Below are 144,179 nucleotides of genomic sequence, written 5' to 3' on the forward strand. Positions count from 1 at the left end.
TTCTTTCTTTCTTTTTTCTTAATCCTATTCTTTCTTTTTTCAAACAACTTATCAAATCCTTTTTAAAAAATTTTTTATAATTTCCATCTTTACAGTCGTATTCCATCCCTTCATCATATCAACCCTTATTTTTGTACATATATAAGTTTTTCTTTCTTTAAAATTTTGGGAGGGACTTTCTTTTAACAGACCAAAATACACCCAAAATCTAGTGTGTGGCAATGATCTATAATCCAGCCTGATCATATTTGATCACATTCTGTTTTTGTTTTGTTTTGTTTTGTTTTGTCCTGCTTTTGTTTGTTTTTATCTTTATCTTTTTCTTTTTTCTTTTTTTCTTTCTTTTTCTTTTTTCTCTCTTTCCCTTTCTTTTCCCACTGCTTCAGGTCTTTTCTGATTTGTTTAGAGTATATTTTCTGGGGACGTTGTTACCCTGCTAGCATTTTGTTCTCTCATTAATCTATTCTCCTCTGCACAAAATGACAAGACGGAAAAAATCACCTCAACAAAAAGAACAAGAGGTAGTACCGACTGCCAGGGACCTACTCAATACGGACATTAGTACGATGTCAGATCTAGAGTTCAGAATCATCACTTTAAAGATACTAGCTGGGCTTGAAAAAAACATGGAAGTTATTAGAGAAACCCTTTCTGGAGAAGTAAAAGAACTAAAATCTAACCAAGTAGAAATCAAAAAGGCTATCAATGAGGTGCAATCAAATATGGGGGCGCTAACTGCTAGGATAAATGAGGCAGAAGAAAGAATCAGTGAGATAGAAGACCAAATGATGGAAAATCAAGAAGCTGAGAAAAAGAGAGATAAACAACTACTGGATCACGAGGGCAGAATTCGAGAGATAAACGATACCATAAGACGAAACAACATTAGAATAATTGGGATCCCAGAAGAAGAAGAAAGAGAGAGAGGGGCAGAAGGTATAATGGAGCAAATTATAGCAGAGAACTTCCCTAATTTGGGGAAGGAAACAGGCATCAAAATCCAGGAAGCACAGAGAACCCCTCTCAAAATCAATAAAAATAGGTCAACACCCCGACATCTAATAGTAAAACTTACGAGTCTCAGAGACAAAGAGAAAATCCTGAAAGCAGCTCGGGAGAAGAGATATGTAACCTACAATGGTAGAAACATTAGATTGGCAACAGACTTATCCACAGAGACCTGGCAGGCCAGAAAGGACTGGCAGGACATATTCAGAGCACTAAATGAGAAAAATATGCAGCCAAGAATACTATATCCAGCTAGGCTGTCATTGAAAATTGAAGGAGAGATAAAAAGCTTCCAGGACAAACAAAAACTAAAGGAATTTGCAAACACGAAACCAGCCCTACAACAAATATTGAAAGGGGTCCTCTAAGCAAAGAGAGAGCCTAAAAGCAACATAGACCAGAAAGGAACACAAACAATATACAGTAACAGTCACTTTACAGGCAATACAATGGCACTGAATTCCTATCTTTCAATAGTTACCCTGAATGTAAATGGGCTAAATGCCCCAATCAAAAGACACAGGCTATCAGATTGGATTAAAAAACAAGACCCATCGATATGCTGTCTGCAAGAGACTCATTTTAGACCCAAAGACACCCCCAGATTGAAAGTGAGGGGGTGGAAAACCATTTACCATGCTAATGGACACCAAAAGAAAGCTGGGGTGGCAATCCTTATATCAGACAAATTAGATTTTAAACCAAAGACTGTAATAAGAGATGAGGAAGGACACTATATCCTACTTAAAGGGTCTATCCAACAAGAAGATCTAACAATTGTAAATATCTATGCCCCTAACATGGGAGCAGCCAATTATATAAAGCAATTAATAACAAAAGCAAAGAAACACATTGACAACAATACAATAATAGTGGGGGACTTTAACACCCCCCTCACTGAAATGGACAGATCGTCTAAGCAAAAGATCAACAAGGAAATAAAGACTTTAAATGACACACTGGACCAAATGGACTTCACAGACATATTCAGAACATTCCATCCCAAAGCAACGGAATACACATTCTTCTCTAGTGCCCATGGAACATTCTCCAGAATAGATCACATCCTAGGTCATAAATCAGGTCTCAACCGGTACCAGAAGATTGGGATCATCCCCTGCATATTTTCAGACCACAATGCTTTGAAACTAGAACTCACTCACAAGAGGAAAGTCGGAAAGAACTCAAATACATGGAGGCTAAAGAGCATCCTACTGAAGAATGAATGGGTCAACCAGGAAATTAAAGAAGAATTTAAAAAATTCATGGAAACCAATGAAAATGAAAACACAACTATTCAAAATCTTTGGGATGCAGCAAAGGCAGTCCTAAGAGGAAAGTATATAGCAATACAAGCCTTTCTCAAGAAACAAGAAAGGTCTCAAGTACACAACCTAACCCTACACCTAAAGGAGCTGGAGAAAGAACAGCAAATAAAGCCTAAACCCAGCAGGAGAAGAGAAATAATAAAGATCAGGGCAGAAATCAATGAAATAGAAACCAAAAGAACAGTAGAACAGATCAACGAAACTAGGAGCTGGTTCTTTGAAAGAATTAACAAGATTGATAAGCCCCTGGCCAGACTTATCAAAAAGAAAAGAGAAATGACCCAAATCCACAAAATCATGAATGAAAGAGGAGAAATCACAACCAACACCAAAGAAATACAAACAATTATAAGAACATATTATGAGCAACTCTATGCCAGCAAATTAGATAACCTGGAAGTAATGGATGCATTCCTAGAGATGTATCAACTACCAAAACTGAACCAGGAAGAAATAGAAAACCTGAACAGACCTATAACCACTAAGGAAATAGAAGCAGTCATCAAAAATCTCCCAAAACACAAAAGCCCAGGGCCAGATGGCTTCCCAGGGGAATTCTACCAAACATTTCAAGAAGAATTAATACCTATCCTTCTGAAACTGTTCCAAAAAATAGAAATGGAAGGAAAACTTCCAAACTCATTTTATGAGGCCAGCATTACCTTGATCCCAAAACCAGACAAAGACCCCATCAAAAAGGAGAATTACAGACCAATATCCCTGATGAACATGGATGCAAAAATTCTCACCAAAATACTAGCCAATAGGATCCAACAGTACATTAAAAGGATTATTCACCACGACCAAGTCGGATTTATCCCTGGGCTGCAAGGTTGGTTCAACATCCGCAAATCAATCAACGTGATACAATACATTAATAAAAGAAAGAACAAGAATCATATGATCCTCTCAATAGATGCAGAAAAAGCATTTGACAAAGTACAGCATCCTTTCTTGATCAAAACTCTTCAGAGTATAGGCATAGAGGGTACATACCTCAATATCATAAAAGCCATCTATGAAAAACCTACAGCGAATATCATGCTCAATGGGGAAAAACTGAGAGCTTTCCCCTTAAGGTCAGGAACGCGGCAGGGATGTCCACTATCGCCACTGCTATTCAACATAGTATTGGAAGTCCTAGCCACAGCAATCAGACAACAAAAAGAAATCAAAGGCATCCAAATTGGCAAAGAAGAAGTCAAACTCTCACTCTTTGCAGATGATATGATACTTTATGTGGAAAATCCCAAAGACTCCACCCCAAAACTGCTAGAACTCATACAGGAATTCAGTAAAGTGGCAGGATATAAAATCAATGCACAGAAGTCAGTGGCATTCCTATACACCAACAACAAGTCAGAAGAAAGAGAAATTAAGGAGTCGATCCCATTTACAATTGCACCCAAAACCATAAGATACCTAGGAATAAATCTAACCAAAGAGGCAAAGGATCTGTACTCAGAAAACTATAAAATACTCATGAAAGAAATTGAGGAAGACACAAAGAAATGGAAAAACATTCCATGCTCATGGATTGGAAGAACAAATATTGTGAAGATGTCAATCCTACCTAGAGCAATCTACACATTCAATGCAATCCCCATCAAAATACCATCCACTTTCTTCAAAGAAATGGAACAAATAATCCTCAAATTTGTATGGAACCAGAAAAGACCCCGCATAGCCAGAGGAATGTTGAAAAAGAAAAGCAAAGCTGGCGGCATCACAATTCCGGACTTCCAGCTCTACTACAAAGCTGTCATCATCAAGACAGTATGGTACTGGCACAAAAACAGACACATAGATCAATGGAACAGAATAGAGAGCCCAGAAATGGACCCTCAACTCTATGGTCAACTAATCTTTGACAAAGCAGGAAAGAATGTCCAATGGAAAAAAGACAGTCTCTTCAACAAATGGTGTTGGGAAAATTGGACAGCCACATGCAGAAGAATGAAACTGGACCATTTCCTTACACCACACACAAAAATAGACTCCAAATGGTTGAAAGACCTCAATGTGAAACAGGAGTCCATCAAAATCCTAAAGGAGAACACAGGCAGCAACCTCTTCGACCTCAGCCGCAGCAACTTCTTCCTAGAAACATCACCAAAGGCAAGGGAAGCAAGGGCAAAAATGAACTATTGGGACTTCATCAAGATAAAAACCTTTTGCAAAGCAAAGGAAACAGTCAACAAAACCAAAAGACAACTGACAGAATGGGAGAAGATATTTGCAAATGACATATCAGATAAAGGGCTAGTATCCAAAATCTATAAAGAACTCATCAAACTCAACACCCAAAGAACAAAGAATCCAATCAAGAAATGGGCAGAAGACATGAACAGACATTTTTCCAAAGAAGACATCCAAATGGCCAACAGACACATGAAAAAGTGTTCAATATCGCTCGGCATCAGGGAAATCCAAATCAAAACCTCAATGAGATACCACCTCACACCAGTCAGAATGGCTAAAATTAACAAGTCAGGAAATGACAGATGTTGGCGGGGATGCGGAGAAAGGGGAACCCTCCTACACTGTTGGTGGGAATGCAAGCTGGTGCAGCCACTCTGGAAAACAGTGTGGAGGTTCCTCAAAAAGTTGAAAATAGAGCTACCATACGATCCAGCAATTGCACTACTGGGTATTTACCCCAAAGATACAAAAGTAGGGACCCGAAAGGCTATGTGCACCCCGATGTTTATAGCAGCAATGTCCACAATAGCCAAACTGTGGAAAGAGCCAAGATGTCCATCAACAGATGAATGGATAAAGAAGATGTGGTATATATATACAATGGAATATTATGCAGCCATCAAAAGGAATGAGATCTTGCCATTTGCAACGACGTGGATGGAACTGGAGGGTAGTATGCTGAGCGAAATAAGTCAAACAGAGAAAGACATGTATCATATGACCTCACTGATATGAGGAATTCTTAATCTCAGGAAACAAACTGAGGGTTGCTGGAGTGGGGGGTGGGGTGGGAGGGATGGGGTGACTGGGTGATGGACACTGGGGAGGGTATGTGTTCTGGTAAGCGCTGTGAATTGTGCAAGACTGTTGAATCTCAGATCTGTACCTCTGAAACAAATAATGCAATATATGTTAAGAAAGAAAAAAAGAAGAAGAAGAATGTAGCAGGAGGGGAAGAATGAAGGGGGGGAAATTGGAGGGGGAGAAGAACCATGAGAGACAATGGACTCTGAAAAACAAACTGAGGGTTCTAGAGGGGAGGGGGCTGGGAGGATGGGTTAGCCTGGTGATGGGTATTGAGGAGGGCACGTTCTGCATGGAGCACTGGGTGTTATGCACAAACAATGAATCATGGAACACTATATCTAAAACTAATGATGTAATGTATGGGGATTAACATAACAATAAAAAAATTTAAATAAAAAAAAAAAAAAAAAAAAGAGGTCCTCTAAGCAAAGAGAGAGCCTAAAAGCAACATAGACCAGAAAGGAACACAAACAATATACAGTAACAGTCACCTTACAGGCTATACAATGGCACTAAATTCATATCTTTCAATAGTTACCCTGAATGTAAATGGGCTAAATGCCCCAATCAAAAGACACAGGCTATCAGATTGGATTAAACAACAAGACCCATCGATATGCTGTCTGCAAGAGACTCATTTTAGACCCAAAGACACCCCCAGATTGAAAGTGAGGGGTGGAAAACCATTTACCATGCTAATGGACACCAAAAGAAAGCTAGGGTGGCAATCCTTATATCAGACAAATTAGATTTTAAACCAAAGACTGTAATAAGAGATGAGGAAGGACACTATATCCTACTGAAAGGGTCTATCCAACAAGAAGATCTAACAATTGTAAATATCTATGCCCCTAACACGGGAGCAGCCAATTATATAAGGCAATTAATAACAAAAGCAAAGAAACACATTGACAACAATACAATAATAGTGGGGGACTTTAACACCCCCCTCACTGAAATGGACAGATCATCTAAGCAAAAGATCAACAAGGAAATAAAGACTTTAAATGACACACTGGACCAAATGGACTTCACAGACATATTCAGAACATTCCATCCCAAACAATGGAATACACATTCTTCTCTAGTGCCCATGGAACATTCTCCAGAATACATCACATCCTAGGTCACAAATCAGGTCTCAACTGGTACCAAAATATTGGGATCATTCCCTGCCTATTTTCAGACCACAATGCTTTGAAACTAGAACTCACTCACAAGAGGAAAGTCGGAAAGAACTTAAATACATGGAGGCTAAAGAGCATCCTACTAAAGAATGAATGGGTCAACCAGGAAATTAAAGAATTAAAAAATTCATGGAAACCAATGAAAATGGAAACACAACCATTCAAAATCTTTGGGATGCAGCAAAGGCAGTCCTAAGAGGAAAGTATATAGCAATACAAGCCTTTCTCAAGAAACAAGAAAGGTCTCAAATACACAACCTAAGCCTACACCTAAAGGAGCTGGAGAAAGAAGAGCAAATAAAGCCTAAACCCAGCAGGAGAAGAGAAATAATAAACATCAGAGCAGAAATCAATGAAATAGAAACTAAAAGAACAGTAGAACAGATCAACAAAACTAGGAGCTGGTTCTTTGAAAGAATTAACAAGATTGATAAACCCCTGGCCAGACTCATCAAAAAGAAAAGAGAAATGACCCAAATCAACAAAATCATGAATGAAAGAGGAGAGATCACAACCAACACCAAAGAAATACAAACAATTATAAGAACATATTATGAGCAACTCTATGCCAGCAAATTAGATAACCTGGAAGAAATGGATGCATTTCTAGAGACATATCAACTACCAAAACTGAACCAGGAAGAAATAGAAAACCTGAACAGACCTATAACCACCAAGGAAATTGAAGCAGTCATCAAAAATCTCCCAACAAACAAAAGCCCAGGGCCAGATGGCTTCCCAGGGGAATTCTACCAAACATTTCAAGAAGAATTAATACCTATTCTTCTGAAACTGTTCCAAAAAATAGAAATGGAAGGAAAACTTCCAAACTCATTTTATGAGGCCACCATTACCTTGATCCCAAAACCAGACAAAGACCCCATCAAAAAGGAGAATTACAGACCAATATCGCTGATGAACATGGATGCAAAAATTCTCACCAGAATACTAGCCAATAGGATCCAACAGTACATTAAAAGGATTATTCACCACGACCAACTGGGATTTATCCCTGGGCTGCAAGGTTGGTTCAACATCCGCAAATCAATCAACGTGATACAATACATTAACAAAAGAAAGAACAAGAATCATATGATCCTCTCAATAGATGCAGAAAAAGCATTTGACAAAGTACAGCATCCTTTCTTGATCAAAACTCTTCAGAGTATAGGCATAGAGGGTACATACCTCAATATCATAAAAGCCATCTATGAAAAACCTACAGCGAGTATCATTCTCAATGGGGAAAAACTGAGAGCTTTCCCCCTAAGGTCGGGAACGCGGCAGGGATGTCCACTATCGCCACTGCTATTCAACATAGTATTGGAAGTCCTAGCCACAGCAATCAGACAACAAAAAGAAATCAAAGGCATCCAAATCGGCAAAGGAGAAGTCAAACTCTCCCTCTTTGCAGATGATATGATATTTTATGTGGAAAACCCAAAAGACTCCACCCCAAAACTGCTAGAACTCATACAGGAATTCAGTAAAGTGGCAGGATATAAAATCAATGCACAGAAGTCAGTGGCATTCCTATACACCAACAACAAGACAGAAGAAAGGGAAATTAAGGAGTCGATCCCATTTACAATTGCACCCAAAACCATAAGATACCTAGGAATAAATCTAACCAAAGAGGCAAAGGATCTGTACTCAGAAAACTATAAAATACTCCTGAAAGAAATGGAGGAAGACACAAAGAAATGGGAAAACGTTCCATGCTCATGGATTGGAAGAACAAATATTGTGAAGATGTCAATGCTACCTAGGGCAATCTACACATTCAATGCAATCCCCATCAAAATACCATCCACTTTCTTCAAAGAAATGGAACAAATAATCCTAAAATTTGTATGGAACCAGAAAAGATCCCGAATAGCCAGAGGAATGTTGAAAAAGAAAAGCAAACCTGGCGGCATCACAATTCCAGACTTCCAGCTCTATTACAAAGCTGTCATCATCAAGACAGTATGGTACTGGCACAAAAACAGACACATAGATCAATGGAACAGAATAGAGAGCCCAGAAATGGACCCTCAACTCTATGGTCAACTAATCTTTGACAAAGCAGGAAAGAATGTCCAATGGAAAAAAGACTGTCTCTTCAACAAATGGTGTTGGGAAAATTGGACAGCCACATGCAGAAGAATGAAACTGGACCATTTCCTTACACCACACACAAAAATAGACTCCAAATGATTGAAAGACCTCAATGTGAGACAGGAGTCCATCAAAATCCTAAAGGAGAACACGGGCAGCAACCTCTTCGACCTCAGCCGCAGCAACTTCTTCCTAGAAACATCGCCAAAGGCAAGGGAAGCAAGAGCAAAAATGAACTTTTGGGACTTCATCAAGATAAAAAGCTTTTGCACAGCAAAGGAAACAGTCAACAAAACCAAAAGACAACCAACAGAATGGGAGAAGATATTTGCAAATGACATATCAGATAAAGGGCTAGTATCCAAAATCTATAAAGAACTTATCAAACTCAACACCCAAAGAACAAAGAATCCAATCAAGAAATGGGCAGAAGACATGAACAGACATTTTTCCAAAGAAGACATCCAAATGGTCAACAGACACATGAAAAAGTGCTCAACATCGCTCGGCATCAGAGAAATCCAAATCAAAACCTCAATGAGATACCACCTCACACCAGTCAGAATGGCTAAAATTAACAAGTCAGGAAATGACAGATGTTGGTGGGGATGCGGAGAAAGGGGAACCCTCCTACACTGTTGGTGGGAATGCAAGCTGGTGCAGCCACTCTGGAAAACAGTATGGAGGTTCCTCAAAAAGTTGAAAATAGAGCTACCATACGATCCAGCAATTGCTCTACTGGGTATTTACCCCAAAGATACAAATGTAGGGATCCGAAAGGGTACGTGCACCCCGATGTTTATAGCAGCAATGTCCACAATAGCCAAACTGTGGAAAGAGCCAAGATGTCCATCGACAGATGAATGGATAAAGAAGAGGTGGTATATATATACAATGGAATATTATGCAGCCATCAAAAGGAATGAGATCTTGCCATTTGCAACGACATGGATGGAACTGGAGGGTATTATGCTAAGTGAAATAAGTCAAACAGAGAAAGACATGTATCATATGACCTCACTGATATGAGGAATTCTTAATCGCAGGAAACAAACTGAGGGTTGCTAGAGTGGGGGGTGGGGTGGGAGGGATGGGGTGACTGGGTGATAGACATTGGGGAAGGTATGTGCTCTGGTAAGCACTGTGAATTGTGCAAGACTGTTGAATCTCAGATCTGTACCTCTGAAACAAATAATGCAATATATGTTAAGAAAAAAAAAAAGAAGAAGAAGAAGATAGCAGGAGGGGAAGAATGAAGGGGGGGAAATCGGAGGGGGAGATGAACCATGAGAGACGATGGACTCTGAAAAACAAACTGAGGGTTCTAGAGGGGAGGGGGGTGGGAGGATGGGTTAGCCTGGTGATGGGTATTAAAGAGGGCACGTTCTGCATGAAGCACTGGGTGTTATGCACAAACAAGGAATCATGGAACACTGCATCTAACACTAACGATGTAATGTATGGTGATTAACATAACAATGAAAATTTTAAAAAAAGAGAGAGAAGAGAAGATCTCAAGTCAATAACCTAAGTTCCTACCTAAAGAAACAAACAAACAAAAAGAATGCCATTGGTATTTTGATCGGGATGGCATTGAAAATACAGATTGCTCTGGATAGCATAGAATTTTAACAATGTTTATTCTTCCAATCCATGAGCATGGAATATTTTTCCATATTTTTGAGTCTTCTTCAATTTCTTTCATAAGTGTTCTGTAGTTTCTAAAGTATAGATCCTTTACCTCTTTGGTTAGGTTTATTCCAAGGTATCTTAGGGTTTTTGGTGCTATTGTAAATGGAATCGATTCCCTAATTTCTCTTTCTACAGTTACATTGTCAGTGTATAGAAAAGCAACTGATTTCTGTGCATTGATTTTGTATCCTGCCACATTACTGAATTGCTGTATTGAGTTCTAGTAATTTGGGGGTGGAGTCTTTTGGGTTTTCCACATAAAGTATCATGTCATCTGTGATGAGACAGGTTTGGCTTCTTCTTTGCCAATTTGAATACATTTTATTTCTTTTCATTGTCTGGTTGCTAATGCTAGGACTTCTAGTACTATGTTTAACAATAGTGATGAGAGTGGGCATCCTTGTCGTGTTCCTGATCTTAAGGGAAAAGCTCTCAGGTTTTCCCCATTGAGAATGATATTCACTGTGAGCTTTTCATAGATGGCATTTTTCAAAAAGCTGGAACAAACAATCCTAAAATTTGTATGGAATGAGAAAATACCCCAAATCACCAAGGAAATGTTGAAGAAAAACAAAGCTGGGGACATCACTTTGCCTGATTTCAAGCTATATTACAAAGCCATCATCACCAAGACAGCATGATACTGGCACAAAAAGAGACACATAGAATAGAGAGCCCAGATATGGACCCTCAACTCTATGGTCAACTAATCTTCTTTGACAAAGCAGGAAAAAATATCCAATGGAAAAAAGACAGTCTCTTCAATAAACTGTGCTGGGAAAATTGGACAGCTATATACAGAAAAATGAAACTCGAACATTCTCTTACACCTTACACAAAGATAAACTCAAAATGGATGAAAGACCTCAATGTGAGACAGGAATCCATCAAAATCCTAGAGGAGAACATAGGCAGTAACCTCTTCAACATCGGCCACAGCAACTTCTTTCAAGACACGTCCCCAAAGGCAAGGGAAACAAAAGCAAAAATGAACTTTTGGGACTTCATCAAGATAAAAAGCTTCTGCACAGCAAAGGAAACAGTCAACAAAACACAGAGGCAACCCATGGAATGGGAGAAGATATTTGCAAATGACATTACAGATAAAGGGCTGGTATTCAAGATCTATAAAGAACTTCTCAAACTCAACACCCAAAAAACAAATAATCAAGTCAAAAATTGGGCAGAAGACATGAACAGACACTTGTCCAAAGAAGACATATGAATGGCTAACAGACACATGAAAAAATGTTTGACATCATTAGCCATCAGGGAAATTCAAATCAAAACCACATTGAGATACCACCTTACACCAGTTAGAATGGCAAAAATTAACAAGGCAGGAAACAACAAATGTTGGAGAGGATGTGGAGAAAGGGGAACCCTCTTACACTGTTGGTGGGAATGCAAGTTGGTACAGCCACTTTGGAAAACAGTATGGAGGTTCCTCAAAAAGTTAAAAATAAAGCTATCCTATGACCCAGCAATTGCACTACTGGGTATTTACCCCAAAGATACAGATATAGCAAAAAGAAGGGGCACATGCACCCCAATGTTCATAGCAGCAACGTCTGCAATAGCTAAACTGTGGAAGGAGCCGAGATGCCCTTCAACAGACAAATGGATAAGAAAGATGTGGTTCATATATACAATGGACTATTACTCAGCCATCAGAAAGGATGAATACCCACCATTTGCATCAACATGGTTGGAACTAAAGGAGATTATGCTAAGTGAAATAAGTCAAGCAGAGAAAGACAATTATCATATGGTTTCACTTATTTGTGGAACATAAGGAATAGCATGGAGGACAGTAGGAGAAGGAAGGGAAAAATGAAAGGGGGGAAATCAGAGAGGGAGACAAACCATGAGAGACTATGGACTCCAGGAAACAAAGTGAGGGTTTCAGAGGGGAGTGGGGTGGGGAGATGGGTTAGCCCAGTGATGGGTATTAAGACAGGCATGTATTGCAATGAGCACTGGGTGTTATACACAAACAATGAATCATGGAACACTACATCAAAAACTAATGAAGTACTATATGGAGACTAACATAACAAAAAAAAAAGAACAAAATAAACCTAAAGCAAGCAGAAGGAAGGAAATAATAAAATTAAAAGCAGAAATCAATAAAATGGTAAAAAGAAAGTGAAGGAAATTAATGAAACAAAAGGCTGATTCTTTAGGAAAAAATAAAATTAATAAACTAATAGCCAGGTTAACCAAGAATTTTTTTTAAAAAGGACATAAACTACCAATATCAAAAGTGAAATAGGGCTCATCACTACCAATCCCACAGAAACTAAAAGGATAATTAAGAAATACTATTCCTCATTCTATGCCCATAAATTTGATAACTAAGATTGGGGCACCTGGGTGGCTCAGTCGTTAAGCGTCTGCCTTCAGCTCAGGTCATGATCCCAGGGCCCTGGGATCGAGCCCTGTGTTGGGCTCCCTGCTCGGCAGGAAGCCTGCTTCTCCTTCTCCCACTCCACCTGCTTGTTTTCCCTCTCTCGCTGTGTCTCTCTCTGTCAAATAAATAAATAAATCTTAAAAAAATAAATTTGATAACTGAGATTAAATGAACTAATTCCTTAAAGGAATAAATTATCAAAACTCACACATGGAGAAAAAGATACTATGAATAAGCGTATCTCTAGTAAGGAAAATGAATCAATAATTAACAACTTTCCCCCAAAAAAGAAAGTATCAGGCCCAGATATGTTTACTGGTGAATTCTACCAAACATGTAGGTAGGAATTAGACCTATTTTCTATAATCTCCTCCAGAAGATAGAGGCAGATGGAATACTTCCTACCTCATTCTATCAGGCCATCATAGCACTTGACAAAATCTAACACCCAGTCACAAATAAGATGCATACCATAATAGGAAATTCCTCAATATGATAAATAATGTCTACAAAAAATAGCAGCTAATATCATACTTAGAAGTGAGAAGCTAAAGGCTTTCCCCTTATGAATGGCAAAAAAAAAAACAAGGATATGCCTTCTCAGCACTCTGATTCAGCATTGTGCCGGAAGTCCTATCTAGTGAAATAAGAAATGAAAAGGAAATAAAATGTATAAGATTTGGAAAGGAGTAAAACAGTCTTTGTTCACAGATGACATGGTTATCTATGCAGAAAATCCCAAAGAATTGACAAAACAAATGAACAAACAAACTCCTGGAACTAAGTGAGTATAGAAGGGCACAGGATACAATGCTAATACACAAAATTCAATTGCTTTTCTATATGCCAGCAATAAACAATTGAAATTTGTAATTTTTAAAATACATCATTTATAATGGCATCCAAAAGATGAAATGCATAGGTATAAATTTAATAAAATATATTATAGGATCAATATGCAGAAAAACTATAAAACTTTAATGAAAGAAATCAAAATCTAAAGAAATGGAAGTACATTCCATGTTCATGGATTGGAAGACTCAATATTGTTAAAATGTCAGTTCTTCCCAACTTGATTCAATGCAATCCCAATTAAATTACAAGAAGCTATTTGGTAGATATTGACAGACTGATTCTACTATTTGTATGGAAATACCTCCAAGAGCCAACAAAATACTAAACAATGACAGTTGGAAAACTCACACTACTTGATTTCAAGACTTATTACAAAGCTACAGAAACCAAGACACCATGGTATTGATGTAAGAATAAATATAGAGATCAATAGAATAGAGGGCCCAGAAATAGGCCCAAACAAATATTGTCAATTCATCTTTGACAAAAGGTGAAAGCCATTCAATGAACAAAAAATAGTCTTTCCAACAAATGGTCCTGAATAAGTTGGATGCTCATTTTCAAAAAAAAAAAAATACATGGTTACATATAAATTTATATAAGTATATAAGTAATATATATTAATCTAACACAGATCTTATACTTTTCACCAAAATTAACTCAAAATGGATCATAAACTAGAATGAAAACCTGTAAAACTTCTAGACGAAAACACAGGAGAAAATCTAGGTGACCTTGGATTTGGTAATGAATGTTTAGATACAACACTGAAACCACGATCCAAAAATTAAAAGATCACTAAGTTGGACTGTATTCAAATTAAAAAATTCTGCTCTGTGAACCCATTGTTAAGAGGTTGAAAAGACAAACCATACACCGAGAGAAAATACTTAAAAAACATACATCCCATAAAAGAATTGCATCCAAAATAAGCAAAAACCTCTTCAACGTCAACAGTAAGAGAACAATTCAAAAATGGGCAAAAGATCTGAACAGACAACTCACAAAAGAAGCTATAGAGATGGCAAACAATTATATGAAAAGATGCTCAATATTATGTATCCATTAAGAAATTGTAAATTAAAACAACAATGAGATAGCACTGCACATCTATTAGAATGACTTTAAACAAGAAAAAAACTGACAACACCAATTTCTGACAAGAATGCAAGCAATTCATTCATTGCTAGTGGGAACACAAAGTGGTGTAGCCACTTTGGAAGACAGTTTGGCAGTTTCTTAAAAATAAAACATGGTCTTACCATACAATCCAGCAATTGCACTTCTGAGTATCTACCCAACTTATCTGAAAATATGTGTCCATGCAAAACCTGCACATGAATGTTTATAGTGAGTTTATTCTTAATTACCAAAAACTTGAAGGAACCAAGGTGTCCTTCAGTAGATGAATAGATAAACTGTGGTACATTTATACATCGGAATACTAATATAAGTAATGATTGAATAAGTAAACAAATTAGAAGAAAAGGCAAATCTTTTATGCAGAAGAATTCCAAATAATTTATGTAGATACTCTGCCCTCAAAGAAAGGGAGCATAACCCCATTCCTTAAATGTAGGTTGTTCATAGTGAGTCCTTTCAACAAGCGCAGTATGGAAACGAGGAAAATGAGTTCTTTATAATGGAGAAACCTGACACACTAACTCAACCAGGTGATGAAGGTCAACATCAACAGTGATAACTCATGTTGATAGAATGTACCTTTGACACGATGTGATGAAATGGCACTTTATCTCTGTGGTCCTCTTCCCCAAAACCCAATCTAATCCTGATAAAATCTACCCAGTCTAATGATAAAAACATAAGACAAATTCCAGTAGAGAGCCATTCTACAAAATGCTTGACAAATACTCCTACTAACTGTCAAGGTCATCAAAAACAAGAAAAGTCAGAGAAACTACTATATCCTACAGGAGCCTAAGGAGACATGACAACTAAATGTAACATGGCATCTTAGATGGAGTGCTGGAACAGAAAATGAACATTAGGTAAGCACTAAGGAAATCTGAATAAAGTATGAACTCTAATTAATATTTTAATCAATATCAATTCACTTAGTGTAACAAATTTACCATACTAATGTAAGATGTTAATTATAGGGGAAACTGGATGTGGGGTATATGGGAACTCTGTATTTGAGAACTATCTTCTCAATTTTCCTGTAAATCTAAAGTTTTTCTAAAAAATAAATTCTATTTTTTAAAATATAGTCATTTCATGTCACTCTAATGTTCCAAACCTTCCAACAGCTTTCCTTTGGACATAGAATCAAATCTCAACTACCTTGAAGACCTCATCTTATTGCCTTTGTAAACCTTCATTCACAACTATCCAGCCATACTGGTCTACTCTCTGTTCCACTAACACTTCACTCCCACTCCATTCAGGGACTTTGTGTATATGAGTCCTTCAGCCTCGCACATTCTCCCACAGCCACCTTTTTCTTTTGCTCACTATTGCATTCTTTGGCTCTCTAATAGCACCTGGAACATAGTACCTTCTCACCGGTTGGATGGATTGGTGGATGGATGGATTAATGAACATGACAATCTCAATATCAGACCAATCATAATTGAGTTTTATGAGCTGTCAAAGGCTAATCTCATTGTCATTGCCTATGAAGTGTTCTGAAGACTCACAGAAGACTCAAATGGCACAGTCAGGATTTCATTTTATTAATGAGATATTGGTACAATTTTTAGAAATTATTTTACAAGCAAAAATATCCACATGGCCTAGAAGTGCTACGGGCCTCTGTTTACATACCTCTTATTCCTAGACCTTACCCTGACTTCCAAAAACTTCCTAATTTAATGGTCTGATCACTTCAATCCAAAGCTAAACAATTTAGATAAACAACCAGTTATATCATCTGAATGAAGTCCATTAGATCTCTTGATAGAATTTCCAATGGCAGTGGAAATTTATTTGCTTTCTAGACAACATCACCTAAAATTAAAAGGAAGAAGTTTCAGAGGTACTCAGCTATGTAGAAAATAAAGTTTACAATAATTCACAGGGTATAGCTTGACCTCCAGTAGCTTATAGTCAAGAACAGAGACATGAACAGGGAGGAACGTCCAGATGATTGAACAAAACCACTGTAAAGTTAATAGATAAGGTTAAACATGTCTTATGTATACAAACCAATATAAAGCCCAAATTCACTACCTGCACTAATTTAACATTCCTTACAATTTCATAATTTCTTTGGCAACAAACATCAGTTTTCAGAATTATTATCTAAAGTAAAAGATGTTTGTGTTATAGCTTATACAAAGGTGCACCTGAAGGACATAATTAAGCAACTCCTGCTTCAATCACTTCATTTGGGAGTTCTAACTAGTAAGGAGCATTTTGTTTTGAATAATTTCAGGAGAGATAAACAGAAGGTCTGGGAAAAGTAGTGAAAGTATGACACACCTTTACTATGTACACATAAAATGAAAACTCAGTTGGTTTCTTGACATACAGTCAATCAAACCCAAAGAAAACTTTGTATGATGATGGTCTAGTCTGGAATCTTGAATGCTTCTCTACCCCCTTTGTACTTCAAACCCAGTCTTGCATGCCAAAATGTTTCACATTAGAACAGCATCAGCCTAAAATAATTCTAACTCTGGAGAAGGCAAACAAGCAAAAAAAAACAAAAAACAAAAAAAAACAGGGAAATATTTTCTATGTATGTAATTATTTTACATGTTGATCTCAGGCCCTTTATTGTCTGTTGTACATGGGGAATCATCATAGATATTCAACAGGATTTTCTGGTTTAAAGAAATGCAAAATGAGTTTGAAACCAAGGCCTAAACCATCTTTGTTTAAATGCCTAGTCCTATGTGTATTATTATGCCAGTGCATTCACAAGGAAAGACTGCTTCATTCGAAGAACCTCTTGATGCCAAAGCAGGTATGAGGAGTTATTAATAAATAAAATCTGTGTTTCAATATCATCTTTTACCCTCAGATGTTCTTTTTACCATCAAAGCCATTACAAAGTTAACCTGTTAATCCCAAAGGAGAACCCTGTGACCAAGTGACCTAATTCAATTAGAATATCCATGTTACAGGAAGAATGGGGGACTTCCTCAGCATCACTATGGATTCAGGATAATTCCTGCCAATGGATATAGTTCAGAGAGGGACAAATGGCCATTCCCTTTGGAAGGAGCTGTGAATGTCAAAGCTTACATCACCAGTAACATTTTACTTATTTTTATTTTTTAAATGAATTCCATACCTTCAAACATTGTGTCTATGACACCACACAAAACAACAATTAATTCATTTTCTCACTCTTTCTATAATCAAAGGGGTGTGATTGCCAATCAAAGCTGCAGGTCATCCTGAGATGATCACCATTAGCTGAATTAATATATTTTAAGACAAGAACTAGACACTTGATGGTTTCTTTATCTTTCAGATACTTCTTAGGAAAATTCATTATTTTCCATTAAAGATTTTGAAATACTTAAAATAGTTGTAAAAAATCCTTGTTCTTATTTCTAAAGACCTCTATGGATCCAGGTATTCCCAGATCAGAAAATACTGTCCCAGAAGACTTATTTGAAGCAAAAAAGTAAAAACTACAGCTGCATTTCAGACAGGAATATTGATACAGAATGATTGGTTCTGGGATAGAAGAGTGTACAGTTATTAGTCATCACAAAAAAAAGGACATTTATGATAGTTGGTGGCAAAGAGATAGATAAACTTGTCCCCAAATATTACTAAAGTATCATTCAGTACTGGATACAATGGAGCAATATTTATAAAATTCTGAAAGAAAAAAAATGAAACAAAAATTGCCTTTCAGGCAATCACAAACAGGCTGGATCAAAAACAAGATTTTATTTATTTATTTGACAGGCAGAGATATAGCAAGAGAGGGAACATAAGCAGGGGGAGTGGGAGAGGGAGAAGCAGGCTTCCCGCTGAGCAGGGAGCCCAATGCGGGGCTCGATCCCAGGACCCTGAGATCATGACCTGAGCTGAAGGCAGACGCTTAATGACTGAGCCACACAGGCACCCCAACAAACAGGCAATTTAATAATAACAAATCAGTATATGAGCAAATTTCACTAGGAGTTAATCTAGGTACAATAATGGGAGAAATAGCTAGCTAAACGACAGCCACCTTTCCTTTCTTATAGTTTTAAATTATCTAAAATTCAATCTCAGATGGATGGTGGACACAAATCCTGCATATAGAAATGGATTGATTAAGTGACCTTTCTACACATATGTCCAGCTCTTAATAGTTTACTACATGACATTACATTCAATGTTTCAACTGAAAAGAAATTAGAATCCAAAGTGTACTATGGAGTTTCAAGGGGATGCCTTTTGACTATGATATAGAAGCTTCTAGCACATTGATTCTCCCATTGAACTAGAAAATCTAAGTAAAATACAGAAAAAAAAATATCTGTTTAAATAATCAAAGAGCTACTGAAGCAGTCAGGATTGAGGAGCCATGATCCTGGAAAGAAGGGAGGGCCATAAAAGTGAGCCCAACATTCCACTTACTGATTTTCTCCTTGGAACAATTACCAATTCTAGGCTACAAAAACAAAGATCAAACTGTAGCTACACCAAAGTGGCCAGGTTCCCAGAAAATAGGGAGTTACGGAGACATGTGCCTGGCACTCCACAGCAGTTTTCTCTGAGACATTTGTTGATTCCAAAACTTTGTGGGACTATGTTCTTTGAAACCAAGCAAAAAGGAGGAAGAAAGCTGAAAGGATCTTTTGATAATCTTACCATCCTGGAAATATAAAAATTTAGGTTCAAAACTGACCAATGAGAGGCACCTGGGTGGCTCAGTCAGGTAAGCATCTGACTCTTGGTTTTGGCTCAGGGCATGATCTCGGAGTCATGAGATCAAGCCCTGCCTCAGGCTCCATGCTCAGCACAGAGTCTGCTTCAGATTCTCTCTCCCTCTCCCTCTGCTTCTCCCCCCACTCTCTCTCTCTCTCTCTCTCTCTCAAATAAATAAATACATACATAAAATCTTTTTAAAAAATAACTGACCAATGAGGCAGGACACTGGTAAATATTCAGGTTTTAAGTTGGGACATCTAGAGAACAAGCCAGAAATAGAATCAACCTTACAAAGTCTGAACCCAGACAATATTTTGTTCAATTCTAGATTGGATCAAAGTAATATGCTTACACTCTGTCTTCCAGAAAAAGATAATTGACTCAAAGATTCTATACTATTTTAGAAAGTATGTCTATCATAAAATAAAAAAATTATCAAGTGCAGAAAGAAACAAGAAAAAGAGGGGGGAAATGTAATCAAATAGAAACAATCCCATAGGTTTAGGGTTATTTGACATTGGTTCTAAAATAACTATGATTAACATGTTCAGGAAAATAGACTAAATGAAATTCTTCCCACAGCTGAATACATTTTAAAGAATAAAATGTAAATTCTAGATCTGAAAAAACTTAGTAATTGATATTAAGGACTCAGTACACGCATGTAGCAGCAAATTAAACACATCTGAAGAGAGAATAACTGAACTGGAATATAGAACAGTAGACATACACAAAAAAAGCACACAGATTAAAATGAATGAAAAATACAGAAGGAAATGTAAGGGACACATGAAGTATAGTGAAAAGGTTGAATATACATGTAATTGAAAACAATGAAGGGAGAAGAGATGGAAAGGAACAAGAGCAAAATTTGAAGAGATAATGTCCAAGAATAATTTGAGGAAATAATTGAGCAAGATAAGAGCAAATACTGATAAAGATATCCAAACAAGATTCAAGAAGCTTTGCAAACCTTACACATAATAAATACAAAACAAATTATACCCCCAGAACATCATAAGCCAATTGCTAGTATAAAAGAAAAAGTCAAGTCTTTTCTTTTGTCTTTTTTTATTATTATTATGTTCAGTTAGCCAACATATAGTACATCATTAGTTTTTGATGTCGTGTTCAATGATTCATTAGTTGCGTATAAAAGACAAGTCTTAAAAGCATCTAAAGAAGAAAAGATACATTACCTGAAAAGGAACAACAATAAGACTAACACTAATTCTATAGATAATGGAATCCAGGAGAAAATGGTAAACTATTTTTAAATTTCAGAAAGAAAATAATTAGCAAACTTGAATTATATAACCACTGAAGATATCTTTTAAAAAGTAAAGGTAACTTCTGGGTGCCTGGGTGGCTCAGTTGGTTAAGCATGTGCTTTTAGCTCAGGTCATGATCCCAGGGCCCTGGGATCGAGCCCTGCATGCTTCTCCCTCTCCCTCTACTGCTCCCCCTGCTTGTGCTCTCTCTCTCTCTCTCTGTCTCTCTCTCTGTCAAATAAATAAATAAAATCTTTAAAAAATAAAAAATAAAAATAACTTCCACTTATGACTATGATGGGGTAACATGTTGGAGTAATGAGGAACCAAATTTGCTCTCCTACCTTAACATTTTTTTTAACTGGAAAAATTTGTATGAAATTATGGATTTCAGACACTGGACCATCAGCAGCTCAAGATAGCAATCCTGAAGAGATAAAGATGAATGAGCCAACCCCTATAATCACTGAAGTTACTTCCTGGAGGGTTTCCAGAGTATAGTGCAAGGAAGAAGAATCCAAGAGGAGCCTGATGAACTCCCTGAGTTAAGAAGACAACATTTTGAATTTTAAAAAGCCAAGGAAGCCAGAATTCACAGGCCAGAATATAGGAGAAAAGATTTCTGTACAGAGAGAGTTCTTGAGATCTGGAGGTTTCCCTCTATTCTTCAACTCAGTGCTGATTGGCACATTTGTGTGAGGAAATTACCCAAAGCTAGGGGAACATCATCAGAAAAAAATAGATGTAAAATTGTTGAAGGTCGTAAATGGTTAGAAACGGTTCACATTCATACAGCCTGAGTGGAGAAGCTTCATAATATATAGGATATTGGGTTGAGTACTCAGAAGAGTATTGCCTCAATATTAGGACAATAGTAGCCCCAGACTAAAGGCTCCTCCTGCTCTATCTAACAAAGTTTAAGTGAAAGGATATTGAAACAGCTATTGTAATTATATTCTATGTGTTCAATAATATAAAAGAATGAAATGAGTATGGTAAGGAGAGACATGGGAGTATTAAAGACCCAAATTGAACATCTGGAGATTTAAAAAAATACAACGTGTGAGAGGGAAAATATACAGGATGTGATTAACAGATTAGACTAAAGAAGAAAAATAAGTGCACTATCCAAAATGAAACACAGAAAAATAAAAGGACTGTAAAAATGAACATTGAGATGCGTGAAAACTTTAAGTGAAATAATATTGGAGTCCCAGAAGACGGAAGGGCAAAAAAAAAAAAAAAAATTATTTGAATACATAGTGGCTGAATCTTTTCCAAATTTCACAAAAACTGTGAACTCATAGATCAAATAAATTCAACAAATCCCAAACACAGGAAGCATGAGGAAAAACAAGATGTAATGTAATCAAATTGCTTAAAGCCATTGATAAAGAGATAATCTTAAAATAAGCCATAGAACAGAAGACACATTATACACAGAAAAATAAATAGAATGACAGCAGAGTTATACTAAAAAATCATGCAAAAAATAAAATGTAGAACATAGCCATTTTTAAAAAAAGAAACAAAAATATAAGCCAGAAGACAGTGGAACATCTTTAAAGTACTTGGGGGAAAATCTAACCTACAGTTCTATACCAAGCAGTTATTTGTAAAAAATGAAGGTAAAATGAAGACCTTTGAGACATACAAAAACTGAAAGAATTCCTCACCAGTAGACCAGCACTATAAGAAATGATAAAGGCAATCCTTCAGAAAGAAGTAAAAGGATACCAAATAGAAGTCTGAATCAATACAAAGGAATGAAGAAGGGGGTGGTAAAGATATGGGTAAAAATAATTTTTTCTTATTCTATAATCTATATAGAAGATAATTCACTGATTAAAGCAAAAAAAATAACAATATATTGTGGTGTTATAAACAGGAGTGAAATATATTATGATGATAGCAAAAAGGCTAAAAGAAGGAGGAATGGAAGTAAGCAGTTGCAAGTTTCTTTGCCAGATAAGAAGTGGTATAATATTATTGAAGACTGACTGTTGTAAGTGACAGATACATACTATAAACCCTAAAGCAGCCACTAAAATAACACAAGAAAGAGTTATAGTTAGTATGTCAACAAAGGAGATAAAATAGAATCATAGTACATTGTCAATTACTCTAACTGAAGGCAGAAATAGAGAGCAAGTTAAGAACAGATGGGACTAATAGGAAACAATTATCAAGATGGTAAATTCAAACATGAATGTATTAATAATTACATTAATCATAAATGGCCTAAGCACCCCAATTTGAAGACAGAGATTGTCAGAGTAGATTTAAAAAATAAAACAATACCCAACTATATTCTGTCTCAAAGAACCCTACTTTAAATTTAAAGCCACAAATGAGTTAACGTTAAATAATGGTCAAGGGAAATTTTAAAATATTTTGAACTGGATGGGAATGAAAATACAACATATTGTAATTTGTGGGAATCAACTATAACAGTGCTTAGAGGGAAATTTATAGCATTAAATGTTTATACAGAAAAGAAGTACTGAAATCTGAAATTATCTGAAATTAATAACCTAAGCTTACACTCTAAGAAGCTAGAAAAAAGAACAAATTACACCCAAAGGAAACAGAAGAAAAGAAATAAGTGCAGAAATCAATGAATTTGAAAACAGAACAATAATAGAGAAAATTAATGGTACCAAACCTTGTAAGAACCAATAAAACCAATAAATCTCTCACCAAATGTACTAAGAAAAAGAGCGAAAGGGAAAAAAAAATCACCTATATCAGGAATGAGAGGGGACATCACTACAGACTATAGAAACTGCAGGGTAATAAAAAGTAATCTGAGAATCATCTATGTCTGAAACAACAGGGGGCTTGTCAGTAATTTAGATTCCTAGACACTACCCCAATCATAGTGAATTAGAATCTCAGAGTTATGTGGGTGAGGGAATGCTAGGGTTTTGTCTTTTTGCAAACAATTCAGATGACTGATGCAAAGTAAAGTCCAAGGTGCATTGCTTAAAAGTAGGGCCAGCTAGTCCAAGCTTTATGACTTAGGAAGGTGGGGAAGGAAATTGTATTCTACTGACTTACATGAGAAGTCTAGATATACACTCTCTGGAAACAACTTGCCAGGCACTTTGTAAAGGGGCAGCTAATGGGAGGAGCAAAGGCATGCCCACAAATTCAAGATTCCCTCCATTTTTTTCTTTATGTTGCACATATGCTAAGGGTTAAGTTTAAACAGGAGGTATCTTCCCATGTCCATATCCCAAAGAAAAGTCTAAAATCATCTGCAAAGCCACAATGACATATTCCAGTAATAAATGTCTACAGGACCTTTTCTGAGTTCTGCCTGATTTCTAGATCTCTAGCTTTAACAACGTTTTTCCCTTCTACTTAGAGAACAATTGAAAGCAAGGAAATAAGAACAATATTATGAAATGGGATAAATATGAAATCTACTTAATATTTTTTTTGTGTAAATCACTCATGAATCTATTTAACTCCCATTTGTGACCAGTGATTTTCAAAACTTCAAAAACAATGATACACTAGCTGCTCATGATACCATCATTGTAAGCTCACAACAGCCAGATACTGGACTATCTGTTGTGAAGACAAGGATATTCTGTGATCATAACCCACTTCCCAAATGCCAAGGCTTCCCACTGGCCCAGGCAGGCCAAAGCACTGGCAGGCTACAGCTTATTACATACTGTTTAAGTAAAGATTTGCAAGGAAAATAAATTCACGGCAACATTCATTATTGATCATTCTCAAAACTGTCTGGAGAATTCCCCCAGAGGGCTTAAGAAAGAAATTAAACATTATTTTCCTGAGTTGTTTCCTGCTGTTTTTCCACTTCATTGGTTTTGCTCCCATAATTGTGTGTGTTCCTATAGCCACATAATGTTTTAATATAGTTGAATTATTGTGTACAACTTTGGGATCATATGTCAACAATTTGGATGTGAATAACTATAGTAATATGATATTATAATACTAATCAAGATAAGAATATATCCTTAGTGTCTTCTTTTTACTAGGATCTTTCAATTCTTTAACTCCTTTTAATCTGATCTAATGCTGCATCAAAATCTTCAAATAACTAAATCTAAATCTATTTCCCATTTCTCATTTTGTTTGACCAATATTAACCACTGCCTCATCTTTGAAGCTCTTCCCCCTTTTGCTTTTCTTACTGTTACTCTCTCTGCTTTTCTTCCTACTTCTCTGACCTCACAGGCCCTTGTCACCATTTTCATGAGTTCTGAAAATCAGACATTTCTCAAAGTTCTAATCAGAGTTTTCTTATCTCATTCCAAAGACTGTCCTAAGCCTCTCACCTCCTTTCATGGTTTAAAATATCATCAATATATATATCTAGAATTTAGATCTTTGATGCAAGAGTCCAGGTGTCATGCCCCCATATCCCCAGTTTATTTTTCTAGTGTTTTTCCCCATTACTCTCTCACATACCCTATGTTCCAAACCAGTTGCTGTACACATGATTCAGCCAATATTCCAGATGCTCTCTTATATCCATAGTTTTCACTACCTAGTCCTTCTGCCCAAAGTGCTTCAGTGGATCATATCAAGCAATATATTTTAAAAGACAAATGATCCATTATTCAAGGAAACTCAGGATGGTTCAACATAAGGAAATATAATATTAATATAATTTTGGATATCAAATATGACAAAGGAAACATATTTGAGGAAAATATATTTGATAAAATTTAAGTCATTCCTGATTTTTTAAATGCATAGAATACTAAAAATAAAATGCTAACTCCTTTAAATGATTAAAAACAAAAACCCTATCTCAAACTAATCATCACCAATCATTCATAATAATCAAACATTTGAATGATCCCTTTAAAAGTAAAATCTTTACAAAAATGCCCACTATTATCATCATTATTTAACATTTTTTTCTGAAAGTTCTATCCAAAGCAATAAGATAAGAAAAAGATACACAAAATACAAATTTAGTAAAGGAGAAGAAAAAAGGATTATTATATATACATTTTATGATTGTCTCCCTAAAAAAGGCTATCTGAAAATCTATTATAGCTAATAATAGCCATTTGTGAGATGCTCAAGTAATAAAAATTAAGAATTAATCACTTTTCTAAAGTAAAGCAATGATCAGTTAGGAAATATAACCAATAATATACACAAAATGACCAGGATCCATTAGGGTAAAAAGAAAATTCCAGACAGAAACCTATAAACATGTAATTTCCATTTACTCAGATATAAAGATATTTATACTATGATTGCTTCTCCATTTATTTATTTACATCATTATTACAATCTTTTAATTAAAAAATGCAGTAAATAATCAAGGAGTTTCACAAATGTTTTGCATTAAGAGGGTTTATTCTGATGAGAAAATGACAACTGTTTTAGGTTAGATAACAAATTTAAAACTAATGAATTATATACTTTACAAGAGTGAATTTATGATATATTAATTATATCTCAATAAAAATTTAAAACAGTAATGCCTTTAGAGAAGTGACAACTCATCCTGACACAGGATTATGCTTACCTTTACATGGTGTTTGAATGTGTCTGTGTGGAAACACAGACATAGAAACACTGTTACACATATATAAACCAAAACAACACAGCTTCCAAACTCATTACTGAAAATCATGAGATCTTCAACTTCCTTACAACTTTCCATGGTGCCCAGTGGAATTCCAGATTGCTTTACAACTTCTCCTGTATCTTCATTACACATGTTTACATGCCATGCTCATTGGAATGGGAAGGTGCACACTAGTACCACTAATCCGTATGCTGGTAGTGCATTATTTTTGGTTTGTCCTATTTTGCAGACCAGGGAACATAGGCTCTGAGAAAGTAAGGGATGTTTCCAAGTTCATAATAATAGCAGTCTCCATACCTGGGTCCATACCAGGTCTCTAGACTGCATGCCAAGAGGGGCAGCCCCAGGGCGGAGAACGAGAGCTCCTAGTTTTCTTACCATGGTAAGGCCAGCCTGTCAAGTCTCCCTCATCCCACATGGCTCTAGGATGTGACCCCCTCACCTCCCAGGAGTTGCCATGGTGGAGGAAAGGACTATACTGCCCGCATTTCTCACCTTCTAGTGGTATTTACCACAGATGCCTCAAGGATGAGAATTACCTTGGGAGCTACCCAACCCCTCCAAGTCCCACTGAACTAGAAACTCAAAGCAAGGAGAACTTCTATTTTAAAGACCCTCCACAGGTACTTCTAATGAGGCAAATTTGAGAAACACTTCATTGCTTCATTTGATTCTCACAGCCACACTATTAGCACTATCTCTATAGAATTCATGATTTCAAAATCTCATAGAAATCCATATAACAGAGAAATTAGCAAAGTAATTTGGAATGTGGACTTAATTTTCAGTGATTATTTGTGGGGAGTGAGGACCTGAGACACACCCTGAGGAGGCCAGTAGTGACTGATATAAGATTCCTGAGAAATGATTGAACTTAATAAACAAAGAGAAGCAAATGTCAACAGGGTAACTTTGGGTGGGGGGGGGCATATCTAATTAACAATTATCTTAAACTGGCATTGGTCAGGGCTTAGGAAATGGCCACTTTGAAGGGAGAGAAAAATTCATTAAACTTTCTTCAGTAAATCAGTCCTTTCTCATCTAGGTGGGTATCCTCAGGAATAATCACACAAGTGTGCAAAAGTGAATTTTCAACCCATCTAATGCTGCAGTGCTGACAGTAGTAGAAAGCTACAAGCAATCCAGCCGTTCCACAGCAGAGGATGGGGAGACTAAATTACTGAGAGAATTAACAGAAAAACACACTGTGGAACTATGTGAGATGTGAATCTGTGTCCATGAACTCGAAAAAAATGAACATAATGTACAGTTAAGTGAGAAAAGGTTGCAAACAACATTTAGATGGGTCCTTTTTGGTTTCAAATAATTACATATATTTTAAATAATTATATATATTTTTGTTTTAAATAATTACATAATATAACATATATATACATAATATAACATACACACACACACACACACACACAACTCATGGAAGCAAAGATTTAAGTGGGTGAATACCAAACTACTAATAGTAGTAATAATGGTTGTCTTTGGGTTTCTTTTCTTTCTTTCTTTCTCTTTCTTTTTCTTTCTTTCTTTCTTTCTTTCTTTCTTTCTTTCTTTCTTTTTCTCTTCCTTCCTTCCTTCCTTTTTCTTTCTTTCTTTCTTTCTTTCTTTTTCTTTCTTTCTTCTTTCTTTCTTTCCTTCCCTCCCTCCTTCCTTCCTTCCTTCTTTCCTTCCTTCCTTCTTTCCTTCTGCTCTGCTTTGCTCTGATTTTTTGCCTGTCTGTATTTTTTAATGTTTCCAGGATTATTTTTCAATTTATACCATAAATATATGTATATCATATGAGCTTCCCAGAACCTTTTGCAGCTCTTGGGAAAGGCCATGCTGACCAGCAGGCAGGCAACGGTGGAAGACAAAGACATACAGCATCACTCTGAGCATTGGCCTGGGATGATCCTGGTCTCCTCTCCAGCTTCTGCTCACAGAGAGGCGAGGCTGGCTCAGGCCCCGACGGTGACGCCTATGACGGCGACAGGGAGGTGTGCGGAGCCGGGCTCAGGCTGTGCCAGCTTTCGCTAATCCTCTGCAGTATGGTTCGCTGCTAATTTGTCATGGCACATATTTGCCTTATGTCTAATTAGCATCAAATTGCAAACTGCTATTTGCTAACAATTTGTTGCATCAATCTGCTTGAAAATCTATAGTTTGGAATTGGATTGCAACTTGCCCTGTCTATCAAAATTCTCGTTCACACATACACAAAATAACTTCCCCTTCCCGCCAAAAACGTCGCAATGTTTGTAGTGGCACAAAAGGAGAGCGATGTGGGTTTTTTCTTTTCTTTTTTCTTTTCTTTTTTTTTTTTTTTCCCCAAAGGAAGAAGTATAACCATGGGGTGTTTCCATTTGAATGTCCTGGCTTTGATTTTCCTTGGCCTTGGGAAGATGGCTGGATGGTGCTCATACCCAAAGAGAGTGCTGGTCCAGGCTTTTCTTTGAGACTTTTCAGGAAAATCAAGACACATAAAAAGACCATAAACCCAGCCCTCAATCCCAGAAATAGGACCCCCAGGTCAAGTTATGCAAGGAAAATTCTGAGTTCTCTCAAACCCATGCCTCCAATCAGCCCTGCTGAGGGGTACAGCCTCCCCCAACAGCATTTCCCAGGCATTCGCCCATCTAATGCTAGCAGCCACCCAAGGAAGTCAGGGTTAATATTTTCTTTATTTACAAATAGTGGAACTGAGGCTGAGAAGATGAATGTCACATGTGTGCAGGTGGCATAGCAGGAACCAAAAGCCAGCCAATGATATTTCATGGTCTAGCTGACCCTCTAAATACCAAAAATAGACAGTGGGAATAATGATGATGATGATAAAAATTATGAAATAAAATTTGAATGAAAAAATAATGAAATAAGAAGGAAATAATATCTAAGAATTGCATCTCATTCAGAAGTTTAGCCTTGTAGAAGCTGGTGCAGCCACTCTGGAAAACAGTATGGAGGTTCCTCAAAAAGTTGAAAATAGAGCTACCATATGATCCAGCAATTGCACTACTGGGTATTTACCCCAAAGATACAAATGTAGGGATCCAAAGGGGTACGTGAACCCCAATGTTTATAGCAGCAATGTCCACAATAGCCAAACTGTGGAAAGAGCCAAGATGTCCATCGACAGATGAATGGATAAAGAAGATGTGGTATATATATACAATGGAATATTATGCAGCCATCAAAAGGAATGAGATCTTGCCATTTGCAACGACGTGGATGGAACTGGAGGGTATTACACTGAGCAAAATAAGTCAATCAGAGAAAGACATGTATCATATGACCTCACTGATATGAGGAATTCTAAATCTCAGGAAACAAACTGAGGGTTGCTGGAGCAGTGGGGGGTGGGAGGGATGGGGTGGCTGCGTGATAGACACTGGGGAGGGTATGTGCTATGGTGAGCGCTGTGAATTGTGTAAGATTGTTGAATCACAGACCTGTACCTCTGAAACAAATAATACATTATATGTTAAAAAAAAAAAAGAAGAAGAAGAAGAAGATAGCAAGAGGGGAATAATGAAGCGGGGGAAATCGGAGTGGGAGATGAACCATGAGAGACTATGGACTCTGAAAAACAAACTGAGGGTTCTAGAGGGGAGGGGGTTGGGGATGGGTTAGCCTGGTGATGGGTATTAAGGAGGGCACGTTCTGCATGGAGCACTGGGTGTTATACGCAATCAATGAATCATGGAACACTACACCAAAAACTAATGATGTAATGTATGGTGATTAACATAACATAATAATAAAAAAAATGTATTGGAGGGGCGCCTGGGTTGCTCAGTCATTAAGCGTCTGCCTTCGGCTCAGGTCATGATCCCGGGGTCCTGGGATCAAGCCCCACATCAGGCTCCCTGCTCTGCAGGAAGCCTGCTTCTCCCTCTCCCACTCGCCCTGCTTGTGTTCCCTCTCTCACTGTGTCTCTCTCTGTCAAATAAATTTTTTTTAAATATCTTAAAATAAAAATAAAAATGTATTAAAAAAAAGTTTAGCCTTGTAGAGACAAAACATCTAGTTGGGTATTTGACATGTTGGGTTGGAAACATGCCCCATGACAGACTGAGGAATCAGGCCTTCAGACTCTCCTCATGGTCTTAAAAGCCACCCCTGGTGGTCCAATTAGAATGAAGAACTACAATCTCCATACTGGCAGGAGGGATGATTTCTGTGGAGGCCAAGGAGAGTCAAAAGTGACATTGGGTCGGAGATCTTCCCTGGTTGCCAGAGAGAAGTAGAAATTCCCAGCACAGGGAGGCTGCCACTCCACTGCAGGGCACAAGCAAGATAGTTGGGACCTCCTCAGCCCAGAATGCAAAAAGTTCTCAGGTTCCCCCTAGAGTGATCCCCCTAGAGTCTCCTCCACATCAGTCTGTGGGAGCCGGCTCAGGATCTCTGCATGCCACGGCAGGCCACTCTCGCATCTCCTATGCAGCATGCTGGTCTTTAACCTTTTTGGTAGCTCGGAGACATGTCTGGAACTTCCACAAGGCTCGTGTCAAAATGCCGGGCTGCTAACTATTAAACTTTATTTTGATGTCTTGCTTTTCGGGAATAATTACTCCGTACCTAAAATGTTGGCCTATTTACTGCTTGTGCAAAAAGATGACAATAAAATCAATGTTGCACAACTCTTCAAAGTCCATCCAAGTCTTTTGCAATGTTAATGGATCCGTGGGTCTGAGAGGTGTGAGCTCATGCTGGCCTAAGTGGATGCCCCGCTCCAGTGAGGGAGCCTTCTTTCTCTTATTGGCCTGCTCATCCCCGTCTGCCAAATTCATCCATTCTAAAAAGCTGGCTCAGACCCTGGGGTGAGAGCAGGGGTGGGATGGGGACAGAATTGGTGAAAGCAGACTGACAAGTACATGATATCACAAGCCTGTGAACTGGTAGGCACTTACAGGGACTGACAAATCCAACCCCATTCTCTAGAGACAAGGACACAGATCCAGAGAGGGGGTGTGGTCCACCCAAGGCCCTACAGCTAAAAAGCTGTGAAGCCAGACCCAGGATCATGTCCTCAGGTTCCTGGTCTGGAATTATACCCACACTCTGCTCTTGGAGAGGAATCATTGTTTTGTCTTGTAGCATTCCCTCTTAGAACATAGACATGGCTCAGTTGGTTAAACGTCCAACTCTTGGTGTCGGCTCAGGTCATGATCTCAGGGTCGTGAGATCGAGCCCCGAGTCAGGCTCCGCACTCAGTCTGGAGTCTGCTTGAGATTCTCTCTCTCCCTCTGCCCTTCCCCTGCTTGCATGCTCTGTCTCTCTCTCTCACTCTCTTTCTCTCAAATAAATAAATATCTTAAAAAAAAAAAAAAAAGAACATGGACATGTCTAAAGCAATGTGACCTCTTCCACAAGGAGGGCAGGCTCTACTGTGTCTCCTGGTCACACAGGTTAATAAGGTTTGAGCAAGGCTTCCATGCTCAGAGACGTTTCAGGAAGGCTCTATAAAAATGTCCCTTCTGTGCAGTGTGTGGTGATAGAGTCAAGGTTCTAAGAAGTCTTTCAGTCTACAGCATGTCTAGAGTGTGAGCAAGGCATCTTGGTGAGGGGGCAGGTGCCAAGCATGGGCTGGAGAATTCAGCTCACAGGCACTGCATATTCACTATTCACGAGCATCACACTGAGTTGGTGATGGCCGTGGAGTGGCAGGAACTGATGTGGGAAAGGCTCTGTGGAATTAAGTCAGGTGAGGACAAGGACTAGGAGGACAGTGGTGCAAACGGACCTCACTGCGTCATCCGAGGCCACCGCGGGGGGCCCAGGGCAGCCGGGGCTGTCTTATCGCAGTGTGCGGCTGGGGCGAGAGTGGGCTGCATGGAAGCCAGGAGAAGGGACAAGGAGTGGAGAGAGATGCAGCAGGGGCTGCGGCGGAGCGGTCCCCCGGTCTGTCCCCTGTAGGGTCCCAGCTGACTCAGGACGCCTCAAGGGACAGTGGAAGGCAGAGGATGGGGCACAAAAGGCCATTTGAAAGGACCAGCACCCCCCGTCCCTGGGACGGGTGCAGCAGTCAGTCTGAGCAACCCCCACAGGGCTGGTTCTGAGGCAGCTCTGTCGAGGCAGAGGCCCTAATGGCCCTTGTTGTGACCGCAGCGCTCATGGGGATGACGTGGGGATGGTCACCGTGCAGTAGGCTGTGTGCCAACGGAATGCACCCTCTCTAGGTACTAAATTCACACACAGAGGGATGCCTCAGTGGCTCAGTCTGTTAAGCATCTGCCTTCGGCTCAGGTCATGATCCCAGGGTCCTGGGATCGAGCCCCACATCGGGCTCCTTGCTCAGCGGGGAGCCTGCTTCTCCCTCTGCCTGCCACTCCCCCTGCTTGTGCGCGCTCTCTTGGTCTCTCTCTGACAAACAAATAAAATATTTAAAAAATAATAAATAAAAATTAAAAAAATAAAAATAAATTCACACACAGAGGCCAACGCCTTGGGAGGACGGACACACCTGGGGTCTCGCGGAGGTGACCTTGTGCTTTCAGTTTGTTTTCCATGCCAGCAATTCGATGCTTCTTGTGGCTGCATCGAGGGAACAGGCTGGTGATCTTCAGAAAGAGCTTCTTTCCCAGGCCATGCCCTGAACATTCCCCTCACCCATACCCCCAGACCTTCCCCGACCGGAAGTCTGCCTGCCACTTTTCTGCTCACTCGCCTTGGCTGTGGGGTCTTCCAGCAGCCTTTCCCATTAGCTGGCTCTGTGGATGCTCCCTGGGAAGTGTGATTCCACATCTAAGAAATAGCTGTGGAGCCCCACCTTTTGTTTTCGGTCCCTCAAGCAAATGCATACGGATGCAAAGGTCCCCCAATGCTGGGGTGTTTAACAATTTTTGAGGGGAAAACCACACAGCTTGCTGAAATTTGTCATGATGCCTGCTCCCTAGGTTCCCTTCTCTTTTACTCAGAAAAACTCAATTGAATCAGGGAGGCATGATTCCCGTTAGAGAAATCATTTCTCCTTTCCTCTGGTGGGTTAGATTTGTTTAGGTGTTCACTGATCCTGTACTTGATTAATCACCCCTGCTGCCTTTTCCCAGCTCCCCAGTGGGGCCGTGGAACTTGCTGGGCTCCAGAAAGTCATGAGGGTCCTCTAGTCCCATGGCCCTGTGGGGGTTCGCTGCACCTTTGGACCCACACATCACCATTTCCCATTTGTATTTCTCCAAAGCTCCCCAGTAAGAACGAACCCGTCCCAAATACTTGTTTTGGACTCCTCTGCAAACATCCCCCCCACCCCCACAACGTGCACGCTCAGCCACACGTGAACTAATCCCTCCCACCTGCTCTCCTCAAGTGGAACTGGATGAAGGAGACTCTTTGGGGAAAGCAGGGAGAGAGCCCACTAGGACCAACAAGAAGAGGTGGGCGCCTCGAGTAAGACAGTGAGAATTGAGTCCAAGACAGTAGGAATGAGAGATGGGTTGGAGAAGTAGTAAGAGGCGAGGGAAATGCGTATTTCGTGAGGGAGAGAGAGGAGCTTTCCATTGCTCCCGCGGTGGGTCCCAGATCTGGGCATCCATCACCAGGTGCCTGATGGAGAAACTCTGTCCCCTTACCTATGACCAGCGGCGATGTTTTTTCAGCGGTTCCACAGGAGTCAAAAACCCAACAATGCGCATCGCGGGCGCTGTAAAGGGAGCATGCTGCTCGTGTCTGTGACCACTGTATGCAAAGCTTGGCATTAGTCACAGCCAGGCCAGCTGTGACAGGCCTGAAGTGAGGGAGATTAATGCGAGGCTGGGGCACTTTATTATTGTCATTCTGTTCTTTCAGACTCTGCCTCTGACTTTCAATTTTGCTCCAGAATTAATTGTCTGCTCCCTGCAGTATGACTGATGGAGAAGGATACGCGTAGCCCAGGCACCTGGCTCTGGCCTTGGCAGTCTAAGCCCCGGAGTGGGATGTATTGTATGCGGTCAGAGCAGGAGACAGACGGGCATCTCTCAAAGAATCGGCCTGCACCACACCTGCCTTCAATCAGACGTGACCGAAGACCATCCTTTGCTAAGAATCATCTCTGCTTGTAGAGTCCCTAAAAACATGCCCATGCTCCTATTAAGGACTCAACCTGGAGCCCAGAGCTCAGTTGGTTGGTGAAGTCCTTCCCAGCCCTTCGGTTCTCTGATTTTCTTCCTGTCTCTGGTTCTGGGCAATAAATTCGGAGTGCAGCCTCCCAGGTCCCAGCCTTCCCAGATGTGAGCATTTTTTGTGAGCACATTACATACAGCGTCCCTGACAATAAGAAGGCAGAGTTGGTGCCAGTTTCCAGTTGAGTTAAATATTCACCTCCCTTCCCGTTATCCCGCCTCATCTTCCCTCATCTCAAAAAGAAAAAAAGTCATTTATATATTTTCTTAAACATTTAAACTGAAAAGCCTCTCTCAATATAAAATCCGGAAAGAAGTCTCCAACCAAAGAGCCATGTTCTCTGCTTTTAAATGATTTGAGAGTCCAAGACAGGGCTGTTGAGTGGGGAAATGAATGGATGAATTCATGCAAAGTGGTAATCCTAAACAGAATGAAACAGAGAGAGGCATATTTTGTTTTCATAAATGAAGAAAAATCCTTCCGAGTCATTTTTCAAGCCAAGTTCAGACGCTAGCCATTGTTCTAGACCAGCAAGCCTCATTCCCACTGCAGACGTGTCCGTGAAAACTTGGGTGTGATTCTTTTTTTATGTAAAAGGAACCCCACTTTCGATGTTTATGGACTTTGCAGGGAGGAAGGGAAGTCTTTGTGAAATATATTTGCAACGTTCACCTCCATGCTCTGGTCTAGGTGTGTTGTGGTTGGGACTGATTTTCCACCTGAGGTCTAGATGTGACTGTTTCAATGCATGCTATGCACGGGTTTTCCTGGCCCTCCCCAAATAAAGTTTTATTAAAGGGACATCTGGCATGTCCGAGGGACCTCTTCCTCAAAACCGGATCAGACTGACACCTGACAGGAGGAAAAACCAGCCAATAAGGGAAAGGCAGGTGTCGATGAGCTGAGAAGCATTTTAAAGCCTGGTTTTCCGTAGAACCTTCAGGAGTTCCTTCTAAATACGCTGCCTGACTGTAACCTGCAATAAATTATTACAGCTTTAACTCATCTGGTACTTTCATACGATTACGGTATTATGTTAAAGGGTACAGAAATATATAATATGCTCAACCGTCTCCATGGTTGATACCAGAGGGAATATTACCACCACTCAGTGAAGAAGATCCAACCTCATTACATTAATGATTTATCACAATGAGAAAATGTGAAAAGTAACTAGTTGCTTTTATGAAAAGAGGCAGCTTTTCCCACTGGCAACTCCTGCAGGCTCTCACAGAAGAAGGATTTAGAAGGGGGTCCAGACGGCCACACTCTCCCACCCCCTTCCGGAGCTCCCTCTGCAACCTTAAGGAGAAGGTGCGCAGGCAAACGTTGGAATATCCTTCAAACTTGACATTAAGTATTCAAATGTTACTTAAGCAAAGTGTGAGCAATTAAATTAATCAATCTTCCCAGCCATGTACAGAACAGATGTTCAATAAATCCTCTTTGCTTACAGTGAGGGGGGAGAGTCCACTTTTAACTGTCCTTCAGCAATGACACGGTTCAGGCATCCTCTGCCAGCCTCCTGGGCCACCGGCAGGCACTTCTGCTGTGCTTTCCTTTATTATAAATAACAACAGGCCACCTGGCCTACCTGAGCTACCTGGGAGCCTCAAGTTTAATGATCCTTCCGACGCGAGGCTCCACTCTCTCCCGATCCCGGGTAATGGGGCTGATGGGAGAGGCGACAGAGTGACGGCCGGCAGTGACGGATGACTTCTGGCCATCTTGTGTGGCTGACAAGCGGTGAATATGGGCCAGTGTTACAAAAAGGTCAGGATCAAAGTATTTGCGTGACTTTCAAAGTTTCTCCAGGAAAAAAAAAAAAAAAAACAAGCAAATGAGCCCAAACCACAGAGACTTCCAACAAGGGTGCAAACTCCAGCTTTGCCCCGAGAAAGGCCGGCTCATTCTCAGGGCCAGAAAAACAAGCAGCCTCGATCAGAAGCTGTGGCTTTGATGGGACTGCTGGGAAGCCAGACACCGGGGAGCAGGGGCTTTGTTTTCCTGGCATGGATAGTTCCCAGTGAGTAACTTCATCCCCGGGCTTCTGGGGACAGAAAGGGGAGCCACTCAGGAGTAATTCTTCCTGCAACCCCCAGGTGATCATCCTGAGTCTCCATGTCACCCTATCGCATCCCCCAAACCCCGATGTGGTCCTTCTCAACCTCCGCTCTGCTGCCGAGGGAGCTGACCTGCATGCAATTCACTGAAGAGTTCAAGCCACAAATGTGCCAACTTGCCAAAGATGTCAAGACCTGACCTGTCCACTGTGGCTTCTCTAACTAAACCCATTGTCCTAGAGGGGAGTACAGGGAGGCACTTGGCCCCAGTCCCACTGTGCCGCCCCCCTCCCTCCCCAGGCTAGGACACACCCCAGCCTGAAGCCCCTGACCACCACCCGCTGCAACCCGCAAGGCCACTGACATTCAGAAGTGGCGGTTACAATGTCTGCCCTACAGATATATAACTTCAACCTTTTGAAGGCTGCTTCTCCATATATGGACTTTATCCACATTTTAATGAGGCTTTAAAATCTCCAAGATTAAGCTGGTATTTTATGTAGAACTGCCTGCTTTTTATGATATCCTGACATGTTGTACAACATTTGGCGACTATATTGATTCTTATAAATTCAGCATCTATATATATTCATGAAAAGTACCTTTTCTCCCCATTCAGGCCACCAGATGATCCAGACACACATTTCCCTGAGTGGAGACAATAAAAACTGCAATTGTCATGGTTTTGAGCGTACACAATGTTTCAGTGTTTTCAAATTAAACCCCTTTTACCATCTGCTTGAAAAGTCCTCGGTGAGGAAATGACAGCGCTTTTCCAGGTATCTGATGGTGTAAGTGCCCCTGTTTCTCCTTCAGGTGGGCCTGTTAAAAATCCTGCGGGGCCCGGCGAGGGCTTCCTCCCGCGTGGGACATTATACATCTTCATGCCCTCATGTTTGCCCGACCACAGAGACCAGCCTCCCCGTGTTTCTCTGTGCCATTTCATGCTTTTAATCTGAAACAAATGATTGCAGGGGGGAGAAAAAGCATTATCACCTTGGCGAAGCATCAGGAGTATAAAAAAAAAAGAAGAAGAAGAAGAAGAAGAAAGGGACTATGGGCAAATTCATCTTCAGCTGCTACAATCAATCTCTCACCTAAAGAAATACACAATAACTAGGCGGGAAAGATCCAAGATTTATGACTTAGAAACATCTACACTGACCAGCATATACCTAGTCTTCTTGGCTCCCTCCCTACCCGAATGGCTCTCTCTAACAGTTACAATGATAAACTGTCTCTCCCTACTGTTTTACAAGTACATTAGCTTTATTTAATGAGATCTCAGAGTAATTTAACAGATGTATATAGGACATAAGACTAGGAAAACTCTTGCTACTTGGATACTTTTGCCAAGGTATTCTAGGACGGCTAATCTGAGGTGTAGCTTTATGTTCTTTGTAAAAGTATTATTCAGATTTTCGGGAGGCATTTAAAAATGATTTTAATAGAAATATTATATTATAATCAACGAGGAGAGAGCCACTTGCCACGTGCACTTGCTTTCAGCCCATCAAAAGCCAGGGTAAATGGGCTTTCAGAAATCACGGGGACTCACTTACATATTGAATTGTCATGAAGAATGTCACTGTCAGAAATTAATAAATCTGTGAAAAGTCTTCCATTCACCCACCTCCCAGAAGGAGTAGGGAGATACTCGGGTGTGAGGAAAGGAGAGAGGGCAGGCAAAGGGAGCAAGAGGAACACCTTCTGAGGGAGCCATGAGGCTCGGCCAATGTCACCCTCTCTCAAGGGGGGAGGGGAGCCAGGCTCCTGGAGATGTCCCTGTCACCCCGTACCTGCATGTCTGCCAGGACTCCCCCTTCCTAGCCAGCCCCTCTCTTCCTTCCCTGACATGCCGTACCACTCAGGGCTCTGGTAGCTGTTAATGGAGAAATGGCAGTGGTATTCACTTTTTAAAAATTACTTTAATAAACTGCCAATTAATAAGCAAGAAGAGAAGACACAGGAAATTACCTGATTGTGCTTAAAGTAAAATTAAAGGTGGAGGGGAACTTTTTTCCTCTTCATTTTTCCAAAAGCACAGGGATCATGCTCTCACACACCAGGTTGCGATATTCTGAACCAAAGCCTCCTGAGACAAAATCCATACAGCATGGCACCACATACTCATCTCAGTTTCAAGTCACACTCAGTTTCAAAGTGGAATATTCGGTTTGCTCAATGATTGTAAAAAAAAAAAAAAAGAAAGAAAGAGTAAACAAAACAGAACCAAAAAAAAAGGCAACTTTTTCTTTTAAAAACAAAAGATCATCTTATTAAACTATCAGTTGCCTTTTGTTGAAACATTTTATTTTTTTAAATCCTTTAAATTATTTGTAACAGTCTAGTTGATATTTACAGTTCTGCAAGTGCTCCACGCCCCTCTCCTGGGAGGCTGGTACAGTCCCTCACAGATGGAGTCCCTCCTAGCACACTTTTACATGGGGTCGCTTCTAAAGGCACAAAACAGGACAGCAGGTGGGTGTGGATTAAAGCATATGCTACATGGGTCTCAGCTCAAGGTAAACATATTTAGTGGCATTCTCCATAATATATAATATTTTTTACCATGCTAATGGCTCCTTATGAATAATTTAGGAAATCCAGTGTGGTCTTTTTAAAATATAGCATTCGTGGTGAGCATAAAAATTCAGCCGCATGAAAGGTTATGGGACTTAGTGGTCACCCTATGAAAATGCAACAAGAAATCACAACACACCAGCTCACTTTGGGGGTGCGGGGCTTGGAAAAGAAGGGGAAGAGAGAGAGATGGGGGGACAAGTTAAGGGGGCAGAGCACACCAATTGGGGTAAGCATAAATCTGTTGCATGAAATTTCATTTCTTGAGAGCTATACATCAAGTTGTATTTGTTTAATGAGGTTGGCACCAGAAAGATGTATAGAACATGTCATACACCCGGTACCAATGCGTAGTGGGGGAAAGATAACATCTCAGGCTCTGACCACTCACTTCGTCTTCCAGCCAGCTTCTCTATCTGGTGGTTCTCTGGGGAATAATAAATGAGAGGGCAGAAGGAACAAGGAGCCAAATAATGAAAAACACACACAGAAAGAAAAATTATAACATTGGAGAGCAAAGTAGAGCCAGATTTACTGACCTCACAACTACATAATCAAGAGAAAGTTATCACTGAAGAAACTTTTACTAAGCGGGATGATCTTAAATAACAGGGAGTCCTGTGAAATTTACAGCACTTTTAAGATATGCAAATTGAATGCAAGGTATAGACATAAGGGTAATTAATTGTAAATCTAAGAATAATGTTTCTTTGTCAGGCTGTCTCCATGTTGTGGAATACATTCTAATGTGCCTTAACTTGGAATATTTTTTAAAGGCTGGTCTAATTATAAGATGTTCAGAATTTCAAAATACTACTTATTCTTATCATTTAATTTAGCTGCTGTAATGTTTAATAACAGAATTTACTGATTGCATAAAAATATTTTAATCTTTTACCACTAAAGCACCTGTTTCCAAGCCCAGACAGTCGGGATCCAAGTGTAGAGAGGACGTTACCTGGAAAACCACCTTCCACGGGTCCTGACTCCCTGTTGGGCGTGGAGGATCCGAGCGAGCGAGCAAGCGAGTGGTTGGCCAGTTACTTTGTTGCCTCTCTTCATCATTTGGCTCCTGCTTCTGACTCCCGTAGTGATTTCTTTATGATGTTGGGAACAATGTGACTGATTGTACGCTTTTTGTTTAGCTGTCTCCTTCTACCTGCTGATGAAAACCTCTCACATCCCATTAACAAAAGTGGTGGGCACATTCTGTAAACAGCGGTCCCCTCTTATCCACAGGGGATGCGTTCCAAGACCCCCAGGGGATGCCTGAAACCACAGGTAGTACTGAAGCCTAGGTATGTTATGTTTTCAACCATCCTTACATATGATAAAGCTTAATTTAGATGTTAGGCACTGTAAGAGATTAACAACAATAATAATAAAATAGAACAAGTATAACAATATACTGTAATAAAAGTTATGTGATGTGGTCTCCCCCTCTCTCTCAAAATATTCTTCTTGTCCTGTGCTCACCCTTCTTGTGATGATGTGATGTGAGCTGAGATGAAGTGAGATGAGTGATGTAGGCATTGTGATGTAGCGTTAGGCTCCACTGATCTTGTGAGGACACTTCAGAAGGAGGATCATCTGCTTCTAGACCACAGTTAACTGCAGGTAACTGACACATAATGGATCCCTAGAAACTCCGAAGTGCGAAAATGGGGAAAGGTTCTCAGATCAAGGGAATCTGACACTTGGCTCTCATCAAGAAAATTCTTCATCAAGATGCACTTGGAGAGAACCAGGAAGGGGGGGGTGCTTCGGCAAAGCAGGAAGGAGTGAGGGTCAGAGGGAAAGCAGCCTGGTCCTCTGATCACCCCCAAGTGTCCAGCTCAGAGAAGCGACTACTGCACGGATGGGATGTTGGTTGCCTCTTCCTCTGAGGTTAAAAACAGACAAACTCTCTGGACTCCCATCTCATGTCCCTCAGCAAACAGCTGACCAAGAATGGACCAGGCAAGGGCAGAAGGGCTGGGGGTGGCAATGCACATATAGGACTGGCCCAAGGAGAGTCCCGTTAAAAGGTGAAACTTGGGCTCTTGGGCTCAGGACCAGAGCCCAGGTGACCCAGGTGGGCCTTCTCTTTCTAGTGCTCAGCACGCAGCTGGCAAATGTCTTACTGCATGATGGTGCTCACTCCTGCCTCAGCTCCCGCCTTCTCTGGCTTCTTGTCTGTTCAACCTCTTTAAAAAAAAAAAAAGAAAGAAAGAAAAAATGCTGATGCTCCCCAAGGCTCTGTCCGGGGCCTTTTCCTTCTCTTTTCTCTACTCTCTCACGATTTCATCCAGTCCCAGAACACTAAACAACAGTGCACTGGGGATTTCTGGATTGAAATCTCCAGCCCAAACATACTCAGACATATACAGCTTACCGCTTCAATGTCTGCTCTTGATGACCAAGGAGCATTTCTGAATGACCGTGTCCTGATGGAGCTCCCTTGTTTAGAACGCTCTGCTCCCATCCTAGATCATTCTCAGACCTTGGGTCACGGCTCAGATGTCAGTTTTCTCTAATCACCCTAGCACATGGACGGTGCCTCCCTTATTTCTTTGTCTCGAGTTCCTTTACTGACTTCGGAGTAACATGCACAATTTATGTTCTTTTCAATCCAATCTTTATTTTCTGTTGTCTGTGTGATCCACTAAGAGAGGCTGGGGTGGGCAGGGCTGGAGGAGCTCAGAGGACCTCTCTGCCACGTTATTGCTTGGCCTGCTGCCTCTGGCCTTTTGCTGGCCAAGAGTGGGATCTCAGTGAATCACAACAGTCCTGCAGCAGATCTCACACCACTGTATGCAGACCACCTTGCATGCATCTCTGGGCACCTGGGCTGAGGAACGAGATGGGCCAGAGAAGAACCATGGGTATAGCAAGGGCTTTGGAAAGTAAGCCATCCAAGGCTTGGGTTAAGGGACTAAGAATATTGAGCCTGGAAAAGAAACATGGTTGAATGGTATTATAGCAATTATTCTAGAATCTGGAGGAAGGGGGATTTCAATTGCTGTGTACAACTGCAGAGAGCTCACTTAGGCTCTGCAACTACAGAGGCAGTGTAGGGTGGTGGAAGGAGCCAGGCAGGCCCCAGAGCAAAACAGCCATGGGCTCAATCCCGGCCCCACCACTGGCTCCCTGGTGGGATGTTGGGCAATGACTCCATTTTGCTGTGACTCAGCCCAACTCTTTGTTGAGAGCATTTAGTGAAATGTTTGAAAGTACTTAGCCTTCGGATGTTAAAGAGAGAAAATAAATATGCCCCATGCCTTATACTTGTGGGAAATAGTGAGATTCCATGGAGATTAACTGCAGAATATCTGGACTCATAATTCCTCAGCAGCTCATGTTGTAACTCTAGGTTCTGGCAAAGTTGAACCATTCCCTGCCCCACTCCCTCAAACATGTTTGGGATTTGCCAAGGGTCTATTTTCCCTGTCCTGAAGAATCGTCAGCCTGCCACTGTTGGCCTTGGTCACTTTGAGTCCACTTGGCAATTCCAATAAGTGGAAGTCACCCCAGACATTCATCCTAGTTACTGAAGTTCTCAATATTCATGCTGTAGGAACAGCCCTTATAAGGCCAGGGATCAAAGTGTCCTTCCCCTAAAAATACCATTAAGAAAATTAAGGACAAGCCAAAGCCTTGGGGAAAATAAGCATAGTACATATATCTGACAAAGCACTTGAAACCGTAATATGTAAAGAATTCTGACAAATCAATAATAATTTTTTAAAAATCCAAGGATCTAGGGGCACCTGGGTGGCCCAGTTGGTTAAGCGTCTATCTTTGGCTCCAGTTGTGATCCCAGGATTCTAGGATCGAGCCCTGCATAGGGAACCTTGCTAAGCAGGGAGCCCACTTCTTCCTCTCCCTCTGCCTCCCGCTCCCCCCTGCTTGTACTCTCTCTCTCTCTCTCTGTTAAATAAACAAATAAAATCCAAAAAAGATAAATATAAATAAATAAATAAATAAATATCCAAGGATCTAAGGTACAAAATGAGCAAAAGACTTGAATGGATACTTCACCAAAAAAGAGATATAGAAATAGACCATATGCACATGAAAACATGTTCATTGTTGGTCATCAGGGGAATGCTAAATAAAACCACAACGAGATACCATTCATACCTTGTATAATGGCTAAAATTGAAGAGGCTGACAACCCCAAATGTGAACTAGGATGCAGAGCTATTATAAGTCTTATACTTTGCTGTGGGGATGAAAAATGGAACAATCACATTGGAAAACTGTTGTGAAGCTAAACAAACTTAATTTGACCCAGAAAATTCCACTCCAAGCTATTTATTTTTTAAAAAATTGTTTACAAAAAGACATATACACAAATACTCATAGCAGCATTAATTGCATTATAGCCCCAAACTGGAAACAACTCCATGTCTACCAACTGAGGAATGAGAAAGCGTGTTGTGTTATAGTGATACAATGAGAAACTGTTCAGAAATTTTTTTGAAAATTTAACTACCGATAATATTCAACAATGGAAGAACCTCAAAAAGATCGTGTTGGGCCAACCACAACAGGATGGAAACTGTTCCCTTTCTATGAAGTCCCCTGTATCTCAAGAGCTAGAGGAGGCAAAAGTAAGTCACCATGACAAACATCATGCAAGGGGGCGCCTCAGTGAGGACTTGCAGATTCATGTGGGGGCTGGCAAGGCCCTTCTAGCTAGAAGTGGTCTGAATCTAGAAGGGGAGGTGGGTACCTGAATGGGTACACTGGTCAAAACCCACCAAACTCAGATCTCCTGGGTGGCTCCGTCAGTTAAGCATCTGCCTTTGGCTCAGGTCATGATCCCAGGATCCTGGGATCGAGCCCCGCCTCGGGCTCCTTGCTCGGGGGGAAGCCTGCTTCTCCCTCTGCCTGTCGCTCTGCCTACTTGTTCTCTCTCTATCTCTCTGTCAAATAAATAAATAAAATCTTAAAAAAAAAAAAAACACCAAACTGTACATTTAAAATCTGTGCATTTTACTATATGTAAATCTATTTCAATAAAGTTGCTTGTAAATGGGGGGGGGGAGAAAAGGTAACAAAATGCCCCTCCGCACCTCTGATTATGTGCAGTTTGCGAAAGGGTGCCCCATGTCATGCTGGGAACCAAAGTATTGAGAGCTCAGTGAAGGATCCCTTTAAGGTCAAGTGTGTGACCCCCTTGTCCCCTGGATACACCCGGGCCCCCAAGTAGGTGGGTGTACTTCAGTCCTGTCTGATACTCAAGCCCCAAGAAAATCAGTTCATGCAAAAAGAAAGCAGATCGAGGGGCCTCCTCCTCCACAATGGGTAGGGTCCCCGTGCCTACCTCTCGAGGTTATTTACAAGGAGATGAGGTAGTAGACATAAAGGGCTTCAAACTTCACTAACTTTAACATTCTGGCACAAACTCAGAAAAGTTAGCTATCACTTCATTCCATGGAAACAAGGACAGAGAAGTCAGAGATTCAGAGGAAGTGAGAGGGGTAGTAAGAAAGAGAAAGGGAATCAACTACGGAAAAAGACGGAGTTGAAGGTGAAAAGAAAGGTATGAGACAAAGAGGGAGACACAGAAGAAGAATGAACCCAAATTACACTTTTCTGCCTCCAGCTTGCCCAAGCGTTCCCCACAGCCCGCTGAGCATAATTTGGACTTGGTTATTTAAAGGGCTCTGGGATAATACAGTGGGAAGACAGGTCTGCACTGTAACTCACACAATTTATCACACAGGGAAGAGCCACTAATCTTTTTAGGAAACAAGGTATTCACAGTTATTTAAGGCTAATATTTATGCATCACCACACATTGTGAGCACAACCCAATCTCCGTCCTCACGCGGCCAAGATCTGGGAAGGTCTTTAGCGGCAACATTCCATATTTTAAGCCCCTTATAGAAGTCTTGCCCAGTAGTCTGAACCAGCTCTGTTATTAACTGCATCTGCACACCAGATATATTCACACACACCGCTAATTAAAAGAGCAGATTTTCCCGAGGTGGGTGAACGCCGAGCAGAGTTGGGTGGACAGTCTTGCGTGGATTTCTTACAGGCCTAAGCCGTGGTGTTGCTTTGCAAAGTGTAATCAATTACTCAAGCTCAGAACCTTCTGGATATGCATAAATATAGTCCTGGCATAGTCCAGCTGGTCTGCTTCAAGAATCTACACCTTACAAGATGCTGGGAACAACAATGTGACCGCCAGCAATAACTAGGAAGACCCCCGGCCCCTGCACATCCCACTGAGGACCCAGCCTCACCCACCTTGGGCCGGAAGAGCAGGCACAGACTCTCAGGTATGCTGTTCTGTGTGGTCAGCTGCACGTCAGTGCTGACGCTGTCTCCACACCCCTTAGGAGGCCCCTTTCCTTCACTCTCTTCTCTTTCCCACCCGGGTGCCTGAGGGGCTCAGATGAGCGGGGGCATGTCACTGTCTCTCTACATGGCATCCGCATATGCCACGTGGCAACACTGTACTCTGGGCTGCTCATCCTTCCCAGCCCTGGGTCCTCCTCGGGATGGATTCTTCTCTGGATCTCGAGACTTCTCTCTGGTCCACGTTTATCTTCTGTCATTGAGGAATCTCAATGTGGCGTTATCCCCAAAGACCTTCTCTCCATGGGGGTAAGAAGGAGACAGACAGAGGAAGCAGGGGGACTGGGTTGTGGCAGGACAGAGAGAGCTGAGGGAAAAGAGAGACATGCCCGTCATGTCTACCCAAGACTGGAATTTCTCTGCAAAGACAGGCCCTGCGGGGGTAGCTGCATTCCTGCGGGCTTCTGGGGAGAAGTTATTTCTTTACAGCTAGGGATGTTAGGAGGACAAGGTAAGCGGCCAACCCTTTCTCGATGGAATTAGAGATGCCCACCTGGCTCCCTGAGCCCAGTGCTCAACAGGTCCCTCCTCTAACTGCCCCCAGCCCTACCTCACCTCCCCTCACCTGCCCCTGCAGCTCCCTCAGCCCGGTTTCTGATCATCTGTTTTGTAGTTTATGCCTGGAAGCACCTAGATGGCCAGGCCTTCCTCAGAGTCACCCTCACAACATATGCCACATGGAAAGACATCAAAAGCGGCTTGCCCCCAAGCCTGGCTGGATATTATAGTCACCTACAGAGGGCTCAACAACCAAAGCCACAAGGTACCTGAACACCCCCTCAACTGTTCAGAATCGGCGTCCACTGCAGGTGGGCTCTCGCGGGAAACAGGGACACTAAGGTGAAGCTTAGCGCACAGGAGGTGTATTAGGGAAGCAACGCCTGGAGCAGAGGGAGATGGAAACAAGAGCATGCAGGCAGTGCAGACCAACGAGGGCCATGGCTGGCTCCTCCCAGGGATCTGCAGCTAGAAGGGCCCCTCAGCGTTGTCCCCAGCTGGCCAGGCCTTTATAGCCCTGAGTTGGTCAGTCACTGCATGCAGGCCCTCCTAGGAAGGGACGTGACCGTGATTAAGACGCCTGTCTGCAGCTGAGGCATCCCTGAAGGGTGTGACAGCTGAAGGCCACCTGCCAGAGGCACTCCCAGGAGGTGAGGCAGGCCATTCTCCAATGAGGGGGCATGTAGGGAGCACATCCCAGTATCCAACACAACCCAACCATTGCTGGCATGCTGACCCTTCTCTTGTCTCTTTGGCACAGGGAACCCAGAGTGGGTCTAGGCAGCTCTTATGGCTTATTCTTGCTCTCTCTGGTGGCAGAAGTCTTTCTCTTTGGCATCTCTTAACACTGCAGAACCCAGAGCTGTGGGGACAGGAAGCACCACATGGGTTAATGGGAGTGATGGTAAGCAGGATACTCCTGCTTCTTCCCCATGGTTCCTGGGTCTATGGATCTTTTTTATCTAGGAGGTACATATAATCATATAAGGGGACAAAGCATCAAAGAAACATCTTTAAATCAGAATATATTTCACATTCTGGAGGATGGTTGCTGACGGGTCATAAATTATCACCTCTGTGCTGGTGACTTAGCTGTGCCTTTGACCTGCCATTTTAACATTCTGTTAGGCTACCAACTTCTGGATGGTACAGTATATAACACGACAAGTGGATCCCATGAGCGTGAGCCCAATCCCATACTTCCTTTGCTATAGAGTGGGTCTCCTAGCCCAATGTGATATTCTACAGGACCCTATTCCAGTAGATTGAGTATTCTGTAAGCCCTTAGATGATGGCTGAGGTTGAAGCTTTGTCGACAGTAAGGACAAACCCATACTTGGAATTTGAGCCCATTCCTGCCTGAATGAGTCACTTTTAGAGAGGAAGGGCCCCCATGTAATCAACTCGCCGACAAGTATCCAGGTGGTCTTCTCAAGGGATGGTGCCATATCAGAGACTCAGCATTGGTCCCTGTTGCTGGCATGTTGGCAGCAGTAGCTAGGTCGGCCTTGGTAAGTGGGAGCTCATGCTGTTGGGCCCGTGCATGACCACCACCCCGCCACCATGGCTACTTCGCTCATGTTCTATCGTGCCGGTACTGGAGTGGCTGCTGAGAGTTGGCTAACATCAGCTGATTGGGTTGGTTTGTCTACATGATCACCAAGTGCCTTCATTATGATGAAAGCTTTCCCTTGGGCATTAGCATACAATACCAAGATCTTCAAACTTTGTGCTTACCCCAGTGTGCCCATCCACAACTCCACCCTGGACCTCCCATTCCCATTCATCCCCTCTTGCTTATTCTAGGCCCTGACCAGCCAGTCAAACCCTGAGACCATATATATATTCCAGCATTGGCCAACATCTCCACCCACAGTAGACAACCAGCATGCCTGAAGCTCTTCATTTTAGATGTTCCCTCATCACCACCTTTCAAGGCCATTCCTGAGCAGAACTGTAGTGTGGTTGCCATCTACTGCACCCTCACGCAGAGCCAACCTTTCCATGAACTAATCTTGGGCTTTGTTTATCCTCCATTAGGTGGACCCGAGGGATCCCATGTACAGTCAGAGGAGCAATGTGAGGGGAATATATGAGTCAGATCAGTACTCCTAGATACAGATTTCCTGCCTACAGAGCCCAGAGAGCCTACCAGAACTTGTGCTTCCTTTTTCATAGTGAGAGATGCAGGATACAACAATTTCTCCTATACTTTGGATGGAATGTTTTTTGGATAGACATTCCCTTGACCACTGAATCTCTAAAATTTTTATTGATGCAGCAGCCTCCCAAATCTTCGTAGGGTTTATCTCCCAACCTCTGGAACACATATGTCTTACCAAGGCCTCCAACATGCTAGATACATTTTGTTAATTTGGCCCAATTAGTTTGTTCTCAACATAGTGAATCGATGTGATATTCTGCTGGATGTCCACGTGGGGCAGATTAATGTGGACCATATTATGACAGAGGGTGAGAAAGTTAACACAGCCCTTGGGAAAACTAGAAATGTATACTGTTGTCTGCTCCATGGGAATAAAAACTTTCTGACCATTTCTGATAGGGATGGAAAAGAACACATTTGCCAAATCAATGCTCATCTCATGAACTTCAGGCCATGTTAATCTGTTGTAACAAAGATATCACATCTGGCATGACAGCTGTGACCAGGGTCACTACATGGTTGAGTGTGTGGTAATCACTCATTTTTCAGGATCCATCTGTGTTTAACAGGGGCAATCCTGGTGAATTAGATGGCCACATGACACATATCCTTTAGATCGTTAAGAGTGAAACTAATTTTCACCATCTCCCTCATCCTGGAATAATATATTTTTACTGTCTTGGCTGGGGTGAGGGTCATTTCAGAGTCTTCCCTTGGTTTTCCCACCCTGGTAGCCCTCAGTCTATAGTCCAAGGATGCAGCATGGGAGTTGCATCATCTATTCTGATTAGACATTCAGGAATCAGGCAAATAACCACTGGGTAGATGGTCTTTTACCAGGACTCCATTTATTACCTAGTCCCAGGTACCCCACTCATACAGAAGGGCCGTGATGACATTTTAAGCCTCCAGATATCAATGGCACTTCAGATGCTGTGTCCAAGACTCCAAATGTATGGTTATTCCCCTTTTCCCAGGATGTAATTACCCAAGTATAAGGCTGGAGTTCTCTTTGGGAAAGGACTGGGGACTCATAACCAGGCACATTGCCTTAGTGCTACAGGGTCCTTGCCCCCTGGGTATATGGTCTTTTCTTTAGTCAGTCCAAAAAAAAAAAAAAAATAGCTCAAGTCCCAAAACCAGGCATGGTATTGTGTCATTTTATTTAGGGTAATTTCCTATAGTCTCTTGATTAATTATTCTTGATTTCTTTTGAAATCAAGCTATCAGAGCCATACTATTGAGTAGTACCCATGTTGGCTGCTCTTAGGGACATCTCTGTTCATATCTCAGGCCAAACTGGCTTGCCCCACCATCATGGCTACTCATTAAGATAATTATGTCTACCTGGTTTCTGGTAGTTGAGCATGGCCATCTGGTCTCTATTGTTTTGAGGGACCCTATCATCCCCATTACTATCAATGAGACCTGTTCTATAATACCTCTTCTAAAGTCAGCCCTGGCCAACACAGATGTGCCACCACTGAACTTCCTAGTGATGGTGATCCCCTCCCCACTAGCACCTTCCTGAAGGCCTGAGAAAATTGTGTGCCTCCTGGGTGTTCCCATGGAAAGTAATCCCCTGGAGGGTTTATCAGTCCTTTATGGTCCACATACTCAGCATGCCTACATCTCTGAATTCTTTAATAATCTCTATCACTACTTTTCATGAAAATTCTGGCATATCAACCTCACTTTTTCCATCCCCTGGGGACTTTGTCAAAGTGAGGCATTCTGGCATGCCTAGGAGAGTGTTCCAATGTTGAATAAACTCTCTCTTATCAAACCTACTAATCTGGTCCCCTCAGTGCCCCCTCAGAATCCAAGTATCCAAGTCTTGTCGTGCTCCTCCAACCCCTGTTGGTACCTGCTACTTAGGTTCTGGGGCATATGTGCCCTCTCCTCCCTGTATCAGGCCAAGCACATCCCAGCTGTGTTGCCTACGCCAGAGCTCACAGGAGTGAGTAGTAAAGCCCAGAGTAGAATCCATGTCACCTGCATTCCCTGCTCTCTCTGGCACATCACTGCTGCCCAAAAAGAGGGTGCCCTAATTCACTGATTCTAAAGATTTGGCATTTCTCTGTTGATTTGACAGGTATCCATGGTAATGATATTTACATAGGAAAATATTGGTTAATTCTCCAATGTCCTGTCTTCCACGTAAGTATGCAAGGTGCTCCTGGCTATCTCTGATCGCATAGCTGAACCCATTCAAGGAGTTGTCAAGCCATAGTTCAGAATACTATCTTTAAAGCATTATTCTGCTCCTTCCTGAATCTCTAATCAAGCCATATTTACAGGGATGCCTTTGTCTCTACTTGCCAACAAGTACTTGAGGAAGAGGAAAGAACATCACTGCTTAGTAGTAACACAAAGTTTCTTGGTGAGGACATCAGAAAGTGCATGGATTTTCAGCCTTTAGGAAACAACCCAAGAATTCCCAGTCCTCAGTGTGCAAAATGTCTCAAAAATCAGTTTGTGGGAGTATTGCCATGTGTCACATGAACGAGAGTCCTAGAAATAAGAATGAGCTCATGGTTCCATCACTCCAAAAACCCTTATTGAGTACGTATTATATGCAGGCACTGTGCATTACAGGGAAGCAGGAGTGCCATGTGATAAAGTAGGAAAATCATGGTGTTAGGTCATAGTCCTGAGTTTTAATCCCCACAATGACTAGCTGAATGGCATTTGACAATGTCTGAGCCTTGGCTAATCCATCTGTAAAATGGAGCTGTTGTGAGGAGTCATTAGATCATAAATACAAATAAACTATCTAAGTAGTAAAGCACCTTCTGTAGGCTAAAGCTGGCCACTGAAAGAAAGCCCAGGCAATATTTTCAAATAAATACCTAGAAGGGAAAGTAAGACATTGAACAAATATTCTAATTAAGGAAAATACAAGTGAAAAGTGAGCCAGAACCCCCCCCCCAAAAAAAAAGGCAGAAAAGAACTCTACCTTTGCCAGAAACAAACAGGAGTTCTTTATGGTCGAGGAGCCTTGAGGGAAGACCAGTATTGGTGAATTCTAAGAATAGGAAATGGTGGGGGGCAGGGAGGAGCACGGGGCTAGAAAGCCGGACTGGAGCTGGTTCATGGAAACTGTAAAGTTTGGATGTTAGACTGTAGGGGAGTCTTTCCCAAACTTCTATCACTTGTACACTATCCCATCATCTTTGCCATATCCATGTGCTCCCTATTCTATTACTAACTTATTAGTTTCCTTTAAATTTTTACATCTTACTCACTTTTACTTATAATCAATAATATCTGTCAATGCACAGATTTACTTATATCTATAAAAACTGTTCCTTTATGTCCCATCTAAAACTCTGTTGTGCATAACCATGGTAAATGGGTCCCACTGGGCAAAGGAAGCCACTGTGAAGAGCTTTCCGGGGAGAGATGATATAATTAGAATGGCTCCTCCTCTGGTAGAACACCTAAGATAACAGTTAGAGAGCTATTTCAATGTCAGGTGTCCCCCCTCACCTGGGGAGAGTGGAGTGGGAGTGGGAAGGAGAAGGTAGAAGCAGTGACCAAAATGGCCGTGGAATGGATGCTCAGGGCCAGATGTCCAGTGGGTTGTGTGGGCCCAGGGAGAAGAAGGAGGCCAAGAGGGCACCAGGGTTTTGAAACCCAGTTGCTAAAACCCATTGAAACTCCGGAAACTCCCTCAGTTTTCATGGAGTAACTGAAAACTGGAACTTACATTAACGCGTAACCTGAAATTAACATAAATTCTGGGTCACTTCTTGGAGAAAACAGAAGGAAATTAATAAGGTAATTTACATATATAGGTTTAAAAATATCTATGGGAAATTGGCTTTTGAGACACCATGTGTTTTCACTCATCAAAGACCCATTTAGGGACATCAACACATCAGGAAACCATTTGTGAGAAGCATTAAGATAGCACAGATAAATGGGCGAAGAACAGGACAAACAAGTTACAAAAGAGAAGGTCCAACTGGCCAAGAAAATATGAAGAAATCCTAAGAACGACCAAGAAAAAGAATGTCAAATAAAGCAACACTGTGTTACTATTTCCAACTATCAAATGAGCAACTTTTATGACTGTGTTCATCATAGGTCCTTCAGCAGTTACTCCCAGCCCTCTCTCCCTCAGGACACATGAAGGACTGCACTCCCCGGCTCTGTGTGGGTGGGCCACATGACTAGTTTTGGCCAATGAGCTATGAGCAGAAGGGACATTTGTCACTTTGGGGCCAGATCCCTTCCCTGCCATTGGGAGACGCCCAGAGCTCTCTTTCCATCTGCAACAATGGCCAAGCAGCATTCCAGATGGCGACCATTCAATCAGTCATCCCAGAGTGAGGACTGGAGCAGAGCCCAGCTGACACAGGACGGACATGGAGCATGAACAAGAAGTAAACTTGGGTTGTCACAAGCCATTAAGAGCTGGGACTGTTAATAACCCTACCAAAGGGCTCAACAATAACATGCAATGACAGGAAGAGAAAGATACAACAGGAACAGATTCCTCTAACTTGTTTCAAAAATGGTTACCTCCTTCCACTCATGGGAGTATACCCCAACATTTTTTAAATAAAAACATCATATGGAGAAAGAGTTATGGTCCAAGGATAGACTAATGGCCAAAAGCATGGCCTTTGTCAAACTGACATCAGTTTTAATTCTGGCGTGGGCCCTTGTCTCCTGTGTAATCTTGGCGATTGATTCAACTGTCTAAACCTTAGTTTCTCAATCTGTAAGATGGTAGAGTTAATATTGCCTTACCTCATGGGGTTGCCTGGAGAATAAACTAGATACTGGATGTACAAATCTTAACAAGAAGCTAAGTATATAGTAAGTAACACCCACCCACACACGCCCCCCGACAATATCACTGTTAGTTACACTGGAAAATTGGATGCAAGCCAATGAGCAACAAACGGAATAGTAAAGGATAGTAAACCCACAAAATGGATGTTATACGATCATGAGAAAATGTTTATGTGATGATATTAATTCTAAAAGAATAAGACTATCGATTACACAATATAATCACAATTATGGAAAAAATAATGAATAGAAAAATCAAGAAAGGAAATATATCAGGATCATAAGGAGTTGTGTTTGGAAAATGATATTACTGGTGAGTTTTTTCTACTTTTTCGATTTCCAAATTTCCTAAAATGAGGCATATGTGTGGACCCTGAAAGAAGAATTCTGTAGTCTTGAATCCCAGAACCCCCACTTGTTAGCTGTGTGACACTAGACAAGTTACATAACCTGTCTGGGCAGGGTTCCTCACCTAAATAATGACCATCTCAAGCTGTTGTTCTGATTAATGAATTAGAAGATCCTTGTAAAATTATAATGTCTGGAACATGGTAAATATCCAATAAATGTTATCTATTTATATTGTTATTATCATTGTATATTCCTTTTATAATGTGGGAAACGATATTTTAAAATGTAAGCCAAAGCCTTTCATTTTTATTAAAGATTTTATTTATTTATTTGAGAGAGAGACACAGCGAGAGAGGGAACACAAGCAGGGGGAGTGGGAGAGGGAGAAGCAGGCCCCCCGCCGAGCAGGGAGCCCGATGCGGGGCTCGATCCCAGGACCCCGGGATCATGACCTGAGCCGAAGGCAGACGCTTAACGACTGAGCCACCCAGGCACCCCTAAGCCAAAGCCTTTCAGAGCAGAAGATTGCCTGTGGCTTCTTCAGTTGGGAAGTTCATGGTCCAGGGCAGACACCGGGCAAAGGGCCAATAGGTCAGGGCCACGGCACAAAGCACAAGTGGTCACCGGGGTTAAGAGAAAAGAGATGGCCCAAGGGCCATCCCAAGAAAGGCGCTTGGCTTGGAGCTGCCACCTCCCCAAGGTCAAGGCCAGCATGTCAGGGAGCATGCAGAGCCCTCTCCCTGACGGCTGCCCCTGCAGCAGCTGGCTTGCCCCCATGATAGATGGGAATTACAGCCGTTTTCAAGAGACCAACAGAAGGCAGGCCGTGTCCTGATAAGCTATAACAACAGTAGTAAAGTTCTAAGGAGACCAGAGGGTCCCCACGACCACACACTTCCCTCTGCCGTGGCTGCAGTAATTATGATGGTGACAGCTGGGGAGCCCAGGGACATGACAGGAATAGGCTAAGGCGTGGGCATATGGTGCTGCTGGTGGGCATGGCCAGACTATCCCTCCCTCCCCGGCAAGGGCAGCCCGCATCCTCATGCCTGACTGTCAGGAAACCACGAAAGAGATGCTCGGTGCACCGAGGGTGCGGGCACCGGGGCAGGGAGGGCTGGGGCCTCACCCGGGTTCCCCGGTGCCCAAGGCCAGACACACGGCAGGAGCTCTGCAACTATCACTCAGTCTGAAATAGCAGCCATACGTTCCAGAACTCACTCCTGCCTTTCCACACTGAGCCCATGGTAACGGAACGCGCCTGCTTTTCAGTCCGCTTTAACCACCGGTCTCTCCTCCCCTGGGACGGTCCCTTGCATGCACATCTATTCAAGGCCCTTCCATAAGTCTGTCTCCCCTATCCAGTTTCTGGCAAAGAGAGGCTGCATCTTTCTCATATTAGTTCCATCATTCAGTTATAGGGGAATCATTCATATATGGGCCATGAACCCCTCGGTACTGGCCCAGATAGACCCTGCATCCCAGGACTGAGTCAATTAAGAGAAAGAGACAACTAAATGAGAAATTACAGAGCGAAACACTTGGGGCTCAAGCCAAATGTAAAGTGCTGTAACACTGCGAGGAGACCTATGCAGTCTTAAGAAATCAAGGAAGGCTTCCTGAAGGAGGTATGAGTAGGTATTAGAGAAGTCAAAACGTAACTGACTGTGAGGAGGGAAGATGATGGAGGAGAGTCAGCGAGCTGTGGAGGAGACGAATCAGAGTGAATTACAAGCGGCTTTGCAAGACTTTTGCTCAGAGACTACTGGAAGTCCCAGACGGCTTTATGCCAGAGAACGGAGCAGAGCAGGACAGGAGCCAGGATGCAGGGATGTGCCCAAACTTAGCACAGAGCCTGGCACATACGGCTGCTCTCTGTGGAGCTAAACTAAAGGATGTAGAAGCACAGTGGGCAGGTGCCCGGGTGGCACCTTCCAAGGTTTCCTCCCCTATCACCCAAAACACACATGGGTCAACCTCACAGGCACCTGTCTTGGGTACCACGTTTCTGGACAGCCTTCAAAGAGAATCCATCTCCTTCACATCTCTCCACGGACCTTCCTAGCCCTCTGAGACAGCAACACCTCTGTGCAGAAAGAGATGCATTGGGCGCCATGCCTTCCATCCAGGAGTGGATCACTGAGATAGCAGGGAGGGTGGGTCTGCCATCCGTGGAGGGCAGCACAAACTTCAAATCACAATGAAGTCTCCACATGTGAGAGCTGGACCAGATGCCCCACACAGAGTCTTCTAGCTCTAGTCTATGGGTCTGTATTTAATTTCTGATCTATCTGCTAAGCATAGGGTGCTGCCACTCAAGCCCTGTATCGATACAGCTAATGCCCCTGCTTTTATTGACACAAGGCCAATAAAGAGGAATGCACTGGACTCCTCTGCCACGCAGCTCATCCTGTGTCCCAAACCAGCTACGCCTCCTGACCCCCTTCAGCACTAACTCTAATGTCCATCCTCACCTAATGTACTGGGGCTGAGTTCAGGTCAGCAAACTGTCTTTTACATCACTGTGAACCACCACATCATTTCTTTTTTTTTTTTTTTCTGTTAAATATTTTATTTTATTTTTTTTAATTTTTTTATTGTTATGTTAATCCCCATACATTACATCATTAGTTTTAGATATAGTGTTCCATGATTCATTGTTTGTGCGTAACACCCAGTGCTCCATGCAGAACGTGCCCGCCTCAATACCCATCACCAGGCTAACCCATCCTCCCACCCCCCTCCCCTCTAGAACCCTCAGTTTGTTTTTCAGAGTCCATCGTCTCTCATGGTTCGTCTACCCTTCCGATTTCCCCCCTTCATTCTTCCCCTCCTGCTACATTCTTCTTTTTTTTTTTTCTTTCTTAACATATATTGCATTATTTGTTTCAGAGGTACAGATCTGAGATTCAACAGTCTTGCACAATTCACAGCGCTTACCAGAGCACATACCCTCCCCAGTGTCCATCACCCAGTCACCCCATCCCTCCCACCCCACCCCCCACTCCAGCAACCCTCAGTTTGTTTCCTGAGATTAAGAATTCCTCATATCAGTGAGGTCATATGATACATGTCTTTCTCTGTTTAACTTATTTCGCTCAGCATAATACCCTCCAGTTCCATCCATGTCGTTGCAAATGGCAAGATCTCATTCCTTTTGATGGCTGCATAATATTCCATTGTATATATATACCACATCTTCTTTATCCACTCATCTGTTGATGGACATCTTGGCTCTTTCCACAGTTTGGCTATTGTGGACATTGCTGCTATAAACATCAGGGTGCACGTACCCTTTCGGATCCCTACTTTTGTATCTTTGGGGTAAATACCCAGTAGTGCAATTGCTGGATCATATGGTAGCTCTATTTTCAACTTTTTGAGGAACCTCCATACTGTTTTCCAGAGTGGCTGCACCAGCTTGCATTCCCACCAACAGTGTAGGAGGGTTCCCCTTTCTCCACATCCCCGCCAACATCTGTCATTTCCTGACTTGTTAATTTTAGCCATTCTGATTGGTGTGAGGTGGTATCTCATTGAGGTTTTGATTTGGATTTCCCTGATGCTGAGCGATATTGAGCACTTTTTCACCACCACATCATTTCTATCACGTACGTGTCCCTCCAATTCAACTGGCCTTCTGTTGTATCCACTTTTATGGAGACTATTATAATAAAGACTGCAGTGGACATCCTGGAAATAAATCCTTGAAGAGGTTTTCATTAGATGTCATTAGAATAAATATATGAATGAGAATAATCTATCCAAGGAAATGTTTTAAACACTTTAGTTATGCATTACAAAGTCATACTTTAGAAATGCGTTATTTTATTCTTCCACTAAAAAAAAAAATCCCTATATCACTATTCCATATACTGATAGTATAATCTTTTGAAGGAAACATCTTAATTATTACCTCCATGACACTCATCATCATCATCATCAGATTACAAAGATTTGATACTTGTCTAGAACTTTCTATGTTCCTGGCACTAAGCTAAATGCATTACATATATTATTCCTTTTAATAGTAACTCCTTAATTTCCAGTGAGATTGAAATTTTTTTCTTACATTTATTGGCCACTTCATTATAAAACTTCCTGCTCATTTTCTTTGCCCATTTTCTCTTGTATGTTTGTCATTTAAATACTGATTTGTGAGCACTCGTATTAAAGGATATTAACCCCGGTTTGGGGTCTAACCTTTAGCTTTGTTCATGATCACTTTGACATACGGAATTTTGTCTATCAGTCTTTTATTTTATGGATTATTCATTTACATGTACTCTTAGAAAGTACTTGCACACATGACATCAAATAAATATTCATGTATTTTTTTAAATCTTTCTATGGTTTCAAATTTCATATTTAAATATTTTACCAACCTGAAATTTGTTAGTGCATGTTCAGCTGTAAAGATCTTTTTTTTTTTCACATGGTCAGCAAATTGATTCAATCTGACTTACTGAATTCTTCATCTTTTCCCCACTGATTTGAAATGCCACATTTACCTTACATGAAATTCATATTTACATGGGCCTGCTTCTGCTCTCTTTGTACTGTTTCATTGATTAATCTGCCTATTCCTGCAATTAAACCAGAGTGGATAGCCACAAAGCTACAAGCATGTCTTTGCACATTGCTCGCTGGGTAATGGAAGTCCCTTGTCATCTTTCCAGGTTTGCAAATGCTGTTGGCAGTTCTAAAGTTCCAGATGAATTTCCCAATAATTTTATGAAATGCTATGCACTCCAAAGTCCAACTGGTTTTTTTTTTATTTTAATCCCATTCAACTTCTAGATACTATCAAGAGAATTGATAACTTTATATTTCTTTTTAATTTTAATTCAATACCATGCACCTTATTCCGTTTACAGTCCTTATTCTTTCTCATCACACCTCTACCCATTTCTTGTGAACTCCATCTCAGATATCTTACAGTTTTGTTGCTATTGAGAAAGGTATTTTTTAAGATCATCCTATCACTGGCATGTAGAAAGATGAGAACTTTCTGTCCATGTGTTTTTTCTGACCAAACTCTGTTACTGAACTCATTTAATAGCATAGTAATTTTTCATTGTACTCACTTGGATTCTCCAGGTGGAGAATTCAGTCCTGTGTAGATGACAATAACAGTCTCAACCACTTTGAAATTGTCACCTCTTCTAATTTTTATTCGTGCTTTATTCCATTGGCCAGAATTTAAAGAACTGTGTTAAATATGGCATGGATTATGAGAATCCTTTCTTACTTAAATAGAAATGCCTCTAGTTTTTCATTCTAAGGTGTGATTCAGATGCTGTTTTGGAAGTGAAAGCATCTTTCTTTTTTTATTTTTTAAAAGATATATTTATTTATTTATTTGAGAGAGAGTATGAGAAGGGGTAAAGGTAGAGGGAGAGAGAGAGAGAGGGAGGGAGAGAAGCAGACTCCCCACTGAGCACGGAGCCTGCTCTCACAGCCCTGAGACCATGACCTAAGCTGAAATCAAGAGCCAGACGCTAAACCGACTGAGCCACCCAGGTGCCCCAAGCATCTTTCTTAATTAAAAAAAGTGTAATTTCTATTATACTTAGAGGTATTAGGTTTTGAACTTTGTTTCTTGAGAATAGATGTTGAATATTACTATAAACCATTTCAGTAGGACATGGGTGTAAATTTTCTCTCTTATATATTAATATATTTAAATATATTAATTATCTTAAACCCCTCAATGGAAAAAAGAAACTTACTTAGTCGGAGAATATTATTCTTTATTCTCCTGACAGATTATGTATCATATTTTATTTAATATTTTCATATCATGTTCAAAAACAAGTTGCCCTTTTATGAACTATCTTTGTCTGGATATGGTATTAGAATTATCATAGCTTTGTAAAATGAATTAGGTTGTGTTTTTAAGGGTTACTATGCTCTAAAACTGGATAAATTTTTAAAAATACACTTCTGATAACATCTTATGTTTTTTCTTCTGTTGGAAGTAAACTTTCAATAAGTTTTAAACATTTCCATCTTACTTAATTGTGCAAGAGTTCTATAGTCTTTGGTCATTTTTGTTATAGTTTTTTTTCTCTCTTAAAAACCAACCAATTTATGGGGTTCCTGGGTGACTCAGTTGAGCGTCCGACTCTTGATTTCGGCTCAGATCATGATTTCTTTGTATTAGTGTTGTCTTATTCTCATCCATGAAAAACTTTACATAGTAATTTTATTAATGCTTTATTCTGTATTGTGAAAACTTTTTTGTTCATGGTTTGTCATTTATGTTTTAATCTTAAGTGCAATTTACCATATCCTTTGTAAAAATTAGGTAGTCAAAACTATCAGTCTTATCCATAGAAAACACTAAGTATTCCCCCACCCCAAGCTTTGGCTCAGTATAGTTTTCATTAAATTATTTTAACCACAGAAACCCTAAAACCCCAGCGGCTTCTTGAAAATTCTGTTCATTAATACACGTTGACATTAACAGTGTAGCATATAAAGTTTCTCTTTAAAAGCATCATCAAAATTTCTCTACAGTTATTTACTTAGAATTTTTAAATCAACTTTGCAATTTCTACAATAGGTATTACTAAGCACACGTCACCAAATTTTACCTTAAAATATTACATAACAGTGCTTATGAGAATTACATCTCTCTCTATCAATACCTGACATTCTATTATACAATCTGTATGTTCTTCTGAGGACAGACTTCTTAAAAAAAAATGTGTTCATGCCTCCTAAAACTTGTATATAATTTCAAAGAGTGCTATGCTGTTCATTAAAGGGTTAGATCCCTGGATTCATTAAGTGCAATATTTGAGAAATATGGAATTACTAGCTGGGTTGGGGGATGAGTGGAATAGATAAAGGGGATTAAGAGTACACTTACCATGATGAGCACTGTTTTGTTGTTGTTTTTAACTTAATTTAATTTTATTATGTTATGTTAGTCACCATACAATACATCATTAGTTTTTTGACGTAGTGATCCATGATTCATTGTTTTCATATAACACTCAGTGCACTGTTTTTTTAAAGAATTGCAAATTCTTTAAAACTGAATTTGGCCATATTTTAAGTCTCGAAAAACTAAAATTTAAACTATGCAGTGCTTCTACATACTATTAGCTCTTACTGGTTATAAGAAGTCTTATGCAGAACACTTAAACTATCAGCTGAACCTAAACTCAAACTGCAAGTAAACAAATATACTTAGCGACTGGAACCTATCTTACTAGAGAGCAAAGGTTGAACTAGTAAGTTAATGTGATAATGAGGTACCATGTGGTCATAGAATTGTTGAATGATCATATTGTAACCTGAAACTAATATAACACTGTATGTTAATTATACTTCAAAAACAAATACTAAATTACCAGTTGCACTTGAAATATGAATAAATAAAATGTGTTCACATGTATTAACATTTTTAGGTCTCCTGAAATGACATGAAGTATGTTATACATGTACAGCTAATACACCAAGAATTTTATATACTCAGCTCATTTGTAAACTTGGGCCTCATATTTAATCTCATTGGCCTCACTTTGAGTTTATGGAAAGCGTGTCACACCCCTGTGATATCTGTCACTTAATAATATAATTTGGAGAAGCAGCCTTCCCTGCCCCCTTTACCTAGCGTGGCATCCCTATCATTCATGCTTTGTCCACGGTTGGGTTTCCTTCGTCACATCTACCAACACCTGACATTCTATTATACACTGTCTGGGTTTTCTATGTTACTGTCCATCCCCCCAGCTGGAACATATGCTCCATGAAGGCAGGGACTCTCTCCTGCTCATCACTGCATCCTCAGGGCCAGTTCATAAGGTATGAACTCAGCAAATATTTCCTTAATCAAGTGCTTAACAGGTGATATGATTATGTACTTGAAACACTCAACTCAAAGGGAATCGGCTCAAAAACTATAAAGCAAAGCCCTCATGATGTCAGCATAATCTTATCATCTGAAAGTAGTGATGCATACTTCTTCCCTTTCAACTTTTATTCTTGTGTCATTTCCCTATCTAATTACACTGCCTAACAGTTCCGGAATTATATGAATGAAGAGTAGTGGCAGTGCACATGCTCCTCGTGTAACTGTTTTTAAAGAATTTTGTAGTATCTCACCTGGTGTTGCCTTTGAGATAGAGACATTTGTTAATCGTGTTAAGGAAGGATGTTCCTTTGTCTAGGTGACTGAGAAAATGCAGGAGGAGCATTTTAAATTTTGTTAAAGGTTAAATAATAGTAGCGATAGAAGGCAACCTTTAATGGTTGCTCATTTTATTGTAAACGTTTTGTTTTGCCATTAAGTCCAATGCCAGTTATGGATTTTGATGCATGTATTTATTTTCGTTGTGTTATCAAGACTATTCTTGATCTCATAAATGTTCCTTGAAGGGTGAAAAAAAAAAAAGGAGTGTCTGGCCCTACAACTCTTTGAGGGTGGCTCTTTAACAAAGTTTTCAATTTGTATCACAGGTATTGTCTATTAGCTTTTGGGTTTTTTTTTTTGTATCAAGATTAATCTTCATATTTCCATATAAAATTATTCATTTCATCCATGTGATCAAAGTTTTGTATCAGGATTTTACAAAGTGGTCTATTCTGTCTTTCAATTCTCTGTTTGTGGTTCTTCTGCCTTCTCCTTGTTATGACTGTGCTTTAGCATTTTTTTTTTTCTTATTGGGTTTTTTAGAAGTTTACCTATTCATACCATTTTATTATATCCAGCTCCTTGTTTTATTTTATGCTTCAATCATTCTTCCACTTCCCAATTTATCAAATTTCAGCTCTTATTATTATTAATGTGACTTTCTATTTTGCTTGAGTTTAACATGTTGCTTTTTTTTTTAATTTTATTTTATTAGGTTATGTTAGTCACCATACAATACATCATTAGTTTTTGATATAGTGATCCACGATTCATTGTTTTCGTATAACACCCAGTGCTCCATGCAGTATGTGCCCTCCTTAATACCCATCATGGGGCTAACCCATCCATCCACCCACCCTCCCCTCTAAAACCCTCAGTTTGTTTCTCAGAGTCCATAATCTCTCATGGTTCATCTCTCCCTCCGATTTCCCCCCCTTCATTTTTCCCTTCCTTCTCCTAATGTCCTCCATGCTATTCCTTATGTTCCACAAATAAGTGAAGCCATATGATAATTGACTTTCTCTGCTTGACTTATTTCACTTAGCATAATCTCCTCCAGTCCCATCCATGTTGACGTAAAAGTTGGGTATTCATCCTTTCCGATGGCTGAGTAATATTCCATTGTATATATGGACCACATCTTCTTTATCCATTCATATGTTGAAGGGCATCTTGGCTCTTTCCACAGTTTGGCTATTGCACACATTGCTGCTATGAACATTGTGTGCATATGGCCCTTCTTTTCACTACATCTGTGTCTTTGGGGTAAATACCCAGGAGTGCAATTGCTGGATCATAGGGTAGCTTTATTTTTAATTTTCTGAGGCACCTCCACACTATTTTCCAAAGTGGTTGTACCAACTTGCATTCCCACCAACAGTGTAAGAGGGTTCCCCTTTCTCCACAACTTCACCAACATTTGTTGTTTCTTGCCTTGTCAATTTTTGGCATTCTAACTGGTGTACGGTGGTATCTCAGTGTGGTAAAACGTGTTGCTCTTTAATCAAGCTTTTGAGTTGAATCCTTCATTTATTTTCATTTTTTTAACTTAAAGGGTAAAGAATATGAATTTTCTTCTCAGTACAATACTGAGAGGAAGATACTTTATAATTGTAGTTTTGAGTTTATCTTCAGCCCCAGGATGTGGTTCGGTTTTGTTTTCTTTCTGATGACACGTATTATTGTCTTAATTTCTAAATGGTTAGTTAGTTAGAGGGCATTTTTCTATTGCCATCCAATACTATTCTTAGATGGTCAAAGAATGTAATTTGTAGCATATCTACTTTTTAATCTACTGACATTTTGATGGCTCAATTGTGTTCTAAGAGAAGACAGTGGACTCCCCTTAGAGGTCAAGGCAGTGGTGTGGGTCTCAAAGCACAGACTTAATGCTGCTTTGGTTTGCTTGGTTGGTCACGGGCTGAGAGATTTGCATTAGGGCGCCATCATTATAATTGTGCTTTTGTTCATTTCTCTTTATTCCTTTGTACAACTTAGTGCTTTGTAATTTTGTGCACACCATCCATGGCAGTGACTCATTGTGGGAGACTTTGATTTCATCATTTTTAATGAAATATCATTTACCTACAACATCCTGGTAGTTTTAAGTATACCTCATTTCTTTTAAATTGTGATTTTCATCATTCAGGGACGCCTTGAGCCCTTCTTTAAACTTTTTTCTTATGACTTTTTTTTATTTTAGAGCAGGTTTAGGTTCCCAGAAGAACTGAGCGAAGGTACAGAGATTTACCATGTACTCCCTGCCCCCACAGGTCCACAGCCTCCACCACTAGAGAGTTACATTGTTACTACTGATGAACCTACATTGACACGTCATTACCACCCATGTTTATAGTTTACACCATTGTTGAGTCTTGCTTTGTACATTCTCTGGGTTTGGACAAATGTATAATGACCTGTATCCATCATTATGGTATCATACAGAGTATTTTAACCACTATAAAAGTACACTGTGTTCTGCCTAGTCATCCCTCTCTCCCCAACCCCCAGAAGCCACTGATCTTTTTACTGCCTCAATAGCTTTGGCTCTTCTAGAATGTCATATAGTTGGAATAATACAGCGGATAGCCTTTTCAGATTGGCTTCTTTCATGTAGTGATATGCATTTAAGTTTCTCCCATATCTTCCCATGGCTTGATAGCTCATTTCTTTTTTAAAAAACATTTATTTTATTTATTTTAGAGAGAGAGAGAAAGAGGGAGAGTACAGAATCTTCAAGCAGACTACCAACTGAGCTTGGAGCCCGATGTGGGGCTCAATCTCATGACCCTGAGATCACGACCTGAGCCAAAACCAACAGCTGGATGCTTAATGGCCTGAGCCACCCAGGGTCCCTAATAGCTCATTTCTTTTCAGCACTGAATGATCTTCCATGGTCTGGATGTGCCACAATTTATCCATTCACTGACCGAAGGGCATCTTGTTTGCTTCCGAGTTTTGGCAATTATAAATAAACCAGCTATAAACATCACTGTGCAGATTTTTGTGTGGATGTAAGTTTTCAACTCCTCTGAGTAAATACCAAGGAGTGCAATTGCTGGATTAAATGGTAGGAGGAAGTTTAAATTTTTAAGAAACCACCAAATTGTCCTCCAAAGTGGCTATACCATTTTTTTTTATTCCTACCAGCATTTGGTATTGTCAGAGTTCCAGATTTGGGCCACTCTAATAGGTGTGCCCCATTTATTTTTTAAATCTTTACATAACACCCTATGTATAGTGCTATCTGTGACAGACATCTTACAAATATTAAGTCATTTAATCCCCGCAAAAACCCATGATGTAGGTATTATCGCCATTATATGAATAAGGAACTGAGGCACAGAGAGATTAATCAACCTGCCCCAGGCTACATAGGAAGTAAATCCAGAAACACTCTTCAACCCAGGTTTCAGAGTTTCTGTTCCACATTCAATTATTTTTTTATTGAGATATAATTACAGAACATAAAATTTGCAACTTTAAAGTATAGTATGTGTGAGTCTTAGTATATTCACAATGTGGTGCAACCATCACCACTCTAATTCTAGAACATTTCCATTGCCTTAAACAGAAACCCCACACCCAGCAGCAGTTGGTCCTAACCCCCACTCCCAAACCCCCTTCTCTGTAGATTTGCCCTTTCTGGACATTTCATATAAATGGAATTCTCCCATATGTGTCCAGCTTCTTTCACCTAGCATAATGTTTTTAAGATTCATCCATGTTGTAGCATTTTATCAGTACATCCTTCCTTTTTAAGACTGAATAATATTCCATTGTATGGATATATCACATTTTATTTATCCACTCATCAGTTGATGGCCATTTGGGTCATTTATACTGCAGTGCTATTATGAATAACACCTCTGTGAACATTTGTGTATGTGTTTTTAGGCGAACATGTTTTCAATTCTCTTGGACATATACTTAGGAGTAAAATTTTTGGGTCATCTGGTAAGTCTATGTTCAACCTTTTGAAGAATTACCAGACTGTGTTCCACAGTGGCTGCAATATTTTGTATTCCCACTAGCAATATATGATACAGAATCTGTGTCGTTAAAGGTTGTACTTTGTTACCAATCAGCATTTAACAAGAATTCTTATTCTCCTTCCCATATTTTTTATTATATCACTATTCTGTTTTTTAATTGGTTACCTTTAGAAACTTAAATAATGTATTAAAACTTCTACTTCTGTTTCACCAATGTTTGATGGTGTCTCTTGAGTCCCTACCTCATAAAGTCAAGATGCTGTGGCCTAACTTTTCTTTCCATACCATCCTCCCCAAACCCCCCAGCCCAACACACACCTCCACCACCCACCTTTGGTCAACTATTTTGTAACTTTACACTGTCATCCTGCAATCAGTCAAGCCTTCTATACTTTGTCCTTAGGTTGACTCCAAAACCTAAAAACTATTCATCAGTATCATTGCTGTATAACTTTTCAGGGCTGGCCACAGAATATGGTAGAATTCTATTTCCTTCTCAGAACATCAGTCTCATGACTCCTGGGCCACTCAGAGAAGAATGTGCCTGGCATTAAGTTCAAGTGGAGTCTCATTTATTTGCATCACTTGTTTAAAATGATGGAGCAATTTAGTCCATATTATATACATGACATTCTTGTAAAATTTTTATTTTTGTTGTTTTATTTAAGTTTGATTTTTTTTTCTCCTAGAGTTTATGATTGTGTTTTTTTTTTCTTGAGGCACCTTTTGCTTTTATCAAATCTTTTTTTTAACTCTTAATCACACTTTCTACTCTATCATATCCTAACATTTCTCTCCCAGATCTTTCTGCTCTGTATAATAAACCACTTGCTGACTTGGACTGCTTTATAGCTATCACACTTGGACTTCAGATCTGTGCCTTCCTACTGAGAGTCAATGTTCCCTGGACCTTTGTTTTCCTCTTCTTGGTTTAATTCCTCACATTTCTAAAGAACATATCCAAATACTTTCTACAAAGGGGAGGGGGGCAATTCCTAATTATTATAAGAAAAGAACACTACAGGTCAATTTTCTTTATGAAGATAGACTCAAAAATGATAAATGCTTTAGCAAATAGAATCCAGCAATATATAAAAAAAATAACATATCATGACAAAGTGGGATTTATCCAAGAAAAGCAAAATTTAACCAATTTTGGAAAAAGCAATCAATGTAATTCACAACAAACTGAAAAAGGAAAAATCATATGATGACCTTAATACATGCAAAAAATGACAAATCCCAACACCTGTTCATGCTAAAAACAAATAACAACAATAATAAAAATCTCTCAGCAAATGAGAACAGACGGAAATTTCCTCAACCTCTCAGTAGCAAACATTTTTTGCTAAGATAAGAAGAAGGAAAAGGCAGGTGTGCTAAATATCATCACATTTATTCAACATTGGTTTTAACCAGTGAGATATAACAAGAAAAGGGGGAGGGAGGGAGTCATACATGTTGGAAGGAACATATGACTGTCTTTATTTGAAGATGATATGATCATCTATGTAGAAAACTCCAAGGAATCTACAAAGAAGGAACCAGAGCTAATATGGAAGTCTAGCGAAGCCACAACATGGAAGTTCAGTACATAAAATCAATTGGATTTCCATGTTCTTCTTAGAAACAATTCAAAATTAAAATGGAAAGGCTATCAAATACAATAGCTTCAAAAATGTATGAAGGGATAAATTTAATGTAATATGTGCAAGGCCTATAGGCTAAAAACAACAGAATATTGCTATGAAGGTAAAGAAAATCTAAATACATAGAGAGAGATTCTGTGTCCATAACATCCCATGTTAATACAACAGTGTTGTCAATTCTCGCTAAATCAATCAATAGATTCAATTCAATGCTTATCAAAATCCCAACAGAGTTTTTGTAGAAATTGATAGGTCTTTAATGTTTATATATGGAAATATGTATTGATTTATATGGAAATTGAAATGACTAGATTAGTTAACACAATCTGGAAACGGAGAACAAAGTTGGACAACTTACATTACCTGATTTCAAAACTTACTGTAAATTTGTAGCAGCCAAGGCAGTGGGTATTGGTGAAAAGATGAACTTATTGCTCAACAGAATGGAATAGAGTTCAGAAATACACCCCCAAAAACACAGTCAACCGATTTCTGACAAAAGTACCAAGACAATCCAGTGTAGAAAAGATAGTCCTTTCAATAAATGTGCTGGAAAAATTGAACACATATATGCAAAGAAAAAGAAAAAAAGAAGAATCTTGATCTCACACCAGACATAAATATTAACTCAAAATTAATTAAAGACCCGGGCGCCTGGGTGGCTCAGTTGTTTAAGTGACTGCCTTCGGCTCAGGTCATGATCCTGGAGTCCCAGGATCGAGTCCCACATCGGGCTCCCTGCTCAGCAGGGAGTCTGCTTCTCCCTCTGACCCTCCCCCCTCTCATGTGCTCTCTCTCTCTCATTCTCTCTCTCAAATAAATAAATAAAATCTTTTTAAAAAATTAATTAATTAATTAAAGACCCAAATGTAACTAATTCTATATGCTTCTGGAAGGAAACACACTTTTATAAGAAAGTCAGAGTGACCCTCAGTTAGGCAAAGATTTCTTAGTTAAGACACAAAAAAGGGGCGCCTGGGTGGCTCAGTCGTTAAGCGTCTGCCTTCGGCTCAGGTCATGATCCCAGGGTCCTGGGATCGAGCCCCACATCGGGCTCCCTGCTCAGCGGGAAGCCTGCTTCTCCCTCTCCCACTCCCCCTACTTGTGATCCTGCTCTCACTGTGTCTCTCTCTGTCAAATAAATAAATAAAATCTTAAAAAAAAAAAAATAAGACACAAAAAAGACCTAGAAAAGATAAAAATAATAAACTGGATTTCATTCTAATTAAAAACTTTTGTGCTTCAAAGATCCCATTGTGAACATGAAAAGGCCAGGCACAGACTGGGAGAAAATTCTTGCAAAACAGTATCTGAGAAAGAACTTGTATCCAGAATATATAAAGAACCCATCACTGCAATAAAAAATAAAAATGCACACAAGATTTGAATAGCTATTTCACAAAAGAAGATATACAGATGACAAATAAGCACGTGAAAAGATGCTTAACATCATTAGTCATTAGGGAAATGCCAATTAAAACCACAGTGAGAGGGGTGCCTGGGTGGCTCAGTCGGTTAAGCATCTGCCTTCAGCTCAGGTCATGATCCCAGGGTCCTGGGACCGAGCCCCGCATCAGGCTCCCTGCTCAGTGGGAAGCCTGCTTCTCCCTCTCCTGCTCCCCCTCCTTGTGTTCCTGCTCTCGCTATCTCTCTGTCAAATAAATAAATAAATAAAATCTTTAAAAAAAAAAAAAAAACACAGTGAGATACTATTACGCACCTATTAGAATGGCTTAGAATGTGCTGCCAAGAATGGGAAGCAGCTGAAATCCCTGTGTATCGCTGATGGGGATACAAAATGGCACAGCCACTTTGGAAACTAGTCTGGCAGTATCTTATAAAGTTAAACATACACTTACTGTGTGATGCAATGGTACTACTCCTAGGTATCTACTGAAGAGAAATGAAGACATTCATGCACAAAGACTAGAACACAAATGTTTAAAGAAGCTGTATTCTTAATATCCAAACCCTGGAAACAATCCACATATCCCTCATCTGGTGAGTAAACACAATAAGCTGTGTTCATACAGTGAAATACTACACAGAAATCAAAAGGAATGAGTGACTTATACACTAAACAATATGGATGAATCTCAAAAGTATTATATGTAAGGAAAGAAGCCACAAAAGACCACATGTTGTATGATTCTACATCTGTGAAATTCTAGAAAAGAAAAGGAGTGGAGGGAAGCATAATGACTGGAAAGGGACAGGAGAGAGCTTTCTGGAGTGACAGAAATACTCAGCATCGTGATCATGCATATATCAAACTCATTGAGTTATAAGATTAAATATGGAAACTTTGGTTATATGCAAATTTTACTTCAATAAAACTAATTTTCTAAAAGTGTCCAGCAGATAAGCTTTCTTAAGCCCTGAAACTGACCTCCACTTTCAAGGGATGGTTCAACTGAGTATGGATTTCCAGGTCATATTGGTTTTTCTAATCTGAATGTTGAAAGCATTACCTTCTAGAATCCAGTGCTGCTTATGAAAAACCAAATAACAGTCTGATTCTCTTTCCTATAGGGTGACTTTTTCTTCTTTAATTTTTTATGATAATGATATTAACATACCATTATAGTGTTCCAAGTCCTGTTCTACGTACAATGTTCCCAGTGCCTTGGAACTTCTCAGTGATAAATCCAGTTGTAGTGTCTTTTTCATTACTGTTATAAAAACTCAGAAAACTGTTTCAATATACATACTCCTATCCTTTGGGGGAAGTTTCTTCTGCTGTTTCCTAGCCATGTTTTCTCTCTCCACATCCTCTGTTCTCTGGTACTAGTTCTCCCAAAAACAGGGACTAGACATTTTGGGGATTGATCCTGTATTTCTCTTATCTTCTTAATTTCTCCTCTTTCCAGACCTTTTATTGCTTCTTTTATTTTGGCCATCACATTTTTAATCTCTGAGACATTTCCTGTTTTCTGAGTGATCCTTTTCCCTCAACTACTATTCTTGTTCTTTGAATGTAACATCTCAGATGTCACAGAAGGTGCTTTTAGAATATATTTTCATCTTGCTTTTTATCTTGGTTTTTCTCTTCTATCTGCTACACATACACACACACACACACACACACCCTCTACTTGGTGACCCTTGATTGTCTATTCATATATAAGAAGGATAGTTGAGTTTCCTCACAACTTCCACTTGCCTCACTGCTGACTTCCAACTAGAGTTCTTTCAGAGGCAGGAAATGGCAGGGAAATTTGAGTGGCAGAGTTTGGATTAGATGAGGAGGGTGCTGGAGAGAAGAAGACCCTACTACCTACCAAAATGAGAAGAGGTTAGTCAGTTCCAGGCATTCTCTTTCAAGGCAGAAGACAGCATTTCCCAGATCATACATTTGTTTGTTTGTTCATTTGTTTGTTTGGTATAAAGGCCCCCATCTCCCTTCTTCTAGAATTAAATTCCAGCAACCTAACTCAACTCAAGCATATGGAAGTGGGAAAGGGATCATGTCCTCAGCCAGGATCCTTATGCTGTGCCCTGAACTCCAACTACTTCACCGTCTCCTGGACCAGCTACCCTGTCTGACTGTGCTGAGCCAGGAATCTCTAAGGGCACCCAACCCCCACCTCCTAAGCTGCCCTGTTGGTGCATCTTCTGGTCTGTGCTATCCTCGAGTTATGTTATCCTCAAGCCTACTGCTGTCCACTCTCAATCATTCATTGTTTTTCTGCATTTGAAACCTGCTCCTTGCTCTTTTTCACTGATTCTTCTTTTTATATGAGGTTTGGGTTTGTTTGTTTTTCATGTGTTTGTTTGTACCTCTATCCACCATCACCACAGGATCTTAGAAAGCACAGAGTGTAAACACTTATATACCACTCTCTTCAAAAATAAAAGTCCTCTTCACATTTCATCTTTTGCCCATCAAAACCACTCCTGCTAACGGAATCCTCCACCACAGCCCTGGATTAGGTCACTATGGTGAGATGTCCTTAACTGTCGTATGACTGTTTTAAAGACACAATAACCATTTGTGTATTTTTTACAAGTTCTGCACATTTGTCAAATAAATCAAGATTAATTTTATATTAACAAAGATGAATTTATGTAATTTAGGTGAATTTTTCTATATCCTTATTTAATATGCTTTTTTATTTGTTAAAGACTGAATGGTTTGTTTAAATCTTTCACTACAATTTTGGTTTTATAATAACAACTTTAAAAATTGCTATATACATATATACTTAGATGTTGTTATTTAGGACATAAAAGTTTATGACTACTCTAGCTTCACAATAAAGTGAACTTTTTATCAAAGTAAGATAATTATGTTCTATTTAATTATTTTGTCTTGTATTTTACTTTTTCTGATACGAATACAGTCAATGCAGCTTTCTTTGGGTTTATATATTCTTAACATATCCTTAAAAATCCCTTTATTCTTATACTTTCTTTGAAAATTTACTTTAGCATTTCTCTTAAGCAGTAAAAGGCCTGAATTTCCATTTATTTCTTGAACCATTGAGGAGTTGAGTCTCATTCATTCATTTGACAAATATTTGTTGAGGAAATACTGTATATTAGAGCTGATATTCAGGACAGAACAAACATGGTTCAAGCCATTATAAAATTTTTGCATCTTATTTTCTCCAACTATTTATATACAACCTGTTTGCTTTTTTGTTTATTCTATGAGCTCTTTGAATCAAAAGAGGGAAAAATACGAAAGATAGGATTCAATATTTATTCATGATTTTTTTTAAAAAATACTCTTAGCAAACTAAAACCAGATTTTCCTTAAACTGATAAAGAATATTGATTGAAATACCTGCTTATAAATGATGAAAGGCTGAAAGCTTATTTTCTAAGACCAGGAACAAAACAAGGGTGATCATTTTCACCACACATGTTCAACATGGTAATGGAAGTTCTAGCTAGAGCAATTAGGCAAGAAAAGGAAATAAATGGCATTCAAATCAGAAAGGAAGAAGCAAAATTATCTCTATTTGCAGATGATTTAGCCTTAGATATAGAAAATCCTAAAGACTTCACCAAAAAAAAACTCTTAGAACTAATCAACAAATTCAGTAAAGTTGCAGGAAACAAAAAATCAACATTAAAAAAATAAGTTGAATTTCTATACACAAACAACAAACTATCTGAAAAAAAAAATAAAGAAAAAAATGCCATTTATAATAGCATCAAAAATAATAAAATATATAGAAATAAATTTAACCAAGGAGGTTAAAGAAAATTATACACTGAAAATTATGACACTGATGAAAGAAGTGGAAAAAGAACAAAAAATGGAAAGATATTATATGCTTATGGATTGGAAGACTTAATATTGTTCAAATGTCAAAAACTATCTATAGATTCAATGCAATCCCTCCTAAAATTCCAATGACTTTTTTCACAGAAATAGAGAAAACAATCCTAAAGTATGTATGGAACCACAAAAGACCCCAAATAGTTAAAACAATCCTGATAAAGGACAAAGCTGGGGACATCACAATTCCTGATTTCAAACTTTATTACAAAGCTATGGTAATCAAAACTGCTTGGTACTGGCATAAAAACAGACACATAACCATAGAACACAATTGAGAGCCCAGGTAACAGGTTAATATACAAAATAAGAAAATCAACTCAATAACAAAAAAAAAAAGAAAAAAGAAAAAAGAAAAATCCAGTTTAAAAGTGGGCACACCTGATAGACATTTTTCCACAGAAGACATATAAATGGCCAATGGGTATGTGAAAAGATGCTCAACATCACTAATCATCAGGGAAATGCAAATTAGAACCACTATGAGATAACACTTGACACCCACTAGAATGGCTATTGTCAAAAAGACAAAAGACAGTAAGTTGTGCTGAGACTGTGGAGAAAAGGGAACTCTTATATACTATGGGGGGCCTGCAACTTGGTATGGCCACTATGGAAAATAGTTTGGAGGCTCCTCAAAGAATTAAAAACAGAACTACCATATGATCCAACAATCCCCTTTCTAGGTATATATCTGAAGGAAATGAAATCACTACCATGAGGAGATATCCACACCCTCACATTCATTGCAGTATTGTTCACAATAGCCAAGACATGGGAAGAATCTGAGTGTCCTTGGAGGGATGAAAGGAAAAATAAAATAAGAAATATATGGACATAGACACACACACACACACACACACACACACACACACACATATCACAATAAAATATAATGCAGCCATATAAAAGAAAGAAGTTCTGCCTTTTGCAACAACATGGATAGAACATGAGGGCATTATGCAAAGTAAAATAATTCAGACAGAGAAAGATAAATATTGTATGTTGTCACTTATAGAATCTAAGAAACGTGAACTCATAGAAATAGAATAGAATGGTGGTTGTCAGGGGTCGGGGTGGGCTATATAGGTCAATGGGTATAAACTTCCAGTTAGAAAATGAGTATGTTCTGGGGATCTAAGGTACAGCATGGTGACTATAATTAACAATACTGTTTTGTATACTTGAATGTTGTTAAGAGAGTAGATCTTAAATATTATCACCACAAAAAGAAAATGATAATTATGAGAAGGAATGGATGTATTAACTAATCTTATTGCAGTAATCATTTTGCAATATATATGTGTACCAAATCATCACATTGTATATCTTAAGCTTGCATATATTATATGTCAATTATAGCTCAATAAAGCTGGAAAAAGTAAAAGATAAGGTAATATAAATAAAAACATGCTGAAAATTTTTCCCCTTGAAATAGAAATGAGAGAAGGATGTACAATTTCATCCCTTCTATTTAACATTTTACTGGAGGTCCTAGCCAGGGCAATAAAGCACGAAAAGTAAAGAGAAGACATCCAGATTAGAAAGGAAAAAATACTAATGTTTTCTGATGACAGGATTGTGTACAAAGAAAGTCCAAAAGAATATATAGACAATTAGAATTACCAAAGAACTTAGCAAAAGATGCTAGATAACAGAAAATATGCAAAAATCAATTTTATTTCTATATACCAGCAACAAACATGCAGAAAATAAAATTTTAAAAATCATTAACATTTATATTAGGATCAAAGAGCAACAAATACCTAGAAACGAATCTAAGGGAAAATAAGAAAATGTGTAAGACTTTCACATCGAAAACTACAAAATATTATTAAGAGAAACTAAAAAAAAATCTAAATAAATGGAAGACGATTTGTAAAATCAAATCTTCCCAAATTGCTCTAAAAAATGTTCTGTAATCCCAATCAAAATCCAGGCATGGTTGTGTGTGTGTGTGTGTGTGTGTGTGTGTGTGTGTGAATTTACAAGCTGATTCTTAAATTTTTGTGAAAATTCAAATAGCCAAGACAATTGTAAAGAAAAAGAAAGCTGAAGGACTCACACTGCCAGGTATAAAGACTTATTATAAAGCTGTAATAAATAAGACTATGTGATATTAGTGCAAGGATAGACCAAAAAACTCAGCGGAATAAAGAGTCTAAAAACCACACAATGTTCTGTCACCTAATTTATAAAAAGTCGACTCCATAGTGCAGTCTTTCCAATAAATAATGCCAGGTCAACTGAATATCCATAAGAGAAAAAAATACATCTTGACCCCTTATCTCACACCATACACAAAAATCAGTTCCAGATGTACTGCAGCATCTTGTAGACATGGGGAGTACACAAAGATTCTTAAACCACACACACACAAAAAAACAGTAAGAAGGCCAACCACAGCATGGTAGAAAACACACACCATCTCCAGCAAAGGTCTCTTATTGAAACATATACATATAACTCCTACAAATTAATAGGAACAAGTTTTTTTAAAAAGAAAAATGTTTCAGGGGCAGAGCAAGATGGCGGAGGAGTAGGAGACCTGGATTTCGTCTGGTCCCAGGAATTCAGCTGGATAGGGATCAAACCATTCTGAACACCTACGATCTCAACAGGAGATTGAAGAAAAGAATAGCAACAACTCTCTGAACCGAAAAGCGACCACTTTCTGGAAGGTAGGACGTGCGGAGAAGTGAATCCGAGGCGATATTCGGGAGGATAGATGGCGGGGGAGGGGGCTCCGTCGGCTGCTTCTGGTAAGTGATAGAGCCATGGAGCACAAAATCAGAACTTTTAGAAGTCTGCTCCACTGAAAGGGGAACCCTCCTACACTGTTGGTGGGAATGCAAGTTGGTGCAACCACTCTGGAAAACAGTATGGAGGTTCTTCAAAAAGTTGAAAATAGAGCTACCATACGACCCAGCAATTGCACTACTGGGTATTTACCCCAAAGATACAAATATAGGGATCCGAAGGGGTATGTGCACCCCAATGTTTATAGCAGCAATGTCCACAATAGCCAAACTATGGAAAGAGCCAAGATGTCCATCGACAGATGAATGGATAAAGAAGATGTGGTATATATATACAATGGAATATTATGCAGCCATCAAAAGGAATGAAATCTTGCCATTTGCAACAACGTGGATGGAACTAGAGGGTATTATGCTGAGCGAAATAAGTCAATCAGAGAAAGACATGTATCATATGACCTCACTGATATGAGGAATTCTTAATCTCAGGAAACAAACTGAGGGTTGCTGGAGTGGGGGGTGGGGTGGGAGGGATGGGGTGGCTGGGTGATAGACACTGGGGAGGGTATGTGCTCTGGTAAGCGCTGTGAATTATGTAAGACTGTTGAATCACAGACCTGTACCTCTGAAACAAATAATACATCATATGTTAAAAAAAAGAAGAAGAAGAAGAAGATAGCAGGAAGGGAAAAATGAAGGGGGGAAAATCGGAGGGGGAGACGAACCATGAGAGACTATGGACCCTGAGAAACAAATTGAGGGTTCTAGAGGGGAGGGGTGGGGGGATGGGCTAGCCTGGTGATGGGTATTAAAGAGGGCACGTACTGAATGGAGCACTGGGTGTTATACGCAAACAATGAATCATGGAACACTACATCAAAAACTAATGATGTAATGTATGGTGATTAATATAACATAATAAAATTTTAAAAATAAATAAATAAATAAAAAGAAAAATATTTCAAAGACAGGAACAGACAGATACTTCATAAAAGAGGATCTCAAAATGGCCACTAACCATATGAAAAGGGATCTCCCTAGTCATCTGTGAAATGTAAGTTAGAAGTGCTATTCAATGCACTAGCCATTGGAATGGCTAAAATGAAAAAGTTGGAAAATACCAATGGATATAGAACAACAGAAACTCTCATGCACTTCTCTTGGTGGTGTAAACTGGTAGTTTGGAAAACAGCTTGGCAGTAGCTAATAAACCTGCACATGTGTGTTTTTCTTTGACCCCGTAATTCCACTCCTAAATACAGACTCAACTAAAACGCATACATCTTTTTAACAAAAGCCACGTATTGGAATATATACGGCAGTGCCATTCATATTAGTCAAAAACTGGAAACTCCTCAAATGCCATCAACAGTACAATCAATAAGTAGATTGCGATGCATTCACACAATAAAATGCTACCCACTAAAAAAAGGGGGGCAACCTACACTTACTCAACCACACTTGTGTAAATCTCAGAAATGTAATGCTGAGAAGTAGAAGCCAGTAGGAAGAAAGCATGTGGTATGATTCAATTTATCTGAAGTAGAAGTCCAGAGAGTGATAACCCTTGGGGGTGTGACAGTAACTGGGGTCTAGCCATGGTCTTCAGACTGATCTTGGTGGTGGTTGTAAAAATTTACCAAGCTGAACATAGAAAAATTTTCTGCACATATGTGATACTTCAATAAGTAAGCACTTAAATAATAAGTCAAACAAACAAACAAAAAAAGAAATGAAAAGACAACTTACCCACCTTTATTTTTATAATTGTCACTACCTCTTTGTAAAATGAGAATATTAATATCGTTCCCCTACACTCTTTCTAATTTTACTAATTCAATTAGGAATACTTAGCCCCGAACGATTGTTGCAGTTTTTAGCAAGTTTTTATGTTTTGAACATTTTTTTGCCTTTTGTTTTATAGCTACATTTACTACAATTATATAGACTTATTTAAATATTTCACTGGATCTCAATTCTTATTCCAGATTTTTATAGCTTATATTCTCTATTTCTGGCTCACAGATTTTGATTTGCTTCTCATTTGACTGGGAAACATCTTCTGAGAGATTCTTCTAGAAAGAATAACCAGTTCATGGCTTTTGTCATGTCTAATATTGATCTTTTTTCCCGTCATCTTATTTAACTGTTTCCTGATTATTGTTTGTGTTTTGTTTTTTATCTTTTGTTTGAGGACCTAGCTTTGTTTGTTCTTTTTTAAATAATTAGTGATATGGAATTTAAATATCTTATTTTTATACCCACTTGATTGGGCTGAAATATTGAGAAAATACGTTTGAGTTGATTTTTCTCTACCAATATTGAAAATGATATATCTATTTCTATCCCTTGTGTAAAAAGATAAATTCTGTTGTCCTCTTTCTTCCTGCATCGTCTCTAATCTCCCAATTTCAGTTGCTATAATAGGGGATTTAAATATTTCCATTAAAAATCTTATTTTTGCCTTTGCCATAAACTCTGTAGCCACATTTTAAGCAACTAATGTGAATAAATGTTTCCGTTTCAGTGCTTTATGCCGTTTCTTTTACACTACTTCTTCCTGTTTCTTGAGTTCCTTGTTATTTATACGCCCTTCTTTCAGCTGGAGCAATTCTTTGAGTATTTTTTTAATGAAGGGCACATGGGTGGTATACTTCCTAAGTTATTTCTATATTTCTAAATCTGCAAAGTTGTCTCAGCAATGATAGGTTGAGAGAATGCAAAATTGTGTTTTCAATTCAAAATAACCTTTTATTATTGCTAAGGCAGCATACATACACTAGAAAATAAGAAAATTCGGGTAAGTAAAAGTAAGAAAAAATCTTCATTTTCCTACTGTGAACACCCTAGACTACACCCTCCTGGATCTTTTCCTATACACATATGGGTATATGTCTGTTTGCTAAAGTAAAATCATACTGTGTACACTGCTTTGTAACATGCTTTTACTCCATAAATAAATGTCCACCTTGTCATAGCATTAATGTCATGTATGTATTACAATGTAATGTAATGTCACCTAGTGTCCAGACTGTACTCAAATTTCCCCAGTTGCCCTTCACTTGTCCCAACTAGATGCAATTCCAATGGTTATTTTTTTTAATTACTTCCAATCTAGAAATAGCCCCTTTCCATGAGAATGGTTGTTGCATGGGTTGGGATTTGTCTGCTCGCCCACTCGTGTGTCATGACCAAGGCATAATCATCTTTCTCCAAATCTCTGTAAACATTCTCTGTCACATTCCTGTCATTTTGTTTGGCAGGGGAAATTTCGGATAGCAGCTTGATTTCCTCTTCCTTACTTCCTACTACTTCTTAACCTATTTTGTCTACCTTTGAAATTCAAAAATGTCATAAGGTGCTATCTCCACGGGACTCTACTCATTAATTATGACTGGTACTCAGTGGATGCTTTCATCTAAAAGCTTAAGCTTTTATTGAACTCAAAGACTGTTTCCTTTCTTTGTCTCTTTGCGACTTCCTTCTGGAATTCCTATCATATGTGATTTGAATCTCCTGGACTTTATCTCCTGATTTTGTTTCCTGACTGTCCTCTCAAACATTCTCCCCTGCTGATCCTTTCATAAGAAACTGACTTTTCACTCATGGATTTGGAAGTAAAGCCTAGGATGGGATTCTTGGTCCTGGCGCACTTTCAGAACACAGATATGGTCAACCCCACCCAGCATTTGTTGAGTTCTTGCCCTGGGGCAACCTCTGTTCTACAAGCTCTGCAAGGATCACATCCCTCAATCTTCATATCAAACCTCTTAGGTTGGGATGATGACTAACTCCATTTTAGGGATGATGAAACTAAGACACCAAGTTAGATACATAACTTACCCAACCCCATGGATAAGTGGTCAGACCAGTATCCAAGTCCGAGCTTCTTGTCTTGTTCTCTTCACTGCTGGGAACCCAGATTGGCCCCAAACTTCCTGCCTCTCAGCCCCATGGCACCTTTTCTGTTACAGGATCCCCTATGGAATCCTCCTAAACTCCTTCCAGGTAAGCTGCTCATTTGCATGCAGCCAGCTGTGGACAGGCCCTCCCCTTGGACTGGTGCTCTTGGCTGTATATTTCACAGAAATTTTCTCAGAATGTTATGATATGGCTGGCTGCCTTCCCTGGTTTCCAGTATGAACACAGATTTTCCCCTATATTTACATCCTTTTGGCTATTTCCATGGAAAACCTCATGCCAAATTCACATTTAGAGATTTTTGTTTCTCATATTCTCTATCAAAAATGTGAGCTCCAGTCATTTCATCTCCCTGATCAAAAACCCTCTAGGCCTCCCCAACTCGTAGTGAACAACGTCCTTAACTTAGAAACCAGTCCCTCCAAGAGCAAGCCCAGCCTGACTTTCCAATCATAATCCCCATCACTTTGTTTATTCTCTTTATTCTTGGAGAAAACTCCATGTCTCCGCTCTCCTTGCCCTGGCCCCATGTCTCGGCACCATACTGCCTCCTCCAAGTGGAATGTTCTTTCTCTCATTCCATCCCCTCTCCTTCCTCAGATGGTCCATGGGCATTTTACCTCTCCACCTCCCTTGTGACCTTCTCTCAGTCAGGGTCCCATCAGAGAGCAGTTGGCACACTCCACTGAAGATGCTCCAAGGAAGGCTTATTTACAGAGAGGCAAATCACAAAATAGAAAGTGGCTGTAGAGCAACCTCAAGAGACGGTGTAAGAACCAGTGTCTAGGGGCGCCTGGGTGGCTCAGTCATTAAGCGTCTGCCTTCGGCTCAGGTCATGATCTCAGGGTCCTGGGATCGAGCCCCACATCAGGCTCCCTGCTCTGCGGGGAAGTCTGCTTCTCCCTCTCTTACTCCCCCTGCTTGTGTTCCCTCTCTCGCTATGTCTCTCTCTGTCAAATAAATAAACAAAATCTTTAAAAAAAAAAAAAAAAAAAGAACCAGTGTCTAGACCTAAAGGAATGGGAGGAGGGGAGGTTCCTGTGCCTGGAAAGAGAGCCTCCTGCACCGTATTGAGAATGGCTAAGATCTTCAGTCAAGGGAGCATCCACAGAAGGAGGGACCCAGCAGTCTAAATACTTTGACCTCAGTTTCCCTGCCAGCCCTCCCCTCCAGTCTCCGGCCAGGGCTCCCCTTCATCAGACCCCAGCCAGAATCCAGATGACACAAGACCCCTTGATATAAAGCATACACGCCAGCCTCCTGAGGCTGAGAATAGGATGAAAGGGGAAGAATGCACGTGGATGGGCAAACGAAGACATCAACTGCAGACGTTACCACTCCCATTGTTTATGGTAATCATGTGTGTCTTCACTTGCCCACTAGCTCCTGAGAGTAGTGATGCTGAGTGTTGGGACTCCAGCATCCTTACCTAACACTAGGGAACACCAGCACCGAGCAAGGGACTCCGGCTGTTCTTGCATTCATTTATAGATTCATGTGCTCATTCATTTGTTAAGATTCATTAAGCACCTACTATGTATAGAAAGGGTTTTAAGCCCATGAGCCTATAGGGGCCTGGCAGGGAAAAAAAAAAAAACAAAAGCAGTTGCCCTAGTATAAGGAAGAAGAGGTGGGGCCGTGGCTGAAGGGAGAGCACATTCCTCTTTAAAGAAGGCAGTTCCTGCTGTGGTATCTTATTGCTACTCTGCAGAAACGCAGGTCCAGCTCTTCTATCTCCTCCTCTTCCTTTCTTCTTCTTTTCCTAAAAAGACAGATTTCTAGCTTGATCTGAAGTCTTTTTTTAAATGCAGGCAGCTCATTCCATTTAAATGTGTATATGCACGTGTGGGTATGCGTGCCTCTGTGTGTGTGTGTGTGTGTGTGTGTGTGTGTGTGTGTGTGGTGGACAATCAAATGTGTTTTATGATTGAAACTGACCTGGGGGACACCAGTTCACACCCCCTGATCCTCAGGGAACCAGGGCAGATACCACAAAACAGGAAAAGACCTTGCAACCCACAAGTCATTCTAATAGAGAGTGGAAAAAAGCGTCTAAAGAGAGGTAGAAATAACACATCGTGGGAAATTATTCCTCATTCTGCTGGTAACAAACCTCCCCATGGCCAACCACCCATGCAGTCTTGGCCCAACTGTGTCCCGATTTGGAAACCTAATTTTAGAAGCACAACATGTGAGACTTTGTGATTTTGATTAGAACGACATCAATATGGGACAACCGTATTTTTCCCAAAACGAAAAACAAAACCAACAAACAAAAAAAGCAAGCCTCCAAAGAGTGAAAGAAAATCATTTTACTTATGTTCCCTTCTTCTTAATTTCTGATATTCTTTTAGACTCCTGCCAAGTCCAAATGAAGACAGTTATTCTGATACAATAACAATAGACTTTGATCCAACATTCACCAAAGCCTACTCTGAAGAATTTCTGAGCAGAACCACTAGAGTAACAAGTCATGAAATGGATGGGAGCCTTGATTTTTTTAAAAACTTTACCAATAATTTGGTCTCAAGAATTAAAATGAGCTTTTCTCCAAAAGTAAACTCTTGTCATAAACACCTTTGACATTTTGTGTAACATTCTTTTTTCCCTTATGATGAACATGATTCCACACTCATATGCAAATGCATCATAGTTGCTGCCCTTTGAGCAACTTCTGATCATGTCCTTCCCTTCACACAGATGACCTTGTGACAGACTCCTTGATTCCATTACTCTGGGTCTGTAGTTTTAGTAGGCCTTCCAAGTACGTTGGGGCAACATCTCAAATGCTTCCTGCCCTAAACACCCTGCTGGCCTAGAGTGATTATATAATTGATCACACCAATTGAGCCACTTTGCAGATTAAAAGAGGTGTTATTACACCAAGGGAACAAGCAATAACCGTGACTGACCTGGGCCAGTCCCTGGTGTATGGCCATCTTACCTGAAAACAAGGTGGACGCATCATTAGTGTGGCATCTTTCTGCCAAGCTGGTGGAGACCTCTTTACTTGGGGCTGCCATGCAGGGAAAAAGGCAGGGAATATTTGGTTGTGGGTGGGCTGACATTGGCCTCCAGTCCCCACTCTAGGGAGTGCAGAGTAATGGGAGAGTCATGGAGACTGTGCCTGGGACCCCAATGCAAGGGGAGGACCCACTTCCTCCTCCCTGGTATCCCTCTCTCGGCCAGTGTCCCTGCACAGTGACCTCAAATCCATTTCTGCAGCAATATTTATGATATCACTCTGTCTCTCACTGTCTCTCTGTGTCTCTTTGTCTCTCTCTCAGATACACTTGTGTGCTTTTTGACATCTATTAAGTGAAGTATAGACTGTATCTAGTTTCTCCAGAAGTTTCCAAGTCAACAAATGATCCAGGCAAAGAGACGGCTGGAGAACTCTTAACCAGCTAAGAAAATGACAGCTCACCGTATGGGGGCCACACTCCTGAGGCCCCTGGCTAGGAGTGCCTGGCTCCGTTTTGTATCTCCTTGTGGTTCTCAGTATCCACAACATTCAGACATGCATAAAATAATAATACTGTTATTCACATCATAACAGATGCTAAGAATATTAGTTATCATGCATTAAGCACCTGTTCCAGGCCAAGCATTATACTAGGCACTTACTTATAACACTCTCTAATCCTTACAATCCTATAAAGAAGATATATTTATCTCCATCTTACAGATAAAGACACTGAGGCTCAGAGAGGTTAACTGTCTTGTTCAAGGTCACACAGCTGGGCGGCGCTGGTATTGACTTCCCCCAGAATCTGCCAAAAGGTGATAAATTCCAAGCCATATCTTTGCCTTAAAAAATAAGTTTGTGTCTCAAGCGGTCTGTAAATCACTACCACTGCTGGTTAAGGTTTACATCGGAGACTAGTAATGAGGGTTATGTCATTCTCTCTCCCCGAACACTGGGGAGGAAAGTGGCAAAAAATGTGTGGGCCCTAAAGACAAGATAATTTTTATTCTGCCGTCGCTTGAGTGGTCTCATTTTTCCACCAGCACACTGCTGAATACTTTATAAATGCAAAAATAAGAAATAGAACACCAGAAACAGTATTTTTGGTGCATCTGAATTGACAGTTGCGTCTGCTGCGTATTACACGACGTTTGCCCCATGCAGCCACCCTGCTCAGCCCCTCTGCTGACACTATGGCCCTGAGGTCTAGATGTGCGTTTGGGGCTCCGCTGCTGAACCCCCAAAGGCACTGTTTCCCAACACCAGCAGCTGGAAAGAGCTGGTACCCAGGAGAAGAGCATCCTTAGCAGGATTTTCCAGCTTCTCTGGTTTCTCTCCCTTCCTCCTCTCTAAGCAAGAGCCCGAGGGGTGAGCCTTCACGGCCGATTCTTTCTCCCCGAGCTGCTCCCACAGCCGAGAAATGGACCCAGTGGCTTGAGAGATCCAGGAAAATAAACATGGGGCCAGCCTGAGGGATCTCTGGCATGAGTCAACACGGATGTTCTATCCTTCCGTTCTGAGCACAATGGGTGCTTAAAACTTTAATGAATTGAACCCTATGAGTAAGGGATGTTAATCATTTTAATTACCCAGCAGCTTGAAATCAGATATAACAGTCCAATAATGTATCTTTAAACGAACACAACCCTGCCCTATAAAATATCCCTTCCAAACCCATTCTAATAATTTCTATTTATCTTTTCTGACGTTAACTGTTATGCAGCCGGCCGGCCAACAGACAGCCTTCCCCTCACGTTTGGTTTCAATACACCGCCGTCTAGTTTTTCACTATCATTAGCGTCCCCCTGGTGGGCAGAGAGCAAGGTGGTGGCACCGGTCACACTTCACTGCTTTATCTCATATGACAAAGAGAGATGAGACACTTCAGTCCGGGCCAGGCTAGCACAGACTCCCCCTACTGCCGACAAACACGGAAGGGCCGCTCCGTGTGACTCGCTAACAGCATGAAGGGGCAGACAAATAGATTTTCCTCTATATTTATAACCAGCATCATTCTTCCTTCTAGGGCGTTCAGTGCAGGTAGCTGTTTTATATGAAATGAACAATCTTTATAGACGTACCAGAGCCATAACAAGCCTGATTTTCAGCGAAGCTGAGGTATATAACTCTTACCGAATTGTCAGGCTACTTGCTCAACAAATCAAGCCTAACTTATGATGTTTGCAGTGTAATTTTTATTCCTGTTTGACTAGCCAACTACCCGGTGGTAATAGGATGTTAGGAAAGGGCAGTGGCCATGTTTGTGCATGCCGTGATTGATAGGCCAACTCGGCATTTTTCATTTATATCTCCCGATTCCAAATCAGTTAAGTTTAGGAAAAATGAAACAAAGTGGCAAGAAAAATGTTTGCAGATTGCAGACCGGCGCTCCCGCAGATCTGAGTTCAGCCCACATCTGCCGGGATTGTCTGGAAACATTAAGATATCTAAATGAAAATCAATACTATATGTGCCAGGCATTTACTACCAGGAACAGCATCAAGAGACCTGAGCTAATCAGACTTCCAGCTTGTGCCTCAGCCATAGACTCAACCCCAGGGGTGTCCTAATTGCCCAGACTAATCATAGAAGAGTTAAATTTATAACCAAGAAAGACATCTTGTTTTTCTTACCAGTCATCACTTAGGAGCGGGAAGGTTCACCTGTGAGGTGGGGTGCCAGGTGTGCAGTGGGAGGCCCCATGCAAAGCAGGACGGCCTTCTCACCTGTCAGAGGAGAAGGAAGACGAATTTACCGGGAGCCGTAAAACCAGTCAGCCTCATTTAAGCCCTGGGCAGGGAGAGGTTTCCACCAGCTCACACACGAACTGCAGGTTTCCTTCCTGAAAGCCCCGCCACTTAACCCCCCTGTTCTGGAACACGGAAGGAGAGGGCCATGTGTCCGCCAGCCCCCTGCACCCTTGGATCCCCACCCTGGGTTTTATTCTAAAGAAATAGCTCAGAAAAACAAACAGCATCAGTGATGTTACAAATATATGTATCTGGTTTTCCCTGAGTTCCACCCTCGGCTTTTGTCCCTTGGAACTTCTAGAACAGCTAATATCACTTGGCAACATGTATCTCGCTCATAGACTGTACGAACAAGTCGTCGCTGATATTATTCACCCTCCAACAAACTACAAAGCCACACAATAGCTATTGGACGAGCCTGCACCATACTGCTGAAAAACCATAATGTATCAGGGGACCGGATTCCTAATATTTGCACTCTAGATGCCAACTGTGAGCATATTTTGTACTATTTTCAACAAATTACACCAAAATATGCAAAATGTTTATAAGGCTGCATCATCTATTTTTGGCTCCGGTGTATTTGCAGCTTAATAGTCCCTCGGAGATTTGTTTGTCTCCTCAGGAGAAATAGGAAAGTAAAAAATGCAAAAAAAAAAAAAAAAGAGAGAGAGAGAAGCAGAAAGAAATGAAGATGCTTTGTTCATGCAACAAGTTGAGTTCTGCAAGTTTTGTTTTTTTGTTTTGTTTTTTTAAAAAAAGCAGAGCCAGCTGTCCCAAGGGACCTTCTTCAACAAGAAATTTAATAACATTATTTGGATTCCTTGTGCCCTGGATTTCAGATGTATTTTTAATGCGTGTGTCTTAAAACAAAACAACCATTGTCAAATGCTGTATTCTCTGCTCACCAGTTTAAATGGTTTCCTAGACAGCACAATTCTGGGAGCGTCGTAAGGGTTGTGATCAATGCAAGCTTGCGCCTTGCATCCTTTGGCTTCCCAAGGATGCCCCTCCCTTACCGGGGGACCGTTTGTCAGTTCTCTTCCCAAGAAAGGTGCCTCTGGTCTTTCTGATGTGAGCGATGACAGCCTCTTGCCTTCTCTGCCATCAACACGGCTTCTGCGCTCACACAGCTGGGAACAAGGACCGATCTTTGTCTCCAAGCCCATGACAGAGCCGTCCTGACCACCCTACGTCTGGGCAGCACTGGGGCAGATATGCTGAAGCAGTGTCCAGGCTGCAGGAGCTGAAAATGAGCCTGGGTTGAGGAGGGCAACAGTTCCAGCTGCTGGATCACAAAACCAAGTCCAAAACTTTCAATACAGCTTCTCCACCGGAAACACTGTTAGGCAAATAAAAAGGGGGGTGGGGGATCATTTTCCAATATTCTTTCTCATTGACTTAACCTAGGCATTGGGCCACATGCCCTTGTTCTTTAACTGGACGAAACTTTCCTAACAAGACTGAAGCCTCAGCCAAACTCATTATTTAGCCAAAATGAAGAAAGGCACAGGAAGAGAGATTTAAGTGAACAAGTCCCTGTTCTTTGCCAGGCTCCACCTAAAATAATGGGAAGCTGGCAGGTAGTGCCTCCCGAATCTTTATATTCACAGTAGGCCCTCAAAATTGACTCGTAGGTTGGATAAGCCAATGACGTGTAGATGGATGAACTGGGAAGACAGCGAAGTTGGACACAGACTCGAGAAGAGGTAAAGCAGCATCATTCAAATGGAGAGATCAAGGAAGATGTGAGTCTCAGAACACGGCAGTCTGCAGACTGGAAGGCCTCGCCCTCAGGGTGCTGGGCTGCTCAGTGCACCAGGGCCTGGGACAGAGACTGCAGACCCTAATCTGCCTTGAGGGCAAAGGCCAGCAGCTCAGTACCCCTGGGCAGAATGGAGAGCAGGCTTGATGGAACAAGGCATGCATTCAGATGCTGAGGAGGCAGAGACTTCTCCAACCCCAGGTCCCACCTCCACGGTCCTCGCCTGACCTGCTCCTGTGGTTGGGGGCTTCATGCACAGGGACTGCTGTAAAATAGCCCAGGTGATGGATAAAGATCCCAGGGTTTCAGCAGAGGGAAGCCTGCTACAGGCAGAAGAGCAAGGCAGGGCCGCTGGGATAGAAAATTCGATGGGTTCAGAAAGCACCCGGGAAACCACAACAGTAATAGAGCTTCTGCTTCTAGAGAGTTTACCATCTGCCAAGCACCATCGTCGGGGTCGGACGTGTGTCAGCTCATTGAATCCTCACCACCATCCCGTGAGGGGGTTCCACTGTGATCCCACAGCAGAATTAAATCATTTGGGTGAGACAGAGCAGGGTCCCACCCATGCGGTCGGCAGGGGGTCTATGCCGTGACCCCCTCGTGCTCTGCGGCTGAAGGGGTTGTCTAGGGGCTCGAGGCCATCACAAGGAGGCAAGATGATGGAGAGGGGTGCCCAGACGGGAATCAGACCACATCGACATTACTTGTAGAATGACAATAATAACAATATAATAAATGCATGCCCAACAAAATACTTTACAATGGATGCCAAGCCAGAGCGGTGCTTTATTAAGCCAGTTCCATGGGGGGCGGGGGTGCAAATGGAAATGCAATTAAAGTGGTTACAAGATAAGCATTCGGGGGCATCGGCAATGTGATTCCCTTGGGATCTGCTCCCCAGTCGGACACTGGGGAAAATAATTGTATTCAATTACCAGCAGCTCTGGCTTCATCTCTCCAGCCTGCGAAGCCCTGTGGTCTCCCTGTCATCTCACGGTTAGAAAAACAGACGTACAGCCACTCCCAGAGCCCGCTGCCTGGTGGCCTGGCCCTCCTTGCAGACCAGCTGTGCCTCTAGGCCCCGAGCATGGGCCCCGGCAGAGTGACACTTCCTTGGCACCGTTTCCCACAAGACATGGGGGGCATTTGTAAAAATGACCCTTCCCTTGTCTTGTGGCTCCAGAGGGAAGGGGGCAAGAGAGCAGGGGGAAAAGTAGGAATGTTCATCCTGTGGATTGAGTCAGGAGGAGGACATGGCTTGTTTAATCCTAATAAATCAGCGTGTCCCTGGGAGGTAGAAGCAACAGGGGATGGCATGCTAGGCGAGCCGCACATTGACCCAAGGCAGAGCTCACAGAGAAATGATGTCCTCTTCAGCAGACTCCTGGAGAGATGGTCTGCATTTCTTCTGACAAATTAGAAGTGCCCTGAATGCAACCATTCCTCAGAAAATAGGCCTGATTTAGCAGTGTGCAAGCTGCTATTATCTTGCTGCATAAAAAGACCATTTAAGCAGGGCAGCCTCTAGAACACTGGCCTGCTGGAGGCAGCATTTCTGAAAAATTACCCCCTCGACTGTCACCTAAGCCAGTCACTACCCAAGGGGGAAGCCTCATTTACAACCGAGAAGACCAAGCAGGCTTTAATCAAAGGAGAGGCCTTGTTTGTCTTTGGTCTCTGCGCGAGCTCCCCGGCACCCCTGGGGTCCCCGGCCCCTCTCCTCACCTCAGACAGCCAAGCCAAGTCGGAGGCTCTACCCTGTGGGGCCCACCAGCATCACAGCACCCAACGCTCCTTGCCCTGCCTGGGCAGCCGGAGTCCTCGCCATCCCCGCTGAATACCGACCGGAGCAGTTACAAAGCGGATCTGGCCGCACCCGTGCCCACAAAGCCGAAACAAGCTATTTGCACAAAGTGTTCATGTTTGAAAACTTTGCATGCAAAGATTACAACCTGTCATTACGTTCCCCAGAGACGCACTACCTTTTTAAAAAGTATCTCTAATGAGATCTACAAATCTGTGTTGAAGACAGCTTACTTTATTGTGTTTGTAAAGACGAAAATGTTTTAAATAGGTTATGGCTCCCGGGACTGATAGCCTCACCATGAGGGTAAGGTCATTTTGAAATGTTAATAAAAGTTTTCATAAAATATGACAGCACTCAAAGAGTAATGTTTGGATGTAAAAATAACTATAAAAGTATAATTTCTACCAGGGCGCACACGCAGTTTTTCTGCGTCGAGTATATTTGCCCGAATTCTGGCTTAACGGGGGTTGCAGCTTTTCCACCTGTTTTGACGGCCACGCTGGGATTCGATCCTTATTAGTCAGGGCAGCTGCAGCCTTTCCCCAGCCTTCATCGGCTGCTCATATTAGAAACCTGCCCAGGAAGCAGAGTCTTGCACTGCCCTGACCACGAGGCTGGTTCTCTAGCACTCACCCTGGGGCTGGCTCAGTCTGCTCCGGGCAAAGCTCTCCTCGAACCCAAGGAGAGAGTGAGAGATGCAGAGCCATTAAAGGGATCAAGAGGGGTGCCCTGGGGGCTCGGCCACCATGCTTTGAGGTTCCTGGGCTAGTGCAGGGAGGAACATGCCAAATTGGAAATATTCAGGTTACTTCTTATTCAATGAGTGCCTTGTTTTGTTTTGTTTTTTAATTTTTGTATTGTTTTGTTAATCACCATACATTACATCATTAGTTTTTGATGTAGTGTTCCATGATTCATTGTTTGTGCATAACACCCAGTGCTCCATGCAGAACGTGCCCTCCTCAATACCCATCACCAGGCTAACCCATCCCCAACCCCCTCCCCTCCAGAACCCTCAGTTTGTTTTTCAGAGTCCATCGTCTCTCATGGTTCGTGTGCCCCTCCAATTTCCCCCCCTTCATTCTGCCCCTCCTGCTATCTTCTTCTTCTTTTTTTTTCTTAACATATATTGCATTATTTGTTTCAGAGGTACAAATCTGTGATTCAACAGTCTTGCACAATTCACAGCGCTCACCATAGCACATACCCTCCCCAGTGTCTATCACCCAGCCACCCCATCTCTCCCACCCCACCCCGCACTCCAGCAACCCTCAGTTTGTTTCCTGAGATTAAGAATTCCTCATATCAGTGAGGTCATATGATACATGTCTTTCTCTGATTGACTTATTTTGCTCAGCATAACATCCTCCAGTTCTATCCACGTCGTTGCAAATGGCAAGATCTCATTCCTTTTGATTGCTGCATAATATTTCATTGTATATATATACCACATCTTCTTTATCCATTCATCTGTCGATGGACATCTTGGAGTGCCTTGGTTTTTTAAAATTAACCAGCCCAAAAGAGATGTCTCCGAAGCATTTACAAGAGGATGAGCTAACAAATGATGCCAGTCCATCCTCCCTGTTTGCCAGATTCCGTTGGCTCAAATCAATCCTGATGTTTCTCTTAGGGTACTGGGGATGCATCGGGTCCTCAGGAGTCAAGGTTGGGAACAAAGCACCTTATGGATACCAGTGAAGAAGTTAAGGTACTGGAATCTGGGCTCAGAAATTTAGGGCAAAGAGGACAGCCCCTGAGTCTCACCTACTCAATGTACTAGCTACGTCGCCTTCAGCAGGAGATTTCCTTTCTCAATACTACCCAGAAGTGTAGCTAGAAATACCTGCAGTGCATCATTGTCGTGGACTGCAGAGGACATACTCTAACCCTTCCCAGCCCCTGCCTACCTTCCCACACAACCCATGGAATGTTCATCTGGAACCCGGGTGATCTACTGCTTACCTGTCCTTCCACACTGACCGTTTATGGCATAAACGTCAAACCCTGAGGTCTTAAGGCCTCTGTTGTCCGCAAAACCTGGCTCTGACAAAGCAAACACTTTGCCGTGAGTTTTAAAACCCATTTTGAAATCTTTGAAAGTATTGCTTTCCTTGTCCTTGGGTTCTGCCCTGGCAACCTTTTCTGGAAGCAGCTCCTGAGCTGGAGGGAGGACCGGGGAGGGGTAGGCAGGCAGCAGGAGGGGGCAGGAGAGTATGTAAGGGACATGGAGTGGAAACAGACCTTGGTTAAAGTCTCAGAATGTCAATCAAGTCTTCCTAGTTCTAGATATCACTGACTCCACTCGCCACTTTGTCCAATGCCTCCCTCCCAGAGAGGGCTTCCTGACACGTCATCTAGAACAGCCCCGTCAATCTCTACCTTTCTCCTTCGTCTGCTATATTTTTGTTTCTTAGCATCTGTTTCCCTGGGTTATGACAATATGGACCTATTCGTTTATTATTTCTCATCCCACCCCCAGCGTTAGAATGGAAGCCACAGGAGAGAAAGGACTTGACCTTGTTCACCGCTCATTCTCAGCATCCAGAACAATGCCGGGCACATGGCAATGGTTCAATAAATATTTGTGAATAAATAAATGGATTGGTCACGTGAACAGGACACTGTCTACTCCCAGGCTCTCCTGAGATAAAGAGGCTACTCGAAGCAGATGCTCATTGCCAAAACACATCTCCTGCATTTTGTGTCTGGAGGATAAATCCAAATGCACACCCAGAACCTACTTGCACACACAGCATTGCTTGTGACATGACTCTGTGCAGCCAATCACAAGTCCTGTTGAGGCAGCTTTTTGCTGAGTTCATTCTACAAAATTCCAGAGGCAAGCCCGATCGAAACAAACAAACCAACAACGTAAAGAGTTGTTGAAGGGAAGAGGGAACAGAGTGCATACCTCCGAGCAACAGTGAGCTCCCTCTGACTTGGGGTTCAATCAGAGGGTGAGGCACATCTAGAAGGAATGCTTCAGAACGAATTCCAAACTAGTGGGAGGTCAGAGATTAGAATCTAAGATTCCTTTTTAAATGTTATGGTTTGTAGTAGACAGGATAATGACCCCCAAAAATGTCCACATACGAAGCCCACAGCCTCCAAATATGTTACCCTTACACGGCAAAGGCACTTTGCAGATGGGATTAAGGATACAAATCCTGGAGGTGGGGAGATTATCCTGGATTATCCTGGTGGGCCCAAACTAACCACTTCAAGTCTTAAGAAAAGAAAAGAAAAAAGAAAAGGAAACCTTTCCTGGCTTTGATCAGAGAAAAAGACATGAAGAGGAAAACCGTGTCAGAGAGATGCAACTTTGCGGTCTTTGAAGATGAGGGTCTCCCAGAGCATGAGGGCCGCCTCTAGAAGCTAGAGAAACACAAAGAAATGAATTCTTCCCTCAAGCCTCCAAAAGGAATGCCTTGATTTCAGTCCAGTGAGACCTGTGTCAGGCTTCTGACCAACAGAACTGTGAGATAATACATTTGTATTGGTTAAGCTGCTGAGTTGGTGGTGATTTGGCAGAGTAGCAATGGAAAACTAATACATGGTCTTATGATGTCTTGCCCAAATAAAAGAAAAATTGTTGATCAGAAAACCCTGAGTTCAGTTCCAATGAGGTGGGTCTTTACCCTAAGCTGAGCCCAGTAACTAAAGATAGCAGAGAGGACATGCCAAGTTTAGAAGGGATATTCTGAACTAAGAAAGTTCAATATTTAGTCCATTTAAACTCTAGAAAGTATTTTCTACTACACATAAATTAAAATTTTCAGAACAGGAAGGTGAATCCTTTTCCCTCCTGTTTAGACTGGAGGAGTTTTGGGTGACTCCCCTGAATTCCCTGCTCACCCAGTCACACACATCCTTAAGACCCTGAAGGTGGGCACATCATCTCCAAGGTGGGGACCTGCCTAGAGAAATAAGCTAAGAGGGCAAAGCTCATTGTTCCTCTGCAGGAAGATATCCTAATATTTCTTGTCTCAGAATAAAGGAATTAAGTCCTATTCCAGAGTCGGAGGAAGACAATACTACAAAAATCATCCACTTGCCACACCATCTTTGTAGGTGAAAATCATTCTTCTCTCAACTCCCACCCAAGAGGTTTCAACCTGTCCATTTTTGAACCAGCAAATATTCAACATGTTGAACTGAAAAAAGAATAACTTACCTACCTTGTGAATCACTCTAACTTAATACCACACCCTTATACTATTAAACACCATTCACGTGTCCCACACATTGGGAAACCCCAAGCTACTTCACCAAATCTTCCACCAGGCTTCTCAAATTGGGATCCAAGTCAGACTCAGCCCTTTACCACTCAATATCTCCAAGTTCTCTCTATAATCACCCTCTCTGCTTCCTAGCAAGATGACCTGAGTGTACATACATGGGGGCCAGGTGAAAAATGAAATCTTGGCCCAGGTCCACCTGGTGGCAATCTCCAAGTCCTCAAGATGTATAATTGAAATGGACATACTTGGAAGTTGTTAAATCTCTAAATTGGTTCCTTGGGCCTTTGGGTAAGAACTATCATAGTACAGAGAGCCAGTGGAAGTCTCTGAAACTGCTCCAGTGCCCAGCCAAGAGAGTAAAAATGTGTGTAATAAAAGGGTGTGGCTCTTGTCATATCTCATTCACCAGTCTGATCCCCACAGAAATCAAACAGATCCTAAAAGATGACGATAGGCAACCTTCGTAAGATGCATGCACTCCAGAGGGTGGGAGATAAACCCTAAGAAGATTCAGAGACCCATCAAATCAGCTCTGGTTTGGGGAATCCACTGGTCAAAGACACATAAGGACATCCCAATCAAAATTTTTGCATCTTACATATCTTGCAAATAAAAAGCATTCTATAAACTTACTAACCCTCCCCCCAACCCCACGTTCTAGAGACAGTTATTCCACTCTTCAGAATATTGCTTTAATCCATTTACTGAGTGATGAGAATGTCTTCCAGCTTTGAGAGGGACCCCAGATCAGGAAAGGGCTCTGCAGCAGGTCCAGGATGCAGGCGATCCTTCATGACTGGGAAGAGTGTTATTAGAAGTGATTGCAGTGGGAAAAGACTATGCAGAGTTTATGCAGCAAGAAATTATACACCATATGAAAAACAACTCAAATGTACTCCTGGGCTCTGGTAGAGACAAAGTGCCTGCCCAGGGAATATCAAGTTACTATGCAGTCAGCTAGCCATGGTGAACTGGGTTTCGTCAGACCTACCAAATCATAAGATCAAGTAAATCCAGCAGCAACCCAATGTATTATGGAAGAATTTCATGAAGGATTGGCATAAGTAAGACCAACTGGCACAAGTTGGTATCCCAGACCCTGCATCATCCACTACTGTAGCACCAGGGCCTCCCCCAGCTAACACCTCCAATATCATAAGTACTCTTATGACCAGCTAGTGGAAAAGGAAAAAGGCTGAGCTCAGTTCTCAGACCAGTATGTGAATATAAGCTTCAAAGAGACCACTGGTGTACCATTGTCCCACACAGCGACGGCCTTCAAAGACAGCAAGGAGGGAAGATCTTCCCAATAGCCTGATCTTTAGGTGGTGAACTTGGTAATTCACTCTGTAGCTGGAAAAAAAGTGGCTTGATATACAAATATATATAGAATCATGGGCAGTGGCAAATAGTTTAGATGGTTGGTCAAGAGGCCTGGGAGGAAAATAATTGGAAGACGGCACACAAAGAGATCAGGGAAAGAGGAATATGGATGGATCTTTGGGAGGGCACAAAGTGTGAAGATATTTGTATTACATGATAATGTCCAGCAGGAAGCATGGAGGAAGCACTAAACCAACAAGTAGAATGAGTGACTGAGCCAGGTGATATCAGCCAGCCTCTGAATGGAGCAGAGACTTGGTAGCATGAAGGTTATGCATGGACCCAATATCATAGAATCTTATTTCTCTAAGACTAACCTAGCTACTACCATTGCCAAATGTCCAGCTTGCCAGCAACAGACACCAATGCTGAATCCTTGACATGGCATCATAACACAAGAGGGTTAACCATCCACTTGGGGGTAACTTGATTGCATTGTACCGCTTCTACCCTGGAAAAGGTAGTGATTCAGTTTGACTGGAATTGACACATACTCTGTTTAAGAGTTTGCCTTTTCTGTCCACAGGGCTTTAGCTAGGCCTCGTGTCCAAGGGTTTACAACAAAGCTGGATCTCACATAATGTTGCATTGGACCAAGGGGCCCACTTTATAACATGGAAATACTGACCATGAGATCCACTGGTCCTTTCACTTACCACAGACCACAAAGGAAACTGCCAGCTTGATAGAGGAATGGAACGGCCCTTTGAAGTTTCAGTCCAGGCACCAACTTGGAGGTGGCATCCTGAAAGAATAGGATATCCCTCTCCAGGACTCAATAGCCACTCTAAAGCAATGAAAATTAGATGATTCTGTTTCTCCAACAAGGAGCATACATGGGGTCAGGAAGGTGGAAGTCAGCGGGCTCCCACCACAATCGCTCCTAATTATCTGCTTGGAGAATTTGGCTTGATGTCCCTAGGACTCTAATCCTGGTGTCTCTAGAGGTCCTGATTCCTAGACCAAGAACTCTTCCACCAGGGGACTTAGGACGAGTCCCATTATATTTTTAGCTATAATTGTCACCTGTTCATTTGGAGTTCTAAGCTAAGAGTCTAGCAAGAAAAGAAAGGAAGAGACAGGATTGTTGTTATATAATGTAGGCAGTCTTTATTTAATAAGTATTTATTGTTAGCAACTCTTGTCAGGAGAGCCTTATCTTGGAAACAGACAAATGAATGCATTAGCCTTGTCTGGAAAAGGGCATGGTGACCAGAGGGCCATTCCTTTTAGAGATGATCATTACACCAGGTTAGTCACTCAGACTAATAGAATTGCTAGCTAAGGATAAGAATAATGGGTAGTAGAAGACAGAAATGATGAGCAACAGAAGTGGCCAAAGATCAGTTTCAGTGGTGGGGATTATAACTTGTCCCACTAACTCTCCTCTTGTAAGTCTCCCCTGGAAAAGAAAACAACCAGAATCCTGGAAAGGCTGTTTACAAAATGTATTATATGAAACAAGTAGATTGTGCAAAGGGTGGACTATAGTGGTCTGCATGTGATTTACTCACCCCAGCTCCTGAGAGTATTGGTGATTGTCAGCTCTCAGTCGAGTTCCCCTTTGGAAGCTGTCCTCAGGGGACTTATCCAAGCCTTATTCAAGATCACACCCCATTCCCAGAGGCAACCTACATCCAATGGCTGGTTGGCCAGATAGGAGTAGTGGTATAAGGACATTCCTACAGAGCCACTCCAGCTCCAGAATGCTCCAGAGGATTTGCTGAGGCCTCTGTTGCAGCTCCATCATGGCTTAACTTCCCCCTCTGCCCAACCATATTCTCCTTACTCTTCACAGATGTTGTTCCTAAGAGATTCCCCCAGTGAACATTCTACACACAAATCTCAGAATATGCTTCCCGGGAACCCAACTTAGGATCAATTCTTATTTTAATTTTTAAAGATTTTATTTATTTATTTGACAGAGAGAGACACAGCTAGAGAGGGAACACAAGCAGGGGGAGTGGGAGATGGAGAAGCAGGCTTCCCACAGAGCAGGGAGCCCGATGTGGGGCTCGATCCACCGGGACCCTGGGATCATGACCTGAGCCAAAGGCAGACGCTTAACGACTGAGCCACCCAGGCGCCCCTCAATTCTTATTTTAGAAGACAAACCTAGTTACATTACCACGTGTATACACACACGCGCGCCTAAACCATTCTCATTTCCTGTCCACCGAGGACAAAAATCCTGCTTGGTCTGGGACCCACCAATTCATTTCTGCAGTTTCTCTTCATACACCTCTCCTTTCTGCTCTCTCTGTTCCACCTGCACGGGTCTTCTTGGCTTCCTGAGTTATGACATGCTTTCTCTTGCCCCAGAGTCTTTGCACATGCGGATTCTTTTGCACTAAAGGGTCTTCTGTTACATGCATCCTTCAAACTTCAAACCAGAGAAGTCCTTGATCTTCCCTAGTCTTGATCAGATGACCGTTACATGTGCTCATAGCACCACACACTCCTCCTTCGTGAGACTTATTAGTTTGAATTGTATATTTGTGTCATTGTCTGACTAATGTTTATTTTGCTCACCATTATAGCTCTAGCACCTAGCACAATGCCAAACTCATAGCTGACAATAAATATTTATTAAATAAAGACGCTAATTCCACCTTAAACGAGATTCAAACCCAACACATAAATATAGCCTTGTTCACTATAATCTGTCTTTTGTGGGTATTTTCTTTGTCTGGTGACTCAAAAGATAATCACAGGGCCTAGTACACAGTGGTACTCAGCATTGTGCTCGGCAAATAATACCTGAATTTACCTTTACACCTTAAGTAGTTACAATGTATTTCTGTTCTTTTGGTTTTTTCCTGTTAGACTGTGAGCTCCTTGAGAGAAGGAGTTCCCTCTTGTCTGAACTCTAAGCGAGGAGCTTGGCGAATGCTTATTGAATGACATCCTCAGGTAGTGTGAATGTAAACATCTGGCTCTTTTTGAAATGATTCTTGGTTTTTATTTCTTCCAGACAGTCGATATTATAGAGGTACATATACTGGTAACATAGGGTCAGAGGGTGTTAATCAGTTCATATTTACTAACTCTGTTCTTTCTTTGGAGAACTAAGGAAACCCCAACTCAGAGAGAAATGTGCCCTGGCATTCACTCTGCCAAATTAACGAATTTTTCAGATGGGTCTCAGCTCCCACGGATGCTGCAGGACGCCCTACAACAGGGCCGGTGAACCCAAATGATCGCTGGGCTGAATGGGACTGAGAGTGGAGACCCCATCCAAAGAGGCAGCAGGGACTTGTGCCAGGCCGAGGCCGCCATGCAGGATACGGGTCCGGTGCTGCTAGATATTTGGATTTTTCAAAAGAATGCAAAACTGGGTTTTTATGGGACTCTCTCCATTTTATATTTATCCTCAATTTTAAAAAAGAAGAAGACGAAAAAAGACATTGCGCTATCCAGATAAAATAAGCCCACAAAAGAGCCAAGTTCATGGACGGGCTCTGGCAAGCTTTGGGTTGGAACTCTCTGATCTCACTGGAAAAGCAGGCGGGGCTCCAGGAATATCCACGCCTCAGTTTCTCCATCTGTCAAATGAGTCAATTGGGCCAGAGGTCCCAGCTGTCTTATCCTGGGTGTCCTTCTGCATCCTGCTCTCTTTCTCTAACCTCGAAGCAAGTCATGTTCATTTGCAATTTGAAGCCAGCAACTAGAAAGGTATTTTGCTGGGATTTCCATTTCTTTGAAGGGCTAATTACAAAAGACAGGGGGAAAACTGGGCACCATGCTCTCTTTCACATCTCATTACGTTTATTCAGCTTTATTACTAATTTCTTTGTTCATATAATTTTCACCCTGGGATCTGCATTTTTGTCTAGTTACCCCAAGTCAGGAAACCCGCCTGAACTCAGGAGGCCCTGCTCACCTCCTCTGGTGTTTGTGAATTTTCAAGCGACAGTTGTGAGGCTCAGACAAGCCTCCTGAGCCAAGTGTTTCTCCAAAGAGCATGCTGCCCAAGGATGAAGGTGCAGCCTGCGGCATTCTGAAGGGGAACCCGGGGACATGCTCCCACAATCACAGGTCTCCCCAGGACCCACAAGCACGGTCAGGATGCCTGCCCTTTCGAAGGCCCACACAAAGAGCGGGCGTACGTTGACACCTGCTCTGGGTCGGAAGCTAATGTTTTCTTGTGGAAATGTCCAGCCTCTTCCATAGATCTTAACACCGCCTCCCCAGCACATGCAGACACACCAGCCCCAGCCACCTGCCCTTGGTAGCGAGCAAACCAAGCCTCGGGTTATGGAAACTCATCTCCAGTTACTTTACTCGAATTCAGGAAACAGGTCCCAAAAGAAGCAGAGGCTGAAAACTACAGGAAATGTGCACACATTCACCATGAAATGCCAACCCAGAGGACAAACTCGGTAATCCCACCAATGATGTTCCAAAGCCGTGATGGCTAGCAGCCGACAAATGCCCGCAGACCTCAATCCATTTTTATTGTATTCAGGCTGCAGTGTTGTATTTCCTGCCTCCCCTTAGCACCACACATACAGTGTACTTGAAAACAAAAATCTATAATATTGATCCCGCAATGTCACCACAATTATTCTTTTGAAACAGCCATTGAAAACAAATTACATCTGCACTGCCTTTTCATCCACCTGCTGCGAGTGAGCAATGCTCACCGTGGCCTCCAGGACTGTGTGTTAGCACTGTGTCACTGCCGACAGGACAGCCTAGGGAGAAGCGGTGGGGGAGGGGGCAGCCAGAACGAAACCCAGATCAAAGGGCCCTTGGAGGAGGGCAGGGGCCTGCTGGGCCCCGCATCCGCCTCGCCTCCCAGAGGGGTCCGGACCCGGTGCGGCTGCAAGCTCCACGAATCTGAAAAATGCCAGGTCTGCACGCGCGGCTGGCCGCTGCCTGGGGCCCGGGACTCCTCCCGGCTCAATAAACCCAGTGCAGTCACTGGACTGATGAAGTTGACAGAGGTTTAACCAAGGCCTCATTTTCGGATACTCAGTTTAAAATCTAATGACAACAAGTATTATTGGAAGCAACATGGTCTTCACCTGGTGGCACATAATTCCATTGACAAATCGAAACCTCCTTCCCAGAACAGTGGCATTTAAGGCAGGAGAGATGCCCATGGTCCCCACTCCCTACACCCCAGATCCCAACAGACACCAAGATGACCCACCCAGAGAAGGCTGGTCGTCCTCATTCTCGGCAAGCTGCATTTCCAGGAGCCTCCGGAGACGGCAGAGACCCACAGACTACCCCGCCATCACGCGGTAGAGCTGAGGCCAGCTGCAGACGTGGTGTCTGGGCCCCAAGCAAGATCACGATCCCCTCTGAAACACACCGGCTAGGTGCCCCTAGGAACGTCTGCCGTTGGGGGCCCGCCTGTCTGTTTTCAATTGTCATACTTGGAAAAATTCTCCCTGCGCAGTAATTAAATTCCATGCCACCGAGCTGTGGGCAAAGGGAAATTCTTTTGTTAAGGTTTGACCACACAAGTCACAGTGGTGGCTCTTGCAGGCGGGAAGTGATAACTTTGGAGCATTAAAAAAACCAATAGCCTTGTTGACATGGACATGGGAACCTAACCCCTGAAGCCTCCTGGTATGACGCATTGATTTTCCTGTCCGTGTACAGTTCTAAAGCCATCCATTCTGCCTGGTCAGGACTCAAAGGGCCAGAGAGAGGAAAAAAATCTGTTCTCTCCGCTGTACCTCCAGGCAAAGTTGAGAAATAAATTCTACATTTGGAGAGATGATTTGTTCAAGCCGTGTTTAAGAGAATATGATTGCATTAAAAAGGGAAAAAAATATTTTTGTTTCCCTGACCCTCACAACCTGTAGCCACTGACCCTCGTGCAAAATCTTGACACTGTAGACATGGCCTGGAAGGGTGCGGAGAGCAAGGGGCGGGTGTGGAGGACCTCAGAAATCGGGGAGCTTATTTATTATTCTCCAAATAATATCTCCAAGCTGCCCGATAAAGGGCTCAAGTGATCCTGTCTGTCCACCTGTCGTTCCCCAGATCCTTCTGCCGCTGTTATTTTGCAAAAGCTGCAAAATATTGTTGGAGGGCCCCTTGTCAAATTACTCTCCTCCTGCTTGCTTTCTGATCCTCTTTTTTTCCACAGAGGGAACAGGCCAGGCTGACTCACTCTTCGGGGTCTGCCTGAGAGCCATCCTCGGGCACACACCTCACCCGGCCCCTGACCCACTGTCCCCGTGCACAGTGTGCAGCACAGGGCTCCCCCGCCAGCCTCCCAGCCCCTCCTCCCATTCTCCTGTGCACCCTGGGGTCCTCATTCAAAACCGCCTTCCGTGTCCCCAGAACCCCTCCCTGTTCTTGGCTGTGACAGGGAGGGACTTCTGGGTGACGGAGAGAGAGGCCAGGCTTTGGGGAAATTTGCTGAGACACTGCAGGGATCTCCAAGTGCAGCTGGTCTCACATGTTCAGTACTTTCTGAGTGTTTAGCTATTTTAGTTCCAAATAAAGAAAGCTTCAGTGCCGGTCAGGAGGCAGAGCTCATAGAAGTGGAAGACTAGTGTTTGAGCTGCAAATTTGCAGTGCCGTTCTGCAAAGTATTACATACATCATTTCCTGGTGCAGAGGAATATTGAGCTATTTCAGTGAAGCCAAAAAGGAAAGACCAAAATCATGTAATTTCCCTGACCTAGACAGAACTACGGACTGAATACAGAAATAGAAAATGCTAAAGTGAATGTTCTTACAAGGTCTGTCTATATAAACATAGACTCCACATATCCCAAGTGTATACAATGTGAACTCAATATCAGCATGCATGCGTACCACTGAAAGTCATAAACCCAGTCACACAAAACATCCCTACTGGATGATTCCGTCTTGCTAGACCTATAGAAGTATTCTTAAATTAGGTTGGTGTGAATGTGTGCGTATATTTATTATTAAAATACTTACTGTTCTGCCTTTTGAAGTAGATGGACAAATGATTTAGGAGTGGGAATAGACTAGAAATAAAATTAATGCAAATAATGTGTTGATTTTTTTTTAGCTTGATTAGCCAAGCCAATGGAAAATTCTAGAAAACGTATACAATTATTTTAACTGTCACAGGCTAGCAATTGTAATTGACATGATTTGTACGAGATGCAGTGTAATAACTGAATATATTAAAAAAAAATCTCATGCCTTGATTACCAGGAGAACATTACTAGTGCCACAATATTATTAACAACACAATTATCGTGGCATCCCTAGGATACGCTCTTAGCACTTCAATGCATTAGTGAACCTTTGCTAACGAAGAAAAAATTAAAGTACAGCAAATTTCAAAGCACCAGTTGTACCCAATATCATTAAAAATTTATAAAACTTCCCCTGAACATGACAAGTGTTTGGTTTAAATGAAGATCAGCCACAAGGAGAAAGCAGAAATCTTGTTACTCTTTGTCTCCTTCCTTACCCTATCTCTCCGCCTCTCTCTTTCTCACAGACCTCCCCCAACCGGCACCACCTCAATCCAGCTGAAATATGTAACCATTACAGAGTGACAGTTTGACACACAATGACCCGTCAGAACATTCATCTCGCAATGTTTTATTTTAGTGAGGAGCCAAACTGCAGAAAAAATAAGCAAGTTGTTTCAAGGCTTGGAAGGAGATCAAACATTTCTGGCATCCCCACTTACCAGACCTTTGATTTACAATGGACTTGTCAGAGCCCGATTAGACAGTGTGTGGTTAAAAACCTACAGAGGCTCCTCCGTGCCCCAGCCCACCGCCATGTCCCCCACAGAGAGCATCCCTTTGTTCCCGGAACCAGCGAGCCTGGGCTCAGGCACAGAACTTTGCACCCTTGCAACAGGGCCCCACAGCACGGAAAGCCAATCCGGCTGCAGTTAAGTCCCTTTTGCCAAGGTGGAGAGAGAGAGACAGAGAGAGAGAGCAGGCAGGGGAATGCAGAGAGAGGGTGCAGGCTGAGTTCTTCTGCCATTTTCTCTCTACCTCTTCCAAGTCAAAAGTTATCATCTTCCCCCCAGTAGGAAAAACATCCCCAGTGATTGCTACCACCAGTGAGCTCTCTCAACCCTATTCAAATGGAAACACTCAGCTTAAAAGAAAAAAATGAGTTGGACCAAAAGTGCAGGTGTTTAAAATATGTTCGCGGTATTACGATTTTTGCTAGTAATTACAACTATGAAAATGGCTGGAAATATATTGTTTCAATTTGTATGGAGAACAATTGCAGAGAGAGAGAGAGCAGCATGATCTGTGCCTGGCATTGGAATGTGTAATTCCTTAACCCTATATGGCGGCACAAGGCTCGCTGGAGCAAATTATGAATACATGTGTTTGGAGAGCTTGAGTAGTAAATTTGGGTTTTGTGCATCCGTAACAATGCAATCTGACATGTGTGATTTATGGAATATTAAGTTAATACAGTATTATGAAATTAGCTTAATGTACTAAAGCTGTAATTTTAAAGTGAAAAACAATGCAACCAGACGTAAACAATATCAACATTAGCATTTTGTGAAAGCTGAAACCAATTCACTCAAAATGTGTCTGGAGAGTCATAGATTTACCTCACCTAGACGGGCCCAAGTCTCAGGAAATTTCAGACCCCAGGACAATATTCTGTGCTCGATAGGCCAAGCTGCTCACTCTCAACCCAAAGCAGGATGTGCCAACCAGGGAGCCCGCCCCGCCACACCCCTCTGGGAAATCGCCAGAAGTTATCCCGAGCTCTTCAGACAAAGTCAAGGGCTTTGCCCTGTAGTACCCTTGGAAAAAAACTCTGGAGAGGGGGCTGGGGTGCCAGACGCAATCCCAGAAACCTGGGGGTCCAGAGCCTGGAATGAGACTGCAAGGTCCAAGCAAATCTTCCTGATTAAAAAGAGCAAGACTAGCAGCTTAGCTCTTCAGCTCCTTGGAGGTCCAGCCTGCTTGGGACATGAAAGGGAACCCGAAACCTTTGGGTTGCATCAGGATAAGCCATCCCCACGCCAGCTGGGTTTCATGGGAGGGGGCGACTGGGTGAGTGAGGGGCTCCCTTAGAGGTTTCCGTCAATAACCACTGGCTGGGTGGACGGACTAGGGCCAGAGGGAGGAAGGTCCCCACTGCTTCCTAAACCTTCCCCATTTACCATCTCACCTCCCCAGGGCTGAGGACTCTCTGGGATTGAGCAGGAATCGAGTCTGTGGAACAGTGGCTCCAAACCAGACAGCTGTCTAGAGAGCCGGGTTTTGAGATGGCGGGGAAAAAGAAATCCGTGAGATAAGACTACCATGGTTTTCTTGGCTTTCAGGGAGGATTGCTGGAAATGTCATGAGCCTAAGTGAACGGATATGTCTGGAGCCCAGTCGGGGCCCTTTGGGGACTTTTGCTTCCTTGGTCCAAGCACACTACCTCTTGGTGAGCATCAGGCTGGTCACCCAAACACAGATTTCCTCAAAGCCTTGCGGAACTAGAATTAGAGCATTGGACCTGGATTCAGTGGAGCTCAAGGAGCTCGCTCGTCACAGTTTACTTGGAGTCCCAACATTTGGGATTAAACATAGGTCTGGACCTCCCCCAGGGGCGGAGAACCACACATGTTGGTTCCTGCCATTTTGATGGAGGAATACCAAGCCTATTTGGTAAAGGACAGGATTGCAAGGGACCACACCCAATCCGTGGACAATAGGAGGCTAACTCGGATGAAGTGCCCTCTGAACCTCCTGGGAAGGGACCAGACACCGAACCCCATGTTGCTCCACTGTGGAGAGGCCCAGGGTATACACACACTTGAACACTGATGTGAGGGCAAATGTATACACATTGGGGGGTTTGCAGCATTTTCTTTTTGATACTCCCTGTATATGGCTTACCGTGGCAATCAGGATTATTTCATTTATCAACATGTCACAGTGTCTTCATATACCCATCGTAAAAAATAAAAGCATTCTACTTAAAATAAATGAAAAGTATATGTCAAACTTAGAGATGAAACAGTTGCCGGAGTTCACACTGGAGAAAATCAATTCTCAAATCTCGCAGAGAGGTTTTGTGCCTCCTCTGTCTTGCAAAGGCGTCTGGCTGTTTTCTCTTGGTTTGTTGGCTTTTATTTTTAAGATGCCCTGCATTTATTATGGGAGCCAGAGAGGCAAGAGCTGAAAGCCAATACTAATGTTTTAATTCCATCAAGTATGTTTCAATTCCCATTTTGCATTTTGCATTAGGAACCTAGACTCCGTCAATACTTCACAGCACCGTTGCTTGCGGTCAGGCGCAGGGGCTTCACCTAACCTGACAAATGCTTCAGCACGAGAATAAACGGGGCTCTGAGTCAGGAACCCGCTCACCGCTCTTTCTCCCTGCAAAGAGCAAATGCATTGTCTCGTCACAATGTGTGTACGCAGACAGACCACCACGCATCTCGCTCCTAATGTGAGTGCCTCTTGAAGAAGCCACCTTTTTTTTCCTCCAGAATTATTAATCTCCAGAAATCGCAGAAAACCGCCCCCCCCCCAGAAAGCAAGGTGCTCTATCCCAGCGTCAGAGCCCAAAAACCCAAGTGTTTGTACTGAATCCCCGTCTCCATGTGCGCACTCGCTGGGCTCCGTGGGGCTAACCATCTCTCTCCCCTGAGCGGACAGGAATGGCAATGTGGGCAGCTTGCTTGATTCTGAAAGATAAGCATGTTTCAAATGAAAAAATTAAAAATAAATATACATCTGCTCCTGGCTCAAATCTTGTTTTTTTTTTTTTGGTCACCTCTTTAAAGCTGGAAATGCCCATTTTCTTAACCTCTCGGGTTTTTTTTCTGCATCACATATCAAAATATTTTAACTGGAAAAAAAGAGAAGAGTAGTAGCAAACCCTGACGCCAACGGTCCCACTTAAAGGTTTTCTAAATTCAAAGTCACGTGACTTAAAAAGAAGCGAAGTGCCCAGATAAACAACAACAAGTGTACACACTGTCCAAAAAGTATACACGTCAGTGTGTGTGCATGTGTGCGGGTGTGTGTGTGCAAAACAGATGGGCTTCCTGAATCCTTTCTATTCTAATAACACTTTTAAAATAAAATCAGAATATATGCCTTGATTTCTAAGAAGCAGTCTTCATGAACTTTCTCCAAACGGGTCCTCGCCTTCCAGTGTCTGCCAAAGAGCATCGGACAGCCCTTGCTAATCCCACTGGACATTAATGACTCAGCTCCAGAGCTGCCAGTCCTATAGGAGAAAATGCTTCCTTAAAATCTGTCCCTCCATCAGAGTAACAGGACTCTATTGGTTTACCTGTTCTGTAACAGTGGTGGCTCAGAGGGGAGACGCAATGGGAGGAAAAACAGCCTAAATAGGCCAACTGTCCCCAGACCCGGGCTGTGGGCTCTTTGTAGCCAGCAGGTGCGTGGACCCCATTCTCGCCCCACTTAGCAAATTATGTATAAACAAATTAACTTCCTGGGCCGGTTCCCTCTGAATTACTCCCTGGTCTCCGAGTGGTTTTCCATCAGGACAAACCTTTTCCTTTCCCTTATGCACCAGCAAACATACTGATACAATTTAAAGGTCATGTTCTTTTCAAACTGACAGAGCCCTCCAAAGTTTTGACGAGAGGCCCTCCAAGCCTCACACCCCTACGGGCAGAAAGGAATTAAGTAAAGCATCACTTGGTGGGAGCTCAATCATGTGAACTGATTAGAAAATGCATCCGGGGAGGGGGGGCCTCAGCAAGGTGACGGCAGCTCATCTCGAAAGGAGATGTCACACCGCCAGGCAGAGAGCCCCCGACACCAGGCTGGGGGAGCCACGTGAGGGTCAATGAAGATATAATTACCTTCCCGCAAAAAGCCTCTTCTTTCCCAAATCCCCAATGAACACCACTTAATCAGCCTCACCTTTTTATTCAGACAGTCAAACTTTACCCCAAACCCCGAGACTGAATTAACAGCGTCATTTCTTAGGCTCAAAAGGACATTTGCTTTGATAACTAAGAATCGCCAGGAGTATGGATTCTGCATAAATGTTCATTGTGTGTAGACATTGATATGTTTATTTGCAGTTGTGTTTGTGTTACCGGGGGATAGGCAGTTCGTGATTCGCTTTCTTCTTTTTTATCTGTCCCTGGAACAAAAAACTGGCACCGTGTTGTTGATGGTGTCAGCAGATGCTGTCCCCCTGGGAATCCAATCAATGGTGCTGAACTTTCTTCTGGTATTATTATTTTTGTTATTGTTATTATTATTTGACATTTTTGCTTTGATTACTTTGTTCTTCAACCGAAGCCTGCTAAGGATCACTGAGACATAACGGCGCCTGACGGTCAGAGAGGTTCCTGACGCTCTCTGTCCTAACCTGTGTGTGGGTGATGACGTCGTCCGTCTATCATGAAGACGGGGGACCTCGAGGGAGGCACTGGATCTCTTGCACACCCCCTAACCCGCCGTGGCTGTGGCCGTCCCTCTTGGCCTCTCCTTCCTGCCTGCTCCCTCCTGATTCTTCAGAGGCTCTCTCTCTTCAAGAGAGGCTCTCTGGAACCCCAGGCTTATCTTTAGGGGAAAAAAAACCAGCCCACCTCCAAACACTTACCCACTGAGAACTGAAATAATTTAGCCCAGAAAAAAACAAATGGTTTTGTTATGATTGCACGCATATCGTCAAAGTCAGCCCCGAGCTTGTTAAATTTTTACTGGAATGACTTTCCTTTGAAGCTTCCCTCCTGGTTTAACTGACCGAAGCACATAAGTCTGCAGCCTCGGCTGCCCCTGTCTTGGAAGGCTGGGGCTGTAATCCGGAACTCAGTCATCAAATAGGGTTTCCTTGTCACCGGGCTGCCCTTGACTTCATCCCACTTGTCTTTCCAAACTGAAGTGCCCCCTTCCCTCTCTCTGCCACAGAGACAAGCGGTTCCAAGCCTTGCCGGGTTGCTCCGGCTGCCCACACCTCCCTTACCAGCCGTGCCCTCCCAGTGCCCTTCCTGCTGATGCCCCTCGGCAGTCCCACGGCTGAGCCGTGTGTCCGGTGTGGGTCCACGTCCACGCTGTAGGACACAAGGAAGACTTCCCAGAGCGGGTGGTGGTTAAATTCAATCTCTGGATTAGGGCGTGCCTAGCGACGCAGTCACAGTGGGACGCTTCTTCAGAAAACTGATGTTCTCATGAAGACTAGAGGGGGAGAGGGTAGCCAATTAAAAGCAAACCAAATAATCAATCAGCATCCATTAATCAACTTTTACAACCAAGCACGGCAGCAGCCATTGGCTGGAGATGCAAAAAAGAAACCATCCTGCTTCCTAGGAGCTCGGTGAGAGCAAGAGGCGTGAACTGCATGGTCATTCTGGAAGCACTGCAGGTTCACAGAAACCGATAACAAGCACCTGAGGGTCACAGCAAAGGTGGCAAAGATTGGGGCCACCATATTTTCATGCGGTCTTGTCCCTAAATGCCCACGTCTGGTTGCCACGCTCGTAACCGACTCAGCAAAGGATGGTGAACTCGCTGGGAGCTAAGCAGTCGTGCCTCAGACCCGGGCCTATTCTCCTCGGGAGAAGAAGGGCTTCACCTCAAAGAGGATCGAGGGGTTTCACACCAGTGGGCTCTTTGCATACTTGCTAAATCTGTCTCCCTCCATTTCTGGAGGGAACTTCAAAATCTGCATGGCTGCTCACATTTGCCAGGAGGGAAGGAATCCAAGACCTTGATATAGCTGAGGCTCTTTCCCTCATTTAAAACTTTTGTTCCTGGAAGAAGTTTAAGGATGTTTTATAAATGTCTTATATACGCGGTGCAGAGGCCTAGCCTGCTCCCTCCTCGGGGGGGAATCCGTCCTTCTGTTCTCCTGCAGACATCGGGCCCGGGCTTCAGTGGGGAGAGGGACACGGGTCAGCTGGGCTCAGAGGCACCTTACAGACGACACACCCAGGCTACGGGGGTTTTATGTTTTAAACCTTTTACCTCGCTTTTACTGTCAACGACCACCTTGGAGAATCCTTTTCGTGGGACTTCTAGTTAGCCGTTTTATGACAGACAAACCCACTGTGCTTTGCGGGAGCCCAAACTAAGCACCGGAGGGAAAAACGTTCTCAGCTGCATCCTTGAGAAGCAAGGAAATGAACACCAGGCCATTTCAGTCCGGCCGGTTTGTCTGACCAACGGTGGCAGCCCCCTTCCTTGATGCCTCATGGTACGAGGAACTGTCAGCCAAGAAGAAAGATCTCACAGGGGTTAGCCCCAGCCTCAGAAGCGGCTTCACGGAGCTGGCGACACTGGGATGCGTCTGGACCCTGAAAGGCCGTTGGCCCTGGATCTGACACGTGGCCCGGCAGAGTGCTGCGAGCTGTTTATTTTACCCCGAGAGTTGGAGCACACTCCCCCACCATGCATGTCTGGGGGTCGGCAGGGGTGGCCCATCAGAAACCCATCATTCTGGTGCTCCGGGTTAAACCCTGCCTGTTTCTTCAAGGAGAGAGCATCGTTGAACTGGATGAAATTCTCCTCTCCTATGCCAAAACAATAAAAGCCCCTGCCTGGCCTGGGCTGTGTATCCTGCCTAGGCCGCTAACAAGACACATTCCTTTTTGTTCGTGGCAAGTGGTGCACATCTCTGTCTTATGTCACAATTTCTGACAAGTCCTCCAGCACAAAAAGAGTATCTTGGCACCAGGAAAATGACCATCACTTTAAAAGATGAAATTCCAAGGACACCAAAGGGGTAAGATTTCATGAGAGATATGCAGTGGAAAAGCCAGCCCTTCCCACGTCCCGAAGACCACTCTCCAAATCGAGTCAGAAGTGTTTCGCTCTCAGCAAACTCCCCGGGGTTCAAACTAACCACGCAGCCCAGGGACGGTGTTTCAATAGGTCTACACACCTCGCACGCTGAGGTCACAATGAACTGACTGGAAAGCCAGACCAGCAACAACCTATTTCCTTCTTCCACTTTCCATAATTAGTTTAATTCTGTTTTCCTTCTGGATCCTTAAGAAGAATGAATTCTCAGTCAGGGAATCACTTCTCGGTTTGGAGCACAGACACCTTATGCCTCTGGAGTACCTTTCAGAGAGAGCATTTTGATGGGAAAAAAACACAAAAAAATACATGGCCAACTTCCTTCTTAAAAATATAACACAGGTTGGTTTAATAAACATAGCATCTCTGAGCATAATATCTTGAAAGGGTGCAGGGGCACCTCACTGGCTCAGGGGGTGGAGCATGCCACTCTTAATCTTGGGGTTGTGAGTTCGAGCCCCACGTTGAGTGGAGCGAGCACTTAAAAAAATAAAATCTTAAAAAAATTTTTTAAATCTTAAAAAATATATCTCTTAAAGAGGAACAATAAGAAAAAGTCACATCAACCGAAAACTGGGATTTATTTATGCATTGCAGCCCCACACGTTACAGGGTGCTGGTGACCGCCAGTCTAAAATCCATGACTATTTATCACAGTCACCATCAGAAAACGAGAAGCCAAAGCTGAGCCTGTAAGGGGAGCCTCAGGGGAACCCCAGGCAAAACCAAAGACTCCAGCGCTGGACCTAGGAGCCCCTCGCATGTGGGCAACTGAGCCCAGGACCGTCCACCTAAGACCCTCACTCACTATCACGTCCCTCAGTCTCCCTGACGGAGCTCAGCCTCTGAGCCGAGAAGGTGGACATTAATCTGAAAGTCAAAGTCCTTTTTGCAAAAGAACGGACACTCTGAGATAAAAGTTCAGATTTAATACACTGAGTCTTAGTGACATTTTGTGTTGACAGGATAAGCTGTCTTTAATATTCCTGCTTTAAACATTACCGGTAACTGTTAAAGTTCAGATCAGAACATGTTTTGCTCTGTCTGGGTAGTACCCAAGTTAGATCAAGTTCAAGCATCCTCTTCGGAGAGTCACGGCGTGCAGGGTGGCCTTGTTTGAGAGGCACAGCCGGGTCACCCAGCCACACCCACGCGGCAGGAGCCCCTCCTCATTTCGCGGTGACACCTAACTCTGGGCACGGGGCCAGACAGACAGGGCACACGTGTGCTCTTTGACCTGAAGTTCCAGATCCCCAGGGAAATGTGTTCCTGCCTGCCTGCTCACATTTCGGGACCCTTGCCAGTGACACACTCCCATCTGGGCTTGGGGAGACAGCTTGAACCCCAGCCTGGGGTGCCATGGAGCCCTCCCCACTTTGTTCCCGCAGGGGAATACAGCACAGTCTTCCACAACCAACAGAGCTGACTTCCAGCCCAGCACAGGCTCCAAGCCTTTTATAGAATGAAAATGAGTCACCCTTAAATAAGGAAAATGGGTGAGGGGACTCCAACTGTCCCTTCCCTGAAGAGCTTGAGCCGGTGGCCGCTCTAACAGTCTGGGCATTCAGCTGACTTCCCTCAAAAGGGGGTGGGGGGAAAGGAAACCTGCCGGAGTGACTATCCCCAGGAATGCTGGAATGGGAGAGAGGAAGACATCCTTGGGCAAAGAACATTCCTGAAGGGCGGCAGACATGAAGATGGGGAAGGGGGCAGAGCAAGGAGACAGGTGTATGTATGTCTGTGTCTTTCAACCAGGCAGTTCAATCTCAGGTTATTTTATTTGACAAATAAAACTAAACTGCATATTTATGGACTAATGATGTGAGATATTGCTCTTTTATTCATACCCACTGCTGTTTAAAGACCAACTGTAAATATCCCTAAGACTTTTTGCAACCTGGTGTAGCATAGGTAGGCGGCCCTGAGCACAGCCTTGAGGCTCTGTTGACAATGGCATTGCCTCAAGGTCAAGGTCACAGTTTTACCTCCTTTAGCAAAGTTGGCTACTGATAGAGAACATCTCCTCTCAAAAGCCACGGAATCACGTTTCCAACAGTGACTCAGTGCCAGGTTCAGTGCTGGGCTTGGGGTTTCAGAGCCCAGCCCAGACCAGCATGCTGGTCCCTGGTCCTGATGCTCAGCCATCACAAGAAGTCCGTGGCTGGGGCAGAGATAGGATGTGACAAGACCATTCCACGCCAGCTCTCCACCCCTTGCCATCACGTGTAAGAGCAGTGCTGCTTCCCGGCCCGCATCAGCTCTGGGTAGTTAGAGCAGAGCAGGTGCTCAGGTTTCTGATAGAAAAAACACCCCAGGGTGAATCCATGTGCCACTTCCTCGGGCCTGGAGCTGAGCATGTTCGCAGCCAGGGCATTAGAAGTGGGGAGAGGGGCACACAAGGGAAATCCCAGCTAGACCCTGTCTCGGGAGGGTCAGCTGGTAAGTGGGAGTGACTCTCACAGAAACACCACATCACGTGGGTCCCTGTGGGACATCTCCCAGCTTAGAGAGGACCCAGACCAGCCACCACTCAAACGGAGCCTCCACCCTGCAGAAATCCCACCAGAGGCCGGGGCCTGCCTGCTCAGGGTACCAGGATCCTGGGGTCAGCATTGACAGAGGGCTCCACCCAGGGCTAATCTGCAAGAAGTTGCTCCCACCAGCAACTCCTGCTCAAGGACTAAAGAATTTTTCATTGCCCATGCTGAGAAAGACATACCTGACCTTTGGCTGTTTAATGGCAGCTCTGGAACCTGTGCGGGAGAGGGCACATCTCAGAAAAAGTAAGATTCCAGTACACACAGAAGACTTAAGCAGGGAGGGAGCAGGAGGAGGAAAGCCACAGGGATGACAGGAAGCTGCACCGTCTGGGCCCCCGTGAGAGGCTGAGCTAAGAATGCAATCAGACCGTTAGCTCTGGGCACAGGGCCCAGCACGACCCGGTTCTGCCTGCCTGTCTGACTCATCTCCAACCACAGCCTCTGTGTTCCCTAAGCTTCCATCACACCAGGTCCTCTGACCCCAGGGCCTTTGCATGTGACTCGCCCAGCATCTTTTGTTAGGGCTTCCTTTGGTTGGCTCCCCTCAGACTTTCAGATTCCAAAGACCTACATAAAGCTGCCCATCATATTCACCTGTGGTAATTTTCTCTTCAGAGAGTGCTTCCTGCTCTCTGAAATTTTCTTTTTGTTTGTTTATTTGTTCATCATCTGCTGCCCCAAAGTACATAACCTCCATGAATGCATGCATCTTGTCTGTTTTGTCTACTATCTCCAGAGATGAGGACAATGTCAGTTAACATTAAACCCTCAGTAGCAAAAGAATACTTGGTTAGTGAGGGAGAGAAAGGCATAGCTTGGCCTCGCCATGGTCTGGGCATGGATCACTGGGATCCGTGGCTATCCATCGTTCCTCGGAGTTTGTGAAGCAGCATGAGAAACATAGCTCAGGTAGCTGGGAGCCAGCCAAGGCAAAGCCAGCGCATGGGCTCTGTGCAGAAGACACCAGTCATTTTTCCACTAGGGATGGTCAGTGCAATGCAAGCCCCAGGACTTACTTACATGGAGGGTCCCTGAGACCCTGAAGCAGGGCAGCTGGTGGAGACGAGAAGAAGAAATCGGCACTCGCTCCACGATAAGTGCCGCAGAGGGCTCTGCCGAGGCTCCCGGGGTCTTTCAGCTGGGACTCCAGGCACTAGATCCTTGTGGAAAACAGGCTGTGTCTCGGCTTCCCAGAGCAGGCTGCAAAGCACCTCAGCCAGGGCCAAGGCATCCACCCCATGGCCTGGCAAGTGCCGGCTATCAGCATGGCGGGACTCAGACTCCAGCCTCAGAGAACTGGCATACTCCCCCAAATCAGTGTGCGCGCCAAGGGACAGATTTCCAGTGCCCATGAGAGCTTCTGCGAGACTCTGGAACACGGGGCCCGTGCCGGGGAGGAAGGTGTTCAGGATGCAGAGAAAGACCTCACAAGAGAGACCACGGCTCTTGTGTTTAAGCTGCCAAGGACCCGGGAGGCCAGAAGAGGGGTTGCCTTTTGCATTAGAGGGGTCACCGGTGGAGGAGTTCACAACTCCCAGGCACACCTGTTGGGGGAGGAGTCTGCCAATACTCACGCCTCTCAGCGGCTGAGAAAGTGTTAAACACAGATCTTTGAACTCAGGTTGAACCACTTCCTAGCTTTCTTGTGATGCTGGGCAAATGATATGACCTCCCAGTGAGCCGGTGTCCTAACCTAAGATACTGAGACTGTCACTCCCTATGTCTGTGGATGGCTGAGAGAAGCAGACAAGGTCAATGTCACCCACCTCAGGGGCTTGGCAGCTCCCAGCCCTCGGTTTGTGCTCAGTGCTATTCATGTTCCTTCTTCCCAACACCGGGGAGGCCTCTCTATCAGTGCCCTGTCCAGCAGAAACCCCGTGAGTCCTTAGGTCTGACAGGGGAGCCCAGCTTGATGCCCCGTGCCCTGGCTGAAGGTTAGGGACCCCCACATCACCCACTCTGCCCCTGTCCTGCCCCCATGCCCTCTCACCACCCCCAGGCTGTGCTCTTCCTCTCTCTGCATTACTACCCAGATGGGATTCTTGGCCCATTTCTTCCTCATTCCAGGGAGTGGATTGTCAGAGCCCCGAAAAGCTTGCATCATGAGAAGCTGATATTCGAGGCCACATCAGAACATCAGAGATTTGGGCCACATAAGGACACAGAAAATTCCCACTCACCAGGCTTTGTGCAGCATCTCCTCTCCCAAAAGGAGTCTGAAAAGGGATGTCGTCTATAGAAAGAACATTCCAGAATCACGATTATGTAAGTCTCCTTCGACCAAAGGAGGTAGGGTGCGGTGGGACGAGAGGGCCCTCCCTTGGTACGTGCAAGACAGAAAGCAGGCGAGGCTGGGCATCCCCCCTGCCAGGAAGGCTCAGGGAAGTTGGGGTTTCCCTGAGGAAGCAGAAGATGAAGCGTTTGTGTTTTGTTTGAATTGATAATGATGTCAGTTTCGGTTATGGGCTCATTACAACAAACCTGGGACATATTAACGGCTCTTTAATTGAATTTGGAAATAAGAAGGAGAGTTTTGAATGGTCTTGTAAATAGTGGATGCACAGGCCTCCACACAGAGAGATGGGCCATGGCGTCCCCCCAACAGAGATGCCCTCTGACCCGCCACCAGGCCCCGGACATGCACTGGGAGGCCCTCATCATCACTGCTGGGTTCATGGGGGCTAAGGAGGAAGATCAGGCCAGGAGGAATTCTCAGAGAGGGGAAGCAGACCCGATGAGATGTAACCTTTTATTTTTTATCCCAAACCAGCAATATGAGAATTGCTGACTGTCCAGCCCGAGCAGAGACCCCTCCTGTGAACCCCACAGGGCTGACGGCAGCCCTCACCCATGCCCGGTGACAGCCTGCTCCCTGTCTGCCTTCCCTTCTGGGAGGTGAGCTCATCGGGCCAGGGACCCCTGCCACAGCCTCTCCAAGCCCAGGCTCTGACACAGGAAATCTAGAAAATTCTTCCTATTTTGCTTACCCTCTCCTTCTGCCCTCCACCTGTGTCTTCCACCTCACATTCTCCTATCAACCCCGACGTAGCCCCTTCCTTGGGAAATTATCCTTGTGAATGATCTCAGATGTGTGTTTCTTTACTCATGCCTATATAATCACATACAAATACACCATGTACACACATATGACATGTTGGGGTTGGGGAAGGGGGGTGTGGCGGGAGTTGCCAAATTTAGCAAATAAAAGTACTGGATATGTCATGCAATTTGAATTTAGATAACCAAATCATTTTTTTAACTATTTTTAAATTATTTCTTGTTTGTCTGAAATTCAAATTCAGATTTGGTGGGCACCCTGTGTTTTATCTAGCCCCCGTGGGCAGAGGGTGGTTTTATTCTTTTGTAAAATCTGATCAGAGTGTTCATACACTTCTCCCTCAGGATCCTGTGGATCCATCTCTAAGTCAACAGGGATAGCCCTCGCACATTCTTTTTAGTGGATGCATAATATTCCATGGTGGGACTGTTCCTCCATCCCCAGGCGATTATCTGTCCATTTGGTTGGCTGTCATAGCAGCAATGTTGCTTTAGTAAATTCCCACCGTCGGCCAAAGGGAGAGAAGACAACATGATCGGCTCTGTCCTGCCTCCTTAAATTAACTATGACGGCAATGTCAGCCCAGAAGTCCTCAGCAGGAGAGCACATCACTCAGAACAGCGGGCCCCGTGAGACCCGTGAGACCTGACGGCTACATCAGGCGCCCTGGGTGGGGAGAAGGGATGACATGAGCAACTTCCAAACACCCCTTCTCGACGAGGAACATAACAATGGAGACACTGAAATGCCTCGGGCTCAAAGCCTGAAATATGCTCAAATGCAGAATCACACACCAACCCGCTCGCCAAAACCCACCCTGGCATAATTATTTTGCACACATACACCGCCCCCCCACCACCACGTTTCATCAGTCCTATCTTTTTAACTTCATCCTTTTTGCTGAAAACACAAAAATAAAAATACATAGCAGCTTGGCTGACATTACAGCAAGAGCATACGCCTCATTTTACCAACCATTTAACTCCCTCTAAGGACCCGGCTCAGACACACGGGCACGTTGATGGGAGCTGTACAAAGGTCAGTGATTTGGAGGCTCTTTCCGACAATTTGCCAGGATTTTGGCATTTGTAAGCATCCATAGGACAGCTCTCTAGCAAGCTGACCTTGACAGCGAATGGGATAAATAAACCTTCAGTTTACCCCCTCCAGCTCTCTGTGAGCCGGGCCGGTCCCCACGGAGCCTTCACCTGTCCATATCGTTCAACTGCCTGAAACTTCCGACTGACGAACATCCACAGCTCCGCGGCCCAGTGACAAACACCATCTAACAGATAAGGCTTCTGAAAAGTCAAAGCCAATACTGCTTCCATTGAAAATTTAATGCCGGCTCCATCTTTGCCCATCATTCTTCCGACTGTTGCACGTGTCCCAAGGGGCCCTTGAAGCTAAAGCTCTGCTCCGTAACAGGTAATGACGTGGCATTTAATGATACTGTCCAAAGCGATCCCGGTCTTTGGGAAGTAATGTGCACTCATGTACCAGATAAGCACCGCCAAACGTACTGAGCCGCCGTATCTTTCACGGCCCTGTCACCAGATACGATGTGACATCCCCGGCCATCCTACCTGCCGCTTGTCCCACCCGGCCATCAGACAGAACGCACGTTTTCAGAGCAGCGCTCCAAAGCGTTAAGGGAATTCAGGCAAAAGGTAGTATGGGAACATACCCATAATTAAGTATTCACAGCCTCTTTTAATACTTCAGTGCTCTTGGATTCGCTACTAAAATCCGTGAATTATACCTCATTGAAAAATGTCCTTAATCGACTCTGACATGTTTTATTGGAGGCAGAAAAAATGTTTCAGTATGATAGATAAGGTTAAAAATGTTACTACTCTGATCATTTACTCGAGTGCCTGGCAAAAAAAAAAAAAAAAAAACCCTCCAAAGCCAAAATCCATTTACATCATTCATCGGATGCAAGAGAGGAAGGGGAAAAAAAAAAAAACCCTTATCTGACAGCCCATTTTAGCTGATGGGACAAAGCGCACATTTTCAATTTTCTGACAAAGTTATGTTGTTTATGTAGATAAGGGGAAAAACAACTGTAACATTTCTACAGCATGCCATAAGGACTGGAAATGTGACTTCAACTATAAAGTGTCTGCAAAGCACGCAGAGCCCAGCACACCAACAGAATATCACCTTCAGGCTTCAGACCAGATCGAGCATCACCCGCCTTCCTGCCCTCAAGCAGCAGAGGGTTTTCAAACAGCCCCGGACCCTACCCCCCATCCCGTGGGGTGTGCCACATGACTGCTCCAAAGGGCAAAAAGTCCTCTCCCCCAGCGCTCGCCCCAAGAAGCCGCAACGGGGAACATGGAGAGCTGCCAGTGGAGAGGCCTTTCACAATCTGGTTTTTCATGGAAACACTGAGTCTTGCTGTTTTCTCTGTACTTTGGCTGGTCCTGGTGACAGCAGAGGATAGGAATCCAAACTCCGAGAGTCCTTGCACACCCTTTCCTGGGGCAGGTCTCCGTGCAACATTCTGGGTGATGACCTACAAGTCCTGGTAAGTCTCCTGGTAAGCACAAGGTGCTCATCCAAATACAGCCTTCTGCCGGACTGCATGCGCGGCTGCCTAGGCAGACTCACCATTCTCCTGCTACAGTGACAAAGATCCCCAGTGGAGCACAGAGGCGAGGAGTCTGAGTCCTAACCTCCATGGATGGGGGCAAATCTCAGGACCAAGGCTACGCAGCTGCACGGTCATGGGCCAGTGCCCTCATCTGTAAAGAGAAGGGGGTGACAGTGACAGGAGTGAAGACTCACCAAATGCCATCCCAAATGCCCTGGTGACAGGGGCTGGCAATGGCTGGGGTTGAGGGGATCCTCCCCCCAATTCTGGCCGGTGAGGGCAGGCTTCCCCCAGCAGACACTGTGTGGAAACATGCCCCTCACATTTCACTGCTGTTTTCTAAAAGTAAGTCTCTTTTAAAGCAGCCATAGACAGGATTGTTTTCCAAATAGACTCCTGCCCAGAGGGATTGAAGTTCATTATAAACCTGGTGGATACTCACCTGCTCAGTCCACGTCTGGGGAAAAGAATCTCAGCAGAAGTTTTCCCGATCAAGGTCACTGGGGTCAGGTAAAGCTGGGAACTCTGCGGGAAAATGGTTGCAGATCAAACAATGTGATTAAACAGTGAGCCTCACCAAAAGTGAGGGGAAACCAGACAAAGCCTAAAAATGTTGCTTCCTTTCCAAATCCATCGTCCTGGGTAGCCAGCAAACATCCTCCAGCAAAGAAACCACACGGGCCACAGCCACATGGCTGGAGAGGGCTTGCAGACACGTGTGGTTTGACTTGAATAGCATACATGCTTTTAAAAATGCTTAATTAGGGAGGGGCCCCTGGGTGGCTCAGTCAGCTAAGCATCTGCCTTAGGCTCAGGTCATGATCCCAGGGTCCTGGGATCGAGCCCTGAGTTTGTTGGGCTCCCTGCTCAGCGGGGAGTCTACTTCTCCCTCTCTCTCTCTCCCTTTGCTCCTCCCCCACCTCGTGCTCTCTCTCAAATAAATAAAATTTTTTAAAAAATGCTTAATTAGGGATTGCACTTCTCTTGATGAGCACTGTTGATTCACTACATTGCACACCTGAAACCAATATAACACTGTGTGTTAACTATACTGGAATTAAAATTTTAAAATAACAATAATAAAAATAATTAAAAATTAAATTTTTTAAATTAAAGATAAAAGTGCCTAATTAGTTGTTGCAGAGCTTCACCGACAACCATGTCCAACCTTAGAAAGACAGCATTCCCATAAACTTGATGTCAATGGGATCGTCTAAGTGGTAGTAACTAACAGCATTTATAAACCAGTAACATTTAAAAATTAGGAAACTCCACATGAAAATATATCATCTTTTGGAAAAATTTTTCTAGACCTACTCTTGCTTCTATCAAAAGCAGGAAGAACATTCTCCATACCTGGCCGGGGATTCGTCGAGATGGTCACGGGAAAATCAGAAGCTGTCACAGGAGACATGATGACCACATTTAATGTGGGATCCTAGACCGGATCCTAGAACAGAAAAGGATGTTAGTGGGAAAACTGGTGGAATCCCGACGAAATTAGGAGTCTAGTCATGGTAATAGATCAATGTTGGTATCTCAGTTCTGACCACTGTGCCCTGGGAATGTCAGCTGCTGATGTTAGGGGACACTGGGTAAGGGGAATGTGGGGATGCCGTGTATTATCTTTGCAGCCTTTCCGTACCTCTACAATTATCCCAAAATAAAAAAATGTATTTTAAAAAAAAGTGAGAAGAACCAAAGCAAGACGATCATGTGTATCCTCTACACGTCAGGCTTCACTCGCTGTTTTCCTAGAACCTGGAGAATCTGACACGCCCATCTTCAAGGTAAGTGTCTACAACACCCCAAGGGACACGGCATCTGTGTTTTCTGGTTGGGGGCCGCTCTGATCATCACAATCCCACCTGCCCTGTTGCCTTGACTTGTGGTCTATGTGATGGCATGGGGGAGCAGCATCAGGGAGCATCCTCTGTTTTGTGGAGCTAGTCCCCATGCCCACAACTGAGCAGAGGAAAGGAAATTCAGCACCACAGTGGCTCAGTGGTGGTTCTGTGGGCCCCACGACACACAGTGACCCATGGCCTCTTGCCAGGCTGTTCTCCATTGACGCTCCCTTGCAGCTGCCCTATTGCAGAGTCCCCAGCTGATCAAGGCTCTCCCCACCACCCTTGCCCAAGCCCAGAGCCACTGGGGCTGGGCGGGAGAGGGCAGGACAAGGAGGGCCGAGGGGTACGCTTGACTTCTCCTGGGCTGCTGGTTCCCCAAATTCTCACCTGGAGGGCTCGTTAAAGCCCCAGCCCCAGAGCTTCTCATTCAGCAGGTTTGGGGGGAAGCCCACGAATTCTCATGCCCTGAAGGTCCCAGGGGCTGCCCCTGCTTCTGGGGCCACACTTTGAGAACCACTGCCATAGGCAATGAAAGACATAAGGCCGACATATCAACAATTTGTTCTTACCCTTTCTAGGGAGTTCCTCAAGAAAGCAAAATCAGTACACAGACATGAGGTCTGGGGTGGGGAGTGCTTGGTCGGTCGCAAACAGCGAGTAGGGCTGCATTAATGTGCGGGTGGCTCTGTGGTTAAGAGAACCGAGTTAGGGGTCACCCAGACCCCAGGTTGAATCCTGACATCTCTGCTCAGGAGGCTGTAAGACCCTTCCCAATGGGGAGTCACTCCGCCTCTGCGGGACTGGCATTCCTCATCTGCAGAACACAAATAATAAACCTTTCTTTGCAGGGCAGAGTCAACCTACTGCTGATGGTCCCTACCCTTGCTCTAGACTCCAGATTCTTATCTCCAAAGCAGTGGGCATTTAACCCGCGCCTCTCTAGAGTTTCATTCCTACCCCCACCCCCACACTGCTTCTCCCACAGTCTTCCTCACCTCTGTTTAGAACAATCCAGTCCTCCCATGGCTCAGGCCAAAAGTCCTGCGGCCGTCCCGCAGAGCCGGCCGGGGCTGTGTGGCCCCAGCACTCAGAGCCCTCGCCATCTGTGCCTCGGGAGCCTCTGGTGCCTCAGGCCCCAGGTGCACTCACAGCCATCCCAGGCTTTCTGCAGAGCCTGGTGTGGCCACACGGCGCAGGCCCACCGGTGCCCAACAGGAGCATTGCCCCACCTGCTATGGCACAAGCAAGGGTGCCCGTGCTCACCTGCGCCTTTGCCCAAAGGAGAGGCCAAGCTGCCTTACCGTACAGCAAGTAATACCTGCTGACCGACCGGCCCAGGCCAGGGACACCCAGCGTCCTGTCCTCCCAAGTCCCACTCTGAGGCCTCTTCCAGCCTTCCATCCCCTGCAGACCGGACCTCCTTGCTCTGAACCCTGTGGTTCGGGTTTCTCCTCCTCACAAACATTAATTAAGGAACTCTTGTATCTGCGGTTGGTGCGTGCATCTTACCCTCAACACCTTATCCCCAGATCCCTCACCCAGGGTTGGGGACTGGTGCAGAAGGACACATCCCCGCTGGCCTGCTCCCAGGGCTCCCACCCGGCCAGGCACCTAGGCCATCAACATGCGCAGGACCCTTTGCTGAGCACTGTCGGGAGCACAGACATGCGTGTGCATGCCCCCCCCCCCGGGAAATCCAGCCCCACCAGGAGGATTGCGTCCGGGTCACAGGACTGGTCCCTGGAGAAAAACATCACCTGGGAGTGGCACCCTGGAGCAGAGTCGGGGAAGGGGCTAGGATTCCAGCAGGACTTGGTAAGACTTCATGAGACACTGAGGATCACTTCTGGGGAGAGAAAAGAAGGGATCACGCGGTGGAGAGAGGTCCATGTGGGAAAGGTGTGGGGGCAGGGGAGGGCAGTTGTGTGTTCGGGGCGTGGACGTAGTTTCTGCCTGTCTGCAGCAGGGCCGGTGGCAGGAATGGGGAGCTTCTCTGCTACTCCCCAGCAGGAGGTACAGTCCCAGAAGCACATAACAACCCTGGAAGGCAAAGGCCTTCATCAAGCAACTGCTAACGAGGCATCCCTGGACCTCATCCTGGGAATGAGGGCCCCACGAAGCACATTATTCCCATAAATCTAGTCACTATCCTGTGAGTGGCACCATTACCGTGCACGACAATTTTGTGCATTAAAAGTGTCCGTATTTTTTTTAAGATTTTATGTATCTATCTGTCAGAGAGAGAGAGAGAGAACAAGCAGCAGGGTAAGCGGCAGGCAGAGGGAGAAGCAGGCTCCCCACTGAGCAGGGAGCCCAGTGAGGGGCTCCATCCCAGGACCTGAGCCAAAAGCAGACGCTTAACAGACTGAGCCACCCAGGTGTCCCAAAAGTGTCCATATTTTTAAAGGCAATCATATCAAATATATCTCAGCGGGGTTTTTTGTTTTTGTTTTTGCTTTTTTTTTATAAGGGGGGAGGGGTGGAGGGAGAGAGAATCTCAAGCAGGCTCCACACCGCACATGGAGCCCAACGCGGAGCTCAATCTCACAACCCCAAGATCATGACCTGAGCCAAAATCAAGAGTCAGACACTTAACCGACTGAGCCACCCAGGCGCCCCAAATATACCTGTGTTTTTAATCCTCTTTTGAAATTTCCCTCATTACAAATTTATTATTATTATTATTATTATTATTTAAATTTGTCCGAGGTCTCTGTCCCTGACCCCGTAGCTGGCATCCTCTAACCAGAGCCTGATACTTGGGTTTGGAGATCTGCTCCACTGGGTTCCCTCTGGGCCTCCCTGTCCTCATCCGTAAAATGAGGATAATTATACCAGCACCCACCTGGTGGAGTTGCCATGAGGTTTAAATGAGCCAATACATGTAAACTTCTGCTCACGGTGCCTAGAAAGACTTCGTGAATGTCAGTGATGCACCCCGGGCATGAGATGGGCCTGGGAAACGGTGCCAGACACAGGGGTGGGAAAGGTGGCTGGTGTGCGGGAGCTGAGAACCTCAGCAGCCCTCTGAGCAAGATCGGCCTCAGAGGGACTGCATGTGAGGGGAAAACGGTCCTGGGGTAGGATGAGGTCACGTTGATCTGGAAGGCTGGCTCCGCGGGCAGGGAGCCCTGGCCCAGCCCATTTCACAGACCGGCACCCCACCCGGCCAGCTGACACTGAGCCCTCAGGGGGAGCTGCTGAGGTGGGGGTCCCCTCCCCATCCCCAGCAATCAGCCTCGCCCCTGCCACCCCTGCTGGGGGACCACCCAGCTCACCCTAGCAGGGCTCATCCACCTTCTACCGCACAGGCCTGGTTTGTATAGAGCCTGTGCCTTGTTTTGTTTCAGAAACAGGGTAATAAAATGAGTATATCTTTCTGGTTATTAATTTTCTGACTTTTTTTGTTGTTGTTTATTTATCTAAATGGAAGAGGTTTTATTTCCCAACCAGCTGCTATATGGAGTGTGAGGAGCAATTGAAAACCAGGTTCTGTGCATGGCTGAAAACTTATCAGTCGAGGTTGGAAGAAACATCTTCTCCTCTTGCTGGAAAGAAGGAGAAAAAGAAAGAAAGAACCCATTTGATTAGGTTTTGTTCATGGCGCCATGACTCAGGTACTTGCCTACTTGAGTCCAACTCCCAGACTGGGCCCCCGAACCCGGTTCTTGGCCCTGCATGGACCAGGCCCAGCTGGTACAGCAATGTCTCAGCTCCCGGAGCTGCTGTGGGTCTGGTCAGGGGGCTGCTTTAGAATATATCTTACTTAATGACACCTCACCACCTACCCATACAGCTGAGAGGCGGAGACTCCGGTGCCTCACTAAAAGAAAATCCAATGGCCATCCGGAGCGAACTCTTGACATCTCCAATTCCTGCCCTAAACACCTCTGGGATGGTTAATCTTTGCCAACCTGACTGGGCCACAGAGTGCCCAGATATTTGGTCAAACATTATTCTGGGTGTGTCTGGGAGAGTGTTTGGGGATGAGCTTAGCATTTACATCAAGAGACTGAGTAAAGCAGATGGCATGCCCTAGCGCGGGTGGGTCTCATCCAATCCGTCTTCCTGGGTCTACAGGAGCCTGCCGGTTCTGTTTCTCCGGGGAACCCTGACGAATACAACTGTTCCCCTGCAAAATCACAGTCCAAGCCTTGGTGCCAAGCTGCTGGGAATCCTGGTGGAAGGAGGGAGGCAGGCAGGGTCAGGTCCCTCTCGGCGGAGTCTGTCAAACAACAGGACTTGTCCCATGGGGTTGCGGATGTGCATGGAGCTGGGAGAGAGTCACAGGACAAAGCCACAGAGTGAGAGGGGTTCACTTTGTATGATGTAGTCAGGCTCAAACACTCTCTTTCACATTCAAGCAGACACAGATATTAATAAATAGAATGCAAACTCTGCATGACTTTAAAAAAAAAAACAAGTCACAAGATGATAAAGTTATCAATGGCAGTAGGTGCCATGGACTCTGCCTTCAAGATTCCCTTTTCCCTGGAGTAGGCTGTACCCCAGGGGAGGACCCCAGGGTAACAGGGCCATGGTGGATTGGTCAGTTGGTCTGACCACCTTTTACATCCCGAAGTCAAATTCACATGCAAGGGGCCCCAAAACCTGGGACATGGCTTTGACCCTCGGACACAAAGATTCTCTTCTCTGCCTACACACAACCCTGTGCTCAGTAACTGCAACTTTGTTCTGGAGAAAAAGGTAGCTCAATGGAAGAGATCCTGGAAGCCCCTTCTAGACCCCACGGGAAGGCCCTCTGGGTTTGCTTTGCTCCCCACTTCAGCCTTTCCCCGTGGGCCGCCCCTGCCCCTATGGTCTGGGCAGCACACACAGCTTCCCTGCCCCTCACCTGGCCCCAGCCCCTGAACTGAAAGCAGAAACTCAAGCTTGTGTGTCTGGGCAAGGAGAAAGCCAGCTGCTATATTTGAGCCAATCTGAACTCAGATTCGAGGTATTTCAAGCCCTCCCTGAGGGCTTTGTTAGGTCAGGGCCCTGTGCTCTGCAGAAGCCGGGGCTGTGTGGCGTGGACTTGGTTGGAACATCGCATTCCTCCTGGACCCCCATCCATGCCATTCCACGGGTTCTCAGGAGGCAGGCAGACCCTCAATCAGGAACGAACATGCGAAAGAGGCTGATTTGCGGGAGCCATTCTCTTTGCTGGCTGGAGGAGAGTGCTTGGCCACCAGGATAAAAATCTCTATTTCACTCTGCATGTTACTTTGCTTAAAATGTGCACACAGGTGCATGCACACAGGTACACACACACACACACACACACACACACACACCTCTGAAACTTCACAGGGTTGTCCCAAGAGTCCTTTGAGAATCACTTTCTCTGCATCTCCCCGGTTGCCGTATAAGCCCACATGGCCACTGTCCACTGTGCCGACAGTCTCCATGTGGACACGTTTCTCAGCTCCACCACCTCTTCTCCCTTTCTGTGGCTGCTCCATTTGCTCCTCCCGTTGTGACAGGGGAGGCCCTATGGCACCAAGAAAACTGGGTAAGACTGAAGCCAGGAGATCTGATCTAACGCTTACAAGGAATCACATGCCCTCCTGAGCTCCTCGATGTTTCAGTGGACTTGACATGGGTTTCCCTGGCATCTTTTACCTGTGGTTATGAGACCAGAGAAATTAATGGGTACTTTATCATCTGTGAGCCTAAAGATGATTGGCATTAACTGCATTCTCTGTGACAAAACACACACTGGGGCATTACAGAGTTCCTGTGGCTCTCTGGACCCCGTGCTGTCCATTGGCAACACAGCACCATTATCCCCACTCCTATGCTCTCCTCTGTATCACACAGGCTAGAAACTACATTTTCTGGAACCTCCTGGATGCTGCCAATGAGAAAAACTTGCCCAGTATTTAGAAGGCAGAAGGCTTATCACTGCTTGTCTGATAGGAGTGGGCAGGTGCATCCCCAGCAGCGTGCAGAGTGCCCTCAGGGGTGTGCCGGAGGCACCTGGAGGCACTGTCCATGGTACCTAGCGAAGTCTTGACTCTCCAACAGCCAGAGCTGTTCCCTGACCATCTTTCTGCCAGCCTTTCAGGTTTTAGAAGCACCGAATCCCCTGTATTAAATCTCTTCCTCCTTGACATAGCCAGAGTTACTCTGTTTCCTTCGGAATGTATCTCTGGTCACCAAAAAATACCAAGCAGCACTTGTGTATTTTACTCAATGTAAAATGTTGTCTTCCCTGGGACTATCGGAGAATATTGGCATAAAACAAGGTATGGCTGTCCATTGAGGACTCTTGACCCAGTGAGTGACTGACAGGATTAGCAACAGGTGCAATCCTTAGTGTTTTCAATCACAAGGATTTTGTAACATTTTATCACTTGTCCCATGTCTCCCAGAGGGCAGGAAGAAAGATTTTCTTTTTGTTCAATTAAATTTCTGTGTAATAAACTCCACGTAACTATCCAAACCATTGGTTGTCCTGTAACATTAGAGAATTAAATACTGCTGGAAAACTTGTTTAGCTCTCAGAGAACCTGAGATCATTTCATATGAGGGTGACCACCAGAAGGAATTCACACTGGTTTCTCCAAGGCCTCCCCAAGAGCTGTGGATTCACTGCAGCTCAGGGGCATGGGGGCTGGTACCCAGTGCCTTGGGGAGTATTCAACTCCATTCCCCCCTGCCCTGCTGCTAAATGAGCAGACTTCATTCAGTCTTCTTCTCTAAAATGATGGCCACAGTCCACTTTTTTTCAAGAAAGCAGCAGGGGGCGGGGGAGTAGGGGTGGGGGAGGAGGGTAGTGCAGAGGGAGAGGGAGAGAGAGAATCCCAAGCAAGCTCCACACTCAGTGCAGAGCCCGACATGGGGCTGGGTCTCACGACCCTGAGATCATGACCTGAACCGAAATCAAGAGTCAGATGCTCAACCGACTGAGCCACCCAGGTGCCCCGTCCACAGTCCACATTTTGAAAATGTGTCCACGGAAGAGTTCTCTCTTTGAGGTCATCGAGGACAAGCCAAGCTGTTTAGATGCAGAGAAATGAAGACAAAAGGCAAAACCCTTCATTCCACAGAGTGATTTGAGCACCGACAGGGCACCGAGCACGCTGGGCCAAGTTGCTGGACTACCGCAGTGGGCAAGACAAGCTCACAGTTCCCATTCCTAGCAGGTGACACAGCCGAGAAGCAAATACATACGGATTAAGCCAGATCATTTCAGCCAGGGATAACTGTCATGCAGGACACAAAACAGTTGATGTGATAAAGAGTGACCCATGGTGAGTGTGCAAGTGGGCAAGAATGTCTTCAGACATGAGTCTAAGAAGGCCTCTCTGGGGAGGTGAGGATCAAGGAGCCACCTCAGAAAAAAGCCAGAGGGCAGCATCCAGGCAGAGGGGACAGCCGGGCAGGGAGGGACCTGGCATGTTGGGGGACAGTGAGAAAGGTCAGTATGGCCAGAGCTGGGTGGGGGAATGGACTAGTGGGAGAAAATGAGGCTAGAACCAAAGGCCAGGTGGGAGCATGTCAGGCCTGACAGATATGTGGAAGGAGTGGACTTTATTCCAAGGCACTGGGAAGTCATTAGAAGATTTTAAACACCTCCTGGCAGACTCAGGCTTGGTAAGCTCTCCCCATACACAAGATTCCTACCAGCAGGCCTGCTTTACTGATCAAGCCCAGTGTCACCGTTTCATGCACGCACCTCCAGGTCTCCCAACCTTGGGTCCCCTTCACCACACCTTGAAATGAAGTCTCCAAGCCCTAAGCCAGTCTGGTGCACCTCTTACAATACTCTCAGATTAGCCCAGGGTTGTAAATCACAGCACACAGAATTTATGCACCAATGCATGCACATTTACTCCAACCCAGACAGAAGAGGTTAACCTTCCTCACCTGGGACCCACGCAAATGCAACCTCAGGCCATATTGGTCTCTGTTAGGAATCCCACTGCAGTAAGCCTCCTGCTGAGCTCACAGGCAGCTAGAACCCCATGGATCATTAAGGTATACACACAAACCCCCATGGCTTATGAGAGCACACACAACTTCCCATCTATCCAACATCTCTCCATTCACTTATTCATCAAACAAACATGTATTGAATATCTATGATAGACCAGGCCATCTGCCTGGTACAAGGACATGGCAATGAACAAGGCGGTCATAGTAGTCCCTGCCTGTGTAAATTGTCTATTGCTTCATACACATTAGCACAAACTTAACAATTAAAGCACCCGTTTATTAGTTCAAAGTTTCTCTGGGACAGGAGTCTGGGCACAGCTCAGTTGAGTCTTCTGTGGAGGGTCTCACTGGACTGCAATCAAGATGTTGGCCAGGGTTATGATCTCAACTGAGGCCCAGGGTCCTTTTCCAAGCTCACTGGGTATGAGCTAATTCCCTGTGGTTGTAGGAATGAGGCCCTCATCTCCTAGAGGCCCCCACGGTCCCCTGCCACAACACAGCAGCTTGCTTCTTCAAGACCAACAGGAGAGCGTCTCTGCTGCTTGAAGTCCTTGACTTCTAGACCCTCTTTTAAAGGGTTCACCTGATTGGGTCAGGCCCACCAGGATCATCTCCCTTTTGATTAACTCAAAACCAACACGTGTGGGATCTTCATTGTATCTGCAAAATCCCTTCACCTCTGCCATGCACCACGTCATATTCACACATCTCCTCTATGTTCACAGGGAAGGGTTATACAGGGCACATGCACCAGGGAGCAGGAATCTCGGGGCCACCTGGCACACTGCCCTGATGGAATTCCCATTCCAGCCGGGAAGGCAGACCTCAATACGTGATTAGAAAGGTGATGACTGCACCAGGGCACCATGGGCCAGCGTCTTGGCTCCATCCCTGGCTGCAGGAGGACCTGGCTGGGTTCCATGCCCACCACTGCCACCCGGAGTGCAGTACTGCCTCCTCTCCGCTCACACATGCTATCACACATTCTGTGACAACTGTCAGTGGCTTATTCATCATTTCAGATTGCAACTTGCTGTTTTCTCAGACACCCACTTTAATACCCTGACATTTCTGTTCAGCCCATAACATTCTGTCAATTGTTTACATCTTCCTCTCACGCCGATTGGCTTTTCAGCTGCATTCTTGGCCCTTCCCAGTCCTGGTGTGTGATGCTTACTGAGAGGTTCAGAGTCACTCCCTCACCGTCCACACCGCTGGATCTCCAATGAAGTGTGCTACACCCCCTATGTCAATCATCTCCCGAGACACTCACAGCTTATGCTCCAGGCTCAGGGTGGAAGCTGCCTGCAAAAAAGGCAGCCCGCCTAAGCAGAAATTCCTTCTGTGTCCTTTTCCAGCTTATAACTAAAGGTCTGTTTCCAGAACATGCAGGTGGACAGAACTGTCCCCCGGCTTTTCAGCTGCCTTTCCATCTGCCCCATGTCTGGCTCATCAGCAGGACATGCTACCCATCCCCTGGCCACCGCCCCACCTTCCCTCTAGTTTGGACTGCCACCACCACCAGCAGCCCTCCCTGACCATGCAAACACTTGCTAACTCGTGTTCCGCCTTCTTCCACTTGGCCTCTCCAGGCCCTTCTCCACACCACAGCAGGAGAGGTCTTCTGAAAACATAATTCATTACTGTCCTGCAGACGGCCCTTAAGGGGCTTCCCACTGCACTAAGAATACAATCCAAATTTCCCTCTCTGGTCTACAAGGCTTGGCAAGACCTGCTACCTCTTTACCTAATCCTGCCCCTTCACAAGCCCTCCCACGTGTCAGGTACAGGCCACACAGGCTTTCTTTCAGCTCCTCGGGTTCTTTTCCACGGCCGGGTATGCGGGCATGTGCTATTCTCTTTGCACGGACTATTTCTTCCCACCCACGTGGGAAAATGATAAATTTTAGAATGAGTGGTTTTGGGACAAATGCACAAGTGTTTAGAAACAAAAAGCAATGTTTAGCTCCTGCATGGCTGTTGCCTACCTATAGGCTTTGGCTTACCATCAAACAACTCTTCCAACCACACCAGTTAACACAGGTTCCCTCTGCTATTCTCCACCTCACCACCCTGATTGGTTGCTTCATAGTCAAGGTTGTCATTTTCAGTGATTTTATTAATTTGTCTGTTTACTCTTTTCTTTGCCTCCATGCTAGAATGCAGATTCCAGCAACGTGGAGACCATGTTGCTGCAGCTCACCATCACACCCCCAGTCACTGCATTGCCTGGCACCTTGGCAGGTGCCTTGTGCAATACAAGCTCAAAAAATATCTGTGTGATGAAAGACTAGATGCTTGAGTGAATGAATGCATGTTAACTTTGCGGTGTGAAAAATGCAAATCCATCCTGTGATTCGAAATGTAAGAGGCAGGAGGGAGGGTCTCGTCACACTTTATGTTAGACTCTGTTCTAAAGGTATAATAATTAAAACTGTGGCATTTTCAATGAAAAGCAAAAACAGAAATGAATGGAATAGAATGAAAAGTCAAGTAAGTAAGCATATCACTCAAATATTTAAACAGTTGTTTTTTAAATCAGCGGGGGGAAAAAAGAGATTATCTTAAAAATGGGGTGGGACAGCTAACTAGCTAACAACAAAGAGAAAAAAGTAAGCTAGAGTCCTACCTCTTTACAAAGAAATAAATAAATTTGAAATGACTAAAAATTTGAATAGAAAATTAAGCCATGATGTTGTAGAATAAAATTTCTGTTTATTACAATGTAATCTTGGGATAAATAAATCCTAAGTAGGACACTAGGGAAAATGCTGATATATTTGACCATGTGAAAATGAACAAATCAAATTTACAAATAATAATTGTGGTAGTGGGACTTCCAGCCATAATGGAGAAAAGAGATCAGCCACCTTTTGCCTCATAAAACAAATATAAAACTGGATAAAGTCATCAAATACAAACATTTAAGGATTCTGGAAATTGACCAAAGGTAAATGATTAATTGGAAGTGGTTATGCATGAAAAACTGCTAGATGTTTGAGTCAGTGGCTTTCTTCCTAGGGCTTTTCCTGTCCACTTTCCCACATTGCTTGGCACCATAATTTTGTCAGGGCAAAGTTAACTGTGAAAAACGTCATCTCTACTGCCAAAGGGAGCTGACCTGTTTTGGAGTGGACGGCAAACCTGTAATTGGTGATACTGTCAGTAAACATGCAAACTCAGAAGAAAATTAATGAGGGAAAACCCACAGATTTGTTAATATGAGGTTGCAGCCCCACTTGAGGTGAGTGGTGAAACAGCCAGAAATTTAATGGGGAGATATTGCAAGAACTAAATAAGCTATTCACACATCATGGTTATCCAGAGAATCTCTGGCGGGTAGGTGCAGGTAAGACCCAAGAGAGCACAGAAGAAACTAAAACTAAACCTTAAGGCAAAACTGAAAACTGCCTAAACATGGACTGCACTCCCCAACCTAAGTACAAATCAATCAGCAGAATGTGGTGCATGGAAGAGTCCAAGACATATGAGCACAACATCTTCCCAATCATCATCTGACTATGGATCTACACAGATACAGTGGCAAGTCTTAAGCCAAGCTAAAAAAAAAGATAAGAATTCAAAAACTAAGCAAATACATCTAGTTACACATGATTAGAAGACGGATTCTACAGATTAAGCTCAGGCAAGTTATTAAAGAAAAAAACCTTTCAGGAGAAAAACCCCAATCCAGAGTTGCTACAATATATTTTTTCCATGTCCAGTTTTCAATTAAAAAAAATCACAAGACACATAAATAAATAGGGAAGTATGAACTATATTCAGGAGAAAAAAGGAATCATTATAAACTAATGCTGAGCTGGCCCAGATGTAGAATTTGGATTTAGCAGACTGAGACTTCAAAGCAGCTATTATAATAAACATGTTCAGAGAATTAAAGAACACTATGTTTAAAGAATTAAAGAAAAACCCCTGTTTCACACCATATGCAAATATTAATTCAAAATGGACCAGCAACCTAATAGCAAAACCATAAAAATCTTAGAAGAAAACATAAGGGTAAATTATCATGATCTTGGACCTGGCAGTGAATTCTTAGATAAGACACCAAAAGCATGAACAACAAAAGAAAAAAAAATAGATAGATACACTCACCTGGCAGTGGAGATGCCATGATCAGGAAGGTGGTTTTCCCAGGGCAAGACTTACCCATTGCACTCCAGATATGCTGACCCCTATGATTTTCCCAAATGTGGGAAACTTGACTGCATAATTTGGGGTAATGGAGGACTGCATTTGTGCTCTCCCCTGGAAAAAAAATAGATAAACTGGACTTCATAAAAATTAAACATTTTTGTGCATCAGAGTTTATTAAGAAAGTAAAAAGAAACCCACAAAATGGGAAAAAAATATTTGCAAATCATATATCTAATAATATTTTAGCATTCAGAATATATAAAGAACTCTTACAACTCAACAACAAAAAGATAAACACCCAATTTAAAAATGGGCAAAGTACTTGAATATGCCTTTTTGTAAAGAAAATATACAAATAGCCCACAAGTATATGAAAAGATGTTCAACAGAGCATTAGTTTTGAGGGAAATGCAAATCAAAACCACAATGAGGTAACATTTCACATTTCACAGAGAAAGTAACAAGAATTGGTGAGGATATAGAGAAATTGGAATGTTCATACATTGCTGGTGGTAATATAGTCTGGTACAGCCATTGTGGAAAATAGTTTGGTGATTCCCCAAAAGGCTACACATAGAATTGCCAAATGACCCAGCATTTTCCACTCTTAGGAATATACTCCAAAGAACTGAAAACATGTACACAAACAAAAACACATGCATGCATGGCTATAGTAACAATACTCATGATAATAGAAAGATGGATACAACCCAAATGTCCATTGGCTAAATAAATTGTGATACATACATGCAATGAAATATCACTCAGCCACAAAGAGAAATGAAATATAATGTGGATGAACCTTAAAAATATTATGCTCAGCAAAAGAAACCAGAAACAAAATATTGTATATTTTTACATTTACATGAGGTTCCCAGAATAGGTAAATTAATAGAAACATAATACAGATTGGGAGTTTCCAGGGACTAGGGGAAGGGGGAATTGGAAGCAACTGTTTAATGGGTACAAAATTTCTTTTTGGAGTGATGAAATTTTTTAGAATAGCATTGTGAGTGTACTAAATGCCACTGAATTGTATACTTGAAAATAGTTAATTTTATGTATGTGACTATCACCTCAATAAAAAATTTTTTGATGAATTAAAGGAAAATACAATGACAATAATTCAAACCAGGAATGAAAATAGAGAATATAGGGGCTCCTGGGTGGCTCAGTTGGTTAAGCATATGGCTTTGGCTCAGGTCATGATCCCAGAGTCCCAGGATTGAGCCCCACATCAGACTCCCTGCTCGGTGGTGTGTCCACTTCTCCCTCTGCCCCTCACCCTGCTTGTGCTCTCTCTCTCAAATAAATAAATAAAATCTTTAAAAAAAAAAAAAAGAAAATAGAGAATATAAAACTTTAAAATAATAGAATAAAAATATAAGAAAATTCGAGTGAAAAATACAATAATCAAAATGAATATTCACTAAATGGCCTCAATATCATATCTGAGATAGCAGAATAAAAAAATCAGTAAACTTGAAAATAGCAAAATAGAAGTCATCCAACATGAGGAACAAAGAAATTTTCTTTTAAAAAAAAGAGAGATGTAAAAACTTGTAGGACAACACCAAGCATGCCAACACACATATAGTGGGAATTCCAAACTTGAGAAGAGAGATTTACAGAAAAAAGAATACTCAAGGAAATAAGTTCCAAAAAGTTCCCAAAAAGCCACAGAGTTCCCAAATTTGGTGAACAAGATCAGTCTACAGGTGCAAAAAGTTTATACCAAATATAGGATAAATAAATTGTATTAAGCCTGTTGAAAGACAAAAAATCTTGACAGCATCAGGAATAAAATGACTCAGCATGTACAGAGGAATAACAATATGATTAACAGCTGGCAGTGGAATGACATATTTAAAGTGTTGGGGGGGTGGGAATTAAAGCTGTTAATCAAGAATTCTATATCCAGCAAAATAATCCTTCAAAAATGAAAGCAAACTAAAAATATTCCTAGATAAATACTAAGAAAATTTGTTGGTAGCTGAACTGCCATATAAAAAATACTAAAAGAAGTTCTTCAAGATGAAAGGAAATGACACTAGATAGGAACTCAAATCCTCAGGAAGAAATGCAGAGTCCAGAAATACTAAATATGTGGATAAATATAAAAGACTGTTTAAATATGTTTTTTATTTTCTCTTCTCCTAATTTCTTCCAAAAATATAAGATTGCAAGGGTAATTATAAAAATCATGTCATTTGGGCTTATAACACATATAGACATATATGATAATAATGCTACAAATGAGGGGGGAGGAAATGGAGCAGTATTGAAGCAAAGTGGCCATACTGTACTTCAATAAGGTCAATATTAGCCTGAAATAAATTGTGATACCTCAATATGTATATTTTAAAACCACAGAGAAGTCACTACTGAAAAAAACTCATAGTTTAAAAAACAGGACTAAAAATGATACACGAAAATACTAATTTAAAACAAAAAATGCAATAGAGGAGGGACAAAAATATAAATAAGACATATTGAAAACTAATAGCAAAATGGCAGATGTAAATCCAACTCCATCAATAATCATATTAATATGAAAGGGCTAAATTCTTAAAAAAAGCAGAGATTATCTCATTGGATTTTTTTAAAGCAAGAATCTAGTATATTCTATCTACAAGAGACATATTTTAGACAAAAATACAAACATATCAAATTAAAAGGATAGCAAAAGGTAAACATGTAAACATTAATATAGTTAGAATGGCTATGTTAATTCAGGAAAAATCACTTTAAGACAAGAAATTTTTCCAGAGAAAAAGAGATATTTCATAATGATAAAAAGGCCTAATATGTCAGGAAAGTGTAAAAGTTGTAAATGTGTATGACTCTAATAATGGAGTCCCAAAACACAAGAAGAAAAACCTGACAGAACTGAAAGAAGAAATAGAGAATTCAATCATTATAGTTGGGGATTTTAATAATTCACTCTAAATAATAGAATAACTAGACAGAAAATCAATAAAGATAATAAACCATTTGAGCAATACTATCAACTATATTGACCTGACATTGATAGAACACTCCAGCAACAGAAGAATACATTCTTTTTGAGTACATGCAGAACATTCTCCAGGATTGATGATATCTGGCCATAATATAAGTCTCAATGAATTAAAGTGATCTGAATCATTTAAAGGATATTCTCTGGCCACAATGGAATTAAATTTGAAATCAAAAGCAGAAAGAAATTTTGAAAATTTGTAAACTTAACAACACTCTTCTAAATTACTGATGGCTCAAAGAAGAAATCAGAAGGATTATCAGAAAATATTCTGAACAGAATGAGAATGATAACACAACATGCCAAAAAATTAGAAGCAACGAGGAAGAATGGATAGATGGATTATAAAAGACCACTAAATTTTTGAAGGTGATAGAAATGCTTATTATCTTGAATGTGATTCTTGGATATTTTTATGAATGTCAAAATATCAAATTGTATATTTCAAATATGTGCAGTTTATTACAGGTGAGTTATTTTTCAATAAAGCTATGAAAATGTGTGGGATGCAAGTAATGCAGCACTTAGTGGTAAATTTATAGCATTAAAAGTTCCTATTAAAGAGAAGAAAGACCTCAAATAAATACTCAAAGTTTCCACCTTAAGAAACTAGAAAAGAAGAGCAAAGTTAAACCCAAAGCAAGCAAAAGAAAGAAAATAATAAGTGTCAGAGCAGAAATCAATGAAAAGGAAAACAGAAAAACAATATAGAAGAATCAATGAAACAAAAAGCTAGTTCTTTGAAAAGATTAACAAATTTGTTAAACTTTTATTGAGACGGGCCAATTAAGAGACAATGCACACACCCCGATGTTTATAGCAGCAATGTCCACAATAGCCAAACTGTGGAAAGAGCCAAGATGTCCATCAACAGATGAATGGATAAAGAAGATGTGGTATATATATACAATGGAATATTATGCAGCCATCAAAAGGAATGAGATCTTGCCCTTTGCAACGACGTGGATGGAACTGGAGGGTATTATGCTGAGCGAAATAAGTCAAACAGAGAAAGACATGTATCATATGACCGCACAGATATGAGGAATTCTTAATCTCAGGAAACAAACTGAGAGTTGCTGGAGTGGGGGGTGGGGTGGGAGGCATGGGGTGACTGGGTGATGGACACTGGGGAGGGTATGTGTTCTGGTAAGCGCTGTGAAGTGTGCAAGACTGTTGAATCTCAGATCTGTACCTCTGAAACAAATAATGTGATATATGTTAAGAAAGAAAAAAAGAAGAAGAAGAATGTAGCAGAAGAGGAAGAATGAAGGGGGGGAAATCGGAGGGGGAAAAGAACCATGAGAGACGATGGACTCTGAAAAACAAACTGAGGGTTCTAGAGGGGAGGGGGGTGGGAGGATGGGTTAGCCTGGTGATGGGTATTGAGGAGGGCACGTTCTGCATGGAGCAGTGGGTGTTATGCACAAACAATGAATCATGGAACACTATATCTAAAACTAATGATGTAATGTATGGGGATTAACATAACAATAAAAAAATTTAAAAAAATAAAATAAAATAAAAATATAATAAAAAAAAAAAAGAGACAATGCACACATTACCAAATAAAAATGAAAGAGGTTTCTTAACTACCAAAACTACAAAAGTTAAAAGGATTACAGACTATCAACAACTTACTGCCAACAAAGTTAAGCAACTTAGATAAGATGAACAAATTCCTAAGACAAACACAAATCACCAAAATTTACTGAAGAAGAAAGAGAAAACCTGAATAGAGCTAACAAGTAAATAAATTTAATTAATTTAAATATCTCACAAAGAAAAGGTTGGACCCAGGTGGCTGCATTAATAAATTTTATCAATATTAAAGAAATAATACCAACTAACACAAACTCTTGCAGAAAACAGGAAAAAGAAACATTTCCAACTCATTCTTTGAAGCCAGTATTACCTTGATATCAAAGTCAGAAAAAAAAAAAAAATCACAAGAAAAAAAACTAAAGATCAATATTACTAACAAAAGCAGAAAAAAGTTCTTGGTGAAAATTAATTAATATTAATTAGTCCTTATTTAACCTACCTACATTTTTAAAAGGATTATTATACAACATTTTAAATGGTATTTATTGTAGGAACACAAGATTGGTTTAATATCTGAAAATCAATTAATGTAATACACAATATTAATAAAGGACCAAAACCCACAGAATTTCCTCAATCTGATAAAAACCCACATCCATTTATGATAATAACTGCCAACAAATCAGGAATAGAAGGAAATTTCCTCAACCTGATAAAGGGCATCTGTGAAAAACCTATAGCACATGTCATAATGAAAAACTTCATGATTTCCCTCTAAGAGCTGGAATAAAGCAAAGATGTCTGCTGTTACTTCTACTCACCATTGCAGCAGACTAGCCAATGCAATAAAGCAAGAAAAGAAAATTAAATACATATGGATTGGAAAGGAAGAAGTAAATCTCTTTCTAGGGAAGTCACAGGATACAAGATCAACATACAAAATCAATTGTATTTCTATTTGCTAGCAATAAACAATCCAAAAACAAAATTAAAAAAAAAAACACTTGCATTCATAAGAGTTTCAGAACAAATACTCAGGAATAAACAAAGAAGGGCAAGATTTGCGTACAAGAACTATAAAACTATTACTACCAAACTTATACACTGAAAACTACAAATCATTGCATGGAACAACATGAATGAAGCTCAACATCATTATGATCAGATGAAAAACACCAGACACAAAAGACTACATATGGTATGATTCCATTTAAATGGACATTGTAGAGGAGCACCTGGGTGGCTCAGTCAGTTGAGCATCTGACTCCTGATCTCAGCTCAGGTCTTGATCTCAGGGTCATGAGTTCAAGCCCCACAATGGGCTCCATTCTGGGCACGGAGCCTACTTTTAAAAAATTTTTTTAAATAAATGGACCTTGTAGAAAATACAAATCTATGTGATAGTGTGTCAATGATCATCTGGGACCGAAAGCTGGGAATGAGGATTGATTGCAAATAGTCATGGATCATGGAAATGTTCTAAAACTGGATTGCGATGATTTGTGCACAACTCTGCACATTTACTAAAACTCACTGAATTGGACACTTATAATCTCCAGATACTACAGTATATAAATCATACCTCAATAAGGTGTTAAACATTTTTTAAATTACTGTGACACTTCTACTTTTGATAATGGTGGAATACATTATTGGATCTACTATCCCCCTGGCAACTAGAAAACTAGATGGCATACTAAAAATTAAAAACTAACTAAGGAAACACAAAGCTAACAAAATAATGAAGAATTACTAAGCTATGACCAGTGGGAAATGGAGGCCCAGAGAGTAATCAAGGATTGCTGCCCGGGACTCAGCAAGTTGGGGTGGGAGAACCAGCTTTCAAAGACAGAACACTGAAAAGTTTGCTTTTGAAACTGACAATGAGTCAAGAAAGAGAAATAAAAAATACATGAGTTGGAAAGGAAGTAAAAAGTTGTGGATATAGAAAATCCAAGAGAATCTACAAATAGGTAAAAATCAGTACATGAGTTTAGCAACATTGCTACATTCAAGATAAAAAATGTTGCTTTTTTATTTATAAGTCACAAAGATAAAACAAAATTAATAAACATCCTTTACAACAAACCTCAATAAAAGTATGTATCAAATGTAATAAACCTTGTAATAAACTTAACAAAAAGGTGGAGAGCTCTATATCAAAAACTAAGATACATTGTTGAAAAAAATTTATAAGAGCTAGAGATATTTCACGTTCATAGATTAGCAACTCAGGTTTCAGAAATGTCAGTTTCCCCAAAAATTATATATCTAGTGCAATTCCAATAAAAATTCAAACCGAGTTAGTCTTTCTGTTGTTTTAGAAGTCGGACAAGCTGGTTGTATTAGTTTTCTATTGTTACGAAACAAGTTATCACAAACTCAGAAGCTTTAAAAAGCACACACCTATCTCACATTTTGTGTGGATCAGGAGTCCAGGCACAACTTAGCTGGGTCTTTGCTCAGGGTCTCACGAGATTGCAGTCAAGGTGTCCTCATCTGGAGATCGAGGTTCTCTTCCAAGCTTGTATGGTTATTGGCAGGATTTAGTTCCTTGCAGTTATAGAATCAAGACCTGAGTTCCTAGAGGCTGCCTAATTTCCTGCCAAATGTTCTTCTCCAGAGTTGGTTTATATAATAGCAGCTTGTTTCTTCAAGGCCAAGAGGAGTCTACTTTATGCTAGCAAGACTGCAGTGTGTGTGCGTGTGTGTATGTTTCCTAATCATGGGGGTGACACCCCATCACCTTTGTCATATTTTATTGACCAGAAGCAGGTCATGGGTCCTGCCCACAGTCAAGGAGAGGAGATTGTACAATGGTGTGACTATCACAAGCAAGATCATGGGGCCATTTTAGGATTCTACCTAAACCTACCATTCTAATCCCAAAATGTATTTGAAAATGCAAATAGCAAAGATAGTCTTGAAGAATAAAGGGAAGAAAAACTTGCTCTACTGAATATCAAGATACTTTTATAAAGCTACAGTACCTCAAACAGCATGGCCTTGATTCAAGGACAGATCAATTGATCCACAGAACAAGGTAAAGAACATGACATATCCATGCATTTAGAAACCTTTGTTTTATGGGAAAGTGATACTTCAGAGTCATAAGAAGATGGTAATGTAACTACTAGATATTTATTAGAGGAAACAACTGATGCCTACCTCACACAATCCATAAGAAGCAATTCCCAGAAGATTGTAGATCTAAATAAAAGGCAAGCTGATAAAGCTGATGGAAAACAATATGGGAGAGTGTCTTTGTGACCTTGAGGTAGAGTTTACTACATTAAAACTAAGAACTTCTGTTCATCAAAAGACACCAGAAGAAGAGTGAAAAAACAACAAATTAGGAGAAGATACCTGTCCTATATAAAACTAACATAGAACTCTTAACCAAATGTGCAAAGCTGTAAGAAAAAGGTAAGCCAGAATACACATGGCCAGGCATGTACAAAAGAGGATATTGGAATGGCCAATAAACATGTGAAAATGTGTCCAACCTCATTAGTCATCTAGGAAATGCCAGTTAAAACCACAATGAGATACCACTATGCACATACCTCAATGACTGGGATTTAAAAATTTTTAAAAACAACAATACTACATTTTGACAAGGATGTGGAGCAAAAGGAACATTCATACACTCTGTGTGGGGTGTAAATTGTACAACCACATTGGAGAGATGTTCAACAGTATGTACCCAAGCTGAATTTACCCATGCTTTTGTTATATGCCCAAAAGAAATGCACACATATGTGCACCAAGAGACGCAAACAGGAATATTGATGGCACGTTACCCATCACACCAAAAGCTAAAAATTACCTAAATGTACACCAAAAGAATAGTGGAAATATACATTGTGGCATAGTCAAAAAATGGAAACCTGCAGAGCAATGAAAAGGAAGGATCTACATCTATAGGCAACAATCTCGAAGAACACAGTGTGTGTTCTTATTATCTAAAATTCAAAAAACTAACAAAACTAAAGCTATAGTGTTTAGGGACACATGCTTGAGTGGTAAACTATAGAGCAAAACCAGGAATTTCATGCCATAAAAGTTGGCATAATGAATTGTTTTGTTTTGCTTTGCTTTTGCTGGGGAAGAGAAGGCAGTAAGCAGGAAGAAACACGGGGAGGTTTCAGATCACTGGCTTGGAAGGCAGTTACATGGGTGTTCACACATGATTGTTCCTGAGCTGCGTGTTTCTGTCCAGGGTACTTTTCTACATGTGTGTTATATTTCACAATAACAAAGTTTTAATAACATTAAATAAAAACATATTACAACATATGTGATAAAAAAATTCTTATACTTGTAATACATAATCAGTTTTTACAGATCAAATGGGATAACAATTGTCAAATAAAAAAAACAAATTCAAAAAACTAGAAATGCAAAGGTCCAATGAACACTTTTAAATAGTCAACCTCAGTTCAAAATCAAAGAAAGTTAGTATATTATACAAAAAAATGTCCAACAATAAGGGAATTTCCATGTAATAGGCAACTATTAACCATTAAAATGATGTTATAATCATCAGGATGTTATTTGTGACTGGAATCATAGTCATGACAAAGTAAGTAAATATATAGTATACTATATATTTAGAAGTATTTGAGCATGGTGAGGGAAGCCATTGATATATTAAATGAAAAGTCCACATTTTATTTTTTTAATTTTATTTATTTATTTGACAGACAGAGAGAGGTAGGCAGAGGGAGAGGGAGAAGCAGGCTCCCTGTTGAGCAGAGAGCCTGTTGTGGGGCTCGATCCCAGGACCCTGGGATCATGACCTGAAGCGAAGGCAGATGCTTAACCGACTGAGCCACCCAGGTGCCCCAAAAGTCCACATTTTAAAAACTGAATATAAACTGTGATCCATTTCTAGACAGAAGTCTATACATGGATATGTATTTATGTCTATGCATAGGAAACAATGGAATGACGTATTTCAAAGGTTGAGTTCCCATCTCTGAGTGCTGAGATTACAGATGATTTTAATTTTATAATTTTCTTTATGTGCGTGTTCTAAATTTTTCACAGTGAGCATGTATTAGTTATGAACATGGAGTAAAACAATGTTGATTTTTAATGAGAGGCTGAGAATCACAGAACATCAGCAGAGAACCTGTGGGGGCAAGACGGGATAAGGAAGGTGGATGTTGTTTCCTGCCCCACCTCATCCAATACCCATTTACCCCATATGTCGGCAGGGACCATCCTTGTTAATAAGTAAAATCCATCAGCACCTCATCTGTCTGGCTAAAAAAGATGGTTCATCAAAGAGATGATTCTTTGTCCCAATCACCATACTCAGGCAAGCAGCAAACATGGAGACCTCCACTGGATCCCCCTGGGCCCCCGCACAGAAAGCCAGTGGGGAGTGCAGTGAGGATTTCCATAAATGAAAATGTGCACACCCCTGTGGGTGGGGTCAGTCAACATGGCAGCTAAAAATCTGGAACAAAGATGGTGTGGAGGCACTTTAGTTAAAATAAGTAAAATCTCAGGTATTCCATTGTTCCTATTTTTTGGCCACTGATCAGATTTTTTTTTATTATTAAAGTATCAATTAACATTTTCAGGTGTACAATATAGTGATGCAAGCATTCTGCACATGACTCAGAGCCCCTCCACAACAAGTGCACTCTTAAGCCCGTTCAACTATTTCACCCATGCCCTCCCTCCACCTCCCCTCTGGCAACCACCAGTTTGTTCTCTGTATTTAGAAGTCTGATTTTTTGTCTCTTTTTGTCTTTGTTTGGTCATTTGTTTTGTTTCTTAAACGCCACCTATGAGTGAAATCATATGGTATTTGTCTTTCTCTGACTGACTTATTTCACTTAGCATTACATCCTCTAGGTGCATCGAGATTTTTTTTAATTTTAATTCTATATCACTATTAACACCAGAAGGTGAACAAAGACTGCTGTCAGAGACACCTCCAAGGTGCAAGGACACAGCTGAGCCCCCGCCACATTAGCACACCTTCCAGGCATGGGTGACCGAGGCTTTGCACGCCCACCCATCCCTCTCGGGCATGGGTACTGAAGACCTCTGCTCAAGTCCTTCACTCCAAGGCACTTGGTGAAAGGGCGCCATTGGGTAATTATTACAACCATACAGTGAGTCTAGATCATCTAAAAACCAGCTCTCAGAAACTTCATCACTCTCTCTCTTCATGAAACTGCAATGGTCTTGTCTCCTGCCGCCCCTTTGAAAAAACTTCCGAGCTCAGCTTTCCTTCAGAACGCAATTACCTTCATCATTCTGGAGACTCACCAGAAAAAGTGGGCACATTCCTAAAATATTCCCAGGTAAGGGAGCCCAGGCACCCCAGCATGGCACTGGGTCACCAAAACATTTGCATTTAAGCAAACAAGCAGTAAAGTCATCTGCTGGAGGAACCTAAGGACTAGAAATCAGTTTGTTCTTGTTTGTTACTGTTTTCTCTTGGTTTTAATTAGAACAGGTACGTTTTTAAAGTGGCAAATTGTCTCAGATGGCTGGGCTCTTTCAGGCTACATGTTAGGTAGAGATGGTTATGTAGCTCACTTGGCCAGAGCACATGCCCTTAAAGAAGAGGCTTGGGGGCAGCTCAGCCACCTGCAGGGGGAGAATGCCCAGGACCGTCACCCAAACTTTAGTGGGAACTGACCAAAGTACCCACATCAGCAAACAGCTCTTCCCTTCAAAAGCACCCGCCCAGCACTGAGTGCAGAAACGCCTTGCCTTGCACCTACTGCACCCAGTGTTGACGCAGCCCTAGGTCTGACAGTCATCTTTTCAACTGAACTGCTATGAAGTGCTCTTGTGGCCCTGACAATATCCTCTCGTGCACCAAAGTAAGTGAATAATAATTAAACAGCCCTTTGGACAATATCCTTCTGTCTGAGGAATCATATACTCAAATAATCTAATTTATAAAACCTCTTCACTACCTTACTACCCAGGTTCCATTCTCTTTTACATATATTTTCACCACTCAACTAATGATGGATAGAGGGAATTAAGACATGGTTGATTGCATCTCATAAAGGCACTTGGACGCATTTAAGATCGCTTGCATCTTTTTCCTTTCCAGCACCTTCTAACATAATGTGCTCTCGGAACATATATGTAAGACACACACTGATATTAAAAGCTGCTTTCTATAGAGCCTAATAAAAAGGATGCCACATCAAAAGCCAGAGTTAACATCTAACAGGCACTATAATCATTTAAGAGATTAAAAGAATTGGTGTAAGGATGATGCCACCACACAACCTTCACACTCACTACCTCTGTCCCTGGGGGCAAAGCTAAACAGCCATGGACAATGGCAGGACGGTGGGGCCACGACGATGTGAAGTCTCTGCTGCAGCATGCATGTGTCCTCACTTGGCCTGGCTATTTCTGAGAATGTGAACAAATGCACACAGCAAAAGAAGACACTCAGTATATCTTGGGTGGCCTCTAGAAGCGAAGGAGAATCATGGTGTTGGGGACATGTTTTAATAGCATTCCTAAGTCAGCCATTCAACCTCACATCCCAAGTCCATTAAGCAGAACCTAGGTGGTAGGACCATGTGGAAATAAGCTGGGACAGCTCATTTGGAGGCAGAAAAGCATGGTGGCCATGTGCTTGGGCTCTGCAACAGACCTCCCAGGGGACAAAACCCTGGCTCTACCGTGCCCTTGCTGTGTGACTTTGGGCACATTACCAACCTCTGCAAGTCCCACTTCCCTCATTGTGACAAGGGATGGCCCCTGCCTCCTAGGATTTTTGTGAGGATTCAAGGAGTTTATCCATGCAAATCCACACATGCTCAGCCTCATCATTAGGACAAAGAATAAGTTCTACATCAACTTAAAGTCACCATTTCCCAAGCTCTATTCCAGGGAACAATCGGGATACTCACAGGTGCTTCACAGAAGGAATGAAAACTTACCTGGTCAGTTAAGGGAGGTAAAGAAAGTTGACCTGGTCGCTCCTTCTCCCCAGCTGTAACAGGTTGAAGTTTGTGAGTATCTCACAACTGACCAAGATTCCCTGAACACAATTTGGAAACGACGAGCTAAACAAGAACTGCAGATGTCCAGCACATTCAAGAACCTTCTAGGGCTGGATTTTGGTCAAGAGCTTTAGCATGAGGCCAAAGCAGAAGCAAGAACATGTCCAGCATGACCCTGAAGTCACCTCCAAATCTTGAAGTGGCGAAGTGCAGGGTTCTGCTTAGATGAAGAAACAGACTCAAAAAGGAAGCTTGAGCACAAGGAAAACAGCCTCAAAGATTGCTCAGGATGTCAGGTGAGGAATGGAAATTGGGCAAACTTGACATTTGTTTTGATCTCTCAAGGGGAGCGTGGTTTTGAAGGAAATAGTAGCCAGCAATGATTTTTTTTTCAGCTGTGATTTTCCTACAATGCTCTTACACTAAGTTCCACTTCCTAAGCAGAATCCTCATGTTCGCTCCCGACACTCAGGAGACCTAAACAAAATCCCAAATGGGGATCCCAGGGATTGAATCTTTGGCACAATGACTGAGCCTCCTCGTCTACCCTCGGGCCTTAAACATCAGCCAGTTTGGCTAAGTGGAAATCCTACAACACTTGCCAGACTCTGTGACAGGCAAAAGGAAAACACTCCGGACCACAGACCACCTCATCCTCTTCTCCAGAAAATAGTTTCTTACCAAAAGTGACCAAACCGACTTGACCACCACATGAGGCTCAGAATGACTTCTGATCATTCTGAAACCCACCTGAACACTTTCAAAGCATAAAATCATACCAGTCCAAAGGCGTCCACTTAAAAGCAGGCATATTTCAGCCAACAGACACATGAAAAAGTGCTCAACA

The 144,179-nt window shown here is 42.4% G+C and overlaps 1 non-coding gene across 1 annotated transcript; it reads left to right on the top strand.

Moving 5' to 3' along the window:
• The first annotated feature begins 130,715 nt into the window (after positions 1-130,715).
• LOC118520830 (U1 spliceosomal RNA) lies at positions 130,716-130,879 on the top strand. Its single transcript, XR_004909852.1, has one exon. It is a non-coding gene; the product is annotated as a U1 spliceosomal RNA (small nuclear RNA).
• The last annotated feature ends 13,300 nt before the right edge of the window (positions 130,880-144,179 follow it).

This window comes from Halichoerus grypus, chromosome 15 (assembly GCF_964656455.1).
Source record: "Halichoerus grypus chromosome 15, mHalGry1.hap1.1, whole genome shotgun sequence".
NCBI classification, from domain to species: Eukaryota; Metazoa; Chordata; class Mammalia; order Carnivora; family Phocidae; genus Halichoerus; species Halichoerus grypus.